Source organism: Crinia signifera, chromosome 6, assembly GCF_055691185.1.
Source record: "Crinia signifera chromosome 6, ASM5569118v1, whole genome shotgun sequence".
In the NCBI taxonomy this organism is placed as follows: Eukaryota; Metazoa; Chordata; class Amphibia; order Anura; family Myobatrachidae; genus Crinia; species Crinia signifera.
In genome coordinates this window covers 249103870-249225765 of record NC_139222.1, presented here as the reverse complement: position 1 = coordinate 249225765, position 121896 = coordinate 249103870, and the positions used below count along the sequence as shown (strand labels likewise).

Sequence of the window (121896 nt, the reverse complement as noted above, 5' to 3'; positions counted from 1 at the left end):
GTCCCACTGGAGCTGCTGATAGCGGGTCAATCAACGCGTTTCGGATATTCAGGTATATCCTTTTTCAAGATGTGAAAAAGGATATACCTGAATATCCGAAACGCGTTGATTGACCCGCTATCAGCAGCTCCAGTGGGACGGACGGATCACAGTGGCGCAACACGTATCTCCTCTGCCGGCGTTGTCTGCAGCACGCCGTTCTTCAAGGGGATAGCCGCCGGACATCTACCCACTGCGTCTCTGCTTCTTTTGGACAATTTTTAACTTTTTACTTTTGTTGGATCCCTGTTTGGATTTGTGTGAATAAATTCTTCTTACCTGTCTCCCGACGCCTCCTGGTTATCGATTGATAAAGAAACCTTTTATGTGAACGCGGGACAGAACTAACATGTAAGTTGATTTCTTGCTGGTTTTCCCTGCTGTTTGATGTTTATACAAAGAAACCGTTACGGGAACACCTGATTGAACCTAATTGTAAGTTCAATTCTATACGGCATCAGGAAGATTTCTGTTGCAGGGATTTTCACTCCTCATATCCCAGATAACCTTCAATGGTTATCTTAAACACAGCGCTAGTCTATTGTTAAAAATTTTTTTGTGTATTCCATGTATGTATTTGGATCAGGGCGTTGATCCTCACAAGAGACCAGCAGCTAATTAGTCCAGCGCTGGGTACACACTGACAACTTGTTTTTCCATATATATGATGTTGTTTGGCAGGTGTATAGCAAATACTAAATAATGTACGGTAGAGCACTCAAGTAATCTAGAAACAGAGGAACAAAGCTTGCAAGTGTATGATGCCGCAATATACGTTAGATTAAGTATATTGACAATCAATACCCCAGTCCCCCTTCTCAAATGTGGTAATAACTAAAGACCTTTTCTCCCATTTTAAAGATGGTAATAGTTATAATTTATATTAAATATTCACATGTTTATAGGAATAAGAATTGTAAAGATATTATGTGCACAGAAATGAGGGCAAAGGCTCTATTAGAATAATATATATTTTTTTTTTTCTCACAGTTATATAGAAAAAGCTCACTTTATAAGTAATCACTTGATCACTATAATAAATATCCTAAGATAGTTTTAGTAGACACTAGACACTACTACAAGTTTAAATTTGGTAAATCACTGCTGTAAAGACGAATGTCGTATTAAGAAATAGAACGAGGAATAACACTAATGTCACATACTATATAACGGAAGAAAGTGGGGAAGGGGCTGGAAAGAGGGAGAACGTGAATCAACAGCTGAAACTCTCTGTGATTACTCGCATGCTCACAAATACGTAAAATAAAAGACAATAAAATAACGTACTGGGAAGGGGAAAGAGGAGGAAAGGGCTAGCAAGCCAATTCTAGCATGTGAACAATTGATAACCTGGAACTAGTCAATAGAACCAAGACAGTAAACTGTATCTATATCGTCTAAATGTAATGTCAATTGTATGTGGTATGTAAGGTAAATGTTGTAACTGCTTCTTTGTTTTTATATGTACGGAAAATTGAATAAAGAATATTGAAATCAAAAAAATACTTTCTCTCCTGCTAAGATAAATAGGTTTAGAAAGAAATAGTCACCGAGTTGGAGGTTTTAGGAAACTATTCTGTTTTTTATTGGTTGTAGACCATGGCAGTTTCAGAGGAAAGGGCTGAAGCACAGTTCAAAATTCAAATAGGGGAGCAACATCCACTGCCAGTGAGTCAGTTTGGAATGGCAGTGGGTGGCAGTTGTTTTGGCTCCTCTATTTGAATTTTGAACTGTAGTCCCCACTCCCCTCCCCCAGATGAATTGCATGTGTGTTTCATTTGCAACTGCTGTATCGTGGATCTGTTACAAATCAATAAAGCGATTCGGCATTATGTGCCTGTCATGCGCTTGTACTGTATATGTGTTATACTATACTATATGGGATGGGACTAATGTAAACGCATGACCCATTAATGTCATTACATGTTCTCTGAATACTATATAACATTTCACAGCAGAACGGTCCAGTTATGGACATTTACCACTGACAACAATGCATTCATTCTTCTATCTCTTTAGCTTGAGCTTGGTTATTGAGTTTTCAATTTTAAGGTTAAATATAAATAAATAGTTCAGACCTACAGATGGGGCAGGTCCCATCTTGGCAGGGGATGGCGCTGGCGTCGCCAGCCGCCATCCCCCGGCAGCGCCATGGCAATGGTGAGAAGGGGACGCGCGCGCACGAGAGGCGCGCGCGTCCCCTTCCGACGGAGCTTCCATCCGTTCCCCCGGGTCCCCGCCGGCTTGCCGGCGGTAACCCGGGGTCCCCGCCGCCTGCCCGCATCCCCCCCTAACCCTGTCCATCTCCCTGAGGCAGAGACGGACAGGGTTTCCGTCGCGCTGGCGACGGAGACTGAGACGCGCACGCGCGTCTCAGTGTATTCGCTGGCGCGGCTGCTGGCGGGTCGCCAGGGCGGACGTTCTGGCGATCCGCCAGCCAGGATGGGACCTGCCCCATCTGTATATATGTGAAAGGTAAGATTGAGTAACACAATTCTCATCTTATTGACTATGTGTATGTTTGAGATCTCATCACAGTTTTCAAATAATGGGGTGATTCTGGTTGATTTACAAAAGCGAGCTCCTTCTTTAATTTACAAAACCATGTGCACTGCAGGTGGGGCAGATGTAACATGAAAGATCAATAAAGAACACTCTGTCTGAATCCATTGTAGGTGTCTTAGAAGATTATATGCTTCAATAGTATTGAGATATAATAAAAAGAACCAGTCAATGCTGCATTTATAATACACTCTGAAGCTGTGATTGTGTAATAAGATTGCAGTAAAGTAACACTATTGTCACAAGATGAATTAGCACTTCTACAGTAAAGAGTAATCATGGAAACCATGAAGAAATGCAGCAACAGCTGCCAGGCGTCAATGTGTGCAGTCTCAGACAAATTCCTTAACGCGTTTCTCTGCTTAACTTTGGCAGCTTCATCAGAAGGATAAGGAACTAAATCCAGTCTGAGTATTAAAGCTTATGATAACAAATCAGTTTGAGCCATCAATTAACCATCAGTTTAGCAGCTTGGGGATTTTAACAACCCACACAGCAAAAGCAATTACATAAAACAAGAACAAAATCATTAAATGTTAAAATATACAAGTTTCTGCCAAATTGCTGTCGGTAATTCCCTAAAAAGTTTAATTACTATGATCTGACATGTTAAAGTGACCATCAGTAACAGTCTAATGTGTTCGCTTCTTTAGTGACATACAGTCACCAGCGTCTGTCTGTGTGTCAGGGTAAATGTGTCCATGTCTATAAAATGTGTCAGCATCAGTGTGTCAGTGTCTGTCTGGGCAGTATGATAGCATAGGTGTCTGTTTATGTGTCAGCATCTCTATGTCATCAGTGTGTATCTGTGTCAGCGTCCGTGTGCCAGCATCTGTATCATCATCCATCTGTCAGTGTGTCAGCAGCTGTCTGTTTGTCAGCATCTTTGTGTCCTTGTGTCTGAATCTTACTGCAGCAGACTATGGCTGCCTTCTCCTTAGCTGCGTTACAAAAGCAACTGGTGAGTCCACAGTCAATTTTCTTGCCCACCACACCACCCTAGTCTCCATCACTGTTCCTGTCATCTTAAGAACAGCCTCCCTTCTGTGTTGCTACAACACTTTTCTGGGGCAATAATATTGAAAATGAATACAACATTGGGTACTTGTTTCCTAGCACGGCCACAATCGCGGGGTAATTTTTAGTGGCCTGCGACGCGACCGACGCGATGCCCCCGATTTTTCCATTGAAAACAGTGAAAAATCGGGTCGGTCGCGTCGTGTGCACCTAAAAATGCTTAAATGGTCCAGACGCGATGCCCCCGATTTCCCCATAGGGAACAATGTTAAATGCCTCAATTTACCCGCGATGACCACGATTTCCCATAGGAAACAATGTTAAATGGATCAATTTACCCAAATCAGCATAGGGAAGAATGGTAAATGGGCCAGAAACCCCCAAAAAAACCACAGAGCAGTGGAATGTCCCCCCAAAAGTAGTTGACGCCACCCCGCCATCAACGTGAACCCGAAGCGTGGCGAGCGCAGCGAGCCCGCGAGGGTGGGCGGTACGCGTCCTCCGACCTTTTCATGCCCTACTATCCACGTCGGCGTGGAGTTGAGAATAGAATAGTGTGGCGAGCGCAGCGAGCCCCGCGAGGGGACGCGGATACCTTCACAGGTAAACGCGTCCCTTCGCGGGTTTCCCAGGTGTCCGCGTCGCCATGGACACCTGGGAAGCCCGCGAGGGGACGCGTATAACTGTGAAGGTATCCGCGTCCCCTCGCGGGGCTCGCTGCGCTCGCCACGCTTCGGGCTCGGTGGCTCGCTGCGCTCGCCACACTATTCTATTCTCAACTCCACGCCGACGTGGATAGTAGGGCATGAAAAGGTCGGAGGACGCGTACCGCCGCCCCTCGCGGGCTCGCTGCGCTCGCCACGCTTCGGGTTCACGTTGATCGCGGGGTGGCGTATAGTACTTTTGGGGGGACATTTTTATGTTCAGGGGTGTTTTTGGCCCATTTACCATTGTTCCCTATGATAATTTGGGTAAATTGATCCATTTCACATTGTTTCCTATGGGAAATCAGGGTCATCGCGGGTAAATTGAGCCATTTAACATTGTTCTCTATGGGGAAATCGCGGGCCCCGATGACCGCGATCATGATCGTTGTGGCCGTGCTAGGAAACAAGTACCCAACATTGTTTCATATATTGTATGAATATACAAAGGAAAGGTTATTAGATCATGGTATGTTGTATCCCACCGTAAAGGAATCTAGAGCTCTCTGGCAAAATCATTGGAGTTTTCCTTTTTTATCACTGCGTGGCACTGACGTTTAGACCTTGGTTTAATCTGTGGGAAGTCAGCCCTGAGTGGCTTAATCAATATATCCGGGTAGCATCCTGGTAATAACAAGGACGAGATATCCAAACATCCAAGGGCATTACTACCATAGGTGCAAGGGGTGCAGCTGCTATGGGGCCCAGAGCTGAATGGGGCCCATCTTTGCTGTCTAATTAATATGTTTTACATACATTTATCACCATCAGTTGCTAAATAGGGGTCCCTTACAAACTTTTGCTATGGGGCCTACGAATACCTAGGTACGCCTCTGCAAACATCACTTATTTGATGAACACAAAGGTACTTGAAAACGGTGCGCACATTATATATATATTCTAAAATTGTGGAAACACACTTAATACACTAGAGAGCGCTGTTTCTCATCCCCTTTTCCTAGTACACATTTTCTTGAGACGGTATAGCAATGCCTCTGCGGAAAAACATAGCAGCCACCTTTACACAGGGTTGTGTTTTTGGAGGAAGAACTTCTGGACTGTCTATCTGAGCAAATCAGAACAGTTGGGTAGAAGCACTGAACAGTACTCTCTCTCTCCCGCTCCCTCTCTCTCTCTCTCCCGCTCCCTCTCTCCCCCCCCCTCTCTCCCCTATTGATTTAGAGATTGGCCTGATTCAGACCCAATCAGTGAGGTCTGAATTCTGCCCCATTTTCAATTGTGCGGGTCTGCTCATGGGCAAATATGCAAATGTGCTGACCCCCCGTGCAAACGCCTTTGGTGAGTATCACAGTCACCAAGGCATTTGCACAGACAGAGGAGGGCGGGCAGTGGGCAGGCAGCAGGGGAACACCCGCATTTTATGGGTGTCCCTATGAAAAAACTGGGCGTTCCCATGGAAACGCTAGGGGGTTGATGCCTGCTTGAGGTGGGCGGGTGACGTCGCATGACATCAGTGCCTGCCCCCTTTTCGACCATCACCGTCAGAAACATTAGTCAGTCTAGATTGACTTTTCTTTGCGAAGGGAATAAAATGATTTGCTGGTCAGCGTAAGTGTATACATCCCTACGCATGCAAATGCGGGGATTCACGCAGCAGGGGGGCATTCAGTCAGGTGGCGTCTACCTGTTCGCTAGGTTGTGACCATATGCAGCGCAACAGAGAGGACTGAATCAGGGCCATTGTTGCAACCAGCAATCTAGAGAGCTTTATAATCGGATCCCCACATTCACAAATGCATTTGGAGGGTTAGATAATACATTTAATTATATCTAAATGAATCCAGTGCTCTCTCAATGTACAACTGGAAGAGGGTGAGGGGCACAATTAAGCTAGTTGGCCTACAATGTATGATTTGTATAGTAATATTTATACCGTGACATGAAAACAAGGTTTTGCCCTTTCCTGATTTCAATTAAATTCAACATAAGACAAAGGCAATCGGCATAAACATAATATACAGTTGTTTAGAGAGCATTTCATTTATTATTGTCCAACACCAACTGTAAGAGTGTGAAAGAATAAATGCCTTATTAGTTATTCATTCAATCAATGAACCAATGAAATTGGTAATTGGTTTCAATTAGACTAGACATAATCAGGCTTATTTGCTGTCAGCCCTATGGAATCTAGACTACAGTTAAATAGAACCTTTCCAGCTAACCGCCCCTTTCCCACCCCGGAACCATCACAGCTTGACAATCAGGCTGATGAGTAATTAGATATTTAAGACCAATCAATCTTATCCATATGTATTTGTATATATATATATATATATATATATATATATATACTAGGTGATTCATCGCGCCCTACGGGCGCTCTTCACACCGTCGTAAGGGGCTGCGCCCCCTTTATTTGTGAACATTTGTATATGAGAAAGATGGTTAGAATTGTATGAAAGATGCCCTGTATTGCAACTTGAGTTATAGGTGAAATGTGTTAAATAGAGAGCATATGATGTGGAAGGGGGTGTGTATTGTTTTGTTTAATTAAAAAGCGGTTACAGAGTAAGATGTACATTGATAGTGGGGATGGTACAGTGACATTTGTGGGTGTGGGGGGGGGGGCTGTGTGTGCATGTTGTTTAGGCGTGTGTGTGTGCAATAGTATAGTAGGGTGTTTCTGAGTCAGCGGCTCCCCACTGGCGGAGGTCACGACACAGGAAAACAGGAGGCTGGGTAGTGATAGGGGTGTGTGGGAATAAGGGGGACTAAAGAGGAGGGTGGGAGATACTGTGCTGCTTCTGCCAGTGGGTGAGGGTCCAGCGTGGCAGTACAGGAGTACAGGATGGTGGCCCTTAGTCAGTGTCTCCTCCTTCTGGGTGGGAGTTAGGGTGCATGAGAGCAGGAGGCTGGGCTATGAGGCATGATAGGGGCATGTGGGCAAAACAGCATCAGCGACTCCCCAGTGGTGGAAGTTACGGTTCAGGAGAGCAGGAAGCTGGGTAGTGATAGGGGTGTGTGAGTATACGGGGGACTAAAGAGGGGCTTAGGGGTGCCGTGAATTGCGGGAGGGGCGCGGGGGGTGCCGTGAATCAAGGGAGGGAGGGGGCGCAGGTGTCGGCGAATCGCGGGAGAGGGCGGGGGTTCGCAAAGCGTGGGAGGGGGCGTGAATTGCGCGAGGGGGGTTGCAAATCACGGGAGGGGGGGTGCGCGGGGGGTCCGTGAATTGCGGGGGGGGGGGCACGGGGCACGATGAATCACCTAGTTGGTTATATATTCTTGTAGAAGGATGGTAGGATGTTGCTGTCATTCAGAATGCATTTACATAAACAGTAATAGTAGCAGTAAAAGGTCTGACTTAAAACACCTACAGTAAAACAGAACAGGTGTTATATATTATACAAAGAATTGGTTGATGATGTGTAGGTTGACGTGCACATAGTTCATAGTTGTGACTGGAAAAAAATTGCTACAAGAAAAAATCAACACAGAAAGTTCAACACATGTAAATGTTGACATAAGTGTGGCACTTCATCGGTGTCCATGTCGACACATGAGAAAGAATATGAAAACATTCAAAAAAAGAAAAATAAATCTTCAAAAACTCATGTCAACCTTTTTCATTGTCGACCATAGCCGTGTCAGTGTTTTGCATGTGCCATTTAATCCTGGGGTTGCCGTGAATCACGCGCGGGGGTGGGGGAGGGAGGAGGTGAGGGGTGTCCGCGAATCACGGGAGGAGGGGTCGTGGGTGGATGCCGTGAATTGCGGGAGGATGGGTCGCGGGGGGGGTGGGTGCCGCGAATCGTGGGATGGGGGGGCGCGGGGGATTGCAGTGAATCGCGGGAGGGTGGGTCGCGGGGGCGGGGGGTTGCCGCAATGACAGGAGGGGGGGTCAGGGGTGGGGAATCGCGGTTGGGGGGGTCTTTGGAGGCACCGTGAACCGCGGTAGGGGGGGTCGTGGGGGGCACCGTGAACCGCGGGAGGGGGGGGCGGGGGTTGGCGCGAATTGCAGGAAAGGGGGGGGGTGTCACGGGGTGGGGCCGCGAATCGCGGGAGTCACCGTGGGTGCCGCGAATTGCGGGGGGTGTGCTGCAAATCGCGGGAGGGGGGTTGCGGGGGGTGCCGCGAATCGCCACAAGAATAAAATCAACACAGAAAGGTCAACACATGTAAATGTTGACATAAGTGTGGCACTTCATTGGTGTCCATGTCGACACATGAGAATGAATATGAAAACATTGAAAAAGTGAAAAATAAATCTTGTCAACCTTTTTCATTGTCGATCATAGCCATGTCAGTGTTTTGCATGTGCCATTTAATCGTGGGGATGCCGTGAATGGGGGGGGGAGGGAGGGAGGTGCATACCCAATATGACCCTCTCCAGGAGAGACACATTGCTCTGTTTCTGGACTTTCTTCTTGATTTATGGATTACCATCACCTGTGCTTAAACACCTTTCTTATCAATTACCCTGTTTAAAATGACAGGTGATGACAATCATAAATTAAGATGGAAGTCCACAAACATAGCATTCTGTCCCTCCTGGAGAGGGTCATGTTGGGAGGTATGGAGGTGTGGGGCGCTCACCTGGTGTGTCTGGTGTGTTGCTGTGTCTTTGCTGTGTAACATGGAGAGGCAGAGGGTGTCTGGCACTGTCTGTGGGCTCACTGGGCTGGTTCTCTGTCATGTGAGTCAGTCATGTGAGTCAGAGGCTCCACCCAGGGTTATATCTCCAGACACACTTTGAGTGACAGATGTAGCCAAATATATAAGAGATATATATATATACAGGAAGGACTGCGGCACTGGGGTCTGAAATAATGGAGACTAACGCTTGCCCTTGCAGGTTAACGTTTCAGCCTTTATTCAGGCTTTTGTCAAAACAGCATACGTGACAAAAGCCTGAATAAAGGCTGAAACGTTAACCTGCAAGGGCAAGCGTTAGTCTCCATTATTTCAGACCCCAGTGCCGCAGTCCTTCCTGTATATGTTTATTGACCCAGCTGCTGCAGGGTTTCTACTGAAGGCACGGGGCACAAAGATCTTGCTGGAGCTGAGTGCCGGCTACCCCGACTACCAGATATATATATATATATATATATATATTGTGGGGTTTTAGCATCAAACGGGTAGGCACAGGTGAGGATTTGGCACAGACTTAGACAGTGACATCACGGCTTGGGTCCAAAACAGGGCTTACCTGAGTTTATTGCAGCACTCAGAGCAAGAAACTAAAAAACAGCCTTGTCTCTCTCTAGCAGCAGCTTACTGCCTCCAACACTCAGGGAGAGAGAGAGAGAGCCCTATGGAGAGGGCTGACTCCTTTTTAAAGAATCAGGTGCTCTCCTGATTACCAGCCCAGGACAGAACACCCTTTGTAAGCCGGAGCTTACCACACAGATTGAAACAGCCTGCAGTCTATATGCCATAAGACAGGATTCTAGGGGAAAGGTACCTGCCGTCTATGACTTTCCCTGCCACTGTCTTACATACCCTCCCCCTCTGTTCGAACCTATGGGGTCGGACACTGTCTGCCAACTGGCAGTATGTTCGGGATAGGGCATCGGCATTACCCTGAAGCCTTCCTGCTCTGTGTTCCACTGTAAATTTGAAATTTTGCAAATTGAGAAACCATCTCGTGACCCTTGCATTTCTCTCTTTGGCTTGGTACATCCATGTAAGTGGGGAGTGGTCAGTGATTAATCTAAAGGAGCGTCCTAAGAGATAGTACTTTAGGGATTCAAGGGCCCACTTGATTGCTAAGCACTCCCGCTCAACTATACTGTAGTTTCTCTCCGCAGGTGTGAGCTTCCTGCTCAAATATGTTACCGGGTGTTCCTCTCCACCAACTTCTTGGGAGAGGACAGCACCTAGTCCCACATCAGAAGCATCAGTCTGTACGACAAACTCTTTTTTAAAATCTGGAGTGATCAGGACTGGTTGATTACAAAGGGCCACTTTTAATTCTTGGAATGCCCTTTCAGCCTCTGGGTTCCAGCTGACCATAACTGCCTTACCTCCTTTGGTAAGATCGGTTAGGGGTGCTGCCATGGTTGCAAACTGGGGAATGAATCTACGGTAATACCCCAGAATTCCCAAAAAAGCCCTGACTTGTTTTTTTGTCGAAGGACGAGGCCAGTCTTGGATAGCCTCCACTTTATTTATTTGTGGCTTTATTATACCTCTCCCGATAACATACCCCAGGTAACGTGCCTCCTCGAGGCCTAAAGTACACTTTTTTGGGTTCGCTGTCAACCCCGCCTCTCTGAGGGAATTCAACACCGCCTGGACTTTGGGTAAATGACTCTTCCAGTCATCACTAAAAATTATGATGTCGTCTAGATATGCCGAGGCATACTGACGATGGGGTTTAAGAACAATGTCCATCAACCTTTGAAAAGTGGCTGGAGCCCCATGCAACCCAAAAGGCAAACAGAGATATTGAAACAGACCATCGGGGGTGACAAACGCGGTTTTCTCTTTGGCACTATCGGTAAGAGGTACTTGCCAGTAACCTTTAGTTAAGTCGAGGGTAGAGAAATATCTAGCATGACCAAGTCTTTCAATTAACTCATCAACTCTTGGCATTGGGTAGGCATCAAATTTTGATACCTCGTTCAGCTTCCGGAAGTCATTACAGAAGCGCAATGAGCCATCTGGTTTTGGAATTAACACAATCGGGCTTGACCACTCACTTTTAGACTCCTCGATAACCCCGAGGTCTAACATTTTCTGGACCTCCCCAGATATGGCCTGTCTACGCGCTTCTGGTACTCTATAGGGTTTTAAGCGTACCCGAACTCCAGGTTCGGTGACAATGTCATGTTTTATGGCTGTGGTGCGCCCTGGAAGTTCTGAGAACACATCATAATTCCTTTGTACTAACTCTTTAGTTTCCTGCTTCTGGAAATTGGACAGGGTCTCTGACACCCGCACCTCTGGGCTATCACTAGAGGGGTCACTTACAGCTGTCAGAGTCTCTCTGTCTTTCCAGGGTTTAATTAAGTTCACATGGTACAACTGTTCTGGCTTCCGTTTACCTGGTTGATACACTTTATAGTTTACACTTCCCACTTTTTCGATGATCTCATAAGGCCCTTGCCACTTAGCAAGAAATTTGCTTTCTACGGTGGGCACTAATACCAACACGCGGTCACCTGGGTTAAAGCTTCTTACCCTGGCTGACCTGTTATACACTTGACGTTGTGCTTCTTGGGACTGCTCTAAGTGTTCCCTGACTATAGGCATGACCGCAGCAATTCTGTCTTGCATAAGAGAAATATGCTCAATGACACTCTTGTAGGGTGTAGTCTCCTGTTCCCAAGTTTCCTTTGCTATATCAAGCAGTCCACGAGGATGTCTGCCATATACTAGCTCAAAAGGGGAAAAACCTGTGGATGATTGGGGCACCTCACGGACCGCAAACATCAAATAAGGCAGAAGACAGTCCCAGTCCTTCCCATCTTTGCTCACTACCCTCTTCAACATCCCCTTTAATGTTTTATTAAACCTTTCAACAAGACCGTCAGTTTGTGGGTGATACACCGATGTACGTAGATGATTAATTTTCAATAGTTTACATAACTCTTTCGTGACTTTAGACATGAAGGGGGTTCCTTGATCGGTAAGGATCTCTTTGGGTATGCCGGTACGGGTAAACATGTTGAAGAGCTCTTTTGCTATGGACTTTGAAGAGATATTCCGCAAAGGAATAGCCTCAGGGTAACGAGTGGCGTAATCCAACACCACGAGAATATACTGAAATCCCCTTGAGGATTTTACCAAAGGGCCGACCAGGTCCATTGCAATCCTGTCAAAGGGCACTTCAATAATAGGTAACGGAACCAGGGGACTTCTAAAATGTGTCATGGGAGCCGTCAGCTGACAGTCAGGGCAGGACTTGCAGTAGTCTTCTACTGCGCGGTGAACCCCGGGCCAGTAAAACCGTTGCAACACGCGTTGTGTGGTCTTTTCAGTACCTAAGTGTCCTCCCATCGCGTGTTTGTGAGCAAGGTCTAAGACCATTCTACGGTATGGCCGGGGCACCGCCAGCTGCTCAACTATCTCCCCACGGATTTTATCTACCCGATACAGTAGATCCTGGTTAATGGCCATATATGGGAACTCTTTGTCAGCATTGGGGTATTGGGGCTCACCATTTATGACTTTAGGATTTTCCCTAGCTCTTAATAAGGTGGGATCTCTAAGTTGAGCAGTCCCAAAATTATCACGTGACATCTCTAGCTCAGGCATGTCACACGCTTCTTCCTGCTCCTCAGCTTCACCTGCAAGAACAGCTAGGGGAAAACGGTCAGATTCAATAGTGGTCACCCCTACCGTTTGAACCTCAGTATCCTGATCAAAAGGCTCAGGACTAATCACAGGGCACACATTCTCATTATTAAGATCATTTCTAGTGCAGTGTAAATTCTGTTTCCACAAGTCCCAGAACAATGGGAAGTCTCTTCCCAGGATCACACTATGCATCAGGGTCTCTACCACGCCCACTTCATGGGACACAGTTCCACAAGTACTCTTTAGCTGGACTAAAGCTGTGGGATACTCCTTGGTGTCCCCATGTATGCACAAGACCCCTATGTAACGTCCTGTGAGTGTCCCAGGGTCTACCAAGCTGGCATGGATGAGAGTAACTAAACTCCCAGAGTCCAGTAGAGCACTCCCGGGATAACCATCCACCTTTACATGACATATTTGCTGTCCAGTTTCTGACACAGTCTCAGCAGAGAAAACAGAACGTGCATATAAAGAGCTTCGCCTGGCTGTATCACACTCCATTGGCTCAGAAGTAAGGGGGCAATTGGCAGCAATATGCCCAGGTCCATGACAACGCCAACACTGTATGCGGCCCCAGTCTTTTTTCGACCCAGGTTTGGACCCTACTGTCCCTTGGGAACGCCTCTCCACTGTTTGTTCCCCATCTAGGCCACCTCCCTTTACAACATTATTCACCCCTCTAGTAAACGGAACAGTCTTACCAGATGATCCGGCCGATTTGCTGTTCTTGAGGGTGGAATGTCCAGGAGGCACTTCTTGGATTAGATTTTCAGTAGCTCTGTACCTCTCAACCAAGTTGACAAGCCCCTCGGCATCATTAGGGTCGCCCTGACCGACCCAGCGCTGAACCTTTGGAGGTAAGGAACAAAGATACTTGTCCAGCACGACTCTCTCCACGATCTGCGCTGGTGTAGACTCCTCTGGCTGTAGCCATTTCCTTACCAGGTGGACCAGGTCATACATTTGGGACCGCGCAGGTAACTGTTCAGAAAAAGTCCAGTTATGCACCTTCCGGGCACGCACACTCATGTTTACGCCTAAGCGAGCAAGGATCTCTCCCTTGAGTTTCGCGTAGACCTTAGCATCCTGCTCACTGAGATCAAAATACGCCTTTTGTGGTTCTCCAGTTAGAAAAGGCGCTACCACACCTGCCCATTGATCCACGGGTAACTGTTCACGCTCTGCTACACGTTCAAACACCGCAAGAAAGGCCTCTACATCATCCGTGAGAGTCATCTTTTGCAGAGATTTCTGTACTGCAGCCCGTGTGGTTGGAAGCAAGGGTTGGGGTGTTTGCACACTCTGCGCCACACTCTTAGCCACATTCTGTATTTGCTCTTGTAATTGCAGATTAGTTTGCTGCTGTTCCTTTAAGGCTTGTCTGTTGGATTCAAGCAGCAAAACATTGGTTTCAGCCTGGGCACGCATGGCCTCCTCATGCACCTTTTGCTGATATGCGTTTGCCTGCCGCTGCAGCTCATTTGCCTGCACCAAGTGTTTTAAAAGGTCCTCCATTTTAACAGTCTCCTGTTGCAGTGTTACAGCAGCCTTCAGCCAGGACATGCAAGTATCAGCGCACTCCAGACACTCACTTGTGGCTGGTTGCCTTTAGCAACAACTTCCAGCTTGCTGTAGCAAAAGTCCTATAGTTCGGTGTATGTCTCTTTAAGTGAGATGCTTGCTCGCATTCTCCACCATATGTGGGGTTTTAGCATCAAACGGGTAGGCACAGGTGAGGATTTGGCACAGACTTAGACAGTGACATCACGGCTTGGGTCCAAAACAGGGCTTACCTGAGTTTATTGCAGCACTCAGAGCAAGAAACTAAAAAACAGCCTTGTCTCTCTCTAGCAGCAGCTTACTGCCTCCAACACTCAGGGAGAGAGAGAGAGAGCCCTATGGAGAGGGCTGACTCCTTTTTAAAGAATCAGGTGCTCTCCTGATTACCAGCCCAGGACAGAACACCCTTTGTAAGCCGGAGCTTACCACACAGATTGAAACAGCCTGCAGTCTATATGCCATAAGACAGGATTCTAGGGGAAAGGTACCTGCCGTCTATGACTTTCCCTGCCACTGTCTTACAATATATATATATATATATATATATATATATATATATATATAGTATCCAACGTGGGTGCGGCACTCGTAGCAGAAATAAACACTATGCAAACGCCTTAGTGATCAACGTTTAAATTTTTATCAAAATTGAAACGTTGATCACTAAGGCGTTTGCATAGTGTTTATTTCTTCTACGAGTGCCGCACCCACGTTGGATACTAATCTTCAATTTACTGTGAAGGCACCGGCCAAGTTATTTCAGTTGAAAGGAGTGCCGACCCCAAATCTGCTATATATATATATATATATATATATATATATATATATACAAATACAGGGACTCAACACTCTCCATTATGGAGAGTGTTGAGTCCCTGTATTTGTATTTATTAGAGCATGTGGTCACAGGCCACTTTCACCCCAACCTGGGAATGGCGAGTGCTGTTTGCACCCCATTCGCAGGGATGGCGAGTGTTGTGGTACTCTGTATGTGTGTATATATATATATATATATATATATATATATATATATATATATGGAGCAATTAGAAGCAAGCACACCAGTCTTTTGATAGAAGATGAAAAAACTTTATATGAAAAAGGGCATTAATCCAACTTGCAGTACAAGGCAATGAATGTTGCAGAAGAGTACATTGCAGAGGCAAAAATACATACTTTATATGTAGTGAGAGGACTGCAAGGACGCCATGTTCGAGCTCTACAGCTGTTTCGGTGCAGGTATCACCGTCATCAGGAGCACACTGAACTGGCACACATTGCACCTATTTATAGCAGCCAACATAAGAACCAAATTAATCTCACCTGTGTGTGAACACGTGGGATTTCTGTAGCGTGTAACACGCCATCCTCTGAGCCTGATTCCTGTTGCTGCGCGTCCCTCTCTTTTATTCATATATATGAATAAAAGAGAGCGCCACACATCTGGGAAAATGTATAATTGACTATTTGAGATTTATTAACTAAAAATGAATTGGTTAAAAATAAATAATCATAAAAACAACATGCAAAATATATGTATAATAATTCGAATTAATAATGCAACAGGGCAACTCCTCAGAAAGAATTCAGGGAGATAATGATCAATTGATATCATTAAGTTAAACCAACTCCGGAGTGGTGCATCACCTGCAGGGTTAAATTTAATAAAAAGGATCTCTAAAATGGATCAGCAGAAGATGTTAACTGTATAAACAGGAGAGATGGTGTGGGGTAATTAGTATTGTTGCAGTTCCTTTTATTCCCTTAGTGAAAGGATATAGATGTTAGAATCCACAGTTATCGGACCATTCACAATCATTAAGGAATATGCTCCAACCCTTGTATTAAATTACAGCAGTATCTCTTTGCAGTGGCATAGCTAGAAATTGTTCTCCCCCTGCCCAAAAAAATTCCGGCGCCGCCTACCCCGAGAAGGGGCGAGGCGATGGACTACAGGCGCCACAGGCTGAGCTGACAGGCGACCCAGGCAGCAGTGCGTGCTGAGCTGGTCCCATATGAGGCAGTTATAAAAAATATTTAAGGCTGGCAGGCAGTCCAGGCAGGTGAAAGCAAAGTGGCGTAAGCCCCAATATTTTCCTTGATGCGTTTCTCCACTAAATCAAAGTGGCGATTCCTTCTGAAACCGGGGGGTCAGGATGGCTCCTGCCTGGTACCACTCAGCCTGAATGTAGTCACAAACCATATTTGGGGTGGAGGCAACAAACTCCAACTTGCCGGGTGACTAAGATGAACTTAAGGATAAAGGGATATAACTACTACAAAGGTTTGGCCCGTTACCAAGTGTGTAAGAATTATTTGCTTACAAAGCTTGAAGAGAAAGGTTTGCCTTTCAAAAGATCTTGTATGTAGGTAAGGGACTAAACCTGTGATATTGTATCATTTGGGACAGAATGATGTGAAATATATCAAAAAACAATTATAGTAAAAGAAATATAAGACTATACTAGACTAAAAAATTATACTGTATAATGTCCTAAAAATGAATCGAATATCTAGGAACCAAATATACAACACATAATGAATCATCGGACAACCAGCTGGCAGCCGAATACTGTATATACAATAGAAACAAAAAAATGACACCAAACTAATAACTATTAATGGAGCAACCTGGGTCCATATTTGGTGTTAATGGGTCTACCTGAGTTGTTACGCTAGAATCTGACCACGTCAGCTACCAGAGTCAAACCCGGCATCAACCCAGGTAGCCTGCAGTGTAACCATATTCATCAGACCTAGAACAAGCCTTGTTTATTTACAGTTTCTTATATAGCCGTTGCACTTTACAATAGGAAACCGTGATAAAGCAAACTGTATCGTAACAAACCTACAATACGTAGAGGTAGGAGAGCTACCTACAGTAGGTAGGAGGTATGCAGAGATCCAATGTCAACTACAAGCCCCAGCAAAGGAAAGACCCTGCAATAACCGAGTGTGAATGGAGTGGAAACCATGTTCAGTAACTGTAACCATGGTTCGACCCAAATTTTTTTTGTTGGGGTATGAGAGGGGTATAATTAAGGAATTAAGCTGAACTATGCTTGGTTAAAATTGCTATCTAAACATATTAAAATTTATTGGGAACCTAGGATGCAACTTCAATGGAACAATCCTTTCTGGTTTCATAACTCATGGAGGAATTTGTCATTTACTGTAGCCCCATCTGTCTTATTAGAGTTCATTTTCCTTTCATTTATGTGTTTAATTTTTGTCCTTTCTTTATGTGATAATAATTCATTGCCCCTGTCACACTAAAACATTGAATTCCACCATGTCAGAGCCGGCATGGTACACAAAGGAAGTGGAATTTTTAGCTTTCCTCTAATTTGGGGGCAGACGAGAAACTAATTTACACCAAATTTCATTGTCCTAGGTTGGATATTTTTGTAGGTGGAGCCATTTAAATATGAACAAAATAAGCAAATTTACTGCCGCGGTCTTTTCGTTTCCCTGTTACTTGAGTTGTAATTAAGACAGAGAGATCAAATTAGTGTAATGTTGAAGCTTATGACTAGATCTTTTCACTTTAATTTAGTAAGGTAGTACTAAAAAAGAGTTTAATAACCTTTGACCTCAATTTTTTTTTATAATTTTTTTTTATGAGTTCTCCCATATTTCATTTAAACATTGGGACTCCCATGGAATAATGAGATAACAATAATTTACTGACAAGCAGGAAGCTAAATTATACAAAATTCTCACTTGCAGACGTTGTATTATAACATTTCAAAAAATAGCAATATAACCTTAATAAATACAACAGACTAGGTTTTGTTAATGCTTTAGATTAGTTTAGTTTTGAGTTTCAGAAAGAGTTTTGCTTTCTGTAATGGTGTACACACATCCTCTTGTAGTCATTGGGTCTACTGTTGTTAGTATATCACAACGATGAACTAGAAGAACGTCGGGATTCCCTGGGTATTTGCATGATGTGGATGGTCCTTGTGGGTGGAGAAAGCTGACCTTTACTCATTTATACTTTTCATCTACGTCAAGAACACATGCTACCCACCACTCTGCATCATACACACAAGTGACAAATCTTTTAATGTCTTTAAATTCTACTTCGTCCTCCAGTAAACAAACTTGTAAAGTACTTATTTAATTATTGGTTCTGCTGTGGAACTAAGAGTCCCAGCAAGCCCATTAATGGGCCGCATGCTGTGGTTGTCCAAGTCCCAGTATGCGGCCAAGCTTGCTGGGACTCATAGTTCCACAGCAGAACCCAATAGGTTTTTTTCTATTTTTTTACACATTTAATCAGCCCTGTCACCACCGCCCAAGGGCCATCGGGGACATCCCCAGGCTTCAGCCTGGGCAGGCAAATTCTAGAGGGGTAGACCCCTTAATTGGGAGGGTCTCCACTTCTTTAGGATCCCTGCCCAGGCTGACCGGTCAGGGGTTAAGTGCTTTGGCCATGGGGACTTGTATCAAAAGTCTCCCCCCTGGCTGTGGCATTACATTGTTGGCTGGTTGGGCCTGGTGCTGGTTCATAAAATACAGGGGCCCCAATTAGTTTTGTCCCCCATATTTTGGGAACCAGGACCAGCCCTTGGGCCTGGTGCTGGTTTAAAAAAATATGGGGAATGCCTATTTAGTTTGTTCCCTGATTTTTTAAACTAGGAACGGCTCTTTGAGCCTGGAGCTGGTTACAGCCGTGGGGGGGGGACCCCACGCCGATTTTCATTTAAAAAAAAAAAAATTTTATACTGAAGCCTGCATGGATCTGACTGATCCATGCAGGCTTCTGCCAAATACGCCGGGGGAATAAAGTGTATTTTCATGGTGTATTTTACTGGCAATTAGTGACCATATTCCACTAATTACCAGCAATTAGCAGCCCTATATTACATACGGCTGCTTAGTAAATTAGGACTCACCATTCTTTTGAATGGTGATTTCTAGTCGTATTCTATTGATGGCGTAGATACGAATAGGAATGTGCTATTAATATGAATACAAATGCACGTATTTTTGGCATAGTAAATGTCGAGAATACGAATAAATAGGTGTATTTTCTCATATGAATACACTTATTTTAGCCGTATTTAGTTTAGTAAATTTCCGTCATTGGGGTAATTTACTAGTATGGGACTTCTATTGAAGATGGGATGTTGGTATGGGCAACCAATCAGATTATATAAATAAATAAGAAGTAGATTCTGATTGGTTGCCCATAGCAACATCCCATCTTCAATAGAAATACCATCTTAGTAAATAAACCCTTATATGTGCAAATATCAGAATGGTGACAAATGTCCTAGAATGTCAGTGCTGCAGGCCCTACAAACACACCACCCCAAGTTCCTAATAAAGAGTCTAACCACCTAGTGTTGGATGAAAGTAGTATATAGCTTTATTATTTATTTACAGATCCTTGTTTGACCGTTTAATATAAACAGTAGAACACAAAGTTGAACATGTTATCGGAAGCCAGCCATTGTGGTGCCAGCGAGCATGCGCCAAATATTTCTTGACCTGTTTAAACTTTATTAGGCATGGATAAAGCCATCTGTGATAACTATGACCACACGCAACTGATGGAACAGAACCCATAAAGTAGAATAGGTGACACCAAGGTGACCTATTTAAAAGGCACCGGAGAACTTACCCTACTAGCAACGCTCAAACTCCTCCTATCCCTTATTCAAATCCAGATCCCCGGCCTCTGCCTCCTGCTCACAAAAACACTGATCCTCTGCACAGTATTAAGATCATTCGCCAATCCCTGATCTGGCTGTAACACGGTGCCTTTATGTGAATGTGTGTTTTCCGGTAATATAAGACGGCACTGTTATAGCTGTCTTTGTGATGAACGTGAGTAAACCAAAGTTCCGTTCCTCCTCTGCAATATTGTATGGTGGTAGCCGTTTACATTGGGCATATTTTGTTTTCTGATATGGGAAGCTGAGCAAAAGAATTGCAGCTACTCTGCTCATCTTCAGTCTTTTTGCTATTGTTGGCAGAAAGATGTGCTCCTATAGCACGCATTTCGCCACCGTGGGTGTGGCTCAGCACCACTCTCTCCGATGTCTGATTGGTACACTCCTTTGGTTCCAGGTCACTGCAGTGCATCATCTGAAGCAGGCACCTTCTGAACTGTAAGGAGAAAATAAAGTTGTATTTAATAAAACACACACAGTTATTACTATAAAACAGAATATAAGACACACTCACAATCATTAGTACGAAACACACACAAACGGCCTCATCCAGAAAACAATATGCCTTTTTGTTATCTCAAGTGATTTTTCCTAATGTGCATAAAGTTTTGTTATTTGCAACTTTTTTCTGTCTTAAACAAGATCGGAGAATATCTATGATTGGGGGAGGCTGAGCCTATACCTGGAATAATAAGATGGGGGGGGGGGGTAAATTTAATAGGATCTGAGGTGTCATGGGATTAGATGCTGAGAAGGTGTTCAATCTGATTAAATGGCCCTTTATGATTTCTACACTGCAATCCATAGGTATTTCTGACAGGTTCCTCCATGGAATTGCCTCCGCACCCTTCTCTATATCTAATGGTACCCGTCAGGGGTGCCCCTTGTCCCCTTTCATATTTGCTATCTTAATTGAACCTCTAACAGCACAAGTTCGTGCCAACCACAACATGCGAGGTATCAAAATCGGTCCCACGATTTGTGACAACGCTCACTACCTTCACTATCTATTTCAAGAAATTGAGGATTATGGGGCATTATTGGGCTATAAGATTAATACGTCTAAAATGGAAGTCCATTATTTTTATATCACTCAGCATAACAAGGATTCTCTAGAACACTCTTTTAATTTTCACTGAAACAGACAGCATCTTTCTAATTTTGATGTCTCAATCACCAAAAATTACAGGCAGCTCTATCAAGCTAATTACCCAAAACTATTAACTCAGCTTCAGAAAGATCTTGAAGACTGGGGAGGCTATTCTATCTCCTGGATCGGCCGCATTAATGCCATCAAGATGAATTTATTATCAAGATTATTATATTTTTTTCAATCGTTACCAATCCGTGTGCCTCCCTGTGTCTTCAAGCTCCTACAGAGTTAAATTCACAATACGCCACAGATACACCTCAGAGGGGGACTTGGGCTTCCTGATTTTAAACCGTTTATCTAGAAGCTGGAGTGGTACAATGTATGTTATGGAATCGACTCGCTTGTGAGAGGTTATGGGTTATGATAAAATCTCATTCTCTTTGCTTTGGCTTCCTAGGTTGTCCCAGCCTGAAGTTGTTGCTTATCATCCAATTAGATCTCATAAATAAGATGTTCTGGGACTCAGCCAATAGACCGTTTAACCTAGCCCCACACCCTAGATCTCTGATACCGCTGTTTGATTATCCACGCTGGCAGTAGAGCGGAATCAGACTGCTTAATGACCTCACCTCAACTCTCGTCCTTTCTGAAATTTGCGGATCTCCAACTAAAATATAAAATTCTTCACAAATCCTTTTATCACTACTTGCAAATTAGATTTCTCTTCTCAGTTGTATCACAAATGACTGCTCGCCCTCTCTCTTCATTAGAACTCCTCACTTTTTGTAAAGCTTCTACTAAAGGACTTACAGTATATTAACTTTATACACACTGCTGTCATCCCACCCTATTGAAATGACAGATGTTCATGAAAGAGCACGGGAATCTGACCTGGGAGAAATGCTAACTACTGAGGACTGGTCTGAAATTAATGCAAATGTGGCGTCAAGCTCAATTTGTGTTCGACTGAAGGAAAGTGCGTATAAACTATTCTGTAGATGGTACTACTTCCCCACCAGGCTCAACAAAGTGATGTTTCCCCTTTATGGTGCCGTTGTAAAAACTCAGAACGTTTCTCCATATATGGTGGAACTACCCACTACGGATTCCCTTATGGAAAGGGGTCGCGGCCCTAGCTAACACAATTCTATCAGTGCACATCCCCTTTAAAGCCAAATACATTCTACTATCAATGAGCATTCCTGGAGGGTCCCTTCATCAGAACAAGCTGTTCAATCACATGGTCCTTGCAACCAGATGCTGCATAGCAGCCCAATGGAGGTCCTCCGAGCTCCCTAGAATAGAGGAGCTAGAATCTGGTACATCCATTCAATGGAATGTATCACGAGTACTCTGAAAGGCTCCTCCACTAAATTTCTTGACTGAGATCCCTGGTCCCTGGACTTCCTATCTTAAGGTCTCACCTGCATTTTGCTGAGAGGATGGGATCCATCCTTTTATCTCCACAAGCCGATACCCCTATATGGGTCTAGCTAGCTATCTAGGTTTGGGTCTGACCAGTCCAATCATTTAATCATAATTAATTATTTATCACCTCTTTCATAATCATAGTCTTTTCTACTCTACTGTATTTTTGTGTTCTTTTGCTCTTCTTTATTTTCTTTACCTGGTCGATGTTATTATAATATTTTGAAATGATTAAAAGAAAAGGAAATGACTGTGGAAATTGCTTTTTTGAAGTGTTAATTTATTTTCTCTTATGACCTTTATGTGCATCCTAATTCCATCATAACATATTTTTATTTTGATATTCTTCTATTATACATGAAGATCTCTGCACAGATCACTTCTTTTTTGTGTTTTTATGTGATTCTCTGTCATAAACTTTATAAAAAAAAAAAATATAGGATCTGAGGTGGTATACTGTAAGTTAGGGATTTTATCCGAGAATAGCCTTATGGTTTTGCCTCGGAAATGATTGCCCCTTTAAAAATATGAGCATTCTTGGATGGAATACCGGACCTCCAGCACATCAGCAAAGGAGGAGTATCCACAGGAAATGGGTGTGGCCTATGATTGAGGGTGTGGCCTAGTGCAACAACATCACAGTTTTCTTTTTTTCCCATATACATACAAACAAAATCATCCATAAATATATAAACATCCCCCCCCCCCCCCCAGTTTTCTTTATATTGGGGGGCATGCCCAGCTCTCCCTGAGTAGCTGGTCAGCTTGGCTTCAATCCCTCCCCTGTTAGATGCCATGTGCCTGCAATATTCAGTGTTCATCAGCTGCTCTGCAGCCGGCTCCCCAAACTCCCCCCTCTTCCTGCGGGACACTGCAACCCACGGATTGGACAGTGGGACAGGAACCAATTAGCGGCACTGTCCCGCTGTAATCTGGACATTTGGGAAATATGTACAAATTAAGAATGCTTCAAATTCAAATGGAAAAAGGAAAATCTACACATACTGTATGTTGCAAATCAATAAAGCATTCTATTTGTGTCTGTTACTTTTTCGCATTTTACAGGATCCAAATCCCCATTGTTAAATCAGGTCAGGTCCGGAAAGGGGGCAGAGCTACCGGGTGGGTGGGTGTGGCTGTGGGTAGAGGGGACATTACCCCTGTTTTCATCATTGTCGGGGACGTGCCCAGTGCTCCCCTAGCAGCTGGGCAGCCCCCCGGCTCCATCCATCCACTCCCTTTCTCCTCCCCAATGCTGGATTAAGCTTTTGAGGGGCCCAGGGCACTTTAGAAAGGGGGGCCCCCTCCTACTTGTCATTACTGGCCGCAAACTGCACGGGAGAATATTACACTGTCAAAACACAGAGTAAAAGCAATATAAACTTGGTCAATGGTCAACTGCGGGGGAAGGGGGGGGGGTTTAATATAAACATATATTGACTTAGTCAACTCCCTGTAATGCATTGTACACTTGTGCAGTCGGTGTGCCTTGACTCCTGATGCTCAGCACTAATAATCATTGTCACATTGGCAGATAGGTGAAGCTGCAGCACTACCCCACTTCCATGCACAAAATCATTAGCTAAAAAAATATATATATATATATATATATTTTGTAATACTTGCCAACAACAGGGGTCCCCTAGATAGAGGGGGGCCCAGGGGTACTGACCCCCTGCGCCCCCACCTTAATCCGGCCCTACTCCTCCCTGTACTGAAGACATGCCGGTCCCCCCACTGACCCCCCCCCCACCCGTGTGACATGGTCACCCGTGGGAGGTACAGCAGGACAGTCTCCAAATAGTGGGACTATCCCGCTGTAATCGGTGCATACGCAAAATGCTGGGAGAATTGTATCCGCTCCATGTTCACTGTGATTTCTGGAGAGTTTCTGCAACCAATGGGGGACTCTGGTGAGGTGAGTATTGCACTGCATACACCACACCCATTATAGATACACCAATGGCCCAAAGTATCAGTACAAAACACACACACACAATCAGTAGACTATAACATACTTACAATTATTAATATAAAATCCACACACAATCACCAACATTAGCATTGACAAAACTCACAGGCAAATTCATTTTTTATTCAACCATTGTCCAAGGTAATTTAAAAATGTTAATGTTAATTTACAAATGTTAATAAACATTAGAGTAATGCTGTGTATACACGTGAGATTTGCACATGTTTATTACCTTGCAATCCCGATGTGCGCTTCCGGGACAACACAAATCGAAACCCAGATAGACAGGGCAGCAATGACTATATAGTGCAAATCTAATGCAGATTTTTTTAATTGTATGTAAAAATTAAAGAGTTAGCAAAGATTGCATAGCAAGTCGAATCTTAAGGGAATCTCACCATGTGTACACACCATAAGATGATCCAAGTTTATAATCTATAGGAAAAGACTCGATCCATGAAATTGTTGCATCAGTTGAAACACAAAATCAAATTCATTATGAATTTATTATTAAGATATTACAGCATATAGGAACTATTATTTGATACCAAATACAAGGCCACAAGTTTTTTGCTAACATATTTATGGAATGAGTCACAATATGAGTATGAGAGGAAGATTTTGCTGAGCGATCTGAACAATGTAGATCGCTTAGCAAGATCGCTTGGCACACTTCGATGTGCCAGCGATGTGTGCTGAGCGATATGTCAGGGCCAGTTGCTTGCTGACCAGATTCCCGGCTGCACTAAAAATTATTTTGGAGTACACACTGGAGGGGGGACAACTCAGGTAAAATATAGCCAGTTTGTTCAGGGGCATCCAAATTACCTCTATTTCCTGCCTATACAAATACGGACTGTCTGACATGCCTACTTGGATGCTGTCACTAATGTAATTATTAACCATTTTTTTCAATGGTGACAGCATTGTATGCAGTGACAGCAGGCATGTCAGAACTTGTTGGCAAGTCCTTCAGTCCGGACCAGATGTCCAAACTCGCTGCTGCATGCCTTGTTTCACCACCAGCGGGTCGGTTAGTTAATCTGAGTTGTTCCTCGAAGACCCAGTTGTGGGGGAAAATGAAGGAGGAGCTGTTGTCATGTCCCGTTCCACTTCAGATGACAATCTCCTGACCAGCAGGTCTTTGCACTGCTGCAGACTTGTGTCCGCCAGAAACAGAAACACTACATAGGCTTTACACCAAGTATCGAGCATGGTGGCCAAAATGTAGTGGTCTGATTTGAACAGATTGACTACCCTCGAATCCCAGTAAAGCGAATGATGGACTTCATCCAGAAGTCCCACGCACTTAGCAGAATTGCTCCTTTTTAGCTCCTCCTTCACTTTCTCCAGCTGCTTATTCAACAGCCTGATGAGGGGAATGACCTGACTCAAGCTGGCAGTGTCTGAACTGACCTTGGCAAGTTCAAAGGGTTGGAGAACCTTGCACAACATGGAAATAATTTTCCACTGCGCTGGAGTCAGGTGCATTCCCCATCCTTTGCCTATGTCATAGGTGGCTGTGTAGGCTTGAATGGCCTTTTGCTGCTCCTCCATCATCTGCAGCATATTGAAGGTAGGGTTCCACCATGTCACTACCTTTTGTTTAAGGTGATTGTGTGGCAGATTCAGGAGGATTTGCTGGTGCTCCAGACTCAGGCACGCAGTGGCAAAATGGTGAAAGTGGCCCGTAATTTTGAGAGCCACTGCAAGCATCTCCTGCACGCCCCTGTCACTTTTACGGAAATGCTGCACCACCAAATTTATTGTGGAATTTGCCCAGATGTAATGCCCGCATAATATTGGTGGCATTGTCAGATACCACAAATCCCTTGGAGAGTCTAAGTGGGGTAAGCGATTGCGCGAGGATTTCCCACAATCTCTAAGAGGTTGTTAGGGATGTGCCTCTTAGTGAAACAGGTGATACACAGCACAGCCTGCCTTGGAACAAGACGGCGTTTCGGAAATTCTGCTACTGGTGCTGCTGTTTTTGTTGCTGCGGAAGGCCGTCACAGTCCTGTAGTCCTTAGTTTTCCCAGTACCACTTGTCCACATGTCCATTGTTAAGTGGACAGCTGGTGCAACCGCATTTTTGAGGACACTGAGGACTTTTTTCTATTTTTGTTATATTTTGTTATTTTTTGTTTATTGTTTTTTGTCATATTTTGTTTTTATATATATCTTATCCGGAGGAGATCGGGCAAGGAAATCAGTGACTTTAAAATAGTCCTGGAACGTAAGCCTTTTTCCCCAACAGTGGGCGCTTTTTCCTGCTCTAATATTTTTGTACTTTTTTCTAATGTCTCTGTACATCCTGGTTATCGCTTGCCTAGTGAAGTGGAATCTAGACGGGATTTGGTACCAGGGACACAATACCTCCATCAATTGTCTAAATCCCACTGCACTAATGGCGGATACTGAATGCCAATATAACACCAACAATGCTGTCAAGGCCTGGGTAATTTGCTTTGCAATAGGATGACTGCTGTCATACTTCATCTTCTTGGCAAACGACTGTTGGATGATAAACTAATCCCAGCAGCAGCAGCAGTAGGTGTAGCACTGTAGGATCCTCTGGAGGAATCCCAGATGAGAGAGGAGTCAGTCACGCCAGTGACATGGCCTGAAGGAGTACTTCCCATCCTGATTGAGTAGGAAATTGACAAGGAGGTAGTTGGTAGTGCGGTTTGCAGACGTTTGGATACAACAGGAGGACAAAGGGATTTAGCTGTCACTGGACTGCTTACACTCCTAGCCAAAGTGTCAGAACTTGATAGTGACTTATGATGAACAATCTGCAGGTGATGTAATAGGGAGGATGTTAACATCCTTACTTCTACTAATTTTACCTTCACATAGGGTACATATGGTGACACAGTTGTTGTCTGGATTGGGGTAGAAATAATTCAAGACACATGACGTGGATCTTTTGGTCCTCTGTCCAGGCATGTTGATATCCTTATTTTCCACCCCATGGAGAACAACTGTCTCGCCCGGTGCCTGATTTAAACAAACCACATCACCATCAGCATCCTCCTTGTCAACTTCCTCCTCAGCGCCAACTACACCCATATCCTCATCCTGGTGTGCTTCAACAGTGACAACTTTAAATTGAATATCAGAAACTGGACTGTTGGTGATCCTTCCAGCATATGCAGAGGGCGTGCTGCAAATGGTGGAAGGAGCCACCTCTTTCTGTCCAGTGTTGGGACGTCAGGCATGGCAACCACCGACACACTTGGACTTTCCTTGGAGATTTGTGAAGCCATCATAGAACGCACAGTTCTTTGCTGTGCTTTAGCCAGCTTAACTCGAGGACTTAGATCATCATGTGAAGCTGAACCACTAGTCATGAACATAAGTCAGGCCCTTAGATGCTCCTTGCCACTCCGATTCGTAAATGGCATATTGGCAAGTTTATATTTCTCCTCAGATTTAAATTTATTATTTTGGATCATTTTACTGAACTTTGGCTTTTTGGATTTTACATGTCTTCTACTATGACATTGGGCATCAGCGTTGGCAGACGACGTTGATGGCTTTTCATCGTCTGGTACACTTTAATTTCATTTAAAAATAAAAATTGAATAGACTGGAGCAAATACAGAGAATATCCCCTTCATTAAATAGAGTGAACAAACAGGAGCACACGGGTGCACCGGTACCCCTTTATTTAAAAAAATACATAAATAAATGGACTGGAGCAAATACAGGGCAGATCCCCTTCGGTAAATGGAGCGAACACACAGGAGCACATGGGTGCACTCGGATTCCGCCTTGTATTGTGAAATCCGGTAGCGTTCGGATCTCCAAAATCCGAACGCGCTCAACCCTAACATAGACCAATAATCCAAGATAACCCATAATATGTTAAACTGGCATTCAATGTATTTCAATGTATATGTTATACATACCGTACCTGTTTGTTCATATATACATAAATAACAGGGTTGTACATGGAAGCAGTTTTGGCAAAGAATGCTGGGATTGCTGAGAGGCGTGCATCCAGCTTAATGGAAGAGTTTGCTGTAACGAGGATAGAGAAGGCGGCATATGGTGACCAGCAAATGAGGAAAGCCAGGATCATTATAACAACCATTCGCGTGACTTCTTTCTCTGGTTTCCTGGTAGACCCCAATCTGCTTTGTGTGTCCGATACCTATGGAACAGTAATGTACAGATGTAAACCGCAGCACACTCCATACATTGCATTTATGCAGTTACTGTAGACTTTATACAAATATTATGTTATTATGTACAGCACTCACGTTCATAACAAGGCTCTGGAGCGCCTGTGCTGGCCCTACCCCTTTAGTGCATAACAGCTGACTCTATGCACTCTGGGCCTTATTCTAGTTCACTCTTTCGGACAAAATCCTTCTTAGATGGACAAAACCATGTGCCCAGCAGGTGGGGCAGATGTAACTTGTGCAGAGAGAATTAGATTTGGGTGGGGTTTTCCTTCAAAGTGATATCTATATTGCAGTGTAATAATAAAGCAGTCAGTATTTACCTGCACAGAAACAAAATAACTCACCCAAATCTAATTCTCTCTGCACATTTTACATCTTGCTCCACTGCAGTGCACATGGTTTTGTCCATCTAAGAAGGATTTTGTCAGAAAGAGTGAACTAGAATAAGGCCATCTGTTAGGCTGGTACATACCTAAGTGTGGCTCTGCTAGCACTTCCTGTCTACTTGCCAATTGCACATACCCGATCATCTACAGCAGCGGATCTCAAACTGTGGGTCCTGACCATCTCAGCATGGAAACTCCATGTTGCTGACTGCCAGGCTGAGGACTTCTCTGATCTCTCAAACTGTGTTGAATTGTTGGTTACTTCAGACTCCTTGGTTCAGAGAGGTCATCATCAGACAGGCTTCCTGCCATCCTCTGTGTTTCCCTGTTATTCACTGTCTTCCTAGTCTCACACTGCCTCTTCCTGCCATCCTCACTTTCTCCGTCATCCACTGCCTCTTCCAGCCATCTCTACCTCTCCCTGTCATCCACTGCCTTCCTGCCATACTCTGCCTCTTACTGTCATCCACTGCCTCCCTGACATACCCAAAGCATACACAGCAGGTATAAGCTTTCAAATTTGCATAAATATACTAAAAAAACACGTTGGGCAGGGACTCCGAAAGAAGCCCGTCTCTGAAATTGTGTAAGGCAGTGGTTCCCAAACTTTTTTGAATCACGGCACCCTAGAGCATCAAAATATTTTCAAGGCACCCCTAGACAAAATGCTTCTTATCGAGAAATTCAGAAAAAAAATATTAAATGAAGTACATTGTGTTTATATGTCACAGTTATCTGGTGAGGGACAGGATTTGCTTCTGTTTGTCCACATATATTATGATTGGCCGCCACAAGCACTGGTTTTGCCTGCTACATTGACCATAACTAATATGAATTGACCCCTGCAAGTGTCCTGAGGCACCCCAGGGTGCCTAGGCACACAGTTTGGGAACCACTGGTGTAAGGAATTAAGGAGCCGATTCAGCCCCACTTGTAGCAGGCCAAATTCGTCTCCTTCCCCGATGTTTGGGGTTTGCTCATGTGCGTTTATTCGCACGTGCAAACCCCGGGAGCGAATGGCTTTGACAGGGATGATCTGGATGGGTTTGATACATTGGGGGAAATTTACTAAATTAAATTTGTAAAAAAATAGGTGTATTTGTATCCAGAAATACACTTATTTTTGACATTTACTATCCCGAAAATACGGCAATTCGTATTCGTATTGATAGCACATTAATACGAATACGAATTGTCGTATTTTCGGGATAGTAAATCACCTATTTTTTTTACAAATTTCCATTAGTAAATTTCCCCCATTATGTTGACACTCCCTATGTCCACAGTAAGAAGTTCAGAAGTACATAAATGATATATCAGTAAAAAGTATTGATCATCAGTACATTTGTAAAGAATTATGAGTTATCTATATAAAAAATGTCAGATTTGCTAAATGATCATGTGCCAGGTCTGGTAACAGTATGTAGTAACAAGGGCATTGGTACTTATATGTTAGTTGGGCACCCACTATAGTTAGTATGCTCATACCCCCACTATCCATGTCGGCATGGAGTTGATTTTATATAGTGTGGCGAGCGCATCGAACCGTTGAGCCTGAAGAATGGCGATCGTAGCGAGATCCGCAAGGGGACGCGGAAAACTAAGCAAATAGCTTAGAGGGCGCCCAACTAACATATGAGTACCCAGAAATTTTCTCTTGATCAATTTAACAATAACAAAAATCCAGCCTACAAAGCACTAAACTATGACACAGGACACACGTATGTTATCACGTATATTACTATCATGTATGACACTACTAATGTCAGTTCCCCCGTCTTCATCTGCTCACCTACTCACCTTTCTCAGCTTCCTCATTACCTTTCCATAAGACACAAATATGACCATCAGAGGTAGCACAAAGCATGTCGTAAGGAACGTGATAATGTAGGTTTGATCATTCAGGGTTCCTGAGTACCTGTGGCAAAAATAGAAGAAATTCAATACTACTCACGACTATTAGATTTGCAGTTACAGTTGCAAACAGTGGCAGTTGCAGAGGAGGGGCTGCAGTGCGGTCCAAAATTCAAATAGGGGAATCACACCAACTTCCTGTGATGTGGTTCCCCTTCTTGAAATATGGACTTGGCTACAGCCCCACCTCTGCAGGCATGTACTGTAAATAGAAATGTTGCACCCTCCAGCCAGAAAACATTCCGGCGACCCCCTACCACCCACATACATTTATTATAATCTGTTTACCTAAATGCTTATTGACAGAAGTTACATGCTCATTGCTAGGGGTTTCATGCTCATTGCCAGGAGTTACATACTCATTGCCAGGGGTTACATGCTCATTGCAAGGGGCTACAAGCTGGTAGCCAGGGGTTTTATACTTGTTTCTGGGGTTTTCTTATTCATTGCCAGTGGTTTTTGGCTTGTTACCAGTGGGTCACATTATCACTGCTAGTGAGTTATATGCCCATTGCCTGGGGCAATCTATGTGTACTATTATGTCTTTATTCATTGCTCATTGGTTAACTTTGCCTATACTGCAGCTCTTTATTTGGGATTTTTTGTTTGGTTTAAGTTTATTATTGGGATGTTCCCTCTGGGATGCCTCTCTATGCGCAGCCCCTAAAAACTGGTTCTGCGCATGTGCAGTACTGCGGACTGATTCTGCGCATGCGCAGGTCCCATGACGGTGATTGGGACAAGAAGTTGGAGGCGGTGGCAGTGACCTGCAGGGACCGGTAGAGGGGCACCGGAGGGGGGTGGGGGCGGCATCTCAGCAGCCCCTCTCCTCCGAAGAGGTAATAGCTGCCACTGCAGGGGGCCCTCCATCACAGTGCAAGGCTGCCCCACGATGCATTCCCAAAATTTTGTGAATGCATCAGTATTATATGAACACTTAGCTACACAGTAAAGTGCTCGCAAACTACCTGTAGCTCCCTCCCCCACAACTGTCTGGACACTCCTCCGTTGACCCAACTGCGCCCCCGACACATTCCATTGCCACCCCTGCAATGCGGTTTCCATCCCCTTCCCCCCAATCGTATTTTAGACACTTCTCGCAATGCACAAATTACTGATTTTTGGTGATCTGCTAACCCTGCTGAATTTGTCCTATATCTGAATTTGAGGGAAGCCACCTGCTACAGGTGAATATGGGTTTAGTATCTATAAGGAGTATATAGCGTGTATTCATATAGTAACATTAGGGAGGCCAATCCCGGGGCATTTTTTGGTACTTCTTTACTTTCACAGCGCCAGCATGGCGCCGCGCGTCAGAGTCCCCTTGCAGGGCTCGCTTCGCTCGCCCACGCTGCAGGCTTGGTGGCTCGCTACGCTCGCCACGCTATTTAAAATCAACTCCATGCCAACATGGATAGTGGAGGTATGAACTATCCATGTTGGCATGGCGTTAACTTCCTTTATTTTACATAGTTTGTGGCGAGCGTACAAGGCGGAAGTAGCACGGCGCCATGCTGGCGCCGTGAAAGTAAAGAAGTACCAATTTTTTCAATCCCGGGATTGAAAAATGCTCAATCCCGGGGTTTCCCGGGATCCTGGGATTGGCCTCCCTAATAAAAAAGAAAAAAAAGCAACAGATCCCAACTAATACCCCCCAATCCTCCCCATCCCCCCTGCCCTGCACTGTCACTTACACATGGTTGGTGACAGGCAGCAGGACAATCTCTGCTCTTCACAGCAGGCTGCGTCGGGTGTCTGGGGGCGGCACAGCAATGGGGGGCATGGCGACACTGAGCACAGCAGACACACAGCATCCCGGTGGCTGGGCTGCGCAGCGTGACACTTGGTGTTACGCTGTGCTGCTCTCTGTGCACAGCGACACAGTCAGAATAGGCATCCCGGCGGCTGGGCTGCGCAGCGCAGTGTGACACTTGACCTCACGTCACGCTGCGCCACTCTCTGTGCACACTCAGCCGTATCACCGGGGGGTCACTAATAGCAGCCGGCTTTTAAAAAATAACTTAAAAATGCATTGCCGCAGTAATCCTGGAATCCCGGGATTAAGAGATCCAATCCCAGGATTCAAATCCCGCCTATTTTAGGCCAAAATCCCAGGATCCCGCCGATCCCGATCCCGGGATTGGCCTCCCTAAGTAACATGCATATAATGAAATTAAATACAAAGAAAATATTAAAATTTCTGTGCAGTGTTGAATAAGCTTTTTACTATATTAGTAAATTCACTAAAATCTAAATAAATCTGCCAGCAATGAAAAAATGAAGATAAGGCTCATAATGCAGTACCGCAACCAGGGCAGGCGAAGGGGGGGGGGTCAAAGGGGACACCTGTACCGGGTCTCAAGCTTGTTAGGGGCCCCAAGGTTATGAGGTGCTCAGGGGTTGTTAGCATAGCTGCGGCAGTGCAGTGCCTAGCAATGGTTTATAAAGGCACCCCCCTGGTTCCTGTAAGGGTACTTACTCGGACCTTCCTCCGGTATTAGTGAAATATTGTAACAATAAAAAAAAACACATTCAATATGCAGTATACAAAAAAAAATGTGCTCAAGGGGGCGGGGTTAGGGGGCATGCCAGAGATATCAGTGTACCGGGCCTCAAGATTTCTGTTGCCGGTCCTGACCGAAACAGAAAGTCTTCTACAGGGCAAGTGTCCAGCACAAAGTCTCTCAGTTACATATCCTAAAACCTTGGGATGGGGTGTGTCAAGCATTGCGATTACTGTATGATACTGTACTGTACATCCTGCCACTATGCCTTTCCGTATAGGAGGGCAATCCAGGGACTCTTTCAATCCGGGATTGAAATACTCTCAATTTCGGGATTCCATGGAAGAAAAAACTATTGGCCCCCATATAAAAAAAAAAACGGTACTTGTTTCCTAGCACGGCCACAATCGCGGGCATCGGGTGTAATTTTTAGTGGTCTGCGACGCGACCGACGCGATGCCCCCGATTTCCCATAGAAATGCATTGAAAAAAGTCAAAATCGCGTTGGTCGCATCGCAGGCGGCTAAAAAAGGCTTAAATGGTCCAGACGCGATGCCCCCGATTTCCCATAGGAAACAATGTTAAATGCCTCAATTTACCCAAATCATCATAGGGAACAATGGTAAATGGGCCAGAAACCCCCCAATACACCCCTGAACAGTGAAATGGCCCCCCAAAAGTAGTTTACGCCACCCCACAATCAACATGAACCCGAAGCGTGGCGAGCGCAGCGAGCCCGCGAGGGGCGGCGGTACGTGTCCTCCGACCTTTTCATACCCCCACTATCCACGTCGGCGTGGAGTTGAGAATAGAATAGTGTGGCGAGCGCAGCGCAGGTAAACGCGTCCCTTCGCAGGCTTCACAGGTATCCGCATCCCCTCGCGGGGCTCGCTGCGCTCGCCACACTATTCTATTCTCAACTCCACGCCGACGTGGATAGTGGGGGTATGAAAAGGTCGGAGGACGCGTACCGCCGCCCCTCGCGGTTCACGTTGATCGTGGGGTGGCGTAAACTCCTTTTGGGGGGCCATTTCACTGTTCAGGGGTGTTTTTGGGGGGTTTCTGGCCCATTTACCATTGTTCCCTATGATGATTTGGATAAATTGAGGCATTTAACATTGTTCCCTATGGGAAATCGCGATGCGATGGCCGCGATGCCCCCGATTTTTACTAACGATGCCCACGATCATGATAGGTGTGGCCGTGCTAGGAAACAAGTACCAAAAAAACAATCACACTGGTCCCCACAGGTAACAAAAATTAAATACATTGGCTCTTTACATTAAAAGAAGAAACCAGTAAATAACAGTTGAACTGGCAGTGGCTATAAACTGGTTTGGGCATCTGTAGATCTGGGGGCACACTTGAGAACAGCTCAAGGCACACTAGCGTGCCACGGCACAGTGGTTGAAAAAGACTGAGTTACAGTGTCATAGGTGTGCATAGCCCATTTTCTTAGGGGCGCACCATTGGAGGGGCATGTCCATCACCACCTACTGGGCATGTCCATCACCACCTACTGGGCATGTCTATCACCGCCTACTGGGCATGAATGCAAACTATGTATTAATGAATATGGGCTTTAGAATGAATTATTCCTTCCACACACACTAGAAATAGGGACAGTGCTGCAAAAATTGACACAGTAATGCCCGTTACACATAATGCCATACACTATAATGCCACATACCGTATTGCCCATAAAACATAATGCCACACACTGTAATGCCCATTATACATAATGCCATACACCGTAATGCCCTTTATACATAATGCCACCGACTGTAATGCCCATTGCTGGGGGGGGGGGGTTACATGCTAGTTGCCAGGGGGAAAGTTATGGCAGAACCCAGAGCTGGGTATTGGAAAATTAACAGGGCAGGGGGTGGGGAGAATCCCACTCTCTTTGTTCCAATACGTGACTCGGGTTATGTTGAGCAATGTCCCGTTCAAATTTTGCGGGGCGCAACACTCATTTATTTTATTTTTTTTATTGGGATTTTTGGCACCAAAACCAAAAAAAGTACCTGAAAAGCCCTCTCATATACAGTACAGCTCATTCATTGGAAGGGTTTTATTGGTGGGTTTGCAACAGGTTCAAGACTCACTGCTTAGTAAATCTGGTGGCTTATATACTGTTAATGAGGAATTGTGTTCTATTCCCAGCACAGGGGGCTGGATTTATTCCCACTGGGAAGAAGCATTAATGAAATTGCAAAACAAATGTTTAGTAAATTCCCCCTATGCGATTAAAGCTTTTTTATTTATAGACATTGGGCGAAGTGTGTCTAAAAGTGCACCCAGACATATACGTTTCTACCAAAGTTCAAATGGATGGTTCACAATGGCTATAATTAAACAATTAGCACAAGACCTGATCTTCTCCAGCTCAGAACAGTTACAAAAGAAGGCGCATAAGTGTAATGTCTATTCCTCCTGTAACAGAGTCACAGTCAAGTCAGGACACAGCAGGCAGTATTCAGTGTTCCTGCAAGTATTTAATGGCATATATGCAGCAAACCAACTTCACAGTGAACAAACTTCACATGAAAAACAAAATAAATTTATTTTTCCAACAAGCGCTCCGTATGCGAGGTGTCACAGTGCCTATAGGCACTGATAATCTAAGTCCCTGGGGCTTCAATAATTGGCCTACAAACTGGCCTCTACTAGGCATCAGAGCACCGAGCAGCAAACTAAGCAGGGTTTAAATCCCTACTAGTGCAATCAGGCCACTTTCCAGCTGTGGCTGTAAAGGTCGAAAACCTGGACCGGAGCCGTGTGCTTGAGAGCCCACCCTACTCTCCCTCAAGCACACCTCAGAGTATCTATCCTGGCTTTCCACTGAACCAGTCTCTCTTACCTGGCTACAAGGCACTATGGGCCTTATTCTAGTTCACTCTTTCTGACAAAATCATGTGCACTGCAGGTGGGGCAGATGTTACTTGTGCAGAGAGAATTAGATTTGGGTGGGGATTTACTTCAAAGTGAGATCTATATTGCTGTGTAAAAATAAAGCAGTCAGTATTTACCCTGCACAGAAACAAAATAACTCACCCAAATCTAATTCTCTCTGCACATTTTACATCTGCCCCACCTGCATTGCACATGGTTTTGTCCATCTAAGAAGGATTTTGTCAGAAAGAGTAAACTAGAATAAGACCCTATATGAGGGTGGACAGCTTTTCTCTAACCCTCTGCAGCGACGTTGTGACCAAGGAAATACTGCACTCCCTGGTGAAACGAACCCTATTTCGCCACACTCCATAGTCACACTCACTTTGCTCAACAAACTTAGCTGCATTTGGTGGACATTTATGTAGGACAACCTACCAAACCAAGGCCTTCGGTATATTAAACTTACAGACAGACATTTATAAATGACCGCCAAAGCATGAGTACTGTGTTTTTTACAAATAACTTTAAATATTAATATGCAAGCGTCAGAGATCTAGAAGAACATTGCGGCTCAAGTAACTCAACTGTTGCATTACAATCATAACATGAAGCACGAGACAGATTTTCCTCTGCGGGAATTATGTTGTAATATGACAGAAGAAGGAATGGTGGGAGCATGTATTATGTAACAGAATTCTATTATAAATATCTTTGTCAGGATCTTTCAGTTGGCAAACATCCACCTTGTTACAGGCAGCATCAGCCTCCTGGGATATTAAGGTGGAACAAGAAATGTAATATTTAAGCATCAAACTGTTGACATGTTTGCAAACAAATAAACAAACAGGAAATACAATTTGGATTATTTGGTGCGCTGTATCGCACTGCCCAAGTCCGATCGTATTGACTTAAAAAACATCCCTTTTTTTAAAACAAATGGTGAAAAATTAAATCTGGATTAATCGCAGAAGAAACATATGAATAATCCAATTGCAATAAATCATCCTCTCCAAAAGGTTTAGTCAAACCCAGACTAAAATGTTAGGGCCTGTTCTAGAGACAGAGGGCGGCACGTACTGAAGAAAAATGCAGTAAAACCCCTGATTTTTGGGTTTTTACGGCATTTTTAAATGTACCAGCAGGGCATCGCTGCTGCTTGGTACATCCCGCCCATAGTCTGTGGGTCCACTCTAGCACCTGGTTGCAGAGCTGGGTATATGATAAATAATATTCACATTTACATCATGATAGACGTTCTGCTTGTTATGACATTGAAAAGGGAGTGTGATTGACAGGAAGACACCTACTTTCTGTCAATCACCTTGCAAATGGCCAGCAAACAAAAAAAAGAAGCAGGCTTTCATCGCAAGACGCCGTGCGCATGTGTACTATGGGCCGTACGTATGCGCAGCCTATAGATAATCGTCTGCCGTACAAATACGTTGCCGTGCGATCAGGCCCCATGTTCAGATGGAGACACTGCTTTTGCCAGTTTACATGTTGTTCGTAATGGTGCTCCGATGGTAAACTGTATAGAACCAGGGGTGTAGTTACAGAGTAAGGGGGAACAGATAATGTAAAGGTTATTGGTACAACCTCATCTAGAATACTGTGCCCAGTTCTGGAGGCCATATCTCCAGTCCGATATAAATACATTAGAGACTGTACAAAGAAGGGCAACTAAAATGGTGCATGGCCTACATCACAAAACGTACCAGGAAAGACTAAAAGATCTTACTATGTATAGTTTGGAGCAGAGAAGGGAAAGGGGGGACATGATAGAAACTTTCAAATATATCAAGGGTTTTAACAAGGTCCAGGAGGGAGACAATCTTCACAGGAAGAGGAGCAGCAGAACACGAGGACAACTTCAATTGTCCCCCCCTCGCCACCTCTTCTGCTTCAGTTAAAACTAGTACAAGTCACAGTAATGCCGCAGCCGCCGCCGCCCCCCCCCCCTCCCCAGCGGCTATGGATCTACCACCTGTCCCTGCATATTATGCAGCTGTGGCACTTCTAAGCGCAGAATGCCATTTTCTCCAGTTCTTGGGACACCATAACTCCCAGCAGGACATCCCCAGCTGCAATACACACCTGTAGCCTATTATGCAGTGGTTGGTGCAAGGCCCACCCCCTGGTGATGCAAGGTCTGCCCCCTGGCGATGCAAGACCCACCCCATGCCTTTCACTTTTCTCCCTGAAGTGATATTTCAAAAGTAGGCAACCCTGAATTAAAGGGATGACATGCATAGTATACAACAGTAAATAACAATAAAGTATATCATCATTACATCGCAAGATTTGTAATTATTTTTTTGATTTTGGGGAAGGGGGATAGTTAGAGGGTCAGAAAACATAAGGCACAAGGAGGGTGGAGATCCGGACCAAAAATAGTGATGCAGCAATGAAAAATGGGCAGTAAAGCCAAAATGATATATTAAGTTTGGTGCTTTCACACCACATCTCGACCTGGGTCGACAAGGCAATAACCCAGGTTTGGGGTGGGGTGTAAAAGGGGTACAAGACTACAGAACGGTAAATTTCAGGAAAGTATGAAGCACAGCTTTCCATGCAAACTAACCTGCATTGGCTCCTAGCTTAATCAATGAAAGTCACTCCCGTTGGAGTTATGTCACGCTCCTGTGTGTGGTTCTATATTACTCAACAAACACTGTATAGGGGTCCAGGGATTTCATCTCACATAGCGGCCTCAATACAAAACAAAACACAATAAAAATACATGTTGTAAGAAGCAATTTAGTCCATTGGTGGAGTATCAGGGGAGAAATCTGGAGAACGGCTCTGACAGACAACAATAACTTCTACGAATTGGCTTTGCTTCAGTGGCTATGGAACATAAAAATGGGACAAACATTGCAGATAGCATCGTACGTCTCTTTATGTCGTTACACGGAGCACAAAATAAGGAACACAGAGCAAGGCCCTACATACTGGCCCTTATTCAGAACTGATCGCAGTACAAATTTGTTTGGAAAATGGGCAAAACCATGTGCACTGCAGGTGGGGCAGATGTAACATGTGCAGAGAGAGTTAAATTTGGGTGGGTGCACAGAAACAAAATAACTCACACATATCTAACTCTCTCTGCCCGTTACATCTGCCCCACCTGCAGTGCACATGGTTTTGCCCATTTTCCAAACAAATTTGTAGCAATATAAGCAAGGCTGTCCCAAAACTTTGTCTCCACTCAGCTGTTACCAGTATTATTAGGCCCCTGTTTGTGTGGTAGAATGCTTTCTGTAAGTGTCAATTTTCAATACTTGAGAATAGACAGACAAACTTTGGGAGTAAAACTTTGCACAGTACCTCCCAAACAGCCCAGCCAGGACACACAAGCCCCCCTTTTGGGGCACTGTCCATCATACCAGTAGCAGACATGGGGCCAGAAGTTTTAAAAGTGATAAAATGGAAAGTGATAAACAGCCAGCCAATCAGCTCCTGCCTGACTTTTTTCAAACACAGTCTGTGACATGGCAGGTAGGAGCTGATTGGCTGGCTGTTTATCACTCTCCGTTTTATCACTTTTGAAGCTTAGTGCACCTGGCCCCCTGTCTTGAGTGGGGGGGGCGGGGGTCAGAGGGGCTCTCCCTTCTTCCCTGTTGCAGAATTATTATGATTATTAATAATTGCTAAGAAATAATATCAGATAAAGGGGGATATTCTGGTTGACTCGCAAGCCCCCCCCCCCCCCCCTCATTCGATGGTGAAGGTGCACGCATAACTAAGGGCCTTATTTTGGTTCATTCTTTCTGACAAAATCCTTCTTAGATGGACAAAACCATGTGCACTGCAGGGGGCAGATGTAACATGTGCAGAGAGAATTAGATTTGGGTGAGTAATTTTGTTTCTGTGCAGGGAAAATACTGACTGCTTTATTTTTACACTGCAATATAGATCTCACTTTGAAGTAAAACCCCACCCAAATCTAATTCTCTCTGCACAAGTAACACCTGCCCCCCCTGCAGTGCACATGGTTTTGCCCATCTAAGAAGGATTTTCTCAGAAAGAATGAACCAAAATAAGGCCCTAAGTGACTCGCAGATCACTAAGATATGTGTGTACCCTTGGGAGGAAGTGGCCGGGCGGACGATGGAGGCGAACACCCTGTTTGCCGGGCGCACAGTGGAGCGAATGCACCTGAAAAAGGTCCAAAGAGTGTGAAGGAAACAAAGACCCGGATGGTACCACTTACACTCTGGGAGGCAGGATGCTGGTTCTGTACTGGTGCAGTCACAGCAGAAATCTGCGTAGTCATGGTTAGGTGAATGAGTAGGGAATGAGTCACGCCGAAATAAGCTGACACACGTTCTGTGAAACAAGCTGACACATCAGTGGCATTAAAAGACTGAAGAGTGGTCATTAGCAGAAGCAGGGTCTGATAATCACTAGCAACACCTCATCTGGCTACATTGCTGTGGTAGTGCTGGAACTACGGAAGTGCTAAGGTGTAGAAAACATTCTGACCCTGGCTGAATCTTCTCTCTTTGGGCTAGATTCTCTAAGCTTCAAAAGTGATAAAATGGAGAGTGATAAACAGCCAGCCAATCAGCTCCTACCTGCCATGTCACAGACTGTGTTTGAAAAATGTCAGACAGGAGCTGATTGGCTGGCTGTTTATCACTCTCCATTTTATCACTTTTAAGCTTAGAGAATCTGGCTCTCTGTCATCAACCCTAAACCAGCACATGTACTGTACATTTTAGAGTAAGGACAAGTTCGTGTTGTGCAACAAAGAGACATCAGCGATTGGGAGGAAACTATCCCAAATCTCCTAAACAGGGCTGCCAACAGGGGGGTGCTGTGGGTACAGCTGTCCCGGGCACTGCCCCCCCCCCCCAAAAAAAAAAAAAATCTGGTCCGGGAGTGCAGGCTTATTCAACCCAGGACGCCGGCAGCCAATTAAAATGCTGCACTGGCTTTTGAGCAAATCAGAGCTTGTGTACCCGCAGCCAATCAGAGTGACTGCCTATGCGAGCTCTGATTGGCTCACCATTGCTGAATTTTAATTGGCTGCCAGCATCCTGAGTTGAAGAAGCCTGTGCTCCAGGACCTACAGGCTGCAGCACAGTGAAAGAGGAGATGGGGGAGCAGGAGCCGGGTTACGGTAAGTCAAGTGAGGAGGGGGGGGAGCTGGACTGGAAATGAGTCCCGGGCCCCAAAATACCTGATGGCAGTCCTGCTCCTAAGAGGAATAAAAATGGGTACAGCCGCACTGGCCACCTGGCAAATGCCATAAATGCTGATGGCCTCAGTGGCGTATTTGTAATGAGGGCAGTGTGAGTGGTGCAGTGGGGTGTGTGTGTGGAAATCACACTGCACATACTGCACCCATTTTTAAAATACTTGCCCTACTACCCTTAGCTACTCCTGGCACAGAGGAGGGCCGCCTCATCACTTAAACTGCACATGGATGGCCTGAAAGGTCCATTAAGCCATCTGAAGGCCTGACAGAGCTGAAGGCCTCCCAGCTGAAGTGCTGAAAATTGGTGTGCCACAAGGCCACACCCCATGCCACAGCCCTATACCAGTCCATCGCCTAAAAGAGGTGTTGCCCATATTCTAGCTAGTACATATTCTGTACCACTGTAGATCAAAGATAATGTCAATTTGATTGGTTGCTATGGGCAACCCCTAAACTTTTACTGGTTCAAACTTAGTAAATCCAGTCTATTGTCATGATCCGTTCCCGACTGCTAAAGGGGCCTAAATATATAATAGGCAGTCGCAAGACTTTTTTTTAAAGGGGCAATCATTTAAAACAGGCATGTCCAACGTTGGCCCTCCAGATGTTGTGAAACTACACATCCCAGCATGCTTTGCAATAGTTTTAGCATTCTCTAATAGCAAAACTGTGGCAAAGCATGCTGGAATGTGTAGTTTCAAAACATCTGGAGGGCCAATGTTGGACATGCCTGATTTAAAAGGCATGGTTTTGGCTTGTAAATTACTGCCTCTTTAAAAAAAAAAAAACTCTGAGTCTATTACATTTGGCTGATTGTCATTGAGAGGGCTGTCAGCACAGTCACAGGGAATGAGGGTAAATCTGCTAATTCCATTCCTGACTGAGAAATCTGTAACAATGTTATAATGACTGCAGGCAGTTGTGTTGCTGTTATGGGTAGTGATGAAATAGTGGCAATGGCAGCATCTGTGGCTGCTTCTGTCCAGTCATGGCAGGCTACCTACAAATACAAGTGAGTCCACTGGTCTTCTTTCTGCAGCCATTAGTATCTGGATTGCTATCCTTGGTGCAAATGCTCTGTCTGAACCAGGCATCCTATTTCTTTCTTAAGGTCCCCATACGCAGGTCCGAGGGACAAGTCAGACCTGATTTCCCTCCCTACATACGACTTGGCACTTGATGTGCCATTTTTACAAGTGCTATATTGCATGCAATGTATTGCCTGTAACTCACAGGGAGCTGCTGGGGGGTGGGGGGGTCACACTCATTTGAATGGGAGTTTTGAAATTTACCCGCAAGGCGGGAGGATTGGGAGGTCTCCGAGGCAGATAGTGATGCTGCCACTGCAGCATCAGCAATAGAGGATGCACAGCAGGGAGAGCGCCTCTCTTGCCTGGCGCTTCCCAACTCTGCAGACTATAGGTGTGGGCCAGCAGTGCCGCACCGCTTGCACACAGCTATGGCCCTTGTCGAATGAGATACATTGCAGGTGTTAAATAACATTAACTTACAAGTACAGAAATAGAGCATATTTTAAATAAATAGACACAAAAAAAAAAAGATACATGCACACAGCAACTATTGCATTGCATCTATCCAGAGCCAGCCCTAGCTAATTTAATGCCCCGGGCAAGATTTTGGTTGGTGCCGCTAGCACTGTAGCTAGTTGTGACCAGTGTTCCCTCTAAGCTGTGCGCGTGTGCGCGCGCACACAACTCACCGAGCATGCGCACAGACATTACAACAGAGTGCACAAAGCAGCAGTGGTTAACTTTTTGCTGTTGCGGACTAAATTAATGTATGTTTCACCCATTAACTACATCATGTGCTGTGTTTTGAATGTTTACATGTTTTTAATGTTTAATATAATTTTGAAGAAAAGTTAACACAAATGCTGAACGTCGTTTTCCAGTTATATATAGAAGTGACTCACAAAAATTAGAATTTCCGTCCAAAGTTGCACAGCCAAAATCTTTTGCCGCACACAGCCTTCATAAAATTAGAGGGAACATTGGTTGTGACCCATTGCTCCTTATTCACATTACACAACACTGTATTGACCCTTATTCACATTAGACCACACCATATTACTCCTTATTCACATTACACCACACTGTATTGGTCCTTATTCATACTGTATTACACTGTAGTACCCTTTATACTCATAATGCTACACCATTGTGTACCATATACATATAAAGCCACACAGAAATAGTGATCCTAATACAAATAATGCAACACAGTAATGCCCTTTACACCTTATACCACACATTAGAATTGGCATTATTTTGCATATATCAACAGTAATGGCCCTTACACATTATACCACACATTAGTAATGCCCTTATGTGCATAATGCCAAACAGTAATGCCACTTACACATTATACCACACATTAGTAATGCCCTTATATGCATAATGCCAAACAGTAATGCCACTTACACATAAGCCACACATTGTTACAGCCATATTCCCCCCTGCACCCCTTGCACAGCACTCACCCTCAGCCTGGACTGCAGATACTGAAGCCTGGGCTGGCTGCAGGGAGTCAGTCAATGTAAGCTCATTCTGCTGGACTCTGCAAAGCCCCATGGGAGGAGCTTCTGTGGCTAGGCATGCACAGCATCTCTCCACAAAGTAATGCAGCATTTGTATTACTAGCTGCCGCTGCCCTCACTGTCTCTGCTACTCAAACCCTGGATTCCCACTGCTGGAGGCTCAGCTGCATGAGCTGCATGCCCTATGGCAGCCAAATGCCCTAGGCATTTGCCTAGTTTGTTAATGCCTAGGGCCGGCTCTGCATCTATTCAAGATATTCAGCAGCGATGGACAGGGGGATTTTCAACTGCCCCCCCCCCCCTAAAAAAAAACCAGGACCGTAAAGAGATATGACATTGCTCAGTATGTTCCCAGTCTAATGGTCTTTTCTGCAAGACATCTACAGGGCCTTTCATGACATATTTCCAAATGCAGCCCTCACTCAGCAGTCTCTCACCGGCAGATGAATTCTCTGTCTCTGACAGCTCAGCGTGCTCTGCTATACCTTTTTAATAAAATGGTGAACAATGGCTCTAGAGAGTCATATATTCGGTAAACCAGAGAAAGCTCCTGTAGGACACGGCCTCTATAACAGTTAGCAAGCAGGAAAAGTCAGAAGCACTCTGGGTAATGAGAGTGACAGATAGGGGGGCATGGCACTGAGAGGCGCTTCACAGGGAAATAAAGACCATAAAAAGAAAATAAACTTTACAAAGCTAGACAGCATCGATGTGAGCTGTGGGACAAGGGAAACAAAATAAAATATGAATTAAGGTAACTGAACCAGTGAACCTTACTCACTGTATCGTACTTAATAGATGTAAATGAAACGCGAGGAGTCACAACGACTAAAGGTACTGTATTAACAATGACTACACAGAATAGCAGCATAAAGCCACACATAAATCGACACTGAATCGCTCAGATTACTCAGCAAACATCACTGCACAATCGATGTGTGCTAAGTGATCTGACTGCCTCAATAGAAATCACACAGGTGATAACTAGATATTTCAAGCATTCTTAAAAAACTTAAGCTGTGTACACACGGCAGCGATAGGGGCTGATATCGCTGGGAATATGGTCGCTGGCGACCATTTTGCCAGTGATGGGAGTGTGATAAATTGCTGGGTGCGCACTCCCGTTTTCAGCTCCGTTCTAATCGCTGGTCGCAGGAGCTTGCTCCTGAGACCAGCTAATTACCTCTGCGGCTCCCCCGGCAGAGTTTTCTTTTCATCAGCAACCATCTGTGGTCGCCGATGAAAAAGGGGGCATTGAGCGATATATCGCCCGGTGATATATCGCCCAGCAATATATCACCAGGCGCTGTATCACCCCGTGTGTACGCACCATTAGCCTGGCGATAGCGACATGGGGGGCCACACATCGCTAGGTGGCATACACACACAGTGATTTGTGCTTATTTTCTAAGCGATCTAGTCAAATCGCTTAGAAAATAGCCATAAATCGCATACGTGTGTAGGCCCAATTAGACTGAACCTGATTTATGTCATATTACATCAAAAGTATTTATGTACAAAGTGACTAACAGAAAAGACTTAATGGTTCGAACTTTGAATCAACTGCACTGTATATTGTAGCAAGGAAGAAAGGAAACAGAAAATATTCGATTTCAGCATTGATCTGTAAATGAATAGTCGTTGAGCAATGACCCACTAGTGCAATATGGCCTCTTTTCATCTGATTGCGAGCTTCTGGAACAAGGGATCGTATGAAAAGTAACCATATTGCAGGCAGTCCGATACCGAACTGGTCATCATGAATCATGTTCCACAGCCATGACTGGGATTGCATATGATACATCATATGCAAAAGGAATGTATATGATGTATTGTATGCGGTCCAGCCGCCTGCTACGTTTCAATGTCCATGTCGACCGTGTCAAAATTCGGGACAAAAAAATGTGAAAAACCCCATGTCGACCTTTGACTGATGGCCTTCCCCATGTTGACATCATGTGTGTGTCGACCTAATGCCCCAGTCAACCTAACCCATGTCTACCTTTAGTTATGTCGACTTTAATGCATGTTGACCTAATGACTGTCAAAAAATTTTTTTTTTAGCTATTGATTAGTTTTGTCCCTTAGAATGTGAATGTTCAGACTTCATAAAGCATATGATGGGTCACTATGGAAGGCTGGCTTTATTCATAGTTAGAAGTGTGATGCTATTTATGAGACTAAGATTATTTATATCAATGTAATATCTCTTATGGAATCTAATACCCCTTTCACACTGCAGCTCGTAACTGGTATATTGCCAATTTTTTAGCCTTTGAAAATGGTTAGAGCTGCAGTGTGAAAGCTCCAGTCCAGTATTTGTAAACGGGTAAAAAGCAGAGTCCTACACGGTTCAGAGCCGTTTTTTATGCAGTGTGAACGGCTCTGAACTGTTATATAGGACTCAGGCAGTAGCTATGAGAGCGCAGTGCATATGTAATGAGACGCTCATTACATATGCACATATGTAATGAGCACAGTGCATATGTAATGAGCCCCTCATTATATATGTACATATGTAATAAGCGGCTCATTCATATGCACTGCACACATTATATATGCGCTGCGCACATTACATATGCACATATGTAATGAATGGCTCATTACATATGTGTAATACCAGGGTTGCCGACTTTCTTCTTCTCCTCTCCGGGAGAAGCCCGGAGAGGAGAGATTCAGAAGCCGCTCAGGGGGCGGGGCTTAATCGTGACATCACTAAGCCCCGCCCCCATGCTGGTAAACCAGCTAATTCAGTGATCTCGGTGGAGGGGGCGGAGCTAAAATGACGCGATTGTGTCATTTTAGCTCCGCCCCCTCCTCTGAGACCCGAGGATTGCGGCATTTTAATGCCGCGATCCGGGGGACAGCGGGGGTCCCCCCTGAATCCGGGAGGGTTGCCCACCCTTCCGGGGGGCCGGGAGGGAGCCCCGATTTTCGGGAGACTCCCGGAAATTCCGGGAGGGTCGGCAACCCTGTGTAATACCCTGGTACTGCAAGGGTTAATACCATTTAGTTTTATCATGCATAGCTAGGTCTATTTCCTGTGCACTGATTGGGAGAAGTTTGGGGATCAGGCAGTGATCACATGCAAGCCTCCTGCAGAGGGGGAAGACAGGAAGTGTATGTTAAAAGGTAGCAGATTCAGCACAAGTTTGGAGTGAAGGGGAGAAGGTGCATGGATGATTGCTGGGGCCATGGGATGGCTAACTATCATTTCCATGGTCCCCAGCTTTGGAAACAGCAGTCATGAGTTGCACCCCTTCTATGGAGAGAGCAGCAGCATATGTGGGTGCTTTTCCTGCAGAGTAACACGAGGAGAATGCAGCCCCTCACAGCACATGTGGGGAGTGCTGCCAGTCCCAGCAAGGCACCAGAGAGAGAGAGAGAGAGATCGCAGTGTGAGAGCAGCAGTACACAGAGTCCAGTGAGAGGGTGATGCCCACCTGTAGAGGTGCCCTAGAAGAGTGCCAGGTGTGAGTCTCAGTAGAGGACGTATCTGGGTGAGTGGTCGAAGCCACGCGGCATGCTGAGTAGCCCCCCATTGACAAGAGTCCTTGTTATGTATGAGAGAGACAGTAACCTGTGATGTGTAGTACTACTGGTCCCAGAATGCCCTGGTATGAACTGCTGTTCACCATATTTATGCCGCTGCAATTAAGTGACGTGCTGGAGGAGGTGCCTTGATGTAACTGATGTAACCGATACTGTATGATTAATGTGCTGGAGGAGATGGAATGATAAGTGACCTGATGTAACCATTATGCTTTGTGCTGGAGGAGAGTGTTCAGAAGTTTTCCCTGCTTCATCCCTGCTATATGTTAAAATAAACTGTTTATGAGATGGCCTGGCGCCCAATTCTTTCTGCGCTGCATTGACACCTGTAGTCCACTCCCACAATGCAACTGTAATTAAACTCCTGATTATTCAGGGGACCCCCTGGTACCTGTGCCTTACCCATGACCAGCCGGAGGAAAGTAAGGGTGATGCACCATAGCCAGTGACTGCAGGTATGCCATACCTAGTGCCAGTGGGATTTTACATATGCACTATGCTGTCTTATAGCTACTGTCTGTCCTGCTTTCACACTGCAAACCTGCTTGAGACCCAGTATTTATGGCAGTGTGAAAGGGGTTTAAAACGGTAATATATCATTTTAAATACCATTTCAAAATACCGGGTCTTAAACGTTTAGGCAATGTGAAAGCAGCATAAGTCAGATACTGCTTATATTATTCCAATCTCATGAAGGGGCAAATTTAGGGGTCAAGTCGCCACTTGGCATAACATTATCGGTCACCCCATCACATCATTACCCTAATCAAGTCGTGGTGAATGTGTAAGGAACTGCACGGACAGCAAAAAATCTAGCATATAATTCATATAGAACCAATATGACAAACTACTAACAAAGATTCCTGTAGTTATAATTTGGTGGTGTGCCCAGCATTCAGTATAGTAACCGAGAAAAAAGGGGGTTTGCCTGCAAATGAGCAGTCTAAAGACAAAAAATGCTTTTTGGACGCACTCTTTAAATCCTGTTCAATATGGATAGTGATTGATTTAAAATTGAACTTTTATTTGAACTTCTAAAATACGCAGGAAGAATAAACAAAGAAAAAAGGAGAACGAATTTATTTCCATAGATAGGGTCAAATAAAATAGGGTGAGAGTTTCAGAAAGTGAGAGATTTGGGAGAGTTTTCCCATGTTTTTTAAAGCAGCAATCAATTACATGGCAAAAATCAACCTGGTTTTGCAGAGTAATTGATTGCTGCTTTAAAAAAAAGGGGAAAACTCTCCCAAATCTCTCACTTTCTGAAACTCTCACCCTATTACATTTGGCCCATAGTGTGTATTGGCTCAAATAGCCTGCTTCATAATAAATCACACTTCAAAATTGTTCTGGCTCATCAGTTAGTGATATGAATAATCTTTCATCTTTATCTTATATTGAAAAGGCGACTATTTAATTGGCTAACGTCCAAAACGTCCCATGGCGCTGGACTGACAAAGCCCTGACAGGCGAAACACGTGTCCCCCAGCCTTACTCCTGGCATGGTGCAAGACTCGGATACCTAGAAGCAGGAGAGCCCGCTTCCCGAGCCCCACGGATCGCGCCCTTTCCTGGTGTACTGAACCCAACAGACAGGTAACAGCAAACCACAGGTGTGGGACACTGATTGACACCAATATATCACCGTCACTGACAGCTTGGTGAAGCTTATATTGCGGCAAAGGGCTCCCACTTGGGAGTGATATACAATTGTTTACCCAGCAGCAAGATATACCTCCAATTTTTTTTATTATTATCTCCTTTATTATTATCTCCTTACCACAGTTTTTTTTTTTTTTTCAAAATTATATTGCATTTATACCAGCTTAAGGTCAATTACAAGTTGTCTATTAAAGCACATTAATGCTTATAACAACTGAGTCTGACATCCAGCAACTTGATACATGCATATATTGTTGCTATCTGTCTATTTCTGTATATCACATAGTATCTAGTGTGCAGTTATAATCCCACACAGTATATCATATGGCAATGTGATACATGTACCTGCTGAGATTACTGGGATACTTCTGCACAGTACTCAGTGGATAAATAAAAACTCCACACAGAGTAAAAAAAAGAAAGTTATATTCACTTATTTTGGATATTACTGATGTATCTTGATACCTATATTGACAGTATCTATACAGTATGTATATATTTCTCTAAACTACCTAATAGCCACTGTGATGACAGTAGAGAGAATAAAAGAAAATATAGCCTCAAAGGGTGAAGATAAAGAGTGAGATTAACACTGTTATTGTGGGGTGATTAGGGATAATACACATAAAATTTTACTTCCATTATCATATATGGAATTCCATCATGCTTTATCGTCATAAACCAAGGTCTCATCTGATGGATTTGATGCTCCAAGATATGTGAAAGAAGAGGCATTATAATGGTGAAGCCAGTTTTAATACAAATGAGACAACAAAACGTACAAAATGAACACTATCCAAAATACAAAAAGTTCCGGACAATAAGCTGCAAAGGGGACAATTACCAGCAGTCCAGGCGATACCATGGACAGCGCAAAAACACACACCACTGTAACAGGGTTATATGGTATATTAGCTCTGCAGTGTCTAGGTCTACAGTCAAAATGTTGACAACTATTGGTCCACAATCAAAAGGGCTACATGGACAAACGTTCTATATCAAAAGGTCTACATCGACATACAGTATAAACAAGTAATTTCTCAACCTTATTCATGTCGACCTTTTGTCTATGTTGACCTAATGTATGTTGACATTTGTCCATGTCGACCTTTTGACAGTCGATCAATAGTTTTTACTACTTTTTTACTGTTGACCTAGACACTGTAGATCTAATGACTAGATACAGTACTCTGTAAAAGTAACCATTCAAGACTTATATTAATGGTTCTTTTGGGGCGATTCAGACCTGATTGCTAAGGTACGAATTCTGCCACCGTCCCGATTATGGGGGTTTACTCACCTGATTGTGGGGGTTTACACGGATATGCACATCCGTCGAATTTCACAGTCACCGGGGCATTCGCAACAGAATAGGCTGGAAGGAGGCAGGCATGGATCGGGTGCAGGGAACCGCCCAGCGTTTTATGGGTGTGCCCACAAAAACGGTTGGTGTGCCCATGGAAACACTTGGCATACTCCTGCGAATATTGGCTTGCCCATTCATCCTCCAGGCGGGTGGCTACCATCACATGATGTCAGCGCCCGCCTCTAATTGGCGGATAACGGGCATCTGTAAAGTAAGTATAGACTTACTTTTCAGATCAAAGGCTAGAGAAATCCTCCTTGCGGCAGCACATCCCCTCTCATGCTAGAGTCGGGATTCGCTTATCAGGATTGGCGCATTTGGTGGGGCGGTGTTTACCTGCTCGCTAGGCAGCAAATAAACACAGCCTAGCGCGCAGGACTGAATCAGGCCCTTTATCAGGATCGGCTGTATCATTAGGCAGTTGCCTAGGGCTCCAGCATGACTATCGCAAAATTAAGTAGGACTCCACCTCCACCTCCACACCTCTACCTGAGGTTCTGGAAAGTCGGTATTACGGTGTGGTGTGGTGTGGGTGGTGGTGGAGCAGTAAGCTGAAGATTTTCCGTTTTTTTTTTATTTTTTTAAATGTAGGAATTACAGCAGCATTGGGTGCAGGTGGGTGCAAGGGCCATGTTGCCCCCAGCAGGGGTGTAGGGAGGACAGAGCATGAGCTCTGGGCGCCAAAATATCACAGGGTGCAGGAGCTGGGCAACTCAAGCTTTGCCATCGGCTCCCCCCGTCCTGCATGTCCGCTCCCCTGGTCCCCTGCTCCCCCTGAGTCCGCTGCTATTTTCCCGCTGGACTGCTAGTCAATAGGTGCTCGCAGTCCAGCAACTAGTCAGAAGCAGCATTGGCTGCTGGACTGCGAGCTCCTATTGGCCAGCAGTCCAGAGAGAGACTTGTGAATTGAAAATAGCAGCGGACGACACTGGCTCAGCTGGGCACAGCGGGGAGCAGAAGATCTGGGTGGACGGGGGAGAGGAAGAGCTGGGCGGGCGGGGGAGCGGGCTGCATTCCCCATTGGCAATGAGCTATTTCAGCCCCCTTGGCAATGAGCAATTACAGTCTCCCTTGGCAACGAGCAATTTCAGTCCCCTTTGGCAACGAGCAATTTCAGCCCCCCCCTTGGCATCAAGCATGAAGTTCCTAGCAATGAGCATGTAGGTAAGTGGCACTTATGTGTCAAATGTGTAATGGGCATTACGGTTTTTTATATTGTATGCAATGGGCATTACGGTTTGTTATATAGTATGTAAAGGGCATCATGTGTGGCATTACGGCATGTGGCTTTATGTATAATGGGTATTATAAAGTTTGCTAAAATGTGCAATGGGCATTACTGTGTGTGGTATAATGTTAGGCTGCTCCCCCTTTTCACAGCACAAGAGCCCTGCCTACTACAAATTGGGCGGGGGACACGAAACATGCCCTTGCTCCGGGCACCGTGGCACCGTGCTACACCACTGGCCCCAGCTGTGATCCCTATGTGCTGTGCTTTCCTCCCCACTTCCTTTATACCATGTATGGTACTGTACAAACTACAAAGTAAGGACGGACGTGAGGCGGCTAGACAAACACAGCACATTCGGGCTTTAGCAATGCAGAGAAAGAACACAGCATTTTTCAATTAAGTCTTTAGCCTTGGATTTATTTTATGATTTTAACACCAAGGACAGAGAAAGATGCTTATCTAAGCACCGCCATCTATGTACTAAATAAGTGATGAGGTCACTGAGAGGACGCTAGAGTGAATCCATGCTTTCCATGCTTTCCATGCTTTACATATCAAGCCAGAATAAAAATCTATATCTTCCAATCATTTCATAGAGACTTAAGGTATGCACAGCGATGATGGGGAAAATCACTCATCACTCATACACACTAAGCGATTTACACATGTCTAAGCGATTTTCCCGGGTGTGTGTGGGGTTGACGACTTTCCATAGCAGGACACTATGGAAAGCCGTCCACCCTGATGCCCATCTGCTGGCAATACCAGCAGATGAGCGGTGGCAGCTGACAATGACGCCGGAGTGGGCAGCAGCACTCGCCGCCGGGTCGTACACAATGAAAGCAGCTTAAACAGTAAAACTGAGCCGCTTTCAGCTCAGAGTCGCCCAGTGTGTATGGGCCATTATTATGTTAGTATCGGCCTTTAGTGTTATAACTGTTCTTGTGCATGATTTTGTTAAATACTGGAGTGTTACATATGGATCATTAATAACACTGCACTGATGAAAGTGAAAACTTATTTTCTTCCAAGTAACATGATATTTAGGGCCTGATTCATATTTGATTGGCCCCCGATGTATTCGCAATGGGGACCGACAGGGCCAATCAGCATGCGGAATGTTTTCAAACCCAGCAGCGCTTCCCGCGCCGCCGCCTGGCTGCCGGATAGCGCGCATTACTGCAGGGACCCCGCCGCCAGATCACACAGTGCCGCAGGTACCCGGCACGGACACCCCTGCAGCCTCCATGCGAAAGGCGAGGGGCGAAGTGCCGCCCTCCAGTGGCTGGCGCCCTAGGCAAATGCCTAGATTTGCCTAGTGGTAGCGCCGGCCCTGGGGACCGATGTTTTGGCTCTGCAAACAGGGGAAAAATCATTAGATGGCCGGCGGCCTCCTCATTGTAAAAATGCTTCCTTTAGCAAATTCCTTATTGGGCGATCATTTTACATATATATCTTATTTATCCCAACATCTAAGCCGGTATGCCATACCGCCACTTCTGTCTGAGGATAGAAAGAAAGAGGTTTTCTCCCTCAGGATCCACTCTGACCAATCAGCAGTGTGTCCTCTGCTTACAATCATACTGCTGCAGCTCCACTGGCAGAGGAGAAGGTGGAGACCATCCCTGACGGACTGACTGCTGTTCTTCTGCAGTCTGTCCCACAGCTCACCTCCTCCTCCTTCCTGCCTGAACCTTAACCCCTGGAACCAGCACATCTTTTCCCACCCACTGGTGGCACAGTGGGGGCTCTCCGCACCTCCCTACTCACCCACTGGGTGCAGAACTGGAGGGCTCTCTAAAGCTCCATTGGATGCACAGTGGTCGGCCCCTTCGCATCTCCTTCCCTACCCCCGGCAGCATAGCGGGAGGGCCCTCGGCACCCTCCTCACCACCCACCAGGTCAGAGCAAAAGGGCCCATGCATGTCCATCCTCAGCTGCCGGCAGCACAGCGGGAGGGCCCTCAGCACATGTGCCGCTTTGTGGATGCCTTTGGTGACTTGCACAGTCTAACATTGCTTATTACCGCTACTCAAAGCGATAGCTTGCAGAACTGATGCGAAAGGATCAGCTTGCTTCCTCACAGCACAGAGGTCTTGGGTTCAATTCCCATCATGAACTTATATGCATAGAGTTTAGTAGTAGTAGTAGTATGTTTATTTATAAGGCGCCACAAAGTGTCCGCAGCGCCGTACATAGCAAACAAAAAAACAAATTACAAGGTAGCATACAGGGTGTGTTGATAAAATACAGTATAAATAGGGGTATAGCTGGTATAACTAAAATCAGCATCAGTTCAGAAGTAGGTGCCGAAATTGTCGAGGAGACTGAAGATGAAGTAGAGGAAGGGAAGAACAGGGCAGGAGCACTGGTGAGATGAAGAGGTAGGGTGAGTACGTGAGGAAGGATGGCCCTACTCATATGAGTTAACATATTAAAAGGAGGTGGGTGGACGAACGAAAAACAATAGGATAAGTAGGAACGGATGGGAACGGAGGCAGGATAGGAGGATCAAAAGAGGTTAGGAGGAGGGATAGGCTAGTCAAAAAAAGTGGGTTTTGAGGGAGCGCTTGAAGGAGGTAAGGGAATCAGAAAGCCTGATGGGTGGCGGGAGGTTGTTCCAGTGCATGGGGAGGCGCGAGAGAAGTCTTGGACACGGGAGTGGGAGGAGGTGATTAGGTGAGAGGTCAGTCGGCAGTCAGCGATGGAGCGACGAGGACGGGAGGGAGTGTGGATAGAGATCAGTGAAAAGAGGTAAGGAGCGGTGGAGGAGGAGAGAGCCTTGTAGGTGGTGGTGAGGAGTTTAAAGAGAACTCGGAAAGGAATGGGGAGCCAGTGAAGAGATAGACAGAGGGGGGAGGCGGAGGTAGAGCGGCGGGAGAGGAAGATGAGCCTAGCAGCAGTGTTAAGAATGGATTGGAGAGGTGCGAGGCGGGTGAGAGGTAGCCCAGAGAGAAGGATGTTGCAGTAGTCAAGGCGGGAGATGACAAGAGAGTGAATGAGAATTTTGGTCGCGTCAGTGGAGAGGAATGGTCTGATGTGTGAGATGTTGAGTAGGTGAAAGCGGCAAGACTGTGAGAGCACAAATGTGGGTGGGGAAAGATAGGGAGGAGTCAATGATGACACCGAGGCAGCGCGTTTGGTCGGTGGAGGTGATCTCGGTTTCACCAATGCTGATGGAGATGGTGGGAGAAGAGGGGATGTTCAGGGATGGAAGATTAGAAGTTCAGTTTTAGCCATGTTTAGTTTCAGGAAGTGTTGGGTCATCCAGGCTGAGATGGCCGTGAGGCATTCGGAGACCTTGGACAGGAGTGATGGGGATAGGTCGGGGGAGGAGAGCTAGATTAGGGTATCATCAGCATAAAGGTGGTAATGGAAACCATAGGAGCTGATGAGGGTGCCCAGAGAGGTGGTGTAGAGGGAGAAGAGGAGAGGGCCAAGGACTGACCCTTGGGGAACACCGACTGGCTGCGGTGTAGTAGGAGAGGAGGAGCTCGGAGTGGAGATGGAGAAGGAGCGATCAGAGAGGTATGAGGTGAACCAGGAGAAGACCGTGCCAGTGATGCCATAGGAGGAGTTTGCATGTTTTCCCAGTTTCCGGAGCTTTCCATCCACAAAACATTTTGGTAGGATTAAAGTCTTGTGAATAACTCAGTCTCAACTACAGTGACTTCTGGCAAGGGGGAGGTTAGGTCACAAAGTCATGTCCTCTTTCGGGCAAGATGTCATACACATTGGAATCTGATAATGTTGGGCGGGATGTATGTGAACAGAATACGAATAGGGCAGGCGCTGATGAGAATGATTAAATATTCTATCTCTCTCTATAGAACACTGCTGTATAAATAACTGTTAATAAATGAATCAGAAATAGCTAAAACCTGTTCCTTCACCACTGATTGCAGCGACAGACAATTTCATTGCCGGCTCCCGTCCATTTTAAAAATGCTGAACTATAGGCATTTGCCAATCATGTACTACAGCGACTTACAGTAGCAGGTCCCACTAAGGAGAGACAGAAGGTCAGTGAGGTGGCTGATTAACTGGAAATGCAGCTTTCATTACAGTGATCTGTAAATCTGTAAGGAAAGCAAGCGGCTCAGTGTGCACGAGCGCTGACTAAGAAATTGTACGCTACTGTGGAAGTTTTACAGTTGGCTCTTTCAGGTTACAGGGTCTGTGTGGTAAAGAAAAGCTGAGTAGTTTCATGGTAAATGGCTAGCTGTGTGGGAATCATGCTGTAGGGCCTTCCGTGTTCCTGTAGTGCCGCACATATAACTGCAGGTTAGATACACACAACTCAAACCTCTGCCCATTACATCTACATTGTTTTACTGTGATGGCATCAGCAATTGGAGGGTAATTATGATAAATAGGCAGATCCCATAGGCAAAATCGGATGGTCTTGCAAAAATCAGGACAGTTATGAGGTATGATGATGGCAAATGCGAGGCACAGCTCAATTTGAAAGGCCCAGGCCATTTTCAAGAGTGCGCGGCTTCACCAGGAGAAGGAGTCCCGGGATTGGGACAGAGATAATGTTGGAAGCAGTGATGGCTTGTACCTTTTGGCAGGAAAGGGGCTGCCGCTGGTCGCAATGCAGGCACCCTCCCTGCCTCAGCCACCGCCGCCGCTGCTTCTCCCGGTCCCCGCCTCAGGCTCTGAGTTCCCGGAGCCTGTACTATGATGACAGTACAAACCTCCTGACTGCGCATGCAGCCAGCTTCTATTGGCTGTTTCGGCAACAGCCCATAGAAGGGGAATCACGGTCCCAGCGCCTGTATAATACAGATGACAGGCACCGGAACCGGCGTGTGCGCAGTACCGCCATAGGTACTAGCAATCCCTAGGTTTTTGGTGCTTAAGCTCGGCAGCCCATAGAGAGCCGTCCCAAAGGAAGGGAACACCTCCCAATGGCACCACCTTGGTGACTGGCACTGGTGACTTCACTGCCAGTCACAGTGAAGCCAGTCAAGGACCGCAAGTGGCTTCACTACAGTAGCGGATTTTACCTGCAGCCCTGCAGTCCATGGGCAGCCCTACAGCCCATAGGTAAAAACCACCACTGGTTTGGAGGTATGGTATTGTCAACATTTTCACTATGTCGGCATTTTACAGTTGGCGGAACCATGTTCATATATTATTGCATGCCACATAATGGTGTTTTGACTGGATATTGAGATTGAATACATGCTGACTACATCCCTAGAACAAGCATTTGTGAAATTAGTACATTATCCTTCTCCACCAACTTAAAACTAAAGACCCTCGCTCTCAGTAAGGCTCCATTTGTGAGCAAAATTCCCTGAGATGTCAGGTCCGATTCAGACCTGATCTCTCGGCAGCGAAATTGCAGTGGCCAGCGGTCAGGTAAACACTGCCCTGCTAGAGTGAAATCCCGCCTTGTACATTAGTTTGGTTGCTGTTCAAATAGATGTGTACAACTTTTGGGGCGGGTTGTATTAAAATACATCGCCGCCCTTTGCCGCCCCCCCCCCCCCGCCGTGATGCTGCCGCATATGTACTAACATATGCGGCTGGCATCGCGGTGCGGTGACGGAGGCCCCCCGCGATACCTGTACACCGGTGTGCGGGGGGTCTCCGTCACCTCCCTGCCGCCACGCTCTCCCCTCACGCCGGGGACAGCTATGCATGCTGTCCCCGGCGCTTCCTCCCCCTCTGCAGCCGGAAGGATGTCTGGCTGCTTCACTAAGGGGAGGCAGGGCTTACCTTCCGGGGTCCAGGAGGACCCTTCAGAAAGGTAAGCCAGAGGGGGGGTCGGCGAGGCGGCGGGTTTGCGCCGGCGTCGGCGGGCGGCAAAAAGAAGTCCATAGGCTTCTATAGGGTATCGCCACCCAAAGGTATAATTTTTGATATATTGGAAAATGCGGTAAAACCGGGGTTTTACCGCATTTTCCATTTGATACATCTCGCCCCTAATCTTTTCGCAGCCGATAAGTTCAAATCCATTCGTAAGCTGCTCACCGGGAATGATTCCCCTGGCCACCACTCATCGCAGGCTGGCAGTAGCAAGAGACTTACTTGGCGGTTGCAAAGAAATCAGCCTAATCGATGCCGGAGCTGATGCCACACACACTTCCCTAAATCGATTGGTCATGCCTGCATTTTTCCTAGGTACGCATGCATCCATTCTGGCATGCCTGCGTATATTTAAGCACGCCTTTTAAATAGCCAGTTACCACCTCCAGATGCCAGCTTCCTGTCAATCAACTTGCGAATGGCTATGGGCGGCATTTATCAATAAATATTTGCAGCTAAATCCCCCAAAACACACGGTTTTGGGGGTTAGCCACAAATATTAAGTATCCCCCGAGTGTATAAGGAGGGACCGGAGCCAGAATCTCCGATCCCTGCTGTGATCCCTCCTGCACTGTCGCCGACCGTATCCCCCATAGGTTTCTTTGGGGATGCGAAGCTTCCCGATGTATCAACATCGGGTAGCAGTGCATCACATCCCCGGGCTACCGCCATTCTGAGATGGCAGTAGCCCATTGTAGCCTATGGGCTACACACTGCTGGGGCTACCGGGGCAGTGTGGTCAGCAGGGTCGGCGGAGGGTCGATGCTAACCGCGCACGTGCAGAACCCCCTCAGCACATCGCAAGGACGGGCTCCTTTTGGAGCCCAGTTCTTGCGAGCGGGGGATGATACATCCCAGCGCTAATATCGCATTTTACATTGCGTTCCTGGGCCGTAATATTCTGCCCCGATCGCATTGTGAATGAGATCATTGATAAATGGGCCCCTAAAGATCAAAAAATAATTTCATTGCTGGACTGTGCCACGCACGCGTATTGTGGCCCCGGATTGGCTGCAGAGCAGGTCTTAACCGGGCCGTAGCACCTTGCAGCAGATTAGCATGACTAACTTGGTTCCTTTATGTTCTACAAACCCCAATACATCGACCTGCTGTTATGTTCGAGATAGCATTTGTCTTCCCCCAAGCACTTCCCTCTCCCCCTCGCTCTATTTGTAGTTTCATGAAGCAGCACTATAGCAATCCCCCTGAGACTCACCTCCAGCTTCAGAGCGCGACCTTTTGTTAAAACGCTTTTCCTCATTGTAAAAATGCTGCCTTAAGCAAATTCCTCATTGGGCAATCATTTTACATATTGCATGAGGCAACGCATAATAATATATCTTATTTATCGTAACATACTGTATGTCTATATAGTATACCTAAAATATTAAATATGTTGTTGTAGTCATAGATTTTTTATTATTTTATTTATATATAGCAACAACATATCACACAGTACTGTACAATAACAGCATGTTTATTCATTCACATCAATACCTACCCCAATGGAACTATACAGGTTGAGTATCCCTTATCCAAAATGCTCGGGACCAGGAGAATTTTGGATAACGGATTATTCCGTATTTCGGAATATTTTAATATTTCAATGATGTATTTTGAAGTATCTTGCATTTATGCTGTATAAACACATAATATACACACAAATATATTTTATTACCACATAAAATACACACAAATATATTTTAATTCTTCAAAAAACAAGGTTTTAAAATGTGAAACAAAATGTGTGTACTATCTCAGCACTGAATTTGAATGCCAAGCAATCATTGTCTTGCACATATATAGTGCCAGTTACATATCATGTCCCCAGTGATGCTGTTACAAATGTCCCCAGTGAGTTTTTAGCAAAAAAAATATTTTTTTTCACTTTCTGGAATGTCTGGTTTTCGGAATAATTCGGATAACGGATATTCGGATACGGGATACTCGACCTGTAGTATCTCATTTCCTACAAGGCGCCTATTGAATCATAGCAACTGACCTTTAAGCGCCTTGAATCCTGTTGGAGAAAGTGCGCTATATAAATGAAACTTATTTAACACTAGCTTAACTCTATATAACCCCTAGAAATAAATCAAACGGACACATCTTATCACTAAAAATATAGACAGGAACACTGCATAAGTTAAAAAGTCATGGGTATTTATTAAATGGTACTGTATGACCCTATTTGTAAAGGGATGGCTAGGAAGAGCTCTTGGAGACCAGCTCCAGTCAATGGGTGTTAACAATAGCGGCGACTGAAAGCACCAACTTATAACATGGTCGATGAACGCCCCACCTATCTGAAGGTACAGCCCGCGCTGTGATTATCTCACCGCCCTTTCCATGGCATGGAGAGCACACTTCCAGGAAGTGGCTAATGTCCCCCCCGAGGAGGCAGGACTCACCAGCCGTCCTGTCAAAGGGGGGCAATACCGCACAGCAACCACCTGTACCTCAACATGAGTGTTGGTTGAGAGCGCCAATTTTAATTAATAGCCAAAAGGCCTGGTAGCAATTGAGAGAGTTAGGGAAAGGGAGGGTGGGATTCCAGGATTCCAGAAGAGGAAGTAGCATCATATGAATCCCCTCATATACCCCTGACAAAACTACCGCTCCTTAGCTACCTAATTGGCTAATCCACCAAATAACTACCAAAGGCTCTTGGGTAATCTACCTAGCACAAAACTTTATTAACCAATCACAAAATTCACAGCAGCCCTCGCTTAATCTTAACAGATAAACAAGCACTTTTGCAGAATAATCAGAAGCCAATAAACTTTCCAGTACAGGTTTAGAGGGCGATTCAGAGATGATCTGCAGCAGAACATCCTTCTATGAGTGGCTGCATGTGAATGGGCGGGATGAACCAAGCACTGATAGTTGTATCCTGCCACTCTTCTTGATGATTAGCAATGCAAAGGGTACGCTCACTTTATAAGAACTGCCCTTTGCGTTGGCCACACGACCCTGGACTTCTAGTCCCCATGCTCATGCGGCAAGTGACATGATGGGAAGGATCTGTGTCAGATCCCTCACACAGCGATGTGGAAAGAAGCCCTCTGCAGCAGAACACCAACGTGAGAGGTTAAGTGCATTCGGAAATGTGATAAGAACCACAAAAACTTTTTTTTTTTACCATATTTCTTCTTTATTACATCCTGGCCCTCCTGTTGATTATAATATGCTGAAATGTCCTTACCTCCTGTGTTGGAAGGCTAATCTGCTGGTAATTGCTAAATCCTAGGGGGAGAAAGGACCTTTCAATCCCAGGGGGAAGATCAAAGTTGTCACTATCCACACCACCACCTGCTGCCTTTAATAACCAGCTGGTGAGCGAAGAGAGAGACACTGTGCACAAAGCATGGCAAGTGAAGCAAGCCCGCAAGGGTCCATTTGGGTTGCTGTGTTCGGACCTTGCTCCTCTTCCTGTCATACAATGGTCATTTCTCCAACTTGGAAATGGACCGAAGCCTATTCCACATACCTACAGTAATACTATTTTGCTTCTACAGTTTTCCCCTTAACCAGTTATACTCCGGTTATAATTTATGCAGGGAAGGAGACACCTGTGGGACCCAGGAACTGGAGGGGGCAAGATCAAAACCCAGGAATGCAGCCCCCTGGACACATGCCAGCTTTACCTCAAAATCATTGTTGGGTTTCTGGTGGAATTCTCCTCCTCCTCATGGACCACCTTCCAAGCCCAATATGCTGCATCACAGAGATCAGTTTCTACCCTCTCCCTCTGGTTGCCTTCCCTACTGAGTGTACCATTTCTCTCATTCCTCACATCTCTTCCCTTTCCTCCCCTCTCTGATAGGTTACTTTACTCTCTCATTCCCTCACCTCTCTAATTGACTACTTTGCTTCTCCCTTCCCTCACCTCTCTGATTTACTACTTTGTTTCACCCTTCCCCCCTCTCTCTGATTGCCTGCTTTGCTGTCAACTTGACTCCCTCTCTGATTGGCTATTTTGCTTCCGACTTCCCTCCTCTCACTGATTGGCTGCTTTGGTATCACCTTCCATGCCCTCTCTAATTGGCTGCTTAGTTCTCCCCATTTCTACCCTCTCTGATTAGCAGCTTTGCTCTCTCCCCTTCACTGCCCTCTCTGATTGGCTGCTTATCCTCCCCTCTGCTGCTCTATGTTCATACATTTTCTCACTCCCCTCTTCTCTTTGATTGGCTATTTTCCCTTGCAGTGATCAACTGCTTTGTCCTCCTCTTTCCTCCCCCTGCTGCCTAATTTTTCCTTGAATGTTTAGAACCATCCCTGGCTCTAAGAGCCCAAGGCTGGTTATCATTTGGAGGGGGGACCCCAAGTTTTTACATTTAACTATTTCTTTACTAGTACATACAGAAGCACTGCACAAATCTAACTGATCCATGCACGCTTCTGCAAACTCGTTGGTGTTTCAACCAACAATCTGTCAATCGTATTTTGAGCTAAATAATTGTCTGACTTTGTTGATATGAAATATGTAAAATTTTCATGTGGTTCTGGTTCCTATGGAAAGTCCTGCCGGGGGTCTGTTGATTCGTCCTTTTTCTGCCGTGATTTTCATTCTTCAATGAGCAAAATCCGACAATTTTTCTGTTTAGTAGAATTCCGATGTGGGTTTCGCAGCTGACAATGTCACGTGGTTCCCAAAACCGGTTCTCAAAGATCACTAACAGTCATTGCTTTCCAGGTCTCCATGTTCGCCTGGGTAATTACTACCCGCTCCCCCTCCCTCTGTGTGGCAGTGACCACCGCTATATTAAACACGACTTATCTAAAACAGATTAGTATTCGATACGTCTTCTCCACATGTCTCTAAAATATAAAATATAATAAATCACTGTCAGCAACACAATACTTGTTGCAGGTGATCTGAGGATAACACTTGACCTTTTGACTGTCAGAGCCCCTGAGGATTGCTGCCCATGTCACCCTCTTCCTATCACCCACTGTTTTCCCCTGACACACTGCCTCCCCCTGTCACCCACTGCCATGCTGCATATTGTGAACTTGGACTGGGGGTGGAGGAGGGGACCCAAAATATATTTTTGCACCTGTGCTCACCGCCCAGAAGTTCCATCAATGAGTCCAGCCCTTTCCAGAGAGAGTGGCATATGGAAAGGTTGGCCTTTAGGGTCAGCCTTTTGGTAGAATTTCTGATTCACATAGGAAAGTTCAAAAGTGGTCTGCATGTCCTCAAATAAGGCGTGATAGACTAATGTGGTTGAACCCTTTAAACCGGGTCCAAATCACATGGGGTGGTGTATCTCACTCATCTCCAAACATTGATTCATAGGACAAAATGCTCCTTCAGGTTCAAACCGTAGCACAGCCTGTAGCCAACACAATTCCCTCTTCTTCCCACTTTTTACAGTACCTTGCGTTTGACCTTTCTTTAGTATTTTATATACCATAATATATACTTTAATAAGGATTAAAAAATAGTCACTCAGCAGTAGATGCAATAAACCAATGTGTTTATTCTGCGTATACTTGTGCATCTTATATGTATCACTTTGAAAGCACAGTAAGATGCATTTTAATGGAAAAAGTCGCTTGAGTCACGCCACTGCCGAATCATGCCACAGCATGGTGCAAAAAGAACAGCTGCTTAATGTTCTGGAGGCTAGATGTATTTGGACACATCTATATACTGTACTCTATACAGTATATACTCTTCGGTTCAATTAAAGCACATTCTTTTAACATGCACAGTGTACATAGACATGTAGTACAGGTTGCCCACTGATTATCCTGCACCTGATGGTCCAGCACCTCTTTTAATGTGGACACATCAGGTGTGTGTATGTGTGTGCGTATGTGTGTGTGTGTGTGTGGGGGGGGGGTAGTGTTTGATGGGTTAAGGGGTTTAGAGGGCCAGCGGGAGTGTTCAGTGGGGCAGCAACAGAGAGAGGGGGTGAGTGGTACTGCCATGTCGGAAGCCCTGCTGCCTGCCAGTGGAGATCAGCCAGAGGTGGAGAAATCAGTGGCTGGAGGAATCGCGCTGTTTCGGGGCCACTGAAGGCAGCCAGCTGTGTGTGTGTGTGTGTGTGGGGGGGGGGGGGGGGGGGGGCAAAAAAGAGCACCTGAAGCACCCGCTTAGAATCATGTTGCACTGCAGGTGGGGCAGTGTAACATTACTTGGGGCAAATTACTTTTTTTTTGCTTTGCTCCCAACTTAGAATCAGATCTGAGTGTTCTGGTTTTGATAGTATTAAAATTGTGACTTGTGAGGATAAATTCTGTGTACTGAAGTCCTTATTAGAATAACCTTTTAACTCTTATGTGAAGGTTGCTCACTAAAGGTGCCCATACACGCTGCGAGAATCGCTAGATCGCATTGCATCGCGCAGCATGCATTTTCTGAAAGCAGTACAAAAAGAATGTGCAGCAGATACGTTTTGTACTGTGCGATGGGGTGCCCGCGGGAGTGCGAATCCCATCACATCGGAACGCATGCTGCTATCGCAGCGTGTATGAGCACCATTACAGCATTGGATGAGACCCCCTAAATTGTATGTGACGTGGGTCCAGGACAGACCCCATAATCCAGGTAACATGTCACAGGGAATTGAGACACATTTTTCCAAATTGCCACTTCAGGGTAAGTTTCCCCTTTCCAAATATCCGTTATCCAAATTAATCTGGAAACCATAGTTTCCAGAATGTTTTTTTTTTTTTTTTTGCTAAAGCACTACTGTGGACACCTGTATCTGGCAATACTGGGGACATGATATGTAGCTGGCACCACTGGGGACATCATATATAACTGGCACTACTGGAGTCATGATATGTAACTGGCACTACTGTGGGCATGATATGTAACTAGCACTACTGGAGACATCTGTAACAACACTACTGGGAACATAATATTTAACTGACACTACTGGTGACATGACACGTAATTGGCACTACTGTGTACATGATATGTAATTGGCACTACTGGAGACATCTGTAACAACACTACTGGGGACATGATATCTTACGGGCACTACTGGGGACATGTAATGTAACTGGCACTACTGGGGACATGATATGTAAATGGCACTACTGTGGACATGATATATAACTGACACTACTGGAGACATGATATTTAACTGACACTACTGGGGACATCTGTAACTGGCAATACTGGGGACATGATATGTAACTGGCACCAATGGGGACATCTGTATCTGGCACTACAGGGGACATTATATGTAATTGGCATTACTAGGGACATGATATGTAACTGACACTAATGGGGACATCTGTAACTGGCAATACTGGGGACATGATATGTAACTGACACCACTGGGGACATCTGTAACTGGCACTACTGGGAAATCTGTAACTGGCACTACTGGGGACATGATATGTAACTGGCACTACTTGAGATATCTAAATGGCACTACAGGGGACATGATATGTAACTGGCACTACTGGGGACATAATATGTAACTGGCACTACTGGTGACATGATATATAACTGCCATTACTGGGGACATATGTAACTGGCACTACTGGGCACATCTGTAACTGGCACTACTGGGGACATGATATGTAACTGGCACTACTTGAGATATCTGTAAATGGCGCTACAGGGGACATGATATGTATCTGGCACTACTGAGGACATGATATGTAACTGGCACTAAATATGTACATTCAAATTCAGTGCCTGATATAGGGGGTTATTCTGATTCGCTCAGAAAAGCACAATCACTCTCTAATGGACAAATCCATATGCACTGCTGGTGGGGCTGATGAGAGTTAGAGTTGGGTGTTTTATTGTTTCTGTGCAGGGTAAATACTGACTGCTTTATTTTTACACTGCAGTTTGAAGTACACCCCCCACCCAAATCTAACTCTCTCTGCACATGTTACATCAGCCCCACCTGCAATGCATATGGTTTTGTCCATTAGAGTGATTGTGCCTTTCCGATTGAATCAGAAGATTTAGATAAGGGACACTCAACCTGCACAGATTCATTCTATAATTCAATATAATAGTCCTGAGCCTAAGTTTATAGGAAATGATAGGTAGTATACTACACGTATTAAATTGGGTTACAATATCCCGGGGCTCAGAATGCCAAAAGACTGACCCTGGCATCCCGATATGGAGACTCCAGACAGGGGCTCCGTTACTAAGCTAATCTTCTTCCCCTAGCCCCCTAGCCCTTCTTGTCCCCCCTTGCAGCATAACCCTAACCCCCCCCCCCCCCCTGCAACTCACTGTATCCCTCCCCTCTAGTGTCAAAGCCTAACTCCCATACCTCGGCATCTAAATCTATCCCCCCTTCAGCCTAACCCTAACCTCCCCTTCTAAATGCCTAATCCTCCCTCCCCGCAGCCTAACCCTAAACTCCCCCACCCCGCAGATTAAACATAAGGATCCCCCGCCCATCATTCTCATCATTCGAGATGTCAGCTGTAGGTATTCTGGTGCCTGCATCCTGATACTATTCGAGGTACTGTCGCCGGTGTTCTCTATATTGAATATCGCATCCTGCCCACCTGGGATGCTGACCGCATCTCATTACATTTGCGCTAGGGAACTTTTTATAATTATAATTACTTCCTTTTTAGTTGTCATGCCTTACAAAACAACTTTACTTTCACATAGTTTATAAAAGGAGGCGGTCACCATGTCATATTGATGTTGACACCACAAGGTTCACATGGCTAAATGTCAACACCTTGGAAATGTTGACATTTCGGGGGAAATTTACTAAGATGTGTATTCTACTTCACATGTGATGTTGCTATGGGTAACCAATCAGATCCTGTCTAATATCTTCTAGAGGGTGCTAAATAAATAAGAAGTAGATTCTGATTGGTTGCCCATAGCAACATCACATGTGAAGTAGAATACACATCTTAGTAAATTTCCCCCGAAGTGTAATTATTTGCATTAGGAAACATATTAGCATTAGGAATCATTAGGGTTATCATTAGGGCTCACATAAAAAAAAAATCATTTTGACCATGTCAACTTGCTGAATGTCGATATATTTTAATGCTGACATACTCTACCAGCCCCTTTATAATGCAGTGGACTAACTATCATATACTGGTTTTCTGATGTTTTATTAAAGAGCACCGATGGGCAGATTTATTAAGCCCGGTGAAGTGATAAAGTGGCCTGTGATAACGCAGCAGCCAATCAGCTCCTAACTGTGATTTTTCAAACCCAGCCCATTACTTGACAGTTAGGGGCTAATTGGCTGCAATCAGCTTCTAGCTGTGATTTTTCAAACCCAGTCCATTACTTGACAGTAATGGGCTAATTGCCTGCAATCAGCTCCTAACTGCGATTTTTCAAACCCAGTCCATTACTTGACAGTTAGGGGCTAACTGGCTGCTGCATTATCACCTGCAACTTTATCACGTCACCAGGCTTTATAAAGCTGCCTCTATGCTATCAAAGGTATTTTTTACACAACTACAGATTCCCTGATGCAGGCATAAAGGGAAAACATTTCCATTTTAAAATAAGTCGATAAATAAAAACCTTTCTTTTTTTCCTGGCTAAACATTGTCATCAGAATGACAGTGATCTGCAATCAACCTTACGTTGGACATGTATGCCTGCATTGCATCTTGGGACCAGTGGCGTATCAAAATTTCTAATAAGGGTCAACATCAACTGCCACCCCAAATACCTCTGATTGGGACTCGATGGCAGTTGGTGTGACATCCCTGTTAGAATTTTGGACGGCGCTGCAGCAGCACCTCTGGAGACCCCACGGGTTGGGACTGTTATAAGCTGATGACCATGACCAACAAGTGACCATCAAGTGACCTACTGTCAACCAAAATAACGCACCACAACTAGGGGTGAAAACCTGCTAAGAAATCACACACATTATTTTGAATATTTGGTATCCTTGTACCAGATTACAGCATTTCATATTTTGCAGAATTTGTCTCGATACTTACAGTGGGAGGATTCCTCTATCCTCCTGGACTGGAGAAGCTCTCAAATAGTTCACAGGGTGATATAGATTGTAAATGACACAATGGATGAGATACATTTCTTACCAGTTTGGTTCACACGTGGTTCCAATTTTACTTGTCGTATAACTGCTCCATCCCATAGTCGGAGGAATAGTCCATATAAAAGAGAAGACCCATACAAAGAGAATACCGATTGCGGAATGTTTTCCTCGAAGACGGAGATTTCCCAGTGGCCTGCATATCACAACGTACCTCTCAAAAGCCAGGATCGACAAAGACCACAAAGCCACAATTCCTTAGAAACAACAGAACAAAGCAAAAAAAGAAAAAAGAAAATATTATAGGACATCGCATCCAAACACTGACTTAGGGGCAGATGTATTAATCCTGGAGAAGAGATAAACTGGAGATAAAGTGGAGATAATGTAAAAGGAGATAAAGCACCAGCCAATCAACTACCAACAGTCATTTTCAAGCACAGCTCATTGGCTGGTGCTTTATCTCCTTTTACCTTATCTCCAGTTTATCTCTTCTCCAGGTTTAATACATCTGCCCCTCTATGCTGGTCATGGGATTGGTTTTAATAACGTTTAGATCTTTTAAAAAAAAAAAAAAACATGTTCTAAAAATGTACCAGAACTCTTTGCATAAAAGCAATTCTTTGGCTTAGAACAACTTTTTTTTTAACTGTTAAAAAAAAAAAAAAAAAAAAAAAAAAAGGGTGTAAAATGTCCCTTTAATTCATCCACAAATTTCTCCCATCTCCTGTTAAACTGTCCGTAGACAGTGACAGCACTTCTGCTTCCTGTTTTGTGACTGCCAGGCTGTCAGCTGGCACAGCCAATCACAAAGCAGCAAGAAAAGACGCGCCCTTATCTAACGTACCATGCTGCCAGGTGTCAACAGAAGATTTGCTTAAAAAAAAAAAAAAAAAAAATCTACATTCCGGTGTATTTATCCTATAATCCCCCATGGCAACTTTTATTTTTTAACTAATCTGCTCGTTATATTGGTCTTAGATTTGCATGCAGTGGTAAAAGCAAAGAAGACGTAGAAAGAAGTTGTTTTGTTATCCTGCAAACTTGGCATTTGGTGAGCGTAATATAAATGCAGTATGTGGTTAAAACAAACAGAATTGAAAGGGGTTAAATGAGATTGACAGGTTTGCTATTTTTTTTTTGGTTATTATTATTTATTCTACAGAAATTTGTTCTGGTGAAAAAAAATCATTGAGAGTTGTTTAAAGAACTGCTGTAACTACAGTCTGTAAATTTCAACCCCGAATGATGAACAGCTGACAGGGAAATTACAGAGTCACGAGAGATATACAAATGGCATGCTTCTATTTTTCAATTAATTTATCAGCACAGCCAGAAGTTAAATATTGCAGGAATAAGAATCAGTGTGCGCATTCTGAGCAGCCAAATCACCAATAAGCAGGTGAAGCCTTTCCATAATATGTAAACATAAGGATTTCAAATGGAGCAAGTGATTGGTATTTAATATGAACTTGATATTCCAAAGCTCTCAGGTGCATGTCTGTAATGTATGCAGAACTGGTCTTACCTTCTCTCCTAAGTCATCCTTACAGGAACTTTCTAATTGATTGTGTTCTAATTGAACATACAATTGGCCAGATGTACCAAGCTTCAAAAAGTGATAATGTTGAGAGTGATAAAGTACCAGAAAATCAGCCCCTAACTGTCATTTTCCCAAACACGGGGGCAGATGTATTAAACCTGGTGAAGAGATAAAGTAAAGATAAAGTGGTGATCAAGTGGAAGTTGATAATGCACCAGCCAATCCTCTCCTAACTGCCATTTTTTTCAAACATAGCTGATTGGTTAGTGCGTTATCACCTTCTACTTTACATCCACTTTAACTCTTCACATGACATTTAGGGGCTGATTGGCTATTTATCACTGTCCACATTATCACTTTTTGAAGCTTAGTACATCGTCCCACAGTCACTAGGAATGCAGCGCTTCTTTGGAAAACAGAGCTTCTTTCATTCAACCTTATGTTGAGTAAAACCGTCTTAGGTATGACAACACAATAACAAACAACATAAAACATAATCGTAAAAAGTTTCAATTGAAAAAAGTTTCTAAGCTCACCAAAAAAAGTTACGGCAAAGCCTTCAAGCACGCAAGCCCAGGGTCCCAGGAAAAAGTAGCCCTGGCTGTTAGTGGCTATGCTGATACTGCCGCCAATGACGGAGACCAAAAAATCCGCCACTGACAAGTTCACAATGATATAATTTAACGGTTGCCTCAGCTGTTTAAATTTGAATGTGACGACGATGACCAGAACGTTCTCGACGATGGACATGGTGGTGATCACGAACATGATGGCGGTCAAGAGTTGAAAGTTCCATGGCTCGATGGTCTTCGACGGTCCCTTAAATGGACTCCACTCAGTGGACGTCTCTGGGCTTGCCGGCAGGGAGTCATTGGATGACATTTTTGGCTGTAAGGAACTTCTTAGTTAATCCAGGTGGAGATGAGGAAATAATGTTTGCAGCCAGTAAGTTCAGCTGAAGTTTATACAGCCCAAAGAAGTACTTTGCCTGCCTCACAGAGCTAAATTTTTGCTTTTAAATAGTCAGTCAAGAGATCCAGCATGCGTATAGAATATCCTCCCTGGCAGAATCAATACACTCCAGGTAATTTTGTATCTCATATACTCCTCTCTATACACAAGTGAATGTGCCATCGATCCATGCGTGTTGGTGTGACCCCCCCTACTGTGCTGTCACCATTCAGCTGTCAGTAAAACTGCTGCACACATCTCCAGGCATTCCTGTTTTGTTAGGAGAACACAACACTGGGATCCCTCCCTGGCAGTGGAGAAAAAGAGTTAAGGAACCCTGCCTTCTTGAGGGAAGGGAGGGGATTAACAGAGAGTGGATGAATTTCGTATCCTTCTCGGGCAACAGAAAGTGCCAGATACTGACATGGGTAACCTCACATGATGATGCGGAAAACAAATACCATTATAAGGTTAATCCTGTTAGTGTCTAATGGCTCTGTAACTTCTTTAACAGGATGCACGATAAAGGGAAAAAGTAACGCAACAGTGGCAGTGAAACAAGCTGTTTTTATTTCAGTCTGATACGATGTACAGTATGAATGTCTTATTACACACAATTAAACCCTTGTCATTGTCATATTCAAAGCCCCTGTCCCGCTGTGCCACTCACCTGAAAAACATAAAGCTGTCTATCAGCCAAATTAAAATACAGTTTTAATAGTGGACAATTTCTTTCAATAAATGTTAGACTTTTCTAAACATCTAAATGTATTCATTGTAGGATTATTAAATGACATTCTAAGCGTTAGTACTCAGTTATAAAAGCCACAATTATATTTAAGCTTTTGTTTGAGGAACTCAGTCTCAACTTTTAGTAGGCAGTTAATAAAAATATAAAAATCTGTATTTTGTAGACGCTGAGTGGGGAGTTGATTTGTGGGACAATGGAAGTTACTTTGACCCCCCGCAGTGATAGATATCTTCATCAAAGGGCTAATTATTTTTTAAAGGAAGGAAAACATTTTATATATCCTCTAAATCAGTGGTTCCCAACCTGGGGTACTAGTACCCCTGGGGGTACTCTGCAGACCATTTGGGGGTACTTGAAAATAATATTGGTAATGGCGGAAGAAGAAAGTCTCCCGATGGTAAAAGAAGTCTACCATTGCCATGGAGACGAACCACGTTGCGTCACTTCCGGTTCTATCTGCAGCGTCAGCAGCGTCATCTGCGTCTCCTCGTGCTTTTGCCCAACCAGCAATCCACTGAGAGTTACCTGCGCTGTCCTCAGACATCAGCGAACATCTGCCCCACACTGACAGGGCTGGTCGAAGCATTAATCCTACAGGCCTTAGCGGGAACTCTAAAGACCATACACAGCCAGCGGCCAGACACAGAGGGACCCGATTCCTGACCATATACTAGTTCACGGCTAATCCTTAATTTTAGGACACGCATACCGCTCACTTCTACTCATAAGTACTGTGGATGTTTTGAGAGAAGGGGTACTTATAAATTAAATGCCTAATCAAGGGGTACAGGAGAGAAAAAAGGTTGGGAACCACTGCTCTAAATGATTAAGCTCTGCTTTAACCAGTCGTGAGTTCTAGTGTTGGCATTTTTTCCCCGGAATTTCCAATTGATCTGCGGATCAATGTGTTTAAGGTAAATTGTCAATCATGTGGACAAATTACTTGACGTACTGCTTAGCATATACTGTAGCGTGACATGGATTAACGTTGCTGCTAGTCACAGAGTCATAAGGCAATTAGTAAGGGGCTGATTAGCAGAACAAATTCAAAGTTAACCGCCTAATAAAAAAAAGCATAGACAAATATTTCTACATGTACTGTATGCAGAGATGTACGCACCTTGGGATTGGTTCATCTTTGCCCCGGCTGCACATGCGCCTGGTTTAGAACTAATCATGACCATTAGAATATACAGATGGAGAACCTCTTATTCAGGCTGGGGCGTGTTCATGAGACGCTCGCGTGCCCTGTTCTGACGGAGCTCCCCGTTGGTTGCCGCCGCCTCCCCTCACCCCCCCCTAACCCTGCCCGTCTCCCTGAAGTGGAGGAGACGGGCAGGGTTTCCAATCACCGTTGCCGAGTGACTGGGACACGCGTGTGTGTGAGACGCTCGCCCGTCCCAGTCAGATGGAGTCTCTCTCAGCCAGCGCTCACCAGCGGGGACATTCTGGCGAACCCTGGAGCGGAATGAGAGGGGCTCCATCTGAAGCAGCGGCTGCAGTGCAGACCATATAGTGTAAGGGAGTACACATGTAGTGATGTATGTATGTAGCATACATCACTACAGCAGTGCCCGGGAATCAGCACAAGGCTTCACACATTCCCATTGGCTAGTTTCACAGAGGAGGCAGGATTAGAAGTGCGTGAATGCATGATGATTCCCAGGTACCGTGCGGCATCTGATGTTTTCAGCTCTGCCAATCGCCATGGAAACCTTAAGTCATGTCGACCTTGGCCCATGTCGACCTTAAGTCAGGTCGACCTTCCTGCCAGTCGACCTAGTGGGGTCGACCTAATGACTGTAGACCTAAGTTCATTCTGACAGATGTCCCGATTCCGAAGCAAGAGCCGGAGTCTGGGGGAATTGTAGAAGAACCTAATAATGACCCTGGAAATGAATTTACACATTGATCTATTTATACACTGGATACTGGATAGAATACATTATTAATATTTAACACTATAGATGGTCTATAATATCTGCTATATCAAACATTTAAATAATATACCGTAATATAGAACCAGTACTGCACTGTATGAGTAAACATTCTCCCACCTAATGGTAAGGCTCCTTTCTCTTCTTTCTGGCTGCTACAGTACTTTCTGGTCTAGCACACTGATTGAGGACTCACACACTAAGCAAACATAGTTGAAGAAACTGGGCCTGTGCGGAAGCTATGCTCTGTCCCTTACACTGCATGATGTGGCAGCCGCTCTAGTAATCGTATTATATACCATTGCTCTATCTATACTGTATATAAAAGGCTAACTATTCCATACCGACATGAGGTGAAGTACTGCCTGTGACCACTAGAGGCCACTCGACGGACCAAATTACTTCTTTGAGTGTTTAAAGATGGCATAACAGAAAGTGAAAGGAATGTTTGTAGGGACACTGATCTGTTTCAAACTAGCTGGATATGGAGAGAGGGAGCTGTGAAGACAGAGATTGGAGGTAGGAGCTGGAGGAGTGTTTGTGGGCTAAAAACTGTCACAGTAAGTACATTGCAGAGCTGTCATTTTGACAGGCTTTTAACTAGATGTTATAATTTGAGAAACTTGCCAAGAGGAAGGGGGGTTTCTGGGCAACTCTAACCCCTCTGCATTTGCCTATGCCCTGTGTTACATGGTCATCTCTGGCTGTTAGCATGTATTTGCAGCTGCCCAATACACAGTGGTGCTGAAGGGGGGGCGGGTATATTTCACCCAGGCCCGGGTCTGATGTAGGGTCCTGGGTCCCGCTTCCACCCTCCCCTGCTGCAGCTAGTCGGGCACAGCATAGGTGCCGATTCTGGGGGTGCTCAAGGGCCCGAGCACCCACGGAAATTGATGAGCACCCACGGGCCCGAGTCCCGCTGCTGGGCCGTCATATTAACTTGCTAATTTGCGGCTGCAGCACCCACATCGCCGGACCCGCCACCTGGGAAACGGTATGCAGGGAAGAGTGTATTCTGTCCACGGAGTAAATCCACTGTGGGGGCATTTACTGTATGTACCTGCACTGTGGGGGTATTTATGTACCTGCACTGTGGGGGCATGTATGTACCTGCACTGTGGGGGCATGTATGTACCTGCACTGTGGGGGTATTTATGTACCTGCACTGTGGGGGTATTTATGTACCTGCATTGTGGGGGCATTTTTGTACCTGCACTGTGGGGGCATTTGTGTACCTGCACTGTGGGGGCATTTATGTACAGTACCTGCACTGTGGGGGCATTTATGTACCTGCACTGTGGGGGCATTTAAGTACCTGCACTGTGGGGGCATTTATGTACCTGCACTGTGGGGGCATTTATGTACCTGCACTGTGGGGGCATTTATGCACCTGCACTGTGGGGGCATTTATGTATGTGGAACTCTGTTGCCGTAATTTGAATATTGGAGACAACTGTGCTCCGTAATATAAATTGGTATTTTTTGTGGCCACACCCCTTCCCCATGAAGCCACTCCTCTATATTTTTGGCTTGAGCACCCACCAGCAAAAACATAAATCGGCACCTATGGGGCACAGTCTCTCTCCCCAGCCCAGCACACTCTGCTCAGTGCAGTGTGCTGAGTGTGTGAAAGAGGCAGCTGCAGCGGCATCCCATCCTCTCTCTCCCTAAGCCGGTTTCCAACCAACTGGTCGGCCAACCACCCACCCGCATCCCTGCTAAGGTTTTTTGTTTAACAGGAACATTAATACGCTCCGTCACATAGGCCACACACCCTTTTTCCCAGGGCCCGGCGGAGCTGTTGGTGCCCCTGCCAACATAAGGTGCAACACTTGTGCCTCCTGACAGGTGATGTGTGCTTTCAACAAAGTGGCATTTGTGTAAACGCATCTTTGCTGTACCCAGCCTATGTTAGCTATACCCTTCCCTTGTCATCCCACCAAGGGCATACATGGCAGAATTTCCCAACGCATGCAAAGAGCGATTTTGTGCTATAAACCTATGCCAACAGTGGTAGGTCACACTCTGCTTAAGACCCTAACTAAAACTAAAGCCCCACTACTTGGCAGGTTTACATTGGAAAATGAAAACACTGATATACAGTAAAAGCATCACATGTCGTCTTTTGCCTTTTAGGTAGAGCTTTATCAAACAGTGCCAACAAATCAGCTTCTGTCATTTTACAGCATGTGCTAGAAAAAGACAGAAGCTGATTGGTTGGTAGTAGTACAGATGTGTCCTCATATGCTATTTTCACAGATTGACCAAATCATTTTTGCCCACTCGCCCGGATCCTGCGGGAGATTTTTATTATTGCCAGGCTCTGCAATATGAAAAAACTTATGTCAAACTTGCCATGTGTTGACTATTTTGCTTTTGTCGACATTTTGTCCATGTCAACCTTGACCTACTGACTGACTGATATGGCTCAGTGCCTCTGTATCTAACTGATCTCTAAGAAATTTGTACTATCCCCAATACAGGCTCTCACCACTACAGTCCATCATGAATGCAGCTGCGAGGCTAATCTTCCTAGCCAGACGTTCATTGGCTGCAAAGCTACTCTGTCAGTCACTTCATTGGTTACCTGTATTCTACATAAAATACTTTAATTTGCACACAAGGCCATAAACCAAACTACACCAACATACATCTCTTCTCTTATCTCAAAATATCTTCCAACCTGACCTCTATGCTCCTCACAAGATCTGCGTCTCTCATCCACACTCATTACTTGCTCCTATTCCTGATTGCAGGACTTTCTTTGGGCTGCACCCACTCTGTGGAATGCCCTACCAAGCACAATAAGACTCTCTCCAGTCTCCAAACCTACAAGCATTCCCTGAAAACTCACCTCTTCAGGCAAGCTTATCAAATTCCAGAACCAGCCACTTAACCGTCATATACCGAATGTGCAATAAGGAATTGATTTCAGAGATATTGTGCACTTAGACAAAGTCGACAGGTGTAGCTTTAGGGCAGTTTATGGAGGTTATCCCACAAAGACCTCCATGGATTAAACAATAGTGACAAGAGGAGAAAACCACCTGAACTACTTTTGCGCCTTCATCTTAAAACATGTATGAAAAAACAATTGCTTATCTTTCAATCCACTCTGAAATGCAGTTAACACTCCATGCTCCAGAAAGCTCCAGTGTCAATCCAAATTCCAATGAGAACAATGTCATTAAACACGTTCTCAAATAAGCATAAGAATGTACAAATGTGGAGATACGCTTCAGATGTTAAACAGAGGGGGTTGCTTGTAATTACCCAATGGCGTGGAGAACTGTATGGAAAAGTACTCAAACAGGCGTTGTAGGTATACAAACATAGAGGTCAGTCCCAGGTCTCCTGCAGCTAAGATCCCAGTCCGACTTCTCCCGTCTCCGAATGGTAAGGTGGCCTCCACACAGTCTCAGCAGTAATGCCCGACGCGTTTCGACCACGTCCGTGGTCTTTTTCAAGGCAATGGTAAGTGTTCATAAGCTGATCCTCTCCATGCGGGAGAAAATGCTGTGTCCAGTCCAGATACAGAGCATTTTCTCCCGCATGGAGAGGGACAGCTTATGAACACTTACCATTGCCTTGAAAAAGACCACGAACGTGGTTGAAACGCGTCGGTCATTACTGCTGAGACTGTGTGGAGGCCACCTTACCATTCGGAGACGGGAGAAGTCGGACTGGGATCTTAGCTGCAGGAGAGTAACTGACCTCTATGTTTGTATACCTAAAGCGCCTGTTTGAGAACTTTTCCATGCAGTTCTTCACGCCATTGGGTAATTACAAGCAACCCCCTCTGTTTAACATTTGTACATTCTTATGCTTATTTGAGAACGTGTTTAATGACATTGTTCTCATTGGAATTTGGATTGACACTGGAGCTTTCTGGAGCATGGAGTGTTAACTGCATTTCAGAGTGGATTGAAAGATAAGCAATTGTTTTTCATACATGTTTTAAGGTGAAGGCGCAAAAGTAGTTCAGGGTGGTTTTCTCCTCTTGTCACTATTGTTTAAACCTTCATATACTGTTCCTATCAAATCACATCCCCACTGTACAGGCCACACATATCCACTCTCTTTCTTTTTCACGGATGCGGGACCATTTGCCTACAACAAGAAGATAGACAGCCATTAGGTCGACACCATTAGTTCGACATACCATTAGGTCGACATGCCATTAGGTCGACAGTGTCTAGGTCGACACTCAATAGGTCGACATGCTTTTAGGTCGACATACCATTAAGTCGACATACCATTAGGTCGACATGCCATTAGGTCGACACTGCCATTAGGTCGACAGTGTCTAGGTCGACAGTCAAAAGGTTGACATGGTTTTTTTTCACTGTTTTTTGCACCAAATGTCGACACATTCGACATGGACACAGTTTGAAGTGAACCGCAGCCCCTCGCATCGCTCGCAATGCTTCGGGCACGGTGCCTCGCTGCGCTCGGCACACTATTATAATCTAACTCTACGCCCTAGTGGATGATAGGGCATGAAATACCGCCTGTCGGCACATGTCAGCTCAAAAAACAGTGAAAAAAAACATGTCGACCTTTTGACTGTCGACCTAGACACTGTCGACCTAATGGCAGTGTCGACCTAATGGCATGTCAACCTAATGGCATGTCGACCCTTTTTCACATATTACATCCTCCTGACCCATGGCCAAACTGCTGGGTCACCGTATCATACAGCACACCAGGAACCTTTGCCTTCTGGTGGAATTAATACAATAAAGAATATCTATCCCTTTGTATCATTGCCTACAGTATTTTCCTATAGATTGTAAGCTTGCGAGCAGGGCCCTCATACCTTTTGACTGTCTGTAAATACCCAGTTCATTGTATAACTGTATGACTGTCTCCTATTGTAAAGCACAATGGAATATGCTGCGCTATATAAGAAGTTGTTAATAAATAAATACATTTCAGATTTCAGCCTGTGGCAGTGACACTGGATTTAATTTCAGTTAGGGCCTGGTCTTCTTCTGTCCTGTGGCTCTCCAGCAATCATCCTAACAGTACTCCTTCAAAGTTCTATTTCTGGGGACAGCGGATCACTTCATTGACAGCCATCTCAGGGGAAAGGACATCCGCCACTGTGTGCTAAATTCGCCAAGGAGATGATGTTCAGGCCAGTTTGTTTGGGTCCAAATTCGTCCCCTTCCCTGATGGATGCGCAAACCCTGGGAGCGAATGGCTTCGGAGAGTTTCATACTCAGCGAGCCGTTCGCTCTAAGAGGGATGGAATGGGGCAGTGGCGTAACTATTAAATTTGCGCCTCCCTGCCCCCCAAGTAGAGTTAACCCCCTCCCCCCCACCCTGCCTTATCCCTCCACATCATACCACTTCTGCCGCCGGTCTTGTCTGCGGTTCTGGCGCTGCTAATGAAAACAGACACTCACCAAATTGCTGCCCCTATACAGCAGACCATTTTTAAGGATGCAAGGGGGCCGCCTCCTCTTGCATCCTCAAAAACTGTCTGCTGTATGGGGGCAGCCATTTTTTGAGTGTCAGTTTTCATTAGCAGCAGGAGCCAGGATAGGCAGGCGGCAGCGGCGTAATAATAGCCCTGCAGATCCCCTGGCGCCCACACTCAGCGCCACCCTGCCACCGTAGTGTCTGCGAAGCTATTGTTACGCCATTGGAATGGGGGTGGGCTGGGGTAAGCAGCCTAGGAATGTCCAGCGATGCCTGACATCATATGTCGTCAGCGCCCGCCCCCTTTTCGGAAGACAGCGGCCATCTGAAACATAAGTATTCACTTAGGCCCTTATATTGGTTGACTTGCAAGGCTGCGAATTTCACAGCCTTGCCAGTCCACAAAGGGCCGCCCGCCACCCACACGCTGGCCGTTCCCCTGCTCGGGCCCGGTGTCCATCCCCCCTCCCACCTCCTCTGGAGTGAAGCCATTTGCTCCCTGGGTTTACACATACACATGCACAGACCCCCCCCCCCCCCCCCTCATCACCATCGGAACAGTGCCAAATTCCACCAATTCCGATCGGGTCTAAATCCGGCCCTTAGTGTTCATTCTAGCACCCTGCACAGGTTTCCTCTTTCCTGCAAGGGGTGTTGCTCTCTGCTGTGGTGATGCTAGCCCACTCTGGTCTGTATTTCAACACTGAGATACAGAGCAGCGTGTGCTAGAAGCAGCCGAGCGGAGAGCAACACCCCAGGCAGGAAAGAGGAACTGCACTGGTTGTGATAGGTGCAAGTGAAATACCCCCCATTCTCAGGGATTACAGGGGTTACTGAGCACATCGGGGGGTTAAATCATTGGCAGCTTCTTGCACATGAACAGCACAAGACTGCAGTGTGCTGTGAAGGAGGGCTTTAGGACCCAACGTGTAGAGAGAGTGTGCTGACACAGGAAGTCAGTGTTGTGAGAGAGGACCATGCGGCTGCTCTAAGGATCTGAGGAGAGAGTCCCAGACAGTAGGGATGGCCATCGTTGCCATCGATGGTTGCCATCGATGGCAATTCTGCAACTGGCCATCAATAGTGCTTAACTATGCAATGGATGACCATCGATATTTTTGCATATTGATGGTCATCCATTGTGTTTGATTGATTGGCCTGTGGACAAATCAAAACACGGGGGGCAGGGCTTCGCTGGTTTCTGGGGAGGGGGAGCTATGCTCCGCGTCCCGGCACTTAGAAAAAAAAAGGCAAAACATTGTTTTGCTATTTTATCGATGGAGGGAAACTATCTGGTTCTCCCCCATCGATGGCAAATGTATTCGACATCGGCCATGAACCATCGATGATTTTGAATCATCAATGGTCGATGGCCATCCCTACCAGACAGTGCTGTGCAGAGAGCTGTATTTGGAGCTTGGCTGGGACCCTGAGCTGTGGAAAGTTGCAGTAGAAAATGCAAGAGCTTTGAATCAAGTACCAGAGACCCAGGTGCAGTAACAGGTACAGAAACAGGGAACAGCAGAGGCTTGTTAGAGGCACCAAGGACGGGATGTATTAAAATACATCGCTGCCCTTCGCCGGCTGTACGCTGCAATGCCAGCGCATATGTACTATAATATGCGGCTGGCATCGCGGTGCGGTGACGGAGCCCCCCCACGATACCTGTACTCTGGTGTGCGGGGGGTCTCCGTCACCTCCCTGCCGCCTGGCTCCCCCCTCACACCGGGGACAGCTAAGCAGGTTGTCCCCGGCACCTCCCCCTCCCCCCTTTAGCCGGAAGGATGTCCGGCTGCTTCACTAGGGGGAGGAGGGGTTTACCTTCCGGGGTCCAGGAGGACCCTTCAGGAAGGTAAGCCAGAGGGGGGGTCGGCGAGGTGGCGGGTTTGCGTCGGAGGCGGCGGGCGGCGAAAAGAAGCCCATAGGCTTCTATAGGGTATTGCCACCCAAAGGTGGTGATACCCTTCAATGCGGTATCGGTTTTGATACATTGGAAAATGCGGTAAAACCGGGGTTTTACAGCATTTTCAGTTTGATACATCTCGCCCCAAAGGAGATCTGTGAGTCCTTTCCTGCAACTGCAGACAGTCTACAACTGCGCCAGATAGAGCCAACTGTACGTAGACAGACAAGCAGACAGCCAGCTTTACAAACCAATAACTACAGCAGCTGCATATTGAGCCCCAGCAATGAGAGTACACCATTCTACTGCAGTTACTAACACAGACACCATTCTGCCACACAGATGCCAGCAGGCCTCAGAGGAGTGGTGAGTCTTGTACTATGACATTGTGCTACCCTGACATCACTCATAGATGCTGTTATTGGTAAAGACTTGTATGGCCTATTGAACTAAATCAAAACTTTTCATATAATAGCTTTTATATATATCCTGTCCACTAAGACATCGCCACCTATGTCTGGATCTGGAATTACAAGCCCACTGTTATATTGGATGTAAAGACATTGGGATGCGGTCATTTGGTCTACAGAATTATGGTCGACAGTCATTAGGTTGACACCATTAGGTCGACATGGGTCTAGGTCGACCTTGGAAAAGGTCGACATGGTTCCAGGTCGAAAGGTCATTAGTTCGACAGGTCATTAGTTCGACATTGTCTAGGTCGACAGTGAAAAGGTCAACATGGAGTTTTTCACTGTTTCTTGAGCCAACATGTGCCGACAGGAGGTATTTCATGCCCTACCATCCACTAGGGCGTGGTGAGAGAATAAAATAGTGTGCCCGACACATTGCGAGCGCAGCGAGCGATTCAAGGGGATATGGTGCACTAAAAACTGTGTCCATGTCGACTGTGTTGACATTCAGGTAAAAAAACTGTGAAAAACCCCATGTCGACCTTTTGACTGTCAACCTAGACATTGTCGAACTAACAACCTGTCGAACTAATGACCTTTCGACCTAGAAACATGTCGACCTTTTCCAAAGTCGACCTAGACTCATGTCGACCTTTTCCCATGTCAACCTAATGGTGTCGACCTAATGACTGTGGACCATAATGCTGTAGACCAAATGATCCCAACCCAAGACATTGCCAGGATTACAAAGACACTTGCATAGTGTACCTTTGGGAATGCTTATGTTGCTTAAAAGGAACCAATTATCCTCTACTACTATACTTGGGCCCATTGTGCTGATCAGTGAAGATTTGGGACATTATCCCTGAACTAGGGATGGCCATCGACCATCATCGATAGTTTATGGCCGATGTCGAATAGTTTTGCCATCGATGGGGAGAACCAGATGGTTTCCCACCATCGATGTAAAGCTTAAATGAATAGTTTCGTTTTTGCTTTTTCCCCAAAGTGCCGGGACACGGAGCATAGCTCCGCCCCCGACACCCGCGAAGCCCCACCCTCGCATTGTGAATGGCCCACAGGCCACCCAATCACAGAAAATGTATGGATACACTGTCGATGGCCAGCTGAAATTTTGCCATTGATGGCAACCATCGATGGCAAAGGCAATGATGGCCATCCCTACATTGAACATTCTAATGGGCCCTACACACATAGCGATGTGTGCAGGGCTACCTAGCTATGCTAGGTCGGGCTGTGCTGCACCGCTATCGCATAGCACACAGAGCTGACAGCCCACACACAGAGCGAGCTGTCAGCTCTGTGTGCTAAGCGAGCAGACAGCGCCAGTGTTCTCCGGCAGGGAGAACCCTGCCGATGCCGAGATTGATGGACACTGTCCATCAATCTCGGCCAGCGATAAAGACGCGCGGGGACGCGCACTGCTGCCGATATAGCCCCCACACATACACCGATGTGAGGGCATTTGCTAAGCGACTTTGCCAAACTAAGCAAAATCGCTTAGAAAATGCCTTAATATCGGCATGTGTGTAGGCCGTATAAGTTAGGACACTGAGTTTATTGCCAAAGTATTGATATTACAGTCGTTACCCTGAAACGTTCAATTACATGTTGTGTTGTGAAGTATTGATTATTTATGCAATTATTTGTATAATCAAAGAAGATCATTTTGAACATTTACAGTTTCTTAAGTAGAAATGCATAGCTGAGATTATTTGCACTACTGTATTATATGGTCACTGCAGTGATATTTCTAGTTATTCTACTGTCAGAGCAGTCTGAGGTAAATTCATATGACTATTGATAACCAGCTTATTTCATGAGATAACTATTAGAAAAATCCTCTTCAAATAAACCAGTTTCCTGTGAAGGTGACTGTTTACCTTATACTGTGTGGAGTTTCCTTACCCCTCTGAAAATGAGGAAGAGAACTTGAAGCTGGTACAGAAGAATCAGTCACCAGGTAAAAAAAGAGTGTAATTATGATAAGTTACAATACAGAATGTTATGTTTTTCATCCTTGCTGGCGGGTCGCCAGAACGTACGCGCTGGCGACCCGCCAGCAGCCTCGCCAGCGAGAAAACTGAGACGCGCGTGCGTCTCACGCGCACGCGCGTCTCAGTCTCCGTCGCTAGCGCGACGGAAACCCTGTCCGTCTCCGCCTCAGGGAGACGGACAGGGTTAGGGGGGGTTAGTGGGGGGTGCGGGCAGTCGGCGGGGACCCCGGGTTACCGCCGGCAAGCCGGCGGGGACCCGGGGAAACGTATGGAAGCGCCGTCGGAAGGGGACGCGCGCGCCTCTCGTGCGCGCGCGTCCCCTTCTCACGATCGCCATGGCGCTGGCGGGGGATGGCGGCTGGCGACGCCAGCGCCATCCCCTGCAAAGATGGGAAAAGACCCATCTGTACCACTATTGCGGATAATACCTGGGTACCACAGAGGCTGCTTTGAATGTACACTTTTATTTTTTGTATCATCGAAGTGTGTAAAAAGAATTGTTTTCAGAATTTTTATTTCTGTTATTGTTATAGAATAGAAAACTTATAATAAGTGAGTATATCTGTGGTATCCTGACACAATCCATATGTGGGAGATACTACAGATAGAAACCAGGATCTGTGCTATAACACTACAGATAGATTCTCTCTCTGAATACTGTATCTACCAAATAAAAAAAAAATATTTGTCACTGTAAAATCAGCCATTTTGATCATCTAGAATAAAAAGGTCGTCTCTGACCACAGAGAGATGCAGCTGGTTTTATCCTTGATATTCAAATTAAATGTCACATTTTCTCAGGAAACAAGTGCTAGACAGGTCCAAATAGCAAACTGCTGACATTCCACACAGCCTTATAATTACAGCACATTTAACATGGAAAGCATGTTCATATACCACAGTACATTCTATCCAGCGGCGTAGCTTTGTTTGGGGCGCCCTCCCCGCCCGCCCGTCCGGCCTGCCCCCCCATGCCCCCTCCCCCATTGCCGCATGCTTACCTGTCCACGCGTCCCGGCTCCCCTCCTGGCTTCAATAAATTCTATGCAGACGGACCACGATAAAATGGCCGCCCCCATACCGCAGACAGTTTCAAAGAACAGTCTGCTTTATGGGGTGGCCATTTTATCGTGGTCCATCTCCATAGCATTGATTGAAGCCAGGAGGGGAGCCGGGACGCGCGGACAGGTAAGCATGCGGGGGATGGGGGGCGCCCCCATATGCACAGCGACCCCCCCTCGACCACGGGGGCTGCGGTGCTATAGTTAGTAGTTACGCCACTGATTCTATCATATGCATAGGTGCAGATTCTGTGGGTGCTCATGGGCCAAAGCACCCACGGAAATTGATGAGCACCCACGGGCCCGAGTCCCGTTGCTGGGCCGCCATATTAACTTGCTAATTTGCGGCTGCAGCACCCACATCGCCAGCTCTGCCGCCTGGCAAACAGTATGCCGGGAAGAGTGTATTCTGTCTGAGTACCTGCACTGTGGGGACCTGCACTGTGGGGGCATTTATGGATGTGGAACTCTGTTGCCGTAATTTGAATATTGGAGACAACTGTGCTCCATAATATAAATTGGTATTATTTTGTGGCCACACCCCTTCCCCATGAAGCCACTTCTCTATATTTTTGGCTTGAGCACCCACCAGCAAAAACATAAATCGGCTCCTATGATCATACGGTATATATATCCTCTATATATTAGATTAATATATTATTAACCTCAATAGCATTCATCTCCACTCATTTCTAATATATTCTGAACACCTCACAATATTGTTTTTAGGCCAAAAGGTTGCACCGAGGTAGCTGGATGACTATGATAAGCGACACAAGTGGGCGGCACAAACACTGGACGATACAGCACCTTTAGTAACACCCCTGCACACTTGGCAGCACCCCATGAATTATACAGCAGACTTGGCTCACCCCAGGAATTATTTGGCAGACTTGGCTCACCCCTGGACTGATACGGCACACTTAGCATCACCACTGGACTGATTTTTTCAATAAAAAAATTGCATCACCGCCGGATTGATACAGCAGACTTAGCAGCACCCCGTGAATTATACAGCATAAGTGGCTCACCCCTGGACTGATACGGCACACTTAGAATCACCCCTGGACTGATACGGCACACAGAATCACCCCTGGACTGATACGGCACACTTAGAATCACCCCTGGACTGATACGGCACACAGAATCACCCCTGGACTGATACGGCACACTTAGAATCACCCCTGGACTAATAAAGCACACTTGGCAGCACCCCATGAATTATATGGCAGACTTGGCTCACCCCTGGAATTATACGGCACACATGTGGGCACCCCTGGACTAATACAGGACACATGGGGGCACCCTTGATCTGATATGGGACACATGGGGGCACCCCGGGAATTATACGGCACACATACGGGCACCCCTGGACTGATACCGGACACATGCTGGCACCCCTAGACTGATATGGGACACATGCAGGCACCCCTGGACTGATATGGGACACATGCGGGCACCCCTGGACTGATATGGGACACATGCGGGCACCCCTGGACTGATACCGGACACATGCTGGCACCCCTAGACTGATATGGGACACATGCAGGCACCCCTGGACTGATATGGGACACATGCGGGCACCCCTGGACTGATACGGGACACATGTGGGCACCCATAGAATTATACGGCACACATGGGGGCACCCATGGACTTATACGGCACACATGCGTGCACCCCTGGACTTACCACCCCTTGCAGGTACAAAAAATTACACCTTTTTATTTTAATAATAGTACCCATAGTAATGACCCCTTAGTATAGTTTCCCCCACAGTAGTTCCCCCTTTGTAGTTGTACCCTGGCCTTTACTAGTTTCCTGCTCATTAGTTCCCCCTTAGTAAATGTACCCTTTAGTTTCCACGTCCCCTGTCCCCCTTAAACAGCCCCCATTAAGTTAGGCCTCCATTAGTTTGTCCCCCATTACAGTTATTTTGTCCCCCATAGCTAGTTTCCCCTCCTTGAAGACATGCACGGACACAGCCGTGCTGTCTGACTTTCACATGCCGAATGCATACCTGCCAACAGTCCCGTTTTTGGCGGGACCGTCCCATTTTTTTGGCAGTGCCCCACTGAGGGGGGGGGGGGCAGTTGGGAGCCGGCAGGGTCTCGATTCATGCACTTAAGAAGTTGGGAGGTATGCGCATGAAGAATGGCGCCAGAGCCGGGACTTATATAGAGATCTGAATCTTGCGAGAATCCGACTCCAGGCGATGACGTTTTGCCCATGCGCCCAGATCTGAGTCAGGTGGGAAGCTCCGAACGTTCGGGCAGGCTCGGATCTGGGCAATCCGCACAGAAACTGTGGCTAGGATCATAAGCAGTCCAGGGACACCTAAATCCCTTGATCCTGTTTTATCCAAGCACCTGAAAACCACACCAGCAAGTCACTCCTTGTCAATTTCCTCCTTGATCTGGATCAGAGGTAGTCCTGAATCCGGGATTCCTCCGGAGGATCCTGCAGTGCTACGCCTACTGCTGCTGCTGTTGATGTTGGGAGTCGTTCATCATCCCAGAAGGGAAGTCGGAACACTGCTATGTCTTTGAATAAGCAATTGACCATCCAACAGTTGTTTGTATCAGGGTTAAGCACGACAGCGGTCATCCTATGGCAGCTATGTTGGTGTTAGACGTGCGTCCGGTGTCTGCCATCAGTGGAGTGGGATTTGTCCCTGGTATCAAATCCCATCTAGATTCCACTTCACTAGGCAAGTGATACCTAGGATGTATAGAGACATCCGAAAATGTGTCCTCAGTGCCCTGAAAAATGCGGTTGTATCCACTACGTCACTTTTATAATCTGTCCTGATGAAAAGGTATCTAGCTTTGAAACGTCGCCAATTATGGATTTGTTTATGACATGACATGATTGAAATCTATTGCACTTTATTGAAGTCCTTTGGAGTGCCGCCTTCTTCTTTCATACCCGGAAGATGAGAAAGGAACCACAACATATATTCTACAAAGGAAGGCACCATGGCAGGTGACCTATTTACAGGAGTGCAAAACTATTCCACTGGTTATATCTGATCACCTTGGATTAAGCTGGCAACAGTTTTGCCTAGGGTGCAACAAAACCTTGCACCGGCCCTGTGAGTGCCCTTATTGGATTAACCATATCCTACCCTGCTCTATAATTGGGACATATTGTGTCGCCTTAAAGGAGCACCTCTTATATTTCACAATGTTGGCTGGGTGTGTGTAATTACAAAATATATATATATATATATATATATATATATATATATATTTTTTATGGGGCAGTACAGATAATGTAACGGTTAGCATAACTGCCTCACAGCAGTAAGGTCATTGGTTTGATTCCCACCATGGCCCTGTGTGGAGTTTGTATATTCTCCCCGTACTTGCGTGGGTTTCCTCCGGGTACTGGTAGGTCAATTGCCTTCCAACAAATTAACCATATAATGTCTGTGTACATGTACATGTGGTAGGGAATATAGATTGTAAGCTCCACTGAGCAGGGACTGATGTGAATGTTCAAATATTCTCTGTAAAGCACTGCGGAATATGTGTGCGATACAGTGCTCGAAGTGGGCCGGTATGCAACGGTATGGCATACCGGCACTTCCTTCAAGCACTGATTTTTTTTTTTTATAATTTTAATTTTTTTTTTTTTATAATTTTAATTTTTTTTTTTTATAATTTTAATTTTTTTTTTTATAATTTTTTTTTTTTATAATTTTTTTTTTTTACTACGGTCAGTGGCAGGCTGGGCAGGGTGCCATCTGCCCCCAGGGCCACTACAGTAATGCAGAAAAAGGGGCCGCCTGTACGCTTTAACATACCTGACAGCCGGAAGGTTACTTTCTCCGCTTAAGCTCCCGGCTGTCACTGTCTGGCTGTGCTGCTGCACACACGCACGCACACTGCTGGGGTTGAAAGCTCCAGACAGGGTCACCGGGGGTGAATGCCGCCACCGTATCTACTGACTAAGGACGGCTCAGGGGCGGTGTGTCAGGGAGGGTGTCCGGAGCTTTGCGGCTGAGAACCGCGGCCCGCTGCTGAGCTCCTCCCTCCCACTTTCCCAGAATGCCAGTGTCTGTAAGTACTATGGTGGCATAACAGAAGGACTCACTGCCGCCCGCCCGCCTGCCTGCCCACCTGCCGAATCTCCAGCTCCGCGGCCACCTGTAGCTTCAGTGAGCAGCTGATAGCTGCTTTCAGTGCTGCTACTGTGCTAAACGGCTGGAGAGGGAGGAGAAGCCACAATCCCCTTTCCTCTACTGATTGTTCTAGACGGGATCCAAGATCTCGTGGAGCTCCGGACTGCAGACAGTACTGGGCCAAGGTAATTAATTAATACTTGCCTCTTTCACTGCTCAACACCATCACGCACTGCCCAACACCCTACCCCACTGTCTGTCACTCTCACCCACCACCCTCACGCTGCTGTACCCCACTGCCTGTCACTCTCACCCACCACCCTCACACTGCTGTACCCCACTGCCTGTCACTCTCACCCACCACCCTCACACTGCTGTACCCCACTGCCTGTCACTATCACCCACCACCCTCACACTGCTGTACCCCACTGCCTGTCACTTTCACCCACCACCCTCACACTGCTGTACCCCACTGCCTGTCACTCTCACTCACCACCCTCACGCTGCTGTACCCCACTGCCTGTCACTCTCACCCACCACCCTCACACTGCTGTACCCCACTGCCTGTCACTCTCACTCACCACCCTCACACTGCTGTACCCCACTGCCTGTCACCCTCACCCATCACCCTCATGCTGCTGTACCCCACTGCCTGTCACCCTCACCCACCATCCTCACGCTGCTGTCACCCACTGCCTGTCACCCTCATCCACCATCCTCATGCTGCTGTACCCCACTGCCTGTCACCCTCACCCACCACCCTTATGCAGCTGTACCCCACTGCCTGTCACCCTCACCCACCACCCTCATGCAGCTGTACCCCACTGCCTGTCACCCTCACCCACCACCCTCATGCAGCTGTACCCCACTGGCTGTCACCCTCACCCACCACCCTCATGCAGCTGTACCCCTCTGCCTGTCACCCTCACCCACCACCCTCATGCAGCTGTACCCCACTACCTGTCACCCTCACCCACCACCCTCATGCAGCTGTACCCCACTACCTGTCACCCTCACCCACCACCCTCATACAGCTGTACCCCTCTGCCTGTCACCCTCACCCACCACCCTCATGCAGCTGTACCCCACTACCTGTCACCCTCACCCACCACCCTCATGCAGCTGTACCCCACTACCTGTCACCCTCACCCACCACCCTCATACAGCTGTACCCCTCTGCCTGTCACCCTCACACTGCCGTCACCCATTGCCCATCACCCTCACACTGCCATCACCCACTGCACGTCACCCTCACTCACTGCCCATCACATTCACACTGCTGTCACCCACCGCACATCCCTCTCACACTGCTGTCACTCACATTGCTCATTTATCCTCACACTGCGTCACCCACCGATAATTATATATCAGGTAGGGGCCCCATTGCACTGCTTTGCCCGGAGGCCCATACTTCTGTTAAGATGGCCCTGCGCCTGCCTGCCATGAGCTTCTATTACCTGCCTACAAGCACCGTGTGCCTTGATGAAACCCTTCATTACCAGACCAGTTTCGGTTCCTGGCCCCATCCTCAGCACAGGCCAGTAAGTTAAATTCTCTCTCTCTGTCCTATACTGCACATTGTGTGTGTATAAATATATAAAATCAGAAAGTGCTATGTATTATGTGTATGGAGGGTTCTATTGTAATGTGTGTAAGTGGCTCTATAGTGTTGTAACATATAAAAGAGGGACTAATGTGGGGTGTGATGTATTGTGTGCTGTAACATGCATTGGTACTATTCGTTGTACACGCCCCAATATATTTTCCATTGTGGACTGCCACAGAAAACAGATGCAGGTGCGGCCAGAGTAGGGGCGGGATGTATTAAAATACATCTCCTGCCACCCACCGCTACCCTGTATGTGGTGTGCGGTGGCACCGTCTACACCAACCTGGCCGCCGTCAGCTATGGGTGATACTGCCAGCCTTCTTCTACCATTTCCTACCTGCCACTAGGCTACAGGGCTCCCCTCTTCAAGGAGGGGCCGCAGACGCTGCTGGATGCCGGCAGCTGGTACAGCACCCTGGCCGCGCTCTCCCCGATTACTATGGTATGTGGCATTTAGTGTAATGGGCATCATGGTATGTGGCATATGTATAATGTTCATCACGGTGTGCAACATATGTATAATGAGCATCACGTTGTGCGACATATGTATAATGGGCATCAGGGTGTGCGGCATATGTATAATGAGCATCACGGTGTGCGACACATGTATATTGGGCATCACGGTGTGTAACATATGTATAATGGTTATTTTGATGTGTGGCATATGTATAATGGGCATCACAGTGTGACATATGTATAATGGGCATCGCAGTGTGTGGCATATGTCTTTTGGGCATCACGGTGTGTGGCATATGTCTAATGAGCATCATGGTCTGCGGCATATGTGTAATGAGCATCATGGTCTGCGGCATATGTGTAATGAGCATCATGCTCTGCGGCATATGTGTAATGAGCATCACGGTGTGTGGCATATGTGTAATGAGCATCATGGTCTGCGGCATATGTGTAATGAGCATCACGGTCTGCGGCATATGTGTAATGAGCATCATGCTCTGCGGCATATGTGTAATGAGCATCACGGTGTGTGGCATATGTGTAATGAGCATCACGGTGTGTGGCATATGTGTAATGAGCATCACGGTGTGTGGCATATGTGTAATGAGCATCACGGTGTGTGGCATATGTGTAATGAGCATCACGGTGTGTGGCATATGTGTAATGAGCATCACGGTGTGTGGCATATGTGTAATAAGCATCATGGACTGCGGCATATGTGTAATGAGCATCACTGTGTGCGGCATAAGTATAATGGGCATTACGGTGTGCGGCATATATAATGGAGCATCACGGTGTGTGGCATATGTATAATGGGCATCACGGTGTGTGGCATATGTGTAATGAGCATCACGGTGTGCGGCATATGTGTAATGAGCATCACGGTGTGCGGCATACAGTATGTGTAATGAGCATCACGGTGTGCGGCATATGTGTAATGAGCATCACGGTGTGCGGCATACAGTATGTATAATGGGCATCACGGTGTATAACATATGTATAATGGGCATCACGGTGTATAACATATGTATAATGGTTATTTGGATGTGTGGCATATGTATAATGGGCATCACAGTGTGACAAATGTATATTGGGCATCACGGTGTGTGGCATATGTATAACGGGCATCATGGTGTGCGGCATATCTGTAATGAGCACCACGGTGTGTGGCATATGTATAATGGGCATCACTGTGTATGGCATATATATAATGGGCATCACTGTGTATGGCATATGTATAATGGACATCACGGTGTGTGACCTATGTATAATGGACATCACGGTGTGTGACCTATGTATAATGGACTCATTATTATACATAGACCACACACCGTGATGCCCATTATACATTTGCCACACACCGTGATGCTCAATATACATATGTGGCTCTCTCTGTGTCCCCGCTGTCCCTCTCTGTCTGCTGTCACTCTCTCTGTCCCTTTGTCCTTGCTGTCCTTGAGTTTTGGCTCATACCGTGTGGCACAATGTGTTAAGGGCACTAGTATTAGATCGTATAAGGGGTCCTACTAGTGTGGTGTATAAGAGGTATGTGGTGTGGTGCGCTACACTTAAAGACACGCCCCCTTTTCAGTGGCCACACCCCCGTTTCAGTGGCCACACCCCCTTTCCCGGAGCGCGCCCATATATAAATCCTTTATTTTTCCATACCCCCACTTTAAAATTTCCACTTCGAGCACTGGTGCGATATATAAGAAACTGTTAATAAATATATATATATATATATATATATATATATACGGAGCGAATGGTTGGCACTCTGGGTTTTGAAATGATGGGCAGATGCCGCGGTGCCTTCCAAATAAGTAATATAGAACAATGCTTTTCCCAACTGAGACCAATGCTGGCTTCTGTTATAGGAAAAAATAGGCAGCACTCCACGGACTTGTCAAACAAATTCAAACTGTATTAAATCATAAGTGGGACAACGTTTCAAAACCCGAAGGTTTTTTCCTCAGGTCCACATAAATCATAAAGCGGGTTGACAAAACATTTTCTTACCTCCCGTGGGAGACTTTTATGGATGCAGTGATCAGCGTGTAGCCCGGCTCCGGTCCCGGACATCCGAACTTCCGGCTCCCGCAAGGAGGAGTGGTATCTGACATCATACAATGTACGTATGCCGTAGCCGGGATATGCTGTAAACAGTGAGAAGCATAAGTGTTAAACACATATAGTGAAAAATCATATAACAGCAAACAGTGTACAAAACGTGATGCGACTATTGCAAACCATAGGTGTGGTATCGGACTGGAAAAAGAGTATTCAAGATAATGAATGAAGCGTCTAATAAAACACATAATGGTAAAATATGTGTGTGTGAGAGTCAGTGTATTAGGGCTATGTGTATGAATCAAATACACTAGCATATGTGGGTATAAAAAATTACAAAAGTTGGACTAAAATTACGGGGGGTCCTCACCCTCAGGACTAGTCTGATTGCACTTTATTATTATGTGTCAAAAAAACGAGCACTAATGACGTGCTACGCGAGTTGAGTTTAAATGTTGCAGACATTATGGTCCCATATGGTGATATTGCCCTACGTAGGATTAAAAAAGAGAATATATATACTCTTGCATGGAAAAGTGTCATTACTGGACAACAAGTATGTTCTATGGTTAAGGTAAATGCTCACTGTAGTAGCGAGATTATCTTGTGTGCAACTGTCAGGATGATGTCCTACATGTTGCACAGGTCAGTATGTATCAAGTCAAAGTTTAACAAATCATTAGTGCAGTATGTACAGTCTATTGCTAGATCCAGATTATACATCAAGACGTGTTTAACTATTGCCGTCCGATGAATTTTACAAAAAGATGTTCCATGAGAACTTCTCATTCAGTCCATTCGGGGACAACGTGTTCAATGTGTGAATCCATCGTGATTCACATTGGGATAATTTACGTTGACGATCCCCGCCTCTTGCTAGTGGGGGGACATGGTCTATAATTTTGCAACGTAAGCTTGCCAAAGTGTGGCCATGTAGTTTAGAATGTTTGGCAACGGGTTGTTCCGGTCCTTTTAACTCTTTGTTGTCCAGAGTTGCCCGTATGGCTGATCTATGAAGACTCATTCTAGTTCTGGGTCTTCATAGATCAGCCATACGGGCAACTCTGGACAACAAAGAGTTAAAAGGATCTTGATGTATAATCTGGATCTAGCAATAGACTGTACAAATCGGGTCCCCCTCCCGGCCCCCCCGGGAAGGGGGGTAAGTCTCCCATTGTAGCAACAGCCACTGCTCCCCCCCTTCCCAGTGGTAAAAATGTCTGAATTTTGCGGGTCCGTGGGGAGGGTACGGGGCTAAATGACGCGAATTGCGTCATTTTAGCCCCTCCCCCATCCACGGACCTGCGAATTAATGAGGCTGCCGGTCGTGGGGGCAGGGCTTAGTGACATCAGCCTCGCCCCGCCCCCAAACTGAAGCCTCCCAGGGAGGAGTTTAAAAAAGTCGGCAAGTATGCTCTCCACCCCACCCCCAGTCCCTAGCTGCTCCTACCTCCAATGCCTGTCTTCACAGCTCCTACTAAGTGATATCCATCAAGTTTAAAATAGATCACTGTCCCTGCAAACATTGCTTTCACTTTCTGTTATGACATCTTTTAGCACACAAAGGAGTAATTTGGTCAGTCGAGTGGTTACTAGTGGAAGCGGGAAGTACTTCACATCAAAGAGCCTTCTATGTATAGATAACTTTTACTGAGATGTTTGGTAAGAGGAGGTCCACTTTGAAGATTCTTGCAGATACTTGGACATCCTTTAGTAGTGGGCACCCTCTTTTTTATATTAAACCTGGCTAGTATTGTGGATCTCTCACTGAAGCACTTTGGCACATTATGCACTTTGGAGGAGGTGGATAGCCACTTCTGCAATTGATTATATAATTATTGGCTACAGTTGTTGTGGATCCAGCGGACAGTTTACAAAAACATATGTGGAATTAATAGAGCGACATACTGTACAGCTCTGATTATGACAATTTTACAATTACGGGTGGCACTCTTGATAATTTACAAGTACATCATGAATTATTAAAATTGAACAGAAGGGAAGCGGATTGCTAGTACCATGGAGTCACCTTGTCGGCTATATATCAGGGAGAAGAAAATCCCTTGTGGGTTTTGCATAAAATAAAAAAAATGTGCCTACAATAGGCCAGCTTATCATTCCTTTCTTACAAAACATGGACATTGATTAGAAAGAAATGTTCCTTTTATCTGATGCTAGCAGTGGTTGAAGAAGTCTCTTAAACTATCGTTAATTTGCGCGTAAAATGCCATTTTTAAGTCACTCATAAACAATCTTTAGATGCTGACATCAATACCAATTGGAACTAAAAATTATTGTATCAGATTGAGACAGAGGCATAATTTTGGGAGACAGTGGAGTAATCTGCCTCTGGGCTCCTGCTCCCAATGGGGCACCTCTCCGTTAATTTAACACCATCGATATCGCTTCTGCGGCTGACTCCCCTTCCTAGCAGGATGCCACACTTTATTTTAAACACAATATACATAACATACAGTACATGCATACATACATACAGTACATACACACATACATACATATATTTATATAAGGTGGTGTGTGTGTGTGTGTTTTGACTTATGCCACTGGATTGAGAAATATAAAAACTATTTAACTGCAAAAAATAAAAATAAAGTTAAGGTTTATAGCGATTTTGAGCATAATTTATTAACATGATTATTATTTATATGGCGCCACGAGGGTCCTGCAGCGCTCGACAATACATACAGATGGAGCGCCTCTCATTCAGCGCCAGCAGAGAGCTGGTGGAGAGGCGCTTCATCTGACTGGGACCCACGTGCGTCTCACACGCACGGGCCTCGAGTCCCAGTCATTCAGCAGTGTGGAGCGGAAACCTTGCCCATCTCTGCTTGGGTTAAGGGGGTGCAGGGTGTCGGCGGGGACCGACAGACAGCGGCAGGGGGGAGAGACAGGGAGGCGGCAAAGAGCTCAGTCGGAATGGGGCGCGCAAGCGTTTCATGCACACACTAAAGATGTGCAAAACGGGTCACTAAACGGGTCACTAAAAAGAGCTGGGATCAAGCGATCAATCCGTGAAAAGTTCTTTTAGATGGATCATCGACTCACTTGGGGAAAAAAAGCCATTTCTTTATGGTTTGAGTGTACTAAGTGTAGTACAGTATCTGTTTGTTTCATTTACACCTGATTCTAGTAATGTAAAGCGATTTTCATACATTAATCTCACAGGTAACGGTTATTTTCACTTATTTTTCTATTTATCCTGACACTTTTTTTCCGTATTTCGGAATATTTTAATATTTCAATGATGTATTTTGAAGTATCTTGCATTTATGCTGTATAAACACATAATATACACACTAATATATTTGCTTACCACATAAAATACACACAAATATATTTTATTTGTTCAAAAAACAAGGTTTCAAAACATGAAACAAAATTTGTGTACTATCTCAGGCACTGAATTTGAATGCCAAACAATCATTGTCTTGCACATATATAGTGCCAGTTACATATAATGTCCCCAGTATTGCTGTTACAAATGTCCCCAGTGAGTTTTTAGCAAAAAAAGAAATATTTTTTTCGCTTTCTGGAATGTACGGTAATTCGGATAACGCATATTCACATACGGGATACTCGACCTGTACTACCAAATTATTTTTGCACAGAAAAGGGCCTATAATGGCATCAATACTGTTCAAGTAGAGGAGGTAATTTGATAATAATGAAGCATAATTTGTTTTACAATCATTTATGGCCATAAATAGTAAAATCAACATTTTTTTTTACTTTTTTTTTTTTTTAAACAATGAGCTGAACAAATAAGAACATATAAGACTGAGTAAAACACTGATCGATGGCTGGGTGCAGAATCGCCATCAATGGCAACCATCGATGGCATCTGCACCGATGGCCATCCCTAGTCACAGCAGCAGCCTTGTCATTCATTCTTTCACTTGCAGTTGCAGCACTGTACTCAGAAACGTAGACTGTTTAAACTCTTTGTCTGTATGCACGCAGTGAGAACTGCTCAGTGACAGTTAAGGGGTGTACACACGGGGGCGACCTGTGCTATTTTCTAAGCAATCTTACTAGATTGCTTAGAAACTAAGCACAAATCTCACCGTGTGTATGCTCCGGGCGATCCCGATGCGTGGGCCCGCACATCGGGATCGCCAGATTAGTAAGTCAGTGCATGCAGACGCAATCTAGTAAGATTGCTTAGAATATCTGCATGTCTGACTGCGTGTGTGTACAGGACGCGATCACTTCCGCGATCGCGTCCTGAATCCACTCCCCCCTCATCACTTATCCCCTCCCCCCTCATCACTGAGGGAGATGAATTTTGCCGCGCGGCTGCCTGCATCTACAGCCACCGCCGGACGCCCGCCCGCCTCAGCTTACCAAGGTATATTGGCTGCACAGCTCAACAAGTCCGGTTTAGGGATTCAAGTCAGAGCTCAACTCACCACAGAGCAATGAATGCAATGGGCTCAAAATGGCTGACACAATTTATGCCCTCAGAAAAGGAATCCTCCCCTCTGGGAAAATCCGCCAACTATTTAAATTTTTGGCTTAAGCGAAATTGCTTCGCAATATTGCTTAGCACAAAACTCTGGGAGTGTATGTGCTCCTCATGGGAGATCTTGACACCAGCGAAATTGCTTAGCACAGATTGCCCCCGTGTGTACACCCCTTTACTCCGACAGCCCTTCTCAGGGCTCTGCTGATCTGTTATCAGTCTGGCTCTGTGCCAGCAGAAACATTAACTATTTGTATGCACCTAGTGGGAACTTTGAGTGTTCTGCATAGTGCTCTGCTTCATATATTGCTCACACAGCAACAGCCACTCTGGCCTCTGACTATTGCAGAACCTATACACTGCAATACTCAGTCTGTGTATATCACCACATAGGCATACTGTCATTGTTTGTATTTAAGTGGGGACATTACAATCTAACCATTTGTGGCAGGAGGGTACGAGCAGAGATCTCATATCTGCTGCAGGAACCTGACCACACACTGGTTAGTCTGTCTCCCGCAGGTCTGGCACACAAATATCTGCCTGAGAGCAGGATTCATGGAAATAGGAGGGAATAAAATATGATTACAAATCCCCAATATTTATCTTAGATTGTGTGAAGCCACAGACCAATACTGTATAATCAATCTTTAGGCTTGAGGACAATTTCAGTAGAACAGAGCCTATTGCAGTATAACCAATCTGGGTTAATTGATACACTCAATACAATCTGTATAAATTGTTTCCAATTGTTACCTGAACTGAAGAACACAGTACCATAGAGCTGCTTAGCCAATATACTTCTAATAACTGTGCCTGTACAAGGGAATCTTATAAATTCCCAGATTGAATTAAAACGGAGCCTGTCTGACAGTTGGACAATACATACGTACGGTTTAATCACACACAACACGCCTGCACGTGTTAAGTTTTTAACACACTTTATTGTCTTTTGTCTGTCTATCTGTGTTTTTTAATAATTTTTCGCTTTCTTCTAATATAAATAAATAAAAGCTAAGTTTTATGTACAAAATTTCTTGTTGGTGCACCACAAAAGGACAAATTCTTTTCTTTTCTTGTTCTCTCTACATCTCAGCAGCCGCAGGTGGCAGTACAGAGCTCAAGCAAATGCATTGTAATGTAAAACAAAACTGAAAGTAAAAGAATGGCGGTTCACCTTTTGAGATCGGCAGCTCACTCTCTCTTTTATGGGATCTGTCCACAAGATCTGCTTAGTTTGTGAACGACCCATCTCTAGCGCAAACGCCCCCATCTGGCGGATGCTGCCGGCGGCTGGCGATTTTTTTGCCAGCCTCCGGCTGAAAAAGTGGCGCTCCTTTTGTAGATGTAGGGACACACAAGAAAATAACAAATTACAATACAATGCAATTTAGGAAATGGTCATAAACAAAAGTTTAGGATGAGAGCTGGTAAGATTTATTGAAGTGGGTCTTGACAGCCCATCTAAAGTATTGTAGGTAGGTGGAGAGTCTGATAGGCAGGAGTAGAGAATTCCAGAGATAAGGAGCACAACGGCCAAAATCTTGGAGGCAGGAATGGGAGGAAGTAATCAGGGAAGGCGGTGTCATTTGTGGAGCGAAGAGGGTGGTTGGGAATGTATAGAGAGATAAGGTCAGATATGTAGATGGGTGTAGAATCGGTGATGGCTTTATAACTGAGTGTGAGGAGCTTGAATTGTATTCTGAAGGGGAAGGGGAGCAATTGTATTGTAAGAGAGGGGAGGTGGACATAGGCCCTGATTCTGATCTACTCGGTAAGCTGCGAAGCTTGCAAAGTCAAGAGCAGAGAGTGAGGAGGGGAGGTGCACCCACTGGCGAAAATTACATAACAATAGAAACTTACACAATAAAATTGAAGGCTAATGATACCTCTTAGAGATGATATACAGCCACAGAAGTGATATCGACTGCTTTCAATCAACTGATTCAAACTTGCAGGGGAGGACAGGTGCCCCCTTGGGAGCAGGAGCCCGGCGGCAGATGACTCCATTGCCTCCCAGAGTGACACCTCTGCATAATATAGTTGCCAGACCATCCTTAATTCAAAGAACAGTACCAAGTATTCAGATGCACTGTCCTTGTAGTATCCATTTATATGAATCTAGACTTATCTATTCTAGAAATGTTCTCTCTACAGTAGGTTCTCTAATGTACTTTATACATAGCTCCCAACTTCAGAATGATGCAAGCATGGCCTACAAATTGCATCACTCCCATGAGGCCGCACCCCCTTTTAAAGCTGTGGGGGCATGGCCATAGGCTCTTTGAGCTGCTGGCCATGCCCCCAGCCCCTCTACCTGCCTGCACCAGATGTCACAGGACCCAGTGGCACTACCTGGTCACACTGTGGTGCGGAACTTTACAGGGCAAGTCGGTCGATTTGTTATATAAGATCCCTGGATGTCTACATGGAAACATACTGTAGATCCGGTGTGCTCATAGTTGGCTGAACTGATGAAGACATACTGTATTATGATACGGGCAGGTGGGAGATAATGTCACTGCGTCTTTGTAGGAGCTGGCAAAGATAGGGAGGAGGAACTGAGCAGAAAAAATGGATGCTCTTAGCCTAGCTGACAAAGACATCCTAGAGTACTGTATGATACGGGCACGTGTGACATAATGTCACTGCGTTGTTGTACTTATATGAAAGACTTATACGACAGCACCGTTGGTCTTATATAACAGCACAGCCTGCACAGGACACCACCACTGGGCTTATGCGGCAGACTTATACGGCAGCACAGAACACCACCATTGTACTTATATGAAAGACGTATACGGCAGCATCGTTGGACTTATATGGCATGTAACAGGTCCGGGCGACATCAGTTAGTAACATTCATAAGGGATACTTAGGCTAATTTAGGGCTGCCAGAATAGCCACTTTGTTTGAGGGCATTTTGCCTACCGGTTTATCGATTGTTATGTAGCAATACAGAATTATGTAGCAATACAGAGGCACCTTTCATATTCTTATTTCCACTGCAGACATGCAAAAAATAGGACAAATACTCATATTAGTTTTATATCTAGCCTTGTATTATTAGCTTTTTAGAAGCAGTGGACTCATTCCTTATTTAGAATTCTTCTGTAAGTCAGGGTTGCCTACCCTCCCGGAGTGGCTGGGAGGCTCCCGAAAATCGGTGGGCAACCCTCCCGGATACCAGTGCCCCCACATCTCCCCCACAGCAGCGTTTATTTCCCGTGATTTGCGGCTTTTCAGGAGAGGGGCAGTGCTAAATAGGTAAATCGTGTAGTTTAGCCCCACCCCCCTACCCCAAAGATCCACAAAGATTTGCAGTACAGGGGGAGGGGCTTGATGACGTCTACATCATGCCCCGCGCTCCGACATGCTTCTGACAGTCTCCTCTCCTGGCCTCTCCCTGGGAGGAGACTTTAAAACTATGCAACCCTGGTCTAGGTCGATATTTATGTGAGTCCATTTCACATTATTATGGCACTATTTGTAGGTCATTCATTTCCTCAATAGTTATTTATTATTTTCTATTAGGTATATATAAATGACCACACTTATATAAAAAAAATATATTATTACCAATATATATACACAGAGTCATTTTATATATATATATATATAATGTTCTGAGGTCGGCACTCCACAAATAGTGGCAGTATAATTACCCCTCCAAGGGATGTAGACAATGAATCGGTGCCCTCCGTGCTGGCTGCGGATGCAGGCAGAATATAGCAGGATATGTGGGCGGCGGCACTCGAATAAATAGGGAAACCTGCCTGCTGTGTCTATTTATTCGAGTGCCGCCGCCCACATATCCTGCTATATATATATATATATATATATATATATATATATATATAATTTATTACATTTACTAGAAACAAGACAAATACTTGAATGAAAGAATAAAAAATAAATAAAAAGTTACAAGATTATATATAAAATTAGAATATTATATAAAAAATAAGATTATATAAAAAAAATTAAGAAATAAAGAGATTCATATAGCTGAATGGGTAACATTACACAGACATGTGTGGATCTATTTTCTATTGTTTTTTTTTATTATGTTCTATTTTATTTCATTATATTTTACGGACTGGACATTTTTGCCAAATACTGTATATGTCACATAGCTGCACACTGGTAGCTAAATTTACCATCTTGGGCTTACCCGTACATTGACATACATAAGAGAAGTACAAAATATAAAAATATCAAACTATATAGACTTATGGGGATTAATGAGGGGATTAAAGATGATGGACATCCCTGCCGGCACCCAGACCCACAAATTGCTTCTTTGTGCCCTAATAAAGGCAAGATAAACCAGGATAAGGGGGGGGGGGGGGGGTTGTAAGGGAAACTTTTAGCATAAGGGGGATACAAAATAAAAAAATTAATAAATAAAGGATGCTAGGACTATGGGTGATATGTTTGGGGAAAGGTCTCTTATAATAATCACAAGGAATACTGTAAGTGAAGATTTAGTTATAAAAGTAGGTGTACACAAGATGCGACGCGCTGTATCCGAAAGTCATCAGGAGGGGCCCAGATGGACCTCTGCTGCCGATCCCGATTCATATTGGAATAATCTGCGCATCTAAATACCATTTAGTTCTAATGTGTCATTGAGACCAGTTGGCAACAGTGTATCTAGCCGTTATATATCCAATATGCTTCTCTCCTGTTAAGTTGCCCATATCTGTCACCACCCCGTTTTGTGCTTTTGACGTGTTCAATACCAATTGCTGTCATGCCTTGTGTTGTGCCCTTCTGGCAAATATTGCAATGCTTTGATAGTGAGTGAGTGCGGATCCCTCCTAGTATGTTACATTGATGTTCCATTATTCTAATGTGAAGACATCTTGCTTCCCACATTGGCAAGTTAGTAGATAGATTACAAATGTTGTTTGACAATTTATGAATTCTTTTATTTCGAAATTCTCGCCAGCAGATCTCGAGCTAAAGGTTATTGTTTTTTTGGGGGCATAATTGCCATACTTTGGGGGAAATTTACTAAGATTGAATGGATACGAATACCCTTTCAATGAAAAATTACTAAGGCAGAAATGTGTAGGGTTCGTATTTTTCAAAAAAATATATACCATCGATAGAATACATCTGTAAATCCCCATTAATTTCAATGGTATCGGAAAATTTACTAGTGATTAGCATTTTCGTTCACGTATGGATTTTGGTATTTTCACATTCAGATTTTTTAAGAAATCTGTGTTAATTATAAATTTTGAGTAGAACACGTTTTTGACCCAAGTTCAACATTCATCTGTGCTCAAGTGTGCTGCCTATAAAGGCCATTAAGCACACAAAAACAACCAACCACTACTCACCAACAACACTACTCTCTGGGTGAGATTTAATAGGATGAGAGATTCAGGGAAGAAATCTCCAGTTTTTTTTTAAAGTGGCCATCATTTACACTGCAAAATCAAACTGGTTTTGCAGTGTAAATGATTGCCGCTTTAAAAAAACTGGAGATTTCTTACCAAATCTCTCACTTTCTGAATCTCTCATCCAATAAAATCTCACCCTGTCTTCTCTCCTAACTAAACCCACAAGAAGTGACGCACAAAAATGTAAATTTCCTTCCAAAGTAGCACAGCCAAAATCTTTTGCCGCACACAGCCTCTGTAAAATTAGAGGGAACATTGGGCTGGGCGGGCTATATATATACCTGTGTGAAGGCACTCCCATGTCAGGAACTTTCAAACAATGTTGAGGCGAAACGTGATTTTTACAAATGGTGTGCGTATTTTATACAAATGTGATTTTACGAACCGTGGCAAAGTACCTATTAAACGTACAATGTGCTTGCATCTGTATGAAATACAAATGCGAAAAATACGACCAACAACGCCGTCGGAAAATACGAATGTCATACATACACCTTAGTAAATTATACGTACTCGACTGAACATGTCCCACCACAAATACGCACCAAGCCATTTTATATTGGAAAAATACTAATGACATTGCCGAAAATACGAATTGTTATTAAATTTCCCCCTAAGCATTTTATATTGCCACAACGATGGTAACCCAAAGGTTAAGTGGGTAACCTGTTATCATACCATAATGTGTAGTAAAAGTACAGGCCCGGTTAGTGTCTGGGCTTTCCATATTATTTTTAGCGGACATTTGTAACAAAGTATGTCTTGGGGTGGTTGTTACATCCTTTAGGGCTTTTTTCAGGTTTGATGAAGGGTATCCCTGTTCTTTAAAGGATTCCTCTGCTGTCAAGCAGTTTCTTTTAATTCTTATAAGTTGCACCTTTGGTATATTTGCAACCTACATCACAGCTGGTATCCGGATGTTGACAGTCAATTGGTCGTCAGCAAAATGTTGAAATGAACAAGGTTGACCTTGACAAATGGTTGACATGCACAAGGTCACCATCGATAAAAGGTTGACTTTGATAAAAGGTTGACATTTTTTTATTTTAGTTTTTGGACCTTTTCATGCTTTACTGTATACATAGGTCCTTATTCTGGTTGACTCGGTCGGATTTGAATTCGCATCCATGCAAGTCACCCTAACCCTGCCTTACGAATGGTTAGCCGATGACACCCATTTGCAAGTGGGATTTGTTCACAAGGATTGTTTTAAGAACATCCTTTCGTATGCCAGTGGGAATCTCCCCCATGTTTTGATGGTCGCCGACCATCGAATGATGGTGAAGGCGCACGCATATGTTAAAGTGCCAGCATCTCCAGAACCCTTTTGTGGTCTACAGATGTGGCCGGTTTTATCTTTGCTGGCGAACAGCCAGCAGCATGCTGCTGGCGATCCGCCAGCAACACAGTGCTCCATCTGACTGAGACGCGCGTGCGTCCCCCACGCACGCGCGTCTCAGTATCTGGGCGGCGGGGTGGCGAGGCGGACACAATACTGTCCGCCTCCCGCTCGATAGTGCTGGGGGGGACCCGAGGAGGCTGCGGGGGGGGGTGCGGTTGCCCGGAGTGGGCACCGGGCGACCGAGGGCAGCACCGTCGGAAGGGGACGGGCGCGCGTCCCCTTCCAGCATACAGATGGCGGCGGGGCAGGGGATGGCGATGGCGACGCCATCGCCATCACCTGCAAAGATGAATCCCGCTACATCTGTATGTAACTTCTGTGCTTAATCAGACTTCAGTTTTCTATATTGTTAATTATCTTTCAAGTCCACAAATCAAATAATAATTGTTCAAACCTGTCCTTTAAATGGCTGACTTGCACAATTACATTTACACTGTGTTAACCCTTTGAGTGCCAACATTGCTGTAAGAGATCCTCAAAATATCAATTACAAAGTCTGCCCCGCCCACGCACCAGGACCGGCTCCATCTGTATATCATGCATTTATGAATAAATCAGATAATCTGCCTTCAGAAAACAAGTTGTTGGAGCTGTCAGTGGAATGCGGTCTTAATATGATGCTGAGTGAGATCTTGCCGGAAACTTGTTTCAGCTTCTAGCCCAGCTGTTCATTATCCTTGGCAGTAGTTAAAGTACCACTGATGTCAGGTGCATCCTAGCAGGAAACGACTGCAACCCAGTGCCAGGAGATTGGTGGCCATGTCAAATAATCAGATTCAAGGTGATAAAGGACCATTAAGTTAATAACGACTTTATATTTAGCTGGATGCTAGGAAGGAAGCTATGCAAGTGCAGCTGTATGAAGTACCTCAGCACAATGTGGTTTTAGCTGTATTGCCATGCCCAGTGGCGGGACTTGTGGGCACAGGTGCAAACATTTTATTTGGGTCCCACTCCTCCACCCCAACCCAGGTTCATAATATACAGTGGGTGACAGGGAGAGACAAAGGCCCTTATTCTGAATCGTGCGGTACGGCCCGCGTGCGGCCGTACCGCCGATGTTTTCAGTCTGCACATGCGCAGAGGTCAATCTGCGCATGTGCAGCCCAATTCGCCGCAGACGTAGTTCGTCCGCCGCAAAGGGGGCGTATAGGGGCGTGAGGGGCTTCATACCCTCATTTCCCTATGCATACGCCCCGCGTTTCATGGGCGTTCCCATGCAAACGCGGGGCGTATGCATGCTAATGAGGGTATGACGCCAGTGATGGGGGCGGGAAGCTGACGTCGCCGGATGTCAGCTCTCAGCCCCCATACAAGCTATCACACGGACGATTGTCCGTGTGGTCTCAGCTTGCGGGACCTGGTGGGGCGTGCGGCCCTGCCTTCGATGGTCGCTGACCATCGAATGCAGGGGGCAGCTCCCACCATGGTGGAGGCGTACGCCCCACCATTTTCTTGCGGGTCGCCAGCCGTCCGTGTACGGACGGCCGTGGCGATCCGTATCGTGGGCGGGGATTGGTTTGTGCGGCCGGAGCACCGTGTGCGGCTCCGGCCGCACAGATCTGAATAAGGGCCAAAGAGTGATAAGGAGAGGCAGAGGGAGGCCGAGTGTGGAAGGGAAAAACAGTAGGTGACAGGCGCAGCAGTGGGCCCCTTAGTCCTCAGGGGCTACAGTGTACTGCACCTGCTGCACCAATGGTAGTTCAGCCTGCTGGCATGCCAGCAAAAAAATTGAATCAAGCTCTGTTTATGGATTGGTTTACATGGAGATTCCCCTCTGGAGTGTTTGAAATTATGCCTGACTAGGCATTGATATTGCAGAGCTATTTAGCCACACACCAGTAGATGAATCAAACTATTAACAACCCAGTTAAAAAAACATGTCAAATTGGTTTGGCTGTACTCACTGTTACATACTGGCAATTGCAGGTCTCGCTAGAGATTTCTGTCTCCTGCAATGTCACACTACACAGTCTCACACAGCATTCAAGATGGCACTTGCACATGCCACAGATAGAGCCATCCTCATCTGTCCCTTTAATAGGATTAGGTGAGCCAGAGCTGTTGGACTTGATCCTATGCTAATCCCCTACTGTATTGTCCTATGTATTGTATTGCAGCTGAGAACAATAGGCATTGGCTCACCATGGCTATCCAGAGAAGGCTAGCTGAAGAAGGCTCCATCTGTACGTAGAGATCTTGGCAGCCATCTTGGGATAGGGCATGAAGCATCCCTGGAGAACAGGAGGACTGCAGTCTGCACAACCCCCTCATTCACTACAAGCTATTCCTTAATACACAAACATTTAATTTCAGATTTTTTGTAGTCACATGTAACAAATTGGGTTAAACATGAAAAGGCATCAACCTATCATGTGTCTATATCTTGGCCTTCTTGGAATATACATTTGGAAAAGTTCCTTTACTAATAGCATGGGCTAAAACAACAGTCTCTAGACTCACACACTTCTTGGATTTAATTCTCTCCAGTCAGGTTAAGGCTGCCATACACTGGTCCGAATTGCCTATGGCACAAGTCGGACCAGATTTCCCTTGAACTTCACCGGAAGCTCCTTGGGAGTGCTGGGGCGATAAAGAAAATGGTGGTGATACAGTGGATCATCTGCAGCCATGCAGGCGGCTGGTGTCCTATCCCTTATGCAGTGCACCTCTAACCTGTCACTTGCAGGGTCCGCTTGAGGTCTTATGGATGCCCCCCGATGTTGTGCACCCGCTTCTTCGCTCCAGCTGTGACTTGGTCAGGACTTCTGGCTTGCAGTGTCGCAGGATCCCGTCACCCGGTGTCGAGGACTCTGCCTGCCCTGTGGGCTCTACTCCCGGCCGGGAGGAGACATGATGGTGGTGGGTTTGGGGTGTGTGGAATTGGGTGGAAATGTCTCCAGGTCTCCACCAACCCCTTACAAATAGATATTAGTTGCTAAGAAACAGACATCATTATCTCAATGAAGTCACCCAAACTGAGAAACGTGGAAGATATTACCTAGATCAGAAAAATACATTTAAGATACAGTATGTATTGTAAAAGTTCTGTGAACGTTGGCATTGCTGTTGTTACTGAACGTTTCCACTTTCTATTAATATCACAGCTGGACATGGAATATCCAGCAGGGATGAACCTTAACAAACCATCTTATTGCAAAGGTGGCATCATATAACAGTACTGCACTTGAAGTCACTGAGCTCTTCAGAGTGACCCATATTGTATCACACATGTTTGCAAATGGAGAAATACAGTATGATTGACAGAAACGAATTGGTTGATACTTTATCTCTCTCCAGTTTATCACTCACCAAGGTTAAGTACATCTTATACTGTATATAGGCTTAGTACATACACACATGTAAAAGTGGTGCACAGTGGTAAACATTAATAAGAGTATCTTTTCTCAGATGTGCAGCTCCAAATTTTCTCAGGAAATAAATATGCACCAAGTATTCATATTTATAGTCAAGAATGAATCAGCAGGGATGTGGACACCAGGGAATTTAAACCTGCTCACCATCTCCACTTCTCTACCATTCAGATACAGGGAAGTAACCAATTAGCTGCTGTAGTTTAGCACGGCCAATTTACACTCCAAGTGCTATCCTATTAGTCCCAATGCCTTGCTTACCCGATGGTCAGGGTTTGCGGCTGCCGGCCGGGGGCATGTTGTTGGCGGGCTCGGGTGTCGCCCATGTGAATGCCCAATGTTTCATGGGCGTCCCCATTAAAAAAATGGGCATTCCCATGGGATTGCAGGCGGGACAAGGTGTGCCGGGGCGGGTGGCTGGCATCACATGACATCAGCCTCTAACCCTGTCTTCGACCCACTGCTCACAAATATAAGTCAGTCTCAATGGTTCTCCTGCTGCGGGCACATGTGAGGGGATGAGACTTTGTCATACATACCCTTTCATGGTTGCGAGCGGAAATGGGGTTGGGGCATGCAATCGCTGGGGCAGTGAGGTGGTGTTACAAGGAGTTGGTAAGCTGCAAGATTGGTATCTCCTTTGTTTCATTTGCCTCAGGAAAAAGGAAAAATTTTTGAGGCCAGATATATAGAGAGTGTAGAGAAAAATGAATTAAATATCCTAGCAACTGATGAATGACATTGTGTTTGCATGATACTTAACCCTTAACTTATCCTAAAATAATGACTCGGAGACAGGTTTGGCAGAAAATGTTAGCTGTAATTTATGTAAATAACTCGGTACTTGTGTAGTATCACAGCTCCCACGATGGGCATCGTATAGGAAAAAATCGCATGGCATGCCATGGCATGCCATGCCATTTTTCACAGAAATCATTGACATGTGTTAAAATCATGTTAAATGCACCCCAAAGGGCATTTGTTACTGTACCACCCCCACTATGAACGCCAACCCGAAGCGTGGCGAGCGCAGCGAGCCCGCGAGGGGCGGGGGTACTCGTCCTACGACCTTTTCATACCCCCACTATCCACGTCAGTGTGGAGTTGAGAGTAGAAAGTGTGGCGAGCGCAGCGAGCCACCGAGCCCGAAGTGTGGCGAGCGCAGCGAGCCCCGCGAGGGGACACGGATAGCTGTGAATCCCGCGAGGGGACACAGATACCTGTGAAGGTATCTGCGTCCGCTCGCCATGCTTCGGGCTTGGTGGCTCGCTGCGCTCGCCACACTTTCTGTTCTCAACTCCACGCCGACGTGGATAGTGCGGGTATGGAAAGGTCGTAGGACGTGTACCGCCGCCCCTCGCGGGCTCGCTGCGCTCGCCACGCCTCGGGTTGGCGTTGATAGTGGGGGTGGTACAGTGTGAAAAAAGACATTTGGGGTGCATTTGACATGTTTGCTACTAATTTAAATGCATGTGGATGCATATGTGATCAAAATTGCATGCCATTGCATAGCATGGCATTGCATGGCATCACATGGCATGCAATGCGATGGCATGCGATGCGATGGCATGCGATGCGATGGCATGTGATTTTTACAACAAATGCATAAAAAACCCGGAAAATCGCATCGCATCGCATGCCACTACATATGGCATGCGATGGCATGCGATGGCATGCGATGGGAGCCGTGAAAGTATACAAGTACCAATAACTCTAAACTTAAATACTTGATTAAGAGTAATAAAAATATAAAGAGTAATTAAATAATGGTGGCCAATAAAGAACACCTATCATCTAACCCCACCCATAACTATCCTACCTGAACAACAACAACCTAACAACAAGCGGTATCTGCTCAACCTTCTAACTTGACTACACCGCCTTCGGGGTTGTGTCGTTGTCCCTGACCGGTGATCAAGCAGAGGCCTATAGTCAACAAAGGTGAGCGCACCAAAAACAACTATAAGCAATCAATCAACCCTTAAATATGACCCGAAACCAGCCAAACAGCCAACACAAAGAAACCACCCACCACCACTAAAAAAGGGGGAGGTAGGGTAGGAAGATCAGGAACAAGAGGCTGACTCTAAATCCTATATTCCAGCTAACTTTGCCATCCCTGCATCCTTATTGGATGCCAAGTCACATGTGCTTCCCAAGGCCAATCACAGCCTCAGATGTTTAACCCACTGCATTCCTATGTCAGTCATTCCGTTCTTCTATTGTGAGTTATTTGCTCTTTAGGATATTAAAGTGAATCTGCTCACTCCACATGGTATGTAATGCCGTCTACCTACTATATTCAATTTCATCCTCATTACTTATTAATCTGACAATTTTAATATCAACTGCAAATTTTATAATATTATTTAAACCAAAAACCGTCACATCGTCATTGGCATTGAGGGAAAAGTAGATATCAAAAGTAGATGGCATTGCCTATCATTTTATTGCACAGCATCTTTGGAAAGCTAAAACCAATACTACAAGAAACATTTATTTGGCCTTGAGCAAAAACAATAAATGGATTGTGGAATCTAATGGATCTGCATGTCTCTATTTCATATCTAGTGTCATTAACTATAATTAGACTACAAGCATATGCAACCAAACTTGTAAATCTAAATACTTTTTAAACTACAAATGGAGCCCCTCTCTTTCATTGCCGGCGCTCACCAGAACATCCCCACTGGTGAGCTCTGGCGGAGAGGGACTCCATTAGGCTGGGACGCACGCGCGTCCCAGTTAGTCGGCGGCTGGGTGGCGGGACCCTGTCTTTCTCTGCTTCAGGGAGACGGGCAGGGTTAGGGGGGGTTTGGTGAGGTGGCGGACGGCAGCTGGGAGCTCCATCGGAACGGGGTGTGGGAGCGTCTCTTGAGTGCACGCCCCCATTATGGCGGCTGGCGAGGGCTGGTGATTCTATCGCCAGCCCCTGCAATGATGACAGGTGCTCCATCTGTATAATCACCTGCAAACATAAGGAGTACATTCCAAAATGAAATCTAACCATACTCAGGAGAAATCTCCTATAGGCTAGTGTCAGCCTCAAAGACACATTTCACTTTTACATTTGAACAAACATGGAGGGAGACATGTCTGACAAAATGACCAAATAACTTCATCAGTAATTTATGTTTCTGTAGTATAGTTCTTTTTGGGTCCAAATTAGAGACAGCCTTTGATAAAACTGCAAATTAGCAACGAAACGCACCAGGTAAAACATCTTTGGTCAGTTGACATTGGTACAAGGAGTCCCTACATTACCATCTGGACGCTGATTTTAAATTGGGACTCCCAGCAACCTAACTGTAGAAAACGGGCAAACATCTAATCTGCATCCAACACTCCCCCTTCTTCAGTAGAGTCAACCAGTTGTTACGCCATCTCACCGCCGCACAGTCTGCACTGCTACTGCGGCACCAAGTTTCTTTGCCTGGTTATAGGCTCCTGTCAGGGTATACCCATCTCTAGTCTGCACAGACTGTCACTATATCATCTAGATACTAATAGTTGCCTGGACGTCAAATTGTCAATGGCTATACCACACACAGCATGGCAGCCATTGATGATGATTACCACATATAGCTGTTTGTGGTACAAATTTTGTACCACACAAAGCCATACATGGTAATAATCATCATGATCATCAATGGCTGCCACTCTGTGTACCGTACTAGCAGGATACATCAGTTTCTGGGGGAACGGTGTATATTACAATTACAATTACTGGATGATTTCCTTCCTTTCAAATGAAGGGGGTAACGTTGGCGTATCTAAATATATTTTGGGGCAAAAAGTAAAAGAGTTCCCTGACCCCTGCTCTGAAGCTTAGCAAACCCCCCCCCCCTTCCACCCCCCTGCAGCCTAACCCTAACCTCACCCCATAGCCTAACCCTCCTGTATTCCTAGCCTCCTTTCATAGCCTAATCCTCCCAGCAGCACCTGTTGGTTTCAGATGTCGACATTGTGAACATATCATCATTCTGAAGTTGTTGATGTGGTGCCACTTGGAGGGAACAGCAAAGTCACACAGGTGAGGGAGGAGGCAGTCCAGGGGGATGGAGTCCCAATGGCATCATCACAGCTCCCCCTGCTTTACAATGACCACATTACTAAAGCAGGGATGACACAATTTAGCGTGAACTACAACATCGCCCTGTCCACTTCTTCCATTTGAGCTGTGAACTGAAGTTGTGGACAGGGGTGTAGTGTTATGCACGATGCTTGCCCACTTTACCGGGAGCAACACACAATTTTCTGGAGAAAAATAAATTGTGTGCTACTCCCACCCCCCGGTAAAGTGTGTGTGTGCCTTAATATATGTAAACTATTCTACTGTATATCACCTTACACAAGAGTTGTGAATGCATTGCTGTCACATAGAGAAGGACTTGGGGGTCATCATAGATGAAAAATTGGGTAATAGTGCACACTGCTCAAGTGCAGCAGCAAAAACAAACCGGACACTGGCATGCATTAAAAGGGGAATGGATTCAAGGGATGCCAATGTGACAGTGCCGCTTTACAAGGCATTGGTGAGACCACACTTGGAGTACTGTGTTCAGTTCTGGGCACCGCACCTTAGGAAGGACATAAATGAATTGGAAGAGGTACAGAGAAGGGCGACTAAGCTAGTAAAAGGTCTGGAATCACTAGAATACAAAGATAGGATAACCAGGCTGAATATGTTTTCAATGGAGAAACGGAGGTTGAGAGGTGATATGATTAGTATGTTCAAATACAGGATTGGGAATCATATGGAACTGGGAGATGATTTGCTCACTAACAGGCCTATAATTAGGACACCGGGGCATGTAAAGAGACTCGAGGAAAATAAATTCCGCACTGAATTAAGAAGAGGATTCTTCACCATTAGAGCAGTAACTCTGGAACTCATTGCCGGTGGGGTGATTACAGCGACTACTGTTAATGAATTTAAATCAAAACTAGATGCATTTTTGGCCACTAAGGGAATCCTATAGATATGAATTAAGTCAGTAGTTACAAGTTAGATAGGTTGAACTCGATGGACTAACGTCTTTTTTCAGCCTTAATTAATACAGGATGTTACTATGTTACATATCTCAGCATCCATGACGAGAGGAGTGTCATGTACATCTAAGACTGGTTAAATGTGTGCTCCTCTTTGTCTCACATCAGCGTTCTGCACCCTGGCAGCCAAAACTGCTCCAGGTCAGTGCCACAGTCTATAACAGATAAGTGATATTTATACAGTACCACAAGTACTAGGTCACAAGGGTACAGTCTTCCAGTAATGAAATGTATTCCTTTTTTCTTTTTATGTGGCTCCAGGCTGCATGGAGTAAGTGAAAGCAGTGAAATGGTTAACACCCGTGGTCGCCCAGTAAAATTATTTAATAAGATCTTTTTTTATTGATCTAAACTGGTGACAGTGTTTTGTTTGTCTGTGTGTAATAGATTTTTGCCTTTTCCGGTTTGTGTACGTTGTACGTGCAGAGCCGCCTGTGTAGGAATACAAAAGATAATGGTTTGTAATGAGTCAGTTAATAAGCGTATTATAGTTAAGTATGAGCAGTCTCCTTGCAATAAGTGAGATGCAATTAGTGTGACTGCAATAATGTACAAATATTGACAGTATTAGAAAAACTATTATGTAATGTGCGCTTGACAGGATGAGCACTTTATTGCGTTCAACCTCCTGCCCTCAGCTTTCAAGTGTGTGGGAATAAGAGAAAACCCTGTAGCCATATCATCGGAATGTTTACACCATAGTAAATCAGATCATCAGAATTCCCCCTAGCAGCACAAAGTATTACAGTGTCCAGTTATGTGATTTAGTTAGCGGAACTCCCAGCTTTCCTGATTTAGGAGAGACAGTTGCCATTTGAGAATAAAGCAGAGACTGTGAAGAGAGAGTGGAGTAGAACAGAGGCCTAAGAAGATATTGCAATTTGGCCTGGAGATTCACTAGTCCGCTCGCGCAAGGGGAGCCAGGGCTGAAAGTAGGATTTTCATCAACAGGGGCAAGGCACAAATTTGTCTCCATTCCGCGTCAGGGAAACCAGTGGAAGGGATGGGGGTGGGGGGCAACAGAGCAATGTGGATGTTGGGACAGAGCAGCATGGATGGGAGGGGGGGCAACAGAGCAATGTGGATGGGGGGACAGAGCAGCATGGATGGGGTGGAGGAAAGTAGCACATATGGTAGAAACAGAACCCGGAAAGGCCAGGAGGCTCACGAAAATTGTGTCCCTCTCCTGGCCCCCAGGAATGATGGGCAATCCTCCCACAAGCCCCTGGAGTCCGCTGCATCCCCCCCCCCCCTCCTACCCTGTCGGTTAAATACCGTCATTCGCTGGTGTAAGCCAAGGGGGTGGGGCTAAAATATGCAAGTTGTCATCATGTTAGCAAAGCGCGGCAGTTCTAGTGATTGGGGGTGGGGCTTGATTATGTCAGGCTCTGGCCCCGCCCCCAGAAGCACACTGAAAGTTTCTCTATAGTAATTTTTTTCCCTGGTATTTGAGCAACCAGGACTGGCTCAGAGAGCGCAGGGCTGGTCATGCTCGTGGGGGGAACCCACGCCCTTTTTTTACATTATTTACTTATCATATGAAGCTTTATCCCAATCCATTATTTACATTTGAATACTTTTTTTATTTCCCTGAAGTTGCCTAAACACTTTCTGCGAGAGATTTTCAATCTCTCATGCTGAATCTCCCATTATGAATCTCTCGCTCAAACATGACCTTGATTTATTCTGAAGCCATTGATTACACAAAGCTGCTACCACAATTATAGTATGTTGGCTAATTTTGGTATTACACATTACATTGACTGCTCATTGATCCTGCAATGTAATGTCTATTATAACTAAGGTGTTAAATGACAGTGTTAGTTATCTCTTTTATCTCTCTGCATTGACTTTAGTTCATTGTTATCCTACATACGCGCTATTCTATAGATGTGTATTTATGTTTATTGTGCAGAGAAAACAGTAAAGTCTGGGGTCATCAGACTAGAAATCTTCTTTACAAAAAATAAAATGTAACGTTATGGCACAATTAAACAAAACACACAGTACGGGGCGTATGCAATATATGGAGAAATATCACTTTAACTGACATGGGACTGAATATAACATTTTAAATGATACTAGTCAAGTGTTGGGAAGAGGGACCTGATGTGAGGTTGGGATTCAGGGGACCTTCTGGGCGTCTTTGACAAAAGTTACCCAATTAAAGATTTTTTATTTAGTTAACCCCTGATTAAAACATACTGTAGTATTATTAATATTCTATATTTAAAACAAAAATAGATATTGAAAGTAAACAGTTTTCAAATTGATGTGGAAGAAAAGTAAACCAGGATAAAAAATAAATTGTTAATTATATTTGAGACCCAAATACTTTTAAACCCCCATCGATCTGTCTGGAAATCTGGGATACTCTTAATTTAAAAATCCCCAATTTGCCGAATTTGACCAATTTTGGTCGGGATCAGTGATTCAGATATTTAACATGTTTAATATTCCGTATTTCTCAACACAGTCATCGGATACTCTGGACACTGTGACATTGGAGGTCATTCTGGTTTACAGTATATGCTCCTTTGCGCGTTCAAAGCCGTCCATTTAGTGGGAGTGCTAAGAAAAACACAGGTGTGCCTAGGATACTCCTTCTGGCAAATTCCTGGACTTACCTGTACTAGTGTGTGCAGTCTCCACCATATATTTTTGTATGCACTCCAACTCCACCATCATCTGTTAATAATCATGCAGTCTCAGTCAACCTGTGTATTACCTTATACAATTCATACCACAATCCCGCTTAGTAATGTCTTGTAAATTATTATTATTGTTTATTTATATGGCACCTAACAATACATAAATGAGCAAAAAACAATTAAATAATGGATTACAATAAAGGCTATTTAGGACAAGTACATGGTAAATAAAGACAGTTCCATCAGGACAGGACACTGAAGCAATTATGGCCTAAAACAACCACCCATTGGAGGTTATTCTGATCGGAGCGGCCAAACGTGCGTACGTTCGCCATTAACGTACGCTAGCCGTACGCGGCCGTTAGGGTTAGGTCCACCCACAAATCAGCCGCTTACGTACGGGCAGAAATACCGTAGAAGGGGAGTGGCGTACAAATGAGCGTACGTCAACGTACGCGGACGGCCCAGCCCTTGCACTCCGACAACAGGCGTACAACTAAGCGTACGGCTCCGTTTACGGACGTCTTTCCTCCGTCTCCCCACCGACTTCTTGCGGAGATCTGAGCGTACGCCAGTTTGCACGGACGGGTCCCTATTGTTTTCAATGGAAAACACAGCTTGTGTCACCGCTCGTGAGAGTGAGCGTACGTCCGTGTACGCTGACATACCCTTCACATATATGACCTGCAAATCTTGCCTCTCAACTACTAATCTGACAATTGATTAATTAATCTATTTGTTATTCAATTATTGTTTTCTATTAACTCAATTGTCTACCTTAATAAAGACCTAATAAAACTACATTTGAACCCTCATTACATGTATATTTGTTATGTTCTAATGTGGCATTTTAATCACTATCTATGTGTCCCCATATTGCTGTTACTTTTACATCAAGTTATGTTGGTGTTTCTGTATATGTACTAAATTATGTCCATAATTACTTTGTCCACAATGTGTAACATGTATACCTACCCTGATGTTATGTGTGATGTTTTAATCTAACAACAATAAACATGCATGCATTTTCACTATGTGTTATTTTACTCAAAAACACACACATTCACACATCAATCATTACCCCTCACCTCAAATTACAAGTATAACGTACAGTACACATCTGTATGTACCTACCCTTACAAGCCCTCTAACATATTTATTAGTAAAAACACAGGCAATTTCGAACTGTACATAAACGTTTATTTTGGGCACAAATAATAAGGGGGAGGGGGATAAAAAAAAATTAAATCCTGGCCTCCAACAGTCCAAATAGTATCTGGAGGTACAGGAGGGTCAGTAGTATCTCCCTCATGAGGGCTGCCACCTCCTCCTGCTGCTGTTCAGTGTCTGTAGTGAAGGGATAAAAAAAAAAAATTAATATATAACATACACAAATGTTTGTTGTATTTGTACATAATAAAAAGTTCAGAGTTATGTGTGAAGGCCACATACATTTTTAAACTACATTGAAGATGGGTCTGCTGTAAACACAGTACTAAAAAATAATATGTTAACACACACATACTGTACATAGTAAATAACATTAATTCAATTACTCCTTCTTGAATGTATGTATGCTGAGACCCAATTGGTAGTTTGGTTTTGGGGGACTGTCCTCTAACCTCACAATTAGGCTGTGCTATTTAAGGGTTATGACATTGTTGTGGCTTAAGGCAGCACTCCTTACTATTTAAAATTTAGGACATTGCTGTACAAATTATAGGCCTCCAGCTATGTTTGTAAAGCATGCATCCGCATGGCCTCACACACTATTAACAAAACAATCTCTACATTTATGTTGCACATCATGCTGGGAACTGGAGTTACCCAACACCTGGAGCCACATTACTACCACACCACTAATGTCGGATATCTCATTGGATGTACTGTTATGTCAATTATTCAAGGGGTGAGGCATGGCCACACTCCAAAAAACCACCAAGGGGACCCTTGTTCCTGGAGAAGGACAGGACACACCCAGGGGCGTAACTAGGTTTTCAGCGCCCCCCCGCCGGATGTTTTTTCGGCGCCCCCGCCGCCGCCCGCCCGCCACCCGCCACCCGCCACCCCCCCACCTAACCTGACCCCCCTTCTCACACTTACCTGTCCCCGCAGTCTGCATCTCGCCCGGCTCTCTGCCGGGACCTGCCTGACGTCACGGTCCCGGCCGGCTCCTGCAATGAAAACTGACTCTTAGAAAATGGCTGCCCCCATACTGCAGACAGAAAACTGTCTGCAGTATGGGGGCAGCCATTTTATAATAGTCAGTTTTCATTGCAGCAGGAGCCGGCCGGGACCGTGACGTCAGGCAGGTCCCGGCAGAGAGCCGGGCGAGACGAAGACCACAGGTAACTATACCTCCGCAGCCCCCCCGGCGGCGCCCCCAATTTCTCTGCGCCCCCCCGCCACCGCGGGGGCTGCGGAGGTATAGTTACGCCACTGGACACACCTCATGGTCGCCCTGCAGTGATATGTTGCAACTAATGTTGATGTTGGATACACATATGTGGTTGTTGTGATTGTTTATGTGTAGAAATGTGTAGGTAAACATTAGACACATTATTTACTTACGGCTACTTGAGCCATCCTGGTCGCCGCTGGTTGGCTGTGCGTTGGTTGGGGGGATCAGGAGCAAGGGGGATGGGATGGGAATTTGGATAGAGGTAGTGGGTGTGAGTGGGGATTGGAGAGGTTTGGGGGTGGGTGGTGGAGAGGTGTAGGGGGGTAGGAAATGGGGTGGGGAGGGGGTGGGGGTAGGGGAGGGGGTTGGGGAGGGGGTGGGGGTTGGGGAGGGGGTGGGGGTTGGGGTGGGGGTTGGGGAGGGGGTGGGGGAAGGGGATGGGGAAATTGTGTGGGACCAAGCATGAGCCATTGTCTCGGCCTCCTCTTCCTCCTCCTCCTCTTCCTCCTCCTCTTCCTCCTTCTCCTCTTCCTCCTCCTCTTCCTCCTTCTCCTCTTCCTCCTCCTCTTCCTCCTTCTCCTCTTCCTCCTCCTCTTCTTCCTCCTCCTCCTCTTCCTCCTCCTCTTCCTCCTTCTCCTCTTCCTCCTCCTCTTCTTCCTCCTCCTCCTCTTCCTCCTCCTCTTCCTCCTTCTCCTCTTCCTCCTCCTCTTCTTCCTCCTCCTCCTCTTCCTCCTCCAGGGCTGCCTGGTCCAGGGCTGCCTGGTCCCGGGCTGCCTGGTCCCGGGCTGCCTGCTCCCGGGCTTCCATACGTGCCCTTGCCCGTGCTGAAATGTTCATGTTGATGGCATAGAAATCGAAGATTGGGTTTCATAAAAAAGGGGGAAAGAAAAATTCACATTAGTCATGCTCATAACCTTCAAAATTATCATTGCTGTGATATTTCAGACATTTATCATGCAAACTAATTGATATCCTACACCCAAAAACTGAGCAACTACTTAAACCCCCCCCTATACACCCCCTATACACCCATATACACCCCATATACCCCCCATATACACCCCATATACCCCCCATATACACCCCATATCCCCCCCATATACCCCCCATATACACCCCATATCCCCCCCATATACCCCCCCATACACCCCATATCCCCCCCATATACCCCCCATATACACCCATATACACCCCATATACACCCCATATACCCCCCATATACACCCCATATACACCCCATATACACCCCATATACCCCCCATATACACCCATATACACCCCCATATACCCCCATATACACCCCATATACCCCCCATATACACCCCATATACACCCCCATATACACCCCCATACTCAGGAACATATTTATAAAAAGTACACAAAACATTGCTAAAAAACGCTGACATACTAGTAATCAAAACTTACATCGGGCAATATGGCGGCGAAGGCTGCTGAGTAACACTGGCTGCCGCCTGCGCAGGTCTGACCAGCGCCGCTCAACCTGCCCCAGGCTTCTGCGGACGCCGGTCGTCGAGAAGATCAGGCGGCGGGCAGCAGTATACGCCCGCCGCTTGTCCGCATTACTAACATATGGGCCCCTGGGCCCCAGGTGACGGTCCATAACTTCGACCAGGGCCAAAAGCTCAGAGGTGGAAAAGGGCCTAGCTCGAGGACAAGTCATAGTGGCAATGGCGCAGTTATTAATTGCAGGTACATATATCACTTTTGGTGCTTGCTGATTGGTCGAAAAAATTGTTTGTTTGGTATTAACTTTATTAATCCCTCTTACATTAACAAACTGGATGCGAATAGAAACTTACGCGGACCGTTCCGATATACACACACCACAACCAACAGCATGCATTCAATGAAGAGAGAAGTACTGTATTTACAGTGTGCGGAAAATAATACACGCAACCCTCTACTTATAACTACGCTGCTTAAAGGGGGCACGATACACCGATATCCATGGAGAGGAGTACTGTATTTACAGTGTGCGAAAAATAATACACGCAACCCTCTACGTATAACTACGCTGCTTAAAGGGGGCACGATACACCGATATCCATGGAGAGGAGTACTGTATTTACAGTGTTCGAAAAATAATACACGCAACCCTCTAGTCATAACTACGCTGCTTAAAGGGCCACAATGCGACATGTTGCTGTATGACAATTTCATACACATTACATATGTAAGGAAAGCATTGTAATGTGATGTTTTGAAATGTGACTCACAAGGCATACACGAACTCCAACAGATACCAGCTGACAACACTCATCATTGGAATGACAGGTGCACACATTTCACAACCTGTGTATGTGCATATACAGGTGATTGATCAGGTGCGTTGAGACCTGCGTAATTTAAGCGGGAATTATCGGCGGGAAATATCGGCGTAAATTTGCATCTACATTGCGGGAAAAAATATACGCCCCCTTGTTCATGGCGGGAGATTAACATATAAATATTCAGTCAGATGCAGCCCACAATTGCTGCAAACATGTCTGACTCAGACGATTCCGCAGCTGAGGACGCTCTGCAGAGAGCTACAGCACAATCCCTGCTTGATGCACTGAACAAGAGGGAACAGGAACGGAGAAGGAGGGCCCAAGAGAGGAGTCGCCTGCAAGATCAAGCGGGCCCCTCAGTAACAGGCCCTGTTGAACCTCCACCAGCTCCACAAGGGCCAAGCAACCAGCCAGAACAAGAGGTTGCATCTCTCCAAACAGGTGTGACCCAGCAGGTGCATGGTGAGAGAACTGGGGCCACCAGAAAACAAGCTGCAACATCTAGGGTGAGGACTGAGCAGGATACCACCACCAGAAAGAGAAACCCTGCATTTGTAGAGGCCGAAATGCGAATTCTAGTGCCCAGGGCACGCGAATGGATTGAATTGGCAACCAGGAAGCCGGGTGCCAGTGCAAGGAGAAAGCTTTGGGACAAGATCACAGAGGAAGTGAACCAGGTGTCACCAGTGGTCAGAAATTGGGACGCGGTGAAGAAAAGGTTAGTGTGTTTGTCAGGGCTATTTTTCAGCAGTCTCCAGCAGGAACTGAGGCCCTTATTGTAGTTCACTCTTTCTGGCCAAATATTTCTTAGATGGACAAAACCATGTGCACTGCAGGTGAGGCAGGTGTTACTTGTGCAGAGATAATCAGATTTGGGTGGGGTTTTACACCTGCCTCACCTGCAGTGCACATGGTTTTGTCCATCAAAGAAATATTTGGCCAGAAAGAGTGAAATAGAATAAGGGCCTCAGTTCCTGCTGGAGACTGCTGAAAAATTGCCCTGGTCTTTGTCCCCCTGATGTCATATGTGTGTACATATGTTACATGTATGTTTTGAGACTAATAGAAAGGTGTGTTTGTAGATAGTGCTACACTTCAATGTCACATGTGAACACAACCATGTCTAATAACCCACATTGATATATGAAACATGCACCATTGGTGTGATGTGAGGTTATGGGCACAGTTCTGCTCATGTTAAGTATGTGATGGGACAAGAGAAAGTGTGTTTTTGAAAGAGTTGTTGTAACATGTTCCATATGATGCTACTGAAACAAGAATGAGCAAACTGTGCACATGTAGCTGGTGAGAAACTACACATCCCAGTATGCCATTCCATAGTTAAATTACTCCATAATAACCACATTGTCAAGCTATGGTGGAATGTGTAGTTTCACACCAGGTGGAGGTGCCTAATTTGGCCATGGATGATGTCATTTCTGCATAGTGATGTATGTATGTGCATTTAGTGGCCTAATGAATGAGATGAGACACTGAAATGCCTCCTAATTTAGACATGAATGTGTGTGTGGGACACATATGGCAAAAAAACATAAGAGCACCCACACTAGGAAATGTCACGTAGCTAGGGGTACCACATAGTCCGTTTAATTCCGGACACATATTAATTACACAGGTTCTGTGGCTGGCTGACTTCAAGACTCCACTTCACCTAATTTTAAACTGCCACAGAACCTGTGTAATTAACATGTGTCCGGAATTGAAGGGACTAGGTGGTAACCCTACACGTAGCACAGTGGTGCACATATCTCATGGTGATATTTGTATTTTTAAACTTGTAGGTGGACTGACTTCAAAAGTACACTGAAGAGGAAGAGGACTGACCGGTACAACCACAGCATGTCCACCGGGAGCGGTCCTATGCCTGACCATTTGGAGTATACCCCCCTGGAGCAGGACTCCTTGGACGTGATTGATGTGGGGGAGATCAGGGGGATCTCCAATATGGACAGTGAGCTCCCGGCGGAGGTCTTTGATGCTGCTTTTGATGGTAAGTCACAGTAATGCATTGTATTTAGAAAGATATTTTTTATTGCGTATGTGATGGTGACATTGTTTTCAATTCTTATCCTAGCAGAAGCAGAAAGCCAGGATGTACCGGCAGCATCTTCCTCTGCAGAGCCACAGGTGGAGCAAGTGGTCCAGCCTCCACCAAGACGCCGCCCCCAGCCCCAGCCACAGGAGACATGGGATGAGAGCCTGTTGGTGACGCTGGAGAGGATCGAGCAGCAAGGGGTGGATGCTGCGATCCGTCAGCAGCAGGTGGCGGATTTTCTGGCGGAGTGGAAGGCCACAAACAAGCTGCAGGTTGAGGCCTTGAACCGCATTAATGAAACTCTGGCGGCTGGCATAGTAAGCATTGGCCAACACCTCAGCCGCCAGAATGAACTTCTTGCGGAGCAGCTGTCCACCGCCAGGTCCCTAAGGGACAATCCCCCATCTGCTGCCCCACCCCAAGCTGCTCCCCAACCTTCCACCTCGGCTGACCCTCCTGTGTCGACTAGGGGAAGACGCCGAAAGCCAGCTGAGCCAAAGGCCCCTGTCCCCAAGGCCCCATCTAAAAGGGGCAAAAAAGGGCCCAAATGAGACCTGGTTCACTTCCTCTGTGGTTGGAGCCCAAAGGTTTAAATTGCACTGGACATCCGCTTCATGAGTTGGCCATCGATCCATTTGCGTGCCATGGGCATGAAAGTTCGTATTTTGACCTCTACAAATGCAGGATATTTTTTTTTGGTGGTGTGTATCTTGCTTAGTATTCACCCTGGTTGTTGCAGTACGTATTCTGGTGTCCCCATTTCTTTCACCATTGCATTTGCAGGGTAACACATGTTTGGAGATATGCAACCTCTTGTTCTGGCTGTTTTATTATTTGTGTGTCTATTTTATTTGTTTATTTGATTTCTCACATTAAAGTGTCAAGCTGTGATGCTGAACAGCAAATACATTTATTTT

The 121896-nt window shown here is 45.4% G+C and overlaps 1 protein-coding gene across 1 annotated transcript; it reads right to left on the bottom strand.

Annotated features, from left to right (window-relative positions):
• Positions 1-19516: 19516 nt before the first annotated feature.
• Positions 19517-70378, bottom strand: LOC146009182 (opsin-VA-like). Its single transcript, XM_083149292.1, has 5 exons — positions 69673-70378; positions 67640-67850; positions 30701-30818; positions 28241-28480; positions 19517-20264 (listed from the first exon to the last, which is right to left on the bottom strand). Exons 1-5 carry the CDS (start codon positions 70016-70018, stop codon positions 20037-20039), a joined length of 1143 nt encoding a protein of 380 aa, XP_083005418.1. The 5' UTR covers positions 70019-70378; the 3' UTR covers positions 19517-20036.
• Positions 70379-121896: the final 51518 nt, after the last annotated feature.

Excerpts from the sequence above, each read along its gene's own strand:
- LOC146009182 (XM_083149292.1), bottom strand. The coding sequence starts at position 70,018 with ATGTCATCCAATGACTCCCTGCCGGCAAGCCCAGAGACGTCCACTGAG. Across the intron at positions 67,851-69,672 it reads CTTTGCCGTAACTTTTTTTG|GAATTGTGGCTTTGTGGTCT; the intron begins GTGAGCTTAGAA and ends GTTGTTTCTAAG. Across the intron at positions 28,481-30,700 it reads TAATGAGGAAGCTGAGAAAG|GTATCGGACACACAAAGCAG; the intron begins GTGAGTAGGTGA and ends ACTGTTCCATAG.